Consider the following 144179-nt stretch of genomic DNA (forward strand, 5'->3'; position numbering starts at 1 on the left):
AATGAGGAAGAGAACCTGTTTCAGTTGGAACCCAACTGGTAAACTCTTTAAAAAAAAGCCTCATAGTGGTAGAGATGTGACAGAGAAATCTAAAATAGAGAATAAAATGTTACTAATAAGTTCAGAAAGTGAATGCAACTCATTTGAGACTTTGGAGAGGAAGAGGAGGAAGAGGAGAGGAAGAGGAAGAGGAGTGGAGAAGGAGGAAAAGAGTTCACCTGCACCAAAAATTAGACCAAACAGACATCTATAGAATATTCTAACAGCTATGGAATTCACATTCTTTTCAACAGCCTATACATGCAGTTTTCTCTAAAATAGATAGTATTTTAGGCTAGAAAATAAATCTTTAACAAGTTCAAAGAGTCAACATAATTTCTTGTAGCTTATAAAATCAAAGTGTAATGAAATTAGAAATGAATGGCAAGAGCTGCTACAGAAGCTATAACATACGTGGGAACTAAACAATATACTCGTGTGTAATTGGATTTTTGAAGAAATCTTGGAGTGAACTTAAAAATACCTTTAATCAAAAGAAATTGAAAGTACAACTGTTCAGAGCCACGGGGATACAGCAAACACCGTGTGAAGCAGAACTGTTTCAGCTATGAGTGAATACATTAAAATTTTAGATCTCGAATAAGTAACTTAATGAAACAGCCAAGGTCTTAGCTAAAGAACAAGGCAGACTCAAAAGGAGTAGAGGGAAAGAACTAATAACATATGAATAGTTTTACTTTGAAATTTGTTTTGGGGGGAGTTGAAAAGGCAGAAGGTGAAAGAGAGAGGATGGGGAGATGAATGGAATTGGATGTAGAATTGGATGTATGATTGAAACCTACAAAGATTCAAATAAACCCACAAAATTTCCAAAGCAAACAAAAACGAATAATACTAAAACAGAAATAGAAAAAAAACTGGAATAGGTCAAAAGAAACAATCAGGAGAAAAAGAGCAAAAGAAAAACACACAAAATATGTATAGATGTAGAAACACAGACTTTCACTCACACAGAAATTCCATAAAGACACAAAGCTGGAAACCATATTGCATGAAAAGGACCTGTAAAGAAAAGAATACCTGGACAAAGCCTTATGAGAACCTCCAAAAGTGCCATTGAGTTTGTTTTGTGTGATGTGTTTAAGAGAAGTTTACAGTCCCAGTTTGACTCCATCAGAGAAAACTAATTGGTAATTTGTGAATGGTTAGCAATTGAAGGTAGCTTCTGGGCTAGAGAAGGGGCCTTGGGTCCATATACCCTCTCAGTATCTCATATGCCCACATATGCCTCAGTCTCTGAGTTCATATGTGTGCTGGTTCTGCTGTGTTTAGAAGGCCTTGTTTCCTTGGTGTCCTCTGTCCCCTCTGGCTTACACTCTTTCTGTTTCTTCTTCTACAGAATTCTTTGAGCCTTGTCAAGAGTGGTTTGATGGAGACATCCCATTTGGGACTAACTGTCCCAAGGTCTCTCACTTTCTGTACATTGTTTGGCACTGGGTCTCTGTATTTGTTCCCATCTACTGCTGGGGAAGCTACTCTGATGATGGCTGACCAAGGCACTGATATATAATTATAGCAGAATGTCACTAGGGGTCACTTTATTGCTATATTACTTTAGCAGAGCAATAATATTTGTTTTCTCCTAGGTCTAGGACCTCTTTAGCCTCAGTTCTTTGCTACCCAGGCAGTGTCAAGCATGATTTCCATCTCACAAAGAGGGCCTGAAGTTCAATCAGATAGTGATTGGTTACTTCCACAACTTTAGTGCCACTATAGCACTAGCAAATCTCGTAGGCAGCTCACCATTGTAGACTGAAGGATTTGTAGCTGGGTTGGTTTTACCTTTCACCTTTGGTTGTGTGGAGTTGTACAAAGAACACTAGTCAGTAAATAGGTACCAGCTTGACTCCTTCATGTTCAATGAACTGTATAATATCATATTCAGCAACAGGGTCTTACTGGCAGTTTGTAGAAAGTGACTAAAAAGAGTCTTGGCAATAGCCTGGATTTTTTTGAGGTTCCTATGGGTATGCTTTGGCCAAAAACTTGATGAGATATAACCCTTTCCTGAAATAGAAAGCTTCATTTAGTGTAAAGATATGTCCAGCTGGGTTGCTGTCTCCCCCTATGATTTGTCAATTTCATTTAGGATTGACACTGATTTTTGTGTGTTTATTTTGTATTCTGTTACTATGCTGGGAGTGTTTATCAGCAGTAAGAGTTTTCTGGTGGATATTTTAGGATATTTACATACATACATACATATAATACATATGCATACAATCATATCATTTACAAATAAAGATATAAAGATATTTTGGTCTCTTTCTCTTTTTTTGTAGTTCCTTCAATTGTTTTTATTGATTTAGCTAAGACTTCAAGTACTATATGGAATAGGTATGGAGGGAGTGGAAAATCTTGTCTTATTTCCAATTTTAGTGGAACTCCTTTGAGTTTCTTCCCTTTTAGGTTGATGTTAGCTGTAATAAAGTAATAAAGTAAATTGCCTTTATCATGCTTAGGTATGTCCCTCCTGTTCCTAATCTCTTCAGAACTTTTATCAGGAAGGGGTTTTGGATTTTTATCAAAGGCACTTTCTGCATCTAAGACAACTATCACGTGGTTTTTGTCTTTTAGTCTATATATATGTGAATTAAATTTGTTGGCTTTTAAATATTGAACCAGTTCTGCTTCTGTGCCTACTTGATAGTAGTGAATTATCTTTTTGATGCATTCTTCTATTCATTTTGAAGGTATTATACTGTGAATTCTTACATCTGTGTTCACAAGGGAAACTAATCTGTAATTATGTTTTTGTTGGGTCTTTATGTGGTTTAGGTATCAGAGCAACTGTGGCTTCATTAAAAGAACTGAGAAACATTCCTTTTGTTTCCAGTTTGTGGAAAAACTTTGGTAGTATTGGTATTAACACTTCTTTGAAAATCTGTTAGAATCCTGCCCTAAAACCATCTGACTCTGGGATTTTTTTAAGTGGGAGGTACTTTTAATGACTGCTTCTATTTCACTAGGGGTTATAGGTCTGTTCAAATTGCTTATTTAGTCTTGATTTACTTTTAGTAGGCTGTATATATCAGAAAAACTATCACTTTTATTTAGATATCCAATTTGGTGAGATACTTATTTTTTTAAAATATTTTATTTATTTTTTTGGATACAGGATTACTTCTCACTATGTAGCTCTGGCTATCTTGAAACTTGTTAAGTAGACCAGGCTGGGCTCAAACTCAGAGAAGTCCACTGGCTTCTGCCTCTCAAGTACAGGGATTAAAGGCATGCGTCGCCATGCTTGACTCTGAGTATAGGTTTGAAAAGTATGTTCTTATGAGTTTCTGGGTATCTGTTGTTATGCCCCCCCTTTTCACTTCTAATTTTGTTATTTTGGATAGTCTTTTCCTTTATTTAAGTTATTTTGGATAAAGATTTGCTGTCAATCTAATTGATTTTTTTCAAAGTACCAACTCTTTGTTTTATTCATTCTTTGTAATTTTTTTGGTTGATGTTTATATTTTACTGACATCAGCCCTGAGTTTGATTATTTCTTGTTGTCTACCCCATTCAGGTGTAATTTCTTCTTTTTCTTCTAGATCTTTCAGGTGTATTGTTAAGTTGCTAGTGTGAGATCTCCCCAATATTTTTATGTAGGTACTTCATGCTATGAACTTGCCTCTTAGAACAACTTTCATTGTGTTCCATAAGTTTGGGTATGTTGTATATTCCTTTTCATCAAAACATAGTACGTTTTTAATTTCTTTTTTAATTCTGTATTGATCCACTTTTCATTCAGAAGAGTTGTTTCTGTGAGTGTGTAAGCTTTCTGTTGCTGATATTCAGCTTTAATATGTGGTGGTCTGGTATGATGTAGGGAGTTATTTCAATCTTCTTGTATCTGTTGGGACCTTGCTTTGTGTTCAAGTATATGGTCAATTTGGGGGGGGGGATTTCCATGAGAAGAATGTATATTCTTTTGTGTTTGGGTGAAATGTTCTCTAAATATCTGTTAAGTACATTTGGATTATGGTATTGTTTTGCTCCAGTGTTTCTCCATTTAATTTTTGTCTAGATGATGTTTCTATTGGTGAGAGTGGGTATTTAAATCACACACTATCACGGTGTGAGTACTAACATGTGATTTAAGCTCAATTTGAAATTGAGCATTCTTGGGTTTGGTGAACAGATGTTTAAGACTGCAATACCTTCTTGGTGGATTTCTTTTTCTTTCATGAGTATACAGTGTCCTTCGCTATCTCTTTTGATTAATTTTAGGTTCAAGTCAATGTTTTTTCAGATATTAACATGGTTGCATTGGTTTGCATCTTGGGTCCATTTGCTTGAAATATCATTTTCCATCTTTTTACCTTGAGATGATATCTATCCTTAGTGTTAAAGTGTATTTCTAGGATTGAGCAGAAAGGATGGGTCCTTCTTTCCTGTCCAATCTGTTAGTCTGTGTCTATTTATTGGGGAATTTAGCCCATTGATGTTGAGAGTTACTAATGAACAGTGTTTGTTGAGTCCCATTATTTTGTTGTGGTGGTGTGGTTTTTTTTCTCTACCCACTCTTAATTTGTTGGCTTGAGATTTTTAAAAATTAATTATCTTTTTTAAAAACTACCTTTTCTCATCTTACACACCCACTTCCTCTTCTCCCACTCCCTCCACCTTCCCGCCACTCGACCTCCCGACCTCCCAACCACTCCTCAGAGAGGGTAAGGTTTTCCATGGGAAGTAAAGTCTAGCACACTGCTTTGAGGCAGGATCAGGGCCCTTCTCAGTAAATCTAGTCTGAGCAAGATATTTCTCCAAAGAGAATGGGTTAAAGAAGAGAAAAAGTACAAGAAGTAGGGATAAATCCTGGTGTTACTACCAGTGGCCTCAGCATCTGCCGCAGCCACACAACTGTCACCCACATTCAGAGGGCCTATTTGATCCTATGCTGGTTCCTCCACTGTCAGGCCAGGGTCGGTGAGTTCCCATTAGCTCAGGTAAGCTGTTTCAGTGGGTGAACCCATCATGGTCTTGACCACTTTGCTAATATTATCGCTCTTCCTTCTTTTCAACCGGAATTTGGAACTGTGGATTTCTACATCTGCTTCCGTTAGTTGAGGGATGACATTTAAGATATTCATCAATCTGACTACAGGGCAAGGACAGTTCAGGCACCTTCTCCACTGTTGCTTAGGGTCATAGCTGGGGTCAGCCTTGTGGATTCCTGGGAATTTCTCTAGTACCAGATTTCCTGTTAGCCCCATAATGGCTCCTTCAACCAAAATATCTCTTTCCTTTCTCTCCCTCTCTGCCCTTCCCCCATCTCAGCCTTCTCATTTCCTCAAGTTCTCCTCCACCCTTACCCTTCTCTCCTCCTTCTCTCCTTTCACATTTCCTTCTCCTCCCATCTCTGTGCTCCCATTTTTCTCAGGAGATCTTGTCTATTCCCCTTCCCTCTTAGGGTTCTCCTTGTTACTTAGCTTCTCTGGGGTTGTGAACGATATAGGCTCATTGTCCTTTGTTTTGTGTCTAACATCCACTTATGAGTTAGCACATATAGTACTCATCTTTCTGCGTCTAAGTTACCTCACTGAGAAAGTTTTTTTCTAGTTCCTTATCTTTGCATGCAAATTTCAAGATGTCTTTTTTTTTTAAAACCATTGAGTAGTACTCCATTGTGTAAATGTACCACATTTTCTTTATCTGAGGGGCATCTGGGTTGTGACCTGGTTCTGGTTGTTATGAATAATGCTGCTATGAACTTATTGTACAAATGTACTTATAGTATGATTGAACATCCTTTGGGTATATGCCCAAGAGTGGTATTGCTAGTTCTTGAGGTAGGTTGATTCCCAGTTTTCTTAGAAACTACCATACTGGTTTCCAAAGTGGCTGTACACTCCCACCAGCAATGGAGGAGTGTTCCCCTTACTCTGCATCCTCTCCTGCATAAGCTATCATTAGTGATTTTGGTCTTAGTGATTCTGGCTATATGTCTAGCCTCTTTGTCTTTATTAGCTTTGTTAAGTTTTAGTTATTTTGATAAACAGAGGCATACACGAAGCTATAACAATCTGTAATAATGCACTATGAGGAGGCCAGGAAAGTATATTTGCTAATCTTCATATGGAATGTATTTATGATTTAAAGTTTTCCTTTTGATAGTGAAATCTTCTTCAATTCAAAATTATAATTTTTAAAGTCTAAGCTTAATAGGGACAAGCTGTAAAACCTTAATCTTATAAAAACTACTAACTTGTTATAAACTGTTAAAGATAATTAAGACACGTAGGCTAATTGTCAGTCACCTTATAAATGATTAAAGTCTTTAATATGTTCAGAACTATATTTGCAGTTATATGCCTATAGCTCAGAACAAATATAACATTTTTTAAAAGCAGGAATATGTCTTATTCAGCTTCCTGGATATGTTATCAAGGTTAAGCCTAAAGCAAATAATTAAAACCAAGAAAAGTGTATTTAAACTTATGTATACTTTGTAGATGGCTCTCAAAACTTTTTAGAGATTTGCTGAATTACAGAATTTAAAATGCTTAATGAGAAAAGCTTTATTTGATAAAAATGCCAGATCTTAGTTGTGAACCTAAGGTCTTTAAAGAAAACAGGACACAGACCTGGATTTTGGGGACAGTAACCACCAGACAAAACTGCCTTGTGTCTTGCGTTATGTCAGGGCCCGACACAAACGGTGGACATTATTGAGTTGATTGTCCTACTCTGCCTAAGTCAGGGTAGGCCACCAAGTTCCTCATCCACAGGAGCCTCAAACCTTGTGTGTTTGGCAGCCAAAGACCTGTACTGCCCTGTGCAGCCAATGGCGATACAATACTTTCCTGTGTGGCAGCCGAAGACCAGTCTCTGCCTCCAGTAAACTACCACGGGAACCTGGGATAAAGTGTGGGGTGGTGTTGATTGCTAACTAAAGCTTCATCAGTTTAACAACAGCTGCTTGGTTAACGCATTTTACACAAGGCCTTGACTTTTGAGAGCTGTTAGTTCTCCTCATGAGAAAGGAAAAGGCACAGCCTGGGTTGCTTTGCTAACAGGTTTCATATTAACAGATATACAGGTTTCAGATGTAGCTTTTACTGATGGAGGAGGGTTATCTGTCTATTGTGTTATTTTCATTGGTCAATAAAGAAACTGCCTTGGCCCCTTGATAGGACAGAAAATTAGGTAGGCAGAGAAAACAGAACAAAATGCTGGGAAGAGGGCAATGAGGCAGACGCCATGGAGCCAGCCACCAGGTCAGACATGCTGAATCTTTCCCAGTAAGATTATTAGAAATGGGTTAATCAAGATGTGAGAGCCAGTAACTAACTCTCTAGAGATAATGGGTCAGGCAATGTTTTAATGAATTCAATTTGTGTGTTGTTATTTTCGGGGCTAAGCTAGCAGGGCGGGAGCCATGTGGGATGAAAAGCAGGCGTGCCCGCAGCCCCTCACTACATTTTACTATTCCTTTATTTAAAAAAAATTGCTCATCAATGACTGCTTTCAATAATCAACCACTAATGTCTAATGGTAAATAATTGGATAAAAGTTGAGGTTTACAAAATTCTGAAAATAAAGTATATAAATGCAGATTATGAACATCTGAGGGTATGAAAGCTTTAAGTTATAAGTTCTAAAATTATTTAAAATAAAAAGGATATTTCAGAATCCTTTTCCTCTCTATGCTATTGTTATACTAAGATTTCAAAGGTTTCAAGTTTTAACATTAACCCATGGAGTTCGATGAAGCTGATGAAGCCATGACTGCTATTATCAGTCACAAGCTCAAGATTTTAAATTTCCTTGGACTGTCTTCTAAATATGGACTCAAAGGTGCTTCCCATCTGCTAGAAACATCTCCATCCAATCTATATCCAGCCATCTGGAAGAAACACCATGTTCATGGTTTTAAACTCAAAGTCACAGCGTTTGTTGTGACTTAGGGCCTGAGTCTGTTTTACAGACACCTGGTAGCTGCATTTTCTACAATGCGGATTTCAATACTGCTTACGAACAAAGGCAACGGTAAGATATCTAACACGTTTACCTTTTTCATAAACTTAAAGATTCACGTAAACTTTAGTAAATTGCTACCTGAGTCCACCTGTCGCAAGTCAAGTAGACTGCAGATAAGTTCCCCTGACCAGTCAACTAACAACCTAAGCTTCCTTGCCCACTGCCTGTTTCTGAAGGGGAAGTAATGTGGGAGTATCTTCCGCTGCCTCAGCCAATAGTCGCTGGAGCAGGAGGCGGGAGCAGGAGGCGGGAGCAGGAGCCGGAACCAAGAGGGCCTGATCCGGATCTGTATCTCTTTTTAAAAGAGAAATATACCACGCCCCAGTGGGCTGGTATTTCAGCGGCTATTGGCTGAGGGAGCGGAAGTCGCTCCCGGCTGCACTGTGGGCTCGTGCTTCAGCGACTATTGGCTGAGGCAGCAGAAGATACTCCCACAACAGGGAAGCTCCATGCGTAAGATTTTTCCATGGCTTTGACTTGACTTTATAAACTTCTTGTTTATAAGGGAGTGGGGAAGGAGAGTAAGGGGAGGTAATAGATGGGTAAATAATGGCAAATGATAATGAATTATGAAAACACAAACTTAGTACCTGGCAGCATTAACCTGTCCAGGAGGCTGGCACCTTCGGGGAGCAAAGCAGGGCATCTTGCATCTGAGGAAAACACATAAGACTTGCGTTAACTATTTTTCTTGAGACCTAAAATGTCACATTTAACAAACGCTTTCCCATGGCAATCAGCTTAAATGTGAACAGTCTGACTTGCTGTAACTGCTATTTAATTTTCCCTAGCAGGGCTCCTCAGGCGTGATCATTGACTGCTGCTGACCTTATGTCAAGATTTGACTGAGACAAACTGTTATCCTAGATCAGTGTTAGCGTCAATCTGCTTCTATCGCTGGAGTGTCCTAGTTCTGAAAAGAATTTCTATGATCGTGGGGTCAATAGCTAAACATGTCTGTCATTCTTGGTTCTTATTAAAACCAACAGAGCTTCCTGGGTCCTACTTTGAAACTAAGAATCAAGAAGTGCCATGCCCAGGAGGACAATTTTTTTTCTTTCTAATATGAACTTTCTTCCTCCTCATCATGATATTTTTATTAAAAATTTTGGAATTTCATATGATGCACACTAATCACACTCACTTCCCATTCCTCCCATATCTACCCTCCCACTCTTGCACCCCCCAAAAATAATAAAATAAAACCCAAGAAAATACCAACTCCAATTTGTATTGCCCATATACTTATTGGTGCATGGACCAACTCCCAGTGGCCAGCTCCCTAAAAAATCTGAGTCCTTCCTGCTTCCCCTACCAGAAATTATCAACTGTGAAGAGCTACACTTCACCATTCCTATCGCAAATTTTAAGGACTCTATTCAATAAGTTTCTCTCTGGACTTTCCTTTCCTCCCTTCTTCCCTTCTTCCCTTCCTCTTTTTCTCCTTCCCTCTCTTCTTTCCTTTTTTTTCCCCTGGGGGGAGGTTGACATAGAAACTTTCAATGTCTTTTATTTTCATTTCCTCTTTAAAGGTCTCCATCATCTTCAGGAAGTTACATTTAAAATTATTTTCTTATGCTTCTTCTGGGTTAGGATGATCAAGTCTTCCTGTTGTATGACCACGGGTTTCTCGTGTTACTATGTTGCTTTTTAGGTTGTTGAATGAATTCTTGCATAGGCACCAACCAGTTTCTTCCTTCAATTGATGCCGGCAGTGTCTGTGTCTTGGTCCAATCCTTGCAGTGGCTGTCTGCGTCTTTGGGAACTGGTTTTGGTCGACTCTGTACCATCGATGTCTGTGTCTCAGGGAGCGACTGAAGTCTCTCTTAGCCTGATCTCCTGGTTCACACTCTTGCTCCTCTCGATGTAGTTGCAGCTTGTGTTTCAGTGTTCCTTTGAGGTTGGGGGGGTGGTGGTGGAGGAATTGGAGGGTTTAGGGGCGGAGTGGGACTTGTGGTTTTCAGGGCTCTATGGATGGAATGGAGATGTTGAGTAGCCTGCAGGAATCTCATCTGCTCTCTGGCTATAGAAGCTGAGGCAGGTGGGGGAGGAGCCAGGGGTTTTGCCCCACTATGAAGGGCCTAGATAGTGGGGTGTCCCCCCAGGTGGCTGGTCACTCAACCTCTTGGTCCTCTCTGTATTGTAGCAGGCTGTGTTTCAGAGTTCCACCAAGGTTGCAGGAGGCTAGGCGAGTTTGGGGGCAGGGTGGGACTTGTATCTTGCAGGGTCTGGTGGATGGGAGTGGGTATTGGGGCAGCCTACCTCTTAGTCCTCTCTGTATTGTAGCAGAATGTGTTTCAGAGTTCCCATCTTTCATTTTCAATTATGAGCCTGCCTCCATCGATGCCACGGCAAAGGAAACCTTATTGCCCATAGCAGCTGGCGGCAGCATAGATCGTGGACTTCTTCATTTCTGGTAGCAACACTGACTGTGGGCATCAACAGGGTTTCCAGCAGCAGCTTCAATCATGAATATCAAGGTGGTCCCCAGGGGCATCAGGGATCACTGATATCAACATGATCTCTGGTGGCAGCACAGACTTTTGAAGAGCCCACTGTGTTAGTATCCGTTAAGAATATGTGATACTAAAGGATGAAACCAATGTCCCTCTGTGACAGAGTCCTCGGCTATGGCACCGCAAAGGTATCGGCTTGTGTTTGGAGGCTATGCCCCTACATGCTGCTTGCTCATCTTCCCTAACAGACTCCTCTTTTACTTTCCTGAACCCAGGGCTCTTATTTTTCTTCCTTTCTTTGGTTGGTTTGTCATGATGGAACTTTTTAAAAATTGCATTTTTGTTTACTGTTTTGCGTGCATGTGTATACACATGTGTGAGGTCACACTACAGTGAACAGGTGGCCGCTAGAGGACAGCTTAGCTCTCCTTCTACCATGTGAATGTAGGGCATCAGAATTGGCAGCACATGTGTTTACCTGCTGACCCATCTCATTAACCCACAACGGAGCTTTAATCACTTCAGCAATAAGTGCTCTATGCATATTGAAATGATTAAAAGGTAATTTCTAGATCATTGTATAAAACACTTATCAAAAGTAGAAATCATCCAAATGATCACACAGACTTCTCCTTTATGATGTCCCAAACAATTATGTGTCAAAAATCCTACACCTATCACCAGAAAGCTAAGTAATGTGTGCAGGAGAGAGAAAATTCTGCTTCTCTATTACACGTCTCAGTCAGGCATTTTCCCAGACTCCAATCAACCACAAATGGGCTCTTCTGACAAAGCCTTCAATCTCAAGGATGAGGGTAAAGCATGCGTGTATCCAAGTTGACATTCAATAAATCTGTGCCACGCTCAGCAACTATGAACATGTTGTTTGTGGTTTTGAAATGAGCAATAAATTCCATCCTCAAAGCATTTTATCTTTGGATTTCAATGGGAGTTTTGTTCTGGAGGGTTCAAAAGTAAAACTCACATGTGTGTGGTTCCATCAGGTCTTCTCAGTATGACTGTCATTCTAGATTGTTCTAATAATGAATGGCCACTGTGATCAGAGCTCTAAGAGGTGGAGCAGGGTCACCTGTGTCACTCCTAGACCAATATGGAAGCAACGTGGCTACAGGCATTTCCACATTCTCAGATGCTATGCCCTGGCTAGTCACAACTATATAGTCTTAAGCATTTGAAAACAATAACAGATAAGCAAGGTAATCAACAAACAGAAAACAACTCTTCTGAACCAACCAACCAACCAACCAACCAACCAACTGACCAATCAAACAGCAACAAGTGAAAACCATGTCTTCCAAACCCAAAGTTGCTTGTGACTTTGACCTTTCTCTAGACTACATACCTAAACGTCTATGTCATGTATGATATCACTTAAAATATGGTGTACTTTCCAAATATGCAGAAGAATGAGTTTCCTGAGTTTCAAATTAAAAATAGATCACCTACTTAAATTCTCATAACACAAATCTTAGCTTTCGCTTTTCCTAACCATTTAAAAATTACTCAAATAGGACAGCTGAAAATGTAATGTACTTATTTCTTAGGGAAATGAAATCAAATTCCTCAGAAGAAAAATAGGTCTGAAGGGCTACATGATTGGAGCATTCTTTATTGGTAACATGCCCATGTCTTCTAAACATCAGTGAACTTTGCTTATATGAATTGTAAGAACTAATTACCCCGTTAAACAATTCAAATCCCTAACAGGGAGGCCGGAAGCTTCACTCATTTTGGGGGTAATGGCTAATCAATCCCACACCGGTTAGGTTTTAAAGGGGTATTTATTTTGGGGGGTAAAACTTACATACACATAAACCGTCAGGAAAGGAGCCTAGTCGCTGGAGCAGGAGCCGGAACCAAGCACCCGAACCAAGAGGCCAAGCCGAGGCTTGCTGCTCTTTTTTTAAAGAGAAATATACCACGCCCCAGTGGGCTGGTATTTCAGCGGCTATTGGCTGACGGAGCAGAAGGTGCTCCCGCAGCATGGGGGGATGGTTGTAGAAGATGAATGCATCCTCTGGTTGTTAGGATGGATGCAAATTAGAAAATCATACTTCATGGACTCATGTAGAGTCTCATCACTTAATTGATGGGGTCATATTTCTGAAACCCGTATCCTGGTGCTACGTCTGTGTGTTTGGCTACTTTCCCATTATCCTTCAGGACTGTGCTGTCGAGGACTAATTTTCCATGTGTTGTCACCCAGGACAGAGTGACACCAGCTACATGGGGAACTGAAAGAAATATAGAAACCATTGAGGACCAAAAGGCAGGCCCACTCTCGGGTGTTTTTGTGTTGAGAAGCTTGTCACTGGGAATATGCATGGCTAGGGTAGACGGGTGCCCACAGGATTCCCAGTTTGCCATGGGGCTCTGATGAGAGAAAGCTCCACAGAATTGAGAGGATTGGCCGCCGCACCTGTCATATCAGAATGGAGCATCCAAGCAAGATGCTTTGCATCTGAGTTTGATCAACATTCCTTTGACAGTCATGACTACAGGACTTGGTCCCACAAGAGTTATCTCCTTATCAACATCATAGAAATAGATCTGGTTACTTCCAAGGCAGACAAACTGTTGTAACAAGACTTCCTGCTAAGAACATTTACTTAGAATGGGTCTTATCCCTCACACATTGAGCACAACTTACAGCCCTTCTATCAGCAGTGATCTCGGACAGCAAAGGCTTCTGAAAGCAAAATGGTGCGGGAGAATTATCTGTATTCTGTCAATCATGTATTTTAATAAAACGCTGATTGGCCAGACAGGAAGTATAGGCGGGTCAACCAGACAGGAAGTAGAGACGGAGTAATGAGAATAGGATAAGGCTAGGGAGGAAGAAACTCCCTCGGCGACTCCTGCGCAGATCACTTAAGAGGCAGCATGTAACTTGCCCAGCTGAGAAAGGTATGGAGCCATGTGCTAAAGTAGATAAGGATAATGGGGTAATATGTGTCATAAGAGCTAATAAGTAGCCTGACCTAATGAGCCAATCAGTTTATAATCTTATGGAGTCTTGTGTGTGATTTTCCTTGGGACTTGCTGGCTTGTTGGGGTACTGGGCGGGACGGAAACCCCAACAAGCCGGCCCTCATGCTACAGCAAAACATCACCCACCCCCCACAACCTTCTGGTCCATCATCTTAAAAATTGTTGCCATTGATGATTCCTGGGCTTCTTCTAGCTCTTGGCCAGTTTTCTCATCTTTGCTTTTGTGACATATTTCCTGCCTGGTGTTAAGAACCCTTAAGTCTCATAACGGAGTGCTTCCCAATTGGGCGGGATGGTGAAAGTCGCATCAAGGGCCCTGAAAGGCAGTGTCTGGAGATACAAGACTCACAAGCCAGCCTAGGATGCACTGGGCCTGCTAAGCAGTGGAGAAACGTTCGGTTCCCTACCAGCTTCATCATGTAGCCCCTATCTGTGGGTGAGATTTGAAAAGAGCTACTTCCCCTTTCACAGGCGTTTTTTCGTCTCCCAGGCCTTTGCTTATACCAGTGCCCAGAACCCTAATTCTGTCTGTCCCCCATGACACTCTCTCAGGTGAAAATCCTTTGCAGGTGATATTTGATGACATATTCTCAGCTACAATGAACCTTGGTGGCATCCCTTTCTTTGAGGAGGAAGAGACTTGAAGAGACAACAGTTCTGAGGACTGATGATCCCTTCCCTTTCCTCTCCACTTTCTGAGACTTCTGAGATAGTGTGGGTTTTGCCTTGCTCAATGTCAAAGACACATTGCACCAAACCGAGTTAAACGGGCAACGGAAACGTTTCCGACCATAGAAACTGAGGTTGAGAATGGCCATATATATATAGGACTCAATACGGTAAGAACTGTAGTGTATTTGTGGAGAATGGACAGATACTCTAGCCATTGTTTAGAAATTGTTAACAGAATATTGGCTACATACACATGGTAGGGAATGGGAACTAAGTTTGCTCTTTAACTTTGGTGGGCTTTTTACTGAAGTGGTCTAGACCACTTGGTAGAAACTGGTATCAACAGAATTCTTTACTAAGCTGTGATGGGCAGACCAGGCACGGTCTTGGGTAGGAAGAAGGTTCAGAAGAGTCAGACTACAGTGCGATACGGAAGCGCTCTGGGAGCCCAGTGAAAGGGTTGTTACAGGCACAGCTCAAAACCATTGGTGAGAGGGATGACGAGGTCTCTGATCACAAAGCCTCTGTGTTTGAAGCCCTCCCATTCTGTCTTTAAAAACAGAAGCCACAGCAACAGCTTGCCTGCAGTCCCAGGAGTGTCCTGGAGCCCTCCCGTGTGCCAACGCGCTCACCCTGACAGACTTTTATGAACTTAGTTCCATTATTGCAAACCAGAGCTCACAGGGTGAAGGGCGGGGTAGGAACTCAGCAAGTTCGCATCCTGAGAGGTAGGATTCAAAGCCAAGAGGACTTATTCTTCGCTCAGCTTCGTGGATCACCATAGTGTGACTCAGTACGTGGGGTGCGCTTCTGGTTAAGGTGGACTCCAGTCCTCTTGTCCCGTTCTCCCCACCCCCCTCCGTCTCTCTAGCGCAGGGCACTCTCAGACCCCACGCTCCTCTCACAGCTGCGGGATTTCAACCTCCACTCTTCTTTGTAGAATGACGATGTCCCAGCCACCTGGCCGCTTTACAGCCTCTCCATAGCGTTCGAGAACGACCGCCAGACAGGATGGTGCGAGTAACACAAAGGCCGAGAAGCACTGCATTGCACACGAGGTGGTAATCACTAATGTATGTGCCATTAATGGAAGGTTTATTCACCTCACATTTTACATAGTAAGGAAAGAAACAGGTCAGTGGTGAGAGAGTAATAATACCAAATAACTAATAACTTTATTATTGTTAGGAAAGCCTAGTGAATAATTCCAAATTTCAAAACTATATAAAGTAGTGTGAGCCACAAATCTGGTTTGAAAAAAAAATAGAGGTGTGTATGTGTGATTTTTAAATGGTTGCCAAATTAGAAAAATAATTCCATCTTTTACTTTAATCATAACCTACTTTCTTTCTAAAAATTTAATATAATAAGTAATTTGTTATTTGGAGTCCTCTTATATTGCCCACACTGACATAAAACTCTCCTGCCTTTGTTTCCATACTGCTAGGATTACAGGCACATGTCACCACACCTGGCATGGCTAACTTTAATTTCGCTTTGATTTAATATTTTTTTTAATTTCTTTTTCCATAGTTTTGGAACCTGTCCTGGAACTAGCTCTTGTAGACCATGCTAGCCTCGAACTCACAGAGATCTGCCTGCCTCTGCCTCCGGAGTGCTGGGATTAAAGGCGTGTGCCATCACCGCCCGGCGATTTAATATAAATTTCTTGATGTGATAAACAGACCAGATGAACCTAGAAACAGGATCGTGGTTTCACAGCATCAGCTTTATTTGCTACAGTCTTTCGAAGTCAGGTCAAGTCTCATTTTTTGCAAGCGCTTCTCGCTCCTTTCGTTCCTGAGGAGCAGTGAGGAAATGGCTAAACATGGCCTGCCTGAAAAGAGGGTTCCAGCCAGGGCTGAATCACTGTGCTGAAATCACCGTTTGCAGGTATGTATAGCTCCTTAGCCAGCTGCAACTGCGCTGCGGATGGAGGGCAGGTGTGACGCAGTTGGAAGGTGAGGGTTGCCATGGGCACGGCAGCAGCCTTCCGCTAGCTCAGATGCTCTGCACGTGGTGACCTGACTCTTCAGCACTCCCAGGAGAACATTCTCTAGGGAAACCAAGTGTGTTTGAGGGTGAGGGACGTTTACCGTGGGTGGACTAAGGCTCGATGTGACAAAACAGTTCAGGAACATTCCTTTATACCTTTGTGTTTTGGTGTCAAAACAACCGACACAGTGAAGAGGGCTCACTGTGTCTGGGGCTTTTTGATCCGTTTGTTGCTCTCACTGGTTGCTAGTTATTAGACTTGGATTGCGGCAGGGTTTCAACACAGGCAGTCGTATTGTTTGGCTTGTCGAATTCCAAGGAGGCACTTTTATTTCTGTGAGCTTTGTTTTCACCTCTGCAAAGTGGAGGTAGCTAATTGACGATAATCAAGCCTCCTCTGCAGAAGGGTTTTCTGAGGCTTAGATGGGGGAATTCATGGAAGGCATTTGGAAATGTGCCAGTTGGCACATGGCGATACCTGGGAAAGGCTAGTATTTTATGAAATGAGCAACAAATTGAGCTATTTTCATTAAATGGAGGAGTTCATTTGAAATAATGTGTAATTGCAAAGTGATAAAGGTTTTAGAGTATGTGAGCCCAGTGTGTATATGTGTGTATGTGTGATTGTGTGTGTCTGTGAATGTGTGTGTAAATGTGTGTGTGTGACTGTGTGTATGAATGTGTGTGTGACTGTGTGTGTGAATGTGTGTGTGACTATGTGTGTGAATGTTTGTTTGTGACTGTGTGTATGAATGTGTGTGTGTGACTGTGTGTATGAATGTGTGTGTGACTGTGTGTATGAATGTGTGTGTGTGACTGTGTATGTGAATGTGTGTGTGACTGTGTGTATGAATGTGTGTGTGTGACTGTGTGTGTGAATGTGTGTGTGTGAATGTATATGTGTGAATGTGTGTGTGAGAAGAATGCAGTGCAGGGGTGAACAATGTAAACCCAGGCATTGGTAGCTTCCTTTATGATACTCACCTTTGGTGACTTCTAATTCTAGACTTGGAGTCAAACCACTTTCCACTGCCATGAGGGGAGGGGAGGGTACCCTTTGGGAGACATTACTTGGGTTGCATTTACATCCTGATAGGTTAGTCAAAGGAAGGCTTAGTTTATCTGACCTGCGTACTCATAATGATGCAGATGTCAACAAAGGATGGGTGGGACGGATGTGGCTTAATTTGGTACTCACAAACCTCAAATATTTTGAATTACAGGTACTGTTATTCACTAGCATCATCTTTCCCTGTCCCAGGAGAGATCTGAGCTATCTTGCCTCCGGTGACTTGAATGTAAATGACTTCCACAGGCTTATCTGGTTGAATACTTGGCTCCCAGTTGGTAGAACTGTTTGGGAAGGATTAGGATGTGTGGTCTTGTTGGAGGAGGTATGTCACTGGGGCTTTGAAGTTTCAAATGCCCATGTCATCCCCAGGTTGTTCTGTCTGTCTTGTACTTGTAACTCAGGATGAGAGCTCTCAGCTCCGGCTCCAGTGCTATGTCTGTCCACCTGCTGCCATGTTCTTCCACATGATGGTCATGGACCTTAGCCCCTCGAAACTGTAAGTTCCCAATAAACTCTTTCTTTTATATGTTGCCTTCCTTCATGGTGTCCTATCATAGAAATAGGAAAGTAACTGATACACTTGCCCGAGACCAGCTTCTTCCTTTCCAAAGCTTCTTTGAGAGGAAGTGGGAGGGCACATAAGAGGTATCAGAGTGAGGAAAGGGGAAGGAAAAAGGGACACAATCACATTTTAATTTCAAAAAGTGAAAATATAAATAAAAATACATTTTCAACAGCAACCTTAAAGCTTAAAGCTAAAAATATGTGAAGCTTACATTCCAAAGAGAGGTTTTCTAAGTGCTTATGTTGAAATGAAGCTAAATGAGTCTACTAAAAGAGAACGTGTTTTAAATATTCCCTGTCTTACGTAGAGTAAACACACTAAGCTTTAAGAAAGTTAACAGGTTACAGGCATTGTTACGTATTCCACTTTGTGGAATTTGAAGTGAAGTGAGTTACCTGTGCTGACTTTCTCTGTCAAGCTAATGCCTTCCTAAAGAGCCCTGCATGTAACACTTACAGAATGTCTCTACAATGTGGAAAATTAGACATAAAGTTTATCCAAGTTTGTGTCTACAGTATATACACACACATATATGTATATACCGTAGAAATATGTATATATGTAGATATATATTGCGTAATCCATTTACCCTTGACATTTTACTGAATACGACAATAACCTAGCTGGTGTTCACCAAGAAGAACCCGCAAGTATCTGAAGGCAAAAGGCAAAGTTAATTTTCCATTCCCTAAGATCATTTTTAATTTGTATGAAATCTTTTTTAAAATGCTTGAAATATTATCTATAGTCATCTCCTTAGATCCTTTCCATTTCCAAAGCACCCAGAACATAAACCAATTATTATCACATTACAAGAATATGTTGAAGCTAGCCTCCATGACAGTATGGAGACTTTCCCTTCGACATGATAACAAAAATAAGCTTCAATTTTTAGACCAAACGAGGTAGATGTTTATATGAAAAACAACTTGAAATGTTCAAACCTTCGGGATATTTATGGGCTCCTCACAAAAGTCTTATGATGTTTTCTAACCTCTGTCTAGAGCAGGCTTGGTATTTCTCCCTTCTTAAGGGGGTCCAGCAACTCACATCTCATGAGCAGAGCATCTTGGAAGGTATACGCTTGTTTTCCTGATATTATCTTACAAAAAGACTACAGCTTTCTTCTATGTGAACAAAAAACAATCTCTCTCAGATAATTCAGTCCGGAGCGTTCCGCTAGCATGCTGTGAAGACACCTGAGAACCTGTGGAGAGATCCATGTGGTAAGAAACTGAGGCTTTCAGCAAATATTTGGCAAAGAGAGAAAGCCTGACAGCAGCCAAGTAAGTGAGCGTGGACCTGGAGCTCCCTTTCCTTCCATGTCAGCAAGGAGTAGAGTCCGACTGTGGATAAAACAGCAGGCCTCCCTTCTCTGCAAAGTGAATGCGCCAAACCCCTATGGATGCAGAAAACCTGGGGCAGTACTAAAGCCTCTGGTTCCGTGCTTCTGGTGAAAGAGATTTTCATCAGTCAGATTGTCAGTTTATGTCTTCTGCTTACAAATTCAATGACTTTCTGCCTTTGCTAAGCAATGTTTGTAGGCGGTAGGAAACAGACCGAGGCAGGAAAGCATACAAGACCATTCAGTAAGTCAGAGACTCTATTTGGTTTAGGCTGTGCACATGAACCTCTTTTAATAAAGCGCTTGGCAGCCTGAAAACCTTGCACATACATCCCTCTCTAACCAATGAACCTAGAACCTGCTAGTACCCTAGGACCTCTACCATCACGGGGCTCTGTGTACAGCCCCCTCCAAACAACGAAATCAGCTTTCCTTCCTTAATGACCTTAACAACCCTCAAACTAGGACAGTTTCTATTCAAAATACTCGAAATACATCCTATTCTGAGGATTGGAGGGTTGCTCCAGTCTTAACTGGTTCTGAATTCATGAAAAAATATGGCAAAACTGTGTCCCCATATGAACTTTCAAGGGACAACCCATGAGATGACTATGTATACTTGGGTCTATATATGACTATAATCTGATACATTATGGGAAGGAACATTCACAGTGAGCAAAGATATACGTAACCTACAACTGTTAATCAAAATAGAGAATCACTAAATTAGGACCCTAGTAACAAGTTTCTCCTCCTAAGCTCCATAAAAGAACCCCCAGACAACAATCAGAGCCTGGAGTATTTCCACCCGGTCCCTCTGTCATCTGGACACCGCATTCCTTTCTAATAAATATTATTGCTTCACTTTAGTTAAAGCATCCTCTCTACTCTGCAATCCATATGGACTTTTATTTCATTGTTGAACAACAACAACAAAAAACCAACAGAATTTGTCAGATTGAATACAACTCCGGGTTTCTGAAACCACACTAATAAAAATCCTGGATATGGGTAAACTAGTCTGATTGACTGAAAACTCAGGAAGGACTCAGGTAGAACCATCCAACTAAGGTGCTTTGAAATACATAACTCACAGAAATTATGAAGTGATAAATCATTGTTATTTTAAACTGCCAAGATCTGTAGCAATTTTTCATAAAAACAAAAGATAGCTAACACAATTTCCAAACAATATCTTCAGTTAAATATTGTGATAGATGATATTGTCGATCTGACGGAATCTAGGATCACTGGGATTTAAATGAGCCTCTGGGCAACCTGGGAAAGTTTAGAGAGAGATTAGGCTAAACTAAGGTGGGGAAACCCCACCTACTGCAGGCAGCAGCGTTCCACAGGGTGAGGTCCTGAACTCAATGAGGAGAAAATGGGCTGAGCACTCATTACTCTCTACTTCCTGAGTGTGGATGTTTATAAGATCAGCTTATGGGAAAATATACGAAATTGCCTTGACTCACCACTGCATAATCATTCATATATATATATATATATATATATATACATATATATATATATAAACAATAAATCTGAAAAAAGCTAGAAATAATTATAGAGTTTAACAAGGTTAAAAAACCAATATGTAAAAATTAATGCTTCTAGAAAAATTAATACATTTTATTTTAATGAAATTTCTATGAATCTGCAGTAAGTAACCACAAATTAAAAAAATTAATGCTATGTTATATACAATAGCATCAGAACTTTTGAAATAATTGTGGATAAGTTTGATAAAGTGTCTTTAAGATCCGTCCACTGAAACATTGCTAAAAGAAATCTTGAATGTATAAAGTGAAGAGACATATCATCTTTATAGGTCAAATCAATTATCAGAAATATATTGCTCTTTCTAAATTGATGTGTAAGCTCATACCAATCTCAATTATTATTCCTTCAGGTTCTTGATAGAAATTGACCATCTGACTATAAAATTTATATGTAAATTCATAAGACCTAGAAAAGCCAAAACCATTCTTTATGAAAGAACAAAATTGAAGGACTTATACTATTTGATGTTGTAATATATCATAAAACTAGATCAATCAAGAAAGTGTGATATTGGCATAAGGATAGGCATATAATTTAGTGCAACTAAATAAAGCCTAGAAATAATTCTGTATGTATGTAGTCAATAGATTTCAACCAAAGTGCCAAGGCAATCAATGGAAAAGTGATCATCTTTTCAACATATGGGACTATGACAGTGAATAACTTTATTTTTAAAAGAAGAAAACTGATCTTGTGCCTCACTTGGTATGCAAAATACTTAAGGCCAGACCTCATGCCGAACAGTGGACAGCTAAGATAAAAGAAAGTCAATAGTATTTTCAGAATTTTTTGCTTTTTATTGCTTTATTTGGGCATCATTTACCTTGCTGATCTTTTGCTTATATATTATGGTTTCAGATTTTGTATTTCTATGGGTTTTGGTTGTGTGTGTGTGTGTGTGTGTGATTCTCATGCTTTTTCTTCATTTTATAAATTCTGATTTATTTGTGGTTTTGGCCCGTTTGTTTTCTAAAGAGAAAGAAGGTGTGGAGTTGGGTAGGTGGAGAAGTGGGGAGGATCTGGAAGGAGAACAGAGTGGGGGAAATACAATCAAACTAAATCATATGAAAAATTGTTTTGAATAAAGAGTAAAACACACATAAAAGAAGAAAACTGAAAGTGAACCAAGCCAAATTATAGAGGCTGACATTATTAAAAGTTTAGAAGAAATCATAGGATAAAAATCTTAGTAACTTTTTATATTTAGAAATTGTATTTTAGCCAGGCATTGGTGGCACATCCCTTTAATCCCAGCAATTGGGAGGCAGAGGTAGGTGGATCTCCGTGGGTTTGAGACCAGCCTGATCTACACAGCGAGTTCCAGGACAGCCAGCACTATACATGGAACCCTGTCTTGAAAAGCCAAAGAAAGAAAGAAAGAAAAAAAGGAAGGAAGGAAGGAAGAAGGAAGGAAGAAGGAAGGAAAGCAAAATGATATTTTAAATTTTACTTCCAGAAATGTTAAAGAAAATAACAAGGTAAAGTAATTAATTCCAGAAAATTTGCTATATGTATGACAGGATTAAGAAAATGAAAAGGTGTGCCCGAGGCTGGGAGACAAAGGCATGTCTGAGGCTAGCAGACAATAGCTGCTCTAAAATGTCTCTAAAAACAGAGTTGTGTGTAGACTACACGAGTTCTTCAAATGAGAATGTGGCAGCAGGTGTTTTTAAAGATGGTAACATCAGCAAGGAGGCCTAACAGAGCTGCCAGGCACTCGGGTCACCAAGACACTGACCAGAAGCAAAGTGAACGGTGCTTCCACTAAAGTGACTGAGGAAGCACACGAGAGGAGAACACATTACAAAGTGAGACCCCCTGTGGAGCAGGACAGGCCAGAGAACAAGCTGTAATCTTCCAGAAAAGTCCGAAGGGAAACTGAAGTTCTAGTAGAGAAGACAGGCTGGAAAACCCTAGCAGGTTTCCCATTATTGCTCTGGGTAAGCACACAAGGAGTCTCAACACCCTCACAGGCTCTGAGTTTCCTGAAGTCTCTGGGATCAAATGCAAATACGCCGCCTCAAGCAGCAGCCCATATACACACCCTGCCCACTCCATGACAGCTAAGCAGCTATGACGCATTGGCACATTGGAAACAGACCCTCTGGTACACTGTACCCCGAAAAAGAGACTGCCATCGCTCCCTCATGCCCAAGGGAGTTGACACCAAGTCCCTGCCTGTCAGAACCTTGGCTCAGCAGAAAGGCCCAGATCCTAGCTTCTTAACCCTCTGGCATCCCAGGAAAATTTCATGTTGAAACCAGCACATAGCCACCTACTAGGCACGATCTCTACTCCTCTATCAGGCCCCAAACCGGCCAACACTACAATACTACACCCCAGGAAGGCCACTTCACCTACGGCTGGCACACAGTGCCAATGCCTACGTGAAGCCTTGGTGGTAGACACAGAGAAGGTAATCATAGATCATGATGTGACACAGCTAGAGAGCTTACAGAGTCTATGCTGGTCATCTGAGAACAAAATAAATGTCTAAAATACACAAGGGACTCAAAAAATTCTACACACGCGCGCGCAAACAATCTGATTTTAAAATGGCTGAACTTTCTGAGCGGATATTTCTCAAATGAGACAGAAAAAAAATGGCCAACAAGGACATGAAAAAAATCAGTGTCTTTTATCACCAAAGAAATACAAAACAAAACCACATTGAGATATCCTGCCATGTCTGTTCTAATGGCAATGATAAAATCATTAAACCAGCTGCCTGGTAGAGGTGTGGAGAAAGTGAGACGCTTGCACACTGCTCCTAAGGATAGAACTTTAAAGACCCATCATGGAGAACAATCTAGAGGTTCTTCAAGTTGCAGAAACAGGACCCAATGAGACCACTTTGGAGAATGTGGAAAAGAAAGGGAGTCAGCTTATCAAAGAGATACCTGCACCCCATGTTTATTGTGGTACTATTCAGGTAGACAAGATGCGGGAAAGCCAAAGTGTCTATCTGCAGATGGAAAGGTAAATCAAATGTGGCATGCATGCACAGTGTGATATTACTCGGCCAGAAATAGAATGCGCAGCAAACATAGATGGAACTAGAGTAGAAAACAAAAAAAATATATGTTAAGTAGAAAAGAGAAAGATAAACATCGAATGGTCATACTTACATGTGGAACCTTGAAAAAGAACACTGGACTCATAAAATAGAGAAGACAACAGTGGTTACTAAAGGCTGGAGGTAGAAATAGCAGGGGGGGAAGGAAATCCTGGCTCGGGATTACCCAAATAGTTAGACTAGAGGAGTAAGACTCAGTGTTCTGTCCAGAGTAGGAAACCTAGCTAAACAATTTAGAATATATTCTATAAAGAACTAAGAGAGAAGTTTGTATGTTTCAGGGAGTGGAATTTCTATCTTCCCTGATATTTTATATACTATATACATAGATTCTACCATATCTGTAAGCCATTAATATGAGCAATTATCATGCATCAGCTTAAAATAAACTTAAGAAATGATTAAACAAACTAGTTTTGTCAATGGCTACTATGTGTATCTGACAGCAGGGTCATAATGACCCAGTGCCTGTGGGTCTTTGTCAATTTGTACCACCATTATGAAGAACATCTCAAAGCAAACTTCACCTGGGTGAAGCTTTTGGTTCACAATGGTTGGTAGAACATAAAATTGCCTTTTGGTGCTGGATATTTTCTTAATATTTGCATAGAATCTTAGACAAAGGTAAGCAATAAGATCTCCAAGTTTTGTCACACATACAAACTGAGACACTTACATACAGATACTTATGTAGAAACACACATAGGTACACATGTACACAGATACACAGACATACACAGACACACACAGATGCACAGGGTCAGACACACACATACAGACATACATACATAGTTATACATGAACACATAATCAGAAACAAAAAGATATATGCATGTGGATGCAGACAGGTATACACACACACACACACACACACACACACAGCCATATGCCTATCTATGCAGATACATAGATACTGTAGTGAGGAGCTGTGGGCAGGCCTGCTTTTCATCCCGCCCGGATCCTGCACAGCTAGCTTAGCCCCAGAAATAACAACACACAAATTGTATTCATTTAAACACTGCCTGGCCCATTATCTCTAGAGAGTTAGTTACTGGCTAACTCTCACATCTTGATTAACCCATTTCTAATAATCTGTGTAGCACCATGAGGTGGTGGCTTACCGGGAAAGATTCAGTATGTCTGACCTGGTGGCTGACTCCATGTCATCTGCCTCATTGCCCTCTTCCCAGCATTCTGTTCTGTTTACTCCGCCTACCTAATTTCCTGTCCTATCAAAGGGCCAAGGCAGTCTCTTTATTAGCCAATGAAAATAACACATAGACAGAAGGCCCACCTACATCAAGATACATGTATAAGATATACACATAGGTACACAGATTAAACACATGTAAATGCACACACAGATATATAAACAACTACACACATGGAAACATACACACAGATATACTCACATAGTACATACAGATGTATACATAGAGATACTTAGACACCTAGATACACATAGTGACACAGACCCAGAGAGATAGATACATAAAAACAAAAGTATTTTAGAAATAGCCAAAAGCAAAACAGTAGCACAAATATGATAAAGAGGGCAGATGATATCTGCCTAGAACAAGGAGAACAGTGAATGAGTGTGAAAACAATGAGTAACATAACACCAGAGTCTGGGGATCATTATGAAATATGGATGAAACCAAATAACCATATATGGGAGAATCCCACATCCCTGTCATTTCTAAGACTCTTGTCTTTATTTAGGCTTTGGAATCATGGTTTATAGGAAGGAATGCATGGAAGGTCTGGTGGTTTGAATAAGGATGGCCCCATCGGCTCATAGATTTGAATGCTTAGTCATCAGGGAGTGACACAGTTAGAAAAGGTTAGAATGATTAGTGCATGGTCTTGTTGGAAGGAGTGTGTCACTGAGGATAGGCTTTGAGGTTTCAAAACCACGTGCCAAGCCCAGAGGTTTCCCCCTTCCGCCGCCCCCCCCCCCGCCCTCTCTCTGACTATGGATCAGGATGTATTTCTTAATTGCTGCTCCAGTGTCTTCCCACATGCTGCCATGCTTCCTACCACTATGATAGTGTACTAAAGCCTCTAAAATTGTAAGCAAGCCCCCAGTTAAATCCTCTCTCTTATAATAGTCGCCATGGTCATAGCAATAGAATAGCTCTCTTCCCAGCAATAGACCAGTAACTAAGACAGAAGTCATGAAGAATTCAGTTTTAAGTATCTGAGTATTTTAAATCACTTTATATCATTTCCTGTAAATATTTACTTTTATTGATTATTGGGGAATCTCATATCATACACTCAATTGCGCTTATCTCTCAGTTTTCCCATGTTTAGCTCCCTTCCCCCATAACTGCCCCCTCCTCCGTAAAAAAAAAAAATCCATTTTGTGTGGTCCATATATTCACTGGAGCATGGTCAAATTCTTAGTGTCCAGAAATGAGTCTTTCTTTGCCTGCATCAATGCTTAAAGCCATCAGCTGAAGAGAGCGATACACTGGCTGGCAGAAGCTCTCCTGTATCCCTGCACTGTGTGCACTGTAGTGTTGTGGGCCAATGAGAGATGGCCGCACAGCTTTCCCCCACACAAAGACAGTAACATGGCTTCAGGCAGCAGCACAGACCACGAGCATTGCATGGGCTTCAGTGGTAACAAGAGCACAGACATCCCCACGGCCTTGGCCTTGTTAGAACCGCAAACTCATTTATGACCCTCAGCTGATCAATGAACCGCAAGCCTCAACATGGTCCCTGATGGTTTCATATGCCACTCACATCAGTTTGGCTTGCTTAGGTGACTTCTGGCCACCTAGTAGCTGCAGGGCCCTGGGCGGTGCTTGCTTTGGTGACCAGCTTCATGTAAAGTTGTCTAATTTAAAACTGTAAGGTCAAGCTTAGCAATAGTTGATGGCACCATGCACAGGTCAAGGTAAGACCACCTTATCCGTACAGTATTAGCCAATAGTGATCATGAGAACAAGGAGATGACTTACTGACAAGCAGCAAGCTAGAAAGCAAGAAAACATTGCTTAGCAAGAGCAACATTTGCTAATCTGAAAGGAAAGCAGTAAGCCTTTTATTCTAGGTTTACTCCTGATTGATTAGAAAATGTTAAGTAGGCCACTCTTTATTGTACTAACTGATGCCTGTGTTCCAGCCATTGTGAGCTAAAACACAATTTGTAAAGGAAAAAGCTGGTCTTTGGCAAGTGTATCAGTTACTTTCCTATTGCTATGACAGGACATGCTAGCATGGGGGCTGGAAAGCTCATGCAACCCCAATCGAAGACAAAGAAGTGCAGGGAACGAATGCATGCTGGGAACAGGATAAATAGTTTTACCGATGGAAGAGCTCCCAATCGGTTATCCAATACCAAGTTGTCAGACCTGAAATTGTGTTTTTCTTTTTGGTCAAAGGTATGTAGAAAGCTCCTTGCCACCCTAGTCCCATTATGTGTCTTGTATAGATGAAACTAGATTCCTCTGCAATTTTGATGGCAGCCTATGTATCTGGAGGGATGTGGATGCATCTAATAAGGGTGTGTACTTGTGTATGTGCTGTCCTTTCAACTATACCAGTGCTCCGTCCAAGTTCAACACCTCAGCATCACACCTAGGGCTCGTTAAAACCCAGATTACTAACCCCTCTCTCTCCAGAGAGATTCAGAATGTTAGGATTGAGAACAGAGAATCTGCTTCTCCAGCAAGTCCCTAGTGATGCTGAGGGTGCTGGCCAGGGGTTCACACTTTGGTGTGCATATGGTTGTATACTCTATTAAAATGAAAGCAAATTTGCGTACTAATGACATGAATTTGCCTTATTTGCTTTTACTAAAGGAACTAAATCTTTTCCAAATATTTGCTCCTATAGGACACATAGCATCTTCAGCATTTATCAGAATTGAGCAAAATATATTTTTATTTATTGAAAATATTATTCATGTTTGAAATATATTTTGGTTATATATATCCTCTGCTACCTCCCTCCAGATACCCCTGTCCCACACAATATCTCCCATCTCCCATCCAACTTCATGTTATTTTAAAAATAACCCACCAAGGCCAGTTAGCGCCACCTATATGTGAATGTCTAAAGGGTCATCCACTGGGGTATAGGCAATCTAGCAATGAGAAAAGTCACGCTCCCTCTCTGAGCAGCCATCAACTGTCCTCAGCTCCTCAGCCAGGAGGGGCAGCAGGAACTCCCTCCTTTTTCATGCTGCAATTTCTAACTCTTGATCTTGTAAAGGTGATGTTTGAGCACTTACAGAAGAGGGCTGGCTGGTGATATTTTGAGTTTATTGTTATTGATTGTGAGAACACCGAGTCACATAAATGCACAGCAAAAATGGCTGAAATACATTTCAGAAACCGTTGGAAATTCTGCTCTAATCCAAAGCTGAAATTTACTGAGTAATTTTTTTTCATAAATTGAAACTCAAGTCAGCAACTCAGAGAGCAATTTAAAAAAAATCAAAGGCTTAAACATAGTACAATACAGAGGCATACTGCTTTGATACTTATTGTCCGTAGTTAAACGATTGTTCTCTAAGAGCAGAATACTGTATGTACAGTAAAAATGCAGCAGTTCACTTCATGTGTTAGTCAAAAGTCTGAGCTATCTGGTGAAAAGCACCCATGCCGTGTGCTTAGAAAAGACTACAGTGAAATTCTGCAATGTAACCTGGGAAAGTGTTGCCAGACACTCCTGAGATAAGCATTTGATTTTTTAAAAAAGATGCTTTATTTCTTTCCCATACAATATATTTTGATCATGTTTTTCCCCAAAACCCATGGATAAAAAAGTAAAGCAAACTAAAATAATAATAATAATAATAATAATAATAATAATAATAAAGAAAACTAGTAAGACAAAAAAAAACCCAAAGCGATATAAAAAAAACTCAAAGAACGTTGAGTCCGTTTTCATTGACCAGCTCCTCCTGGGCATGTGGCCTGCCCTAGAGTATGATTAATATGCACAGATACTCCATTGGAGGAAACTGCTCCTTTTTTTCCCAGAAGACATCAATTGCATATGGGTTCTTGGTTTAGAATTGGGCCTTTGTGTCCACTTCTCAACCTCAATGGTGCAGTTTTGCCTGGTTTGATCTTGTGCAGGCCTCATGAGTGCTGTCCCACAGTCTGTGAGTTCACAGGGTCACCAGCCCTGCTCTGAGGGAGGACAGGTTTTTTAGAACCACCCTCATTTTGTCTTCTCTTCTGCATATATCCCCGAGTCCCGAGGGGATGGGTATGACAAAGTCATCCACTTAGGGCTGAGTGCTCCAAAGTCTCTCAGTCTCTGCACATTGTCCAACTGTGGATCTCTCTGTGAATTACCATCTTCTGCAAGAAGAAGCTTTCCCGGTACAGGTTGAGTGAATGTATTTGATGTTTTAATAAATATTTTTGTTTATTTTTTGTGGGGTGTGTGTGTGCATGCATACGTGCACGCAACCACAGCTTAGTCCAAGTTTCCAGGGCCAAGGATGCCTTCAGGGAGTTGATTTTTCTCTTTCCACCCTGTTGAGGCAGGGTCTCTTGTTTCTGGCTCTGCTTGTATAGTTCAGGTTAGTGGAATCATTTTTCACTAACTTCTCCTGATTGTGCATAGGAGTGCAGGGATTGCATCATAGGAGTGCAGGGATTGCATCATAGGAGTGCAGGGATCGCATCATAGGAGTGCAGGGATTGCATCATAGGAGTGCAGGGATCGCATCATAGGAGTGCAGGGATTGCATCATAGGAGTGCAGGGATCACATCATAGGAGTGCAGGGATCACATCATAGGAGTGCAGGGATTACATCATAGGAGTGCAGGGATTGCATCATAGGAGTGCAGGGATTACATCACAGGAGTCCAGGGATTACAATTGTGTGTCACTACATGCAACTTTTCTTGTGAGTACAGGATACTGAACCCCACAGGCTCACTTGAACCCCAGGCTCACTTGGTCCCCAAGCTCACTAGGTCCCCAGGCTCACTTGCTCCCCAGGCTCACTTGCTCCCCAGGCTCATGAGGTCCCCAGGCTCACTAGGTTCCCAGGCTCACTAGGTCCCCAGGCTCATGAGGTCCCCAGGCTCACTAGTCTCCCAGGCTCACTTAGTCCCCAGACTCACTTGGTAAAGGCTATTATCAGCTAACTAGCTCACCAATGCTTGTGTACTTGATTTCTTGTTACATTTTGGTCACACATTCAGAAAACATTTTCTTCCGTTGTTGTTACCAAATCTTCCACAAGCTCCGCAATGGGTCTCACGACCTCACAGGGGGTCACAACCCAGAGTTTAAGACCTTGTGGTACAGAGCATCATTTAGGTGTGTGTTCAGGAAAGGTCTGCTTGCAAGAGATCAACTCAATTTTTCCCATGAATAGTGCAACGCGCTTCCTGACCAGCAGGAATGAACGCCACTAAAAACGAGAATTCCTTCCCTGGTCACGTCTTTATTTGGAGCATTTGATTGAGGAAAATTGGGGGAAGGGAAGATAGAGCAGGGACGAGAGAAAGCTTAGAGAGAGGAAGTTGAGCCCAGAGGCAGCTGCTTTTAAACGGCGGAGAGGCTTGAATGCTGTCCTGATTGGTTAATGCCATTCTGCTGGTCTGAGCATGTGCAGGCAAGGGTGCTCAGCCCCACGTGGCTAAGCCAGGTATGGACTTGTATACCTCCAAACTGCAGGACCACCTGTGCCTCCAGGTGGCTTCCTACAGAATAGATTTTGATTTCTCCTTCATTACTGACAACATTTTTGCTGGGTGTATGACTCTTCCTTCAGATCTTGAAAAGGTTTGTGCTGCTTCCTCCTGACCCCTAGCCACTCATGAAAATTCAGAGGTTCCTTTGAATTAATTTTCTATATAATTGAATCCTACTTTGCCTTCACTTTGAGCTTTCTAAAGCTTAATTATTGGTAGGTACATCCTTGTGATTTTAGCACCTGGAGGTGGAGGCAGGACGATCACATACTTGGAGTGATCTTGGGACAGATAGTCAGGTAGAGGACAGGTGGTCTGTGCAGGGAGGTGCTGTCTTGAACAAAGAAGCAAACAAGCCAATAGTAATCAGGAAAGAAAGACATTGTGGTCTCTTGGTCTCTTTCGGCTTTTTTTTTTTTTTGTGGTGGGGGCTTAAACTATATGAGACTTCTTAGTTCAATAACTATGTGTTTTTTTCCCTCCAAGCTTGGATTATTTTTCTCTCTGTATTTTTTGAGCATACATACAGTTCTTCATGCGTTTCCTGTTCTCAAACTCTTATGGCATGTGTGTTTTGTCTCATGTTATATTCATGTGTATATGTGTATGCATGTGTATGTGTGTGTATGTGTGTGTGTGTGTGTGTGAGAGAGAGAGAGAGAGAGAGAGAGAGAGAGAGAGGGAGGGAGGGAGAGAGAGAGACAGAGATAGAGAGAGACAGAGAGAGAGAGGCTCAGTTTGCTTTTGGTTTATTTTCCCCTGTTGTTGAGTCATTATTATTACTTTTATTTACGATTCATTATATATGGGGGAAGGTATGTGTCCAGTGGGTGGATGGGTCTGTCCATGCTTATGTGCAATGCAGCGGAGGGCATTGGGAATTTTCTCTGTTATTTTATGCTTTATCCCTTTCACCTGCAGAGTTTTTGGATAGGCTGGCCAACTAGCCAGTTCCATTGCTGCCGTCACATACCTCTACCCAGTGTTGGGATTACGGCATCTGTGCATGCTTTTATGTGGGTGCTGGGGATCTGAACCCAGGTTTTTCATCTTGCGTGACAGACACTCTCACCTGCTGAGTTGTCTCCTGATCCTCTCCCTCCACTTATATTTTCCGCGTTTTCTTCCATTTTTCTGTTGACTCCATCTATTGACTATTTTATTTAGGCAATATTTTTCTAATTGTAAGAATTTCCATTTGCCCTTTTTCCCGTGCTAATTCTATACTTTTTTTTTTTCTGAAGTCTCTGTTTTTCAATTGGTGTCTTTTTTTTTAATGACGCTTTTTTTTCTTTCTTTGTTTTTTGAAGCATTTAATGATGGCTACTTTTAAACATTTGTCAGGTCACTTTAACAACTCTATCAACCTTATGTTGGCATTTATTGATTATGTTTTCATTCAGTTTCAAATCTCGACTTTTGGTATGACAGGTGAACTTTACCTGATACTTTAAAAATTTGTGCCTTGTGAGAGACTATCTTCTATTAAACCCTGCATTTTTTGTATTTACGGAATTCTACTCTATCAGTAAAAGCTTCCTATAACTGCCACATAGGAGGAGAAACAAAACTACCTCACCATCCTGTACTCTGCAGCCAGCCTCATTGCTTCTTGGGGTAGGTAGCTGGAGAACTCTGGGTTGCTTATGGTCCCCACGAGCATTGCGTGGAAGACTTTTCATTGCAGGAGTTGAAATGGTATGGGTCCCACTTCTCCACCTCTTAAGTCAATTGGCAATAGGAACTTGGGGTCCCAGGCTAGACGCTATTCAAGAATGCTATTCAAGGGTTTTGTGGTGTGATTTTTTCTGGGAAGACACGAACAAATCTCTAGTTATCCAAGACAACATTGACAGCAAACCAAAGGCACATCTCCATTCAGTTGGAATTTTGTTAGCCAATGAGATGTTTTTTTTTTTAAAGTTAATTTACAAGGATTTCTGTGAGTCAATCCGGATGCATCCTTGAAGGGCCCATGCCAGCATAGGCGATGAGTCACGAATAACTGCATCCCCGAGCTCCATTCATGATGTTAGCATCTCTAGTAGATAGAGCCTCCCCTGCTCATGGGACCCTGGGGAAGGTCCTTGTGAGTCTGGCAATGTTCTGAGCTTCGTGAGCCTTGTAATATCTGTCACCTTCTTAAGTTTTAGGACTCTTCCTGACAGAATTGTGAATTTGTAGGAAATAGCTAAGATGTAACTTCTCACCCATTTTGCTAGCACTGTGGAGGCGGGTCTGAAGGTCTATAATCCTGTAAGTGACACAGTACTTTCCAAAAGTTGTCAGCCTTGCTAGTCTGCCCTTCCCCTCGTCCTTTTTTTGGAGAGGCGTCTGTTGAGGTTTAATTTTGTGTGGCCTTTACAACTTGCCAGTTTCATCAACTCTCCATTTGGATTATTTGAGACAAGAGGAAAACCTAAGGGACTCACACTATATCCTTTCTTGGTGCCTATCACCCTTAGACTTTCACAACTTCCAGACTCTCGTACTGGGACATCCATGCATAAAAGCAAAGCTTTAGTTGCTGCTGGACAGAAGAAGGAAAACTATGTGTACTTTGTATGCAAGTAAAAAATCCTTATCTTTTAACATTTCTTTCACGAAAACTTTTGTGTTGACTTCTTTTAACTTAGTAAATTAGTATAATACTTTTTACTGAAGGGTTACTTGCAAACATAGAACATATCCCACTAGGAACAAACTATGTGAAAGAAATTGAGTAGAAGCCTGGCCTCAAGGGCAGATGCTAACTATCTGAATACCATCAGAAGATCAAGCGTGTATTTAAAAATAAAAGATGGTTAATAAAATTTTTGATTATTTTCAGGTTCCTCAGACATATTGAAAATGTGATTTAATAGTCATTTTTAGAGTAGAAATTTTATTAAAAATCCTTTTCTTACATTCTTCTGGGAACGATTTCACTCTTATCCCTAACATCAAATTCTGGGAGTATAACTGGACTTTAACAGTAATGAAGTCATTAGAAGGGAGCTGAAAAGTTTCTGCACCCCGATAAACCTCTCCGCTGAGGCAGCGATCCAAATCAGACCAAATCAAACCAAATTAGGAAAAGCCCAGGTTTAATGGATAAAACTCTCCCAGATGATCTTCTGTACCCCCAGAGAGGAGATGGGGAAGAGAGACTGAAAAACCGTATGTCTATTTTCTGGGGAGCAGTTTAAATATCCTGTGGGAGTGGCCATTAGCTTCTCTGGGAGAGGGGTCATCATTTGCCAGGCTTTCTGAGATGCTGTAGGCTTGAACGAGATGGGGGAGGAGGCTTGGGGGCGGAGCTTCAACCAGAGCAGTAGGGAACAGTATAGGGGTTAAAGTATAATAGGAGTCTGCATAACAAACTTGCTCAGAGAAAAAGATGTTAGGATTTGTCACGAGTTTAGTTGATTGCCTTCCAAGTGGTGCAAGTTCGTGAGTGCAATGGGACATTTCCGGCAGTGGTCCAGGTGACCTTTGTCCAAAGACTGAGGGTGTTGGGTATTCAAGGCTACTAAAGATTGATGGGAGGTAAGGGCTGCTGAGTTTGGTCTTTCACGCCAGTGAAGGCAAAGACACAGATACGTTTGAGAGCAAGCGAAACAGAAGCATGCAGTACTCAGAGCATTCTGGAAAAGTGAGAGACTGAGAAAAAAGGGGAGAGTGAGAGGAAAGAAAAACTTCTAAGAAGTTCACAAGAGAGAAAAAGCCATCGGACGTCTCTGTCTATATGTTTTCATTAGACTGTGGCAGAAGCTGACAAAGACCAAGGTAACTGTTGTTATGTTGCTTGGTTCCCTGGAATATCATTGGCTGAATAAATGCAAGAGATTCTGAAACTTGTCTCATCTATTTTTGTTCTTAGAAGATACTCAGAAGTACCAATGGTTGCTCTTTGTTAATCCCTTCTCTATGGGCTGGGGTGTCTGTACTGAGATAGGTGGAGGATTACAAATTTCATTAGAATCAAGGATGCAATAGACAGCAATGTCTTGCATATGCTACCCAGAGGTTGCAGAGAAGCCCGCAGCTTGGCCGTTTCTAGTCTAGAGCTCTGTCTTCCATCTTGTCAGTGTGGCTTGATAAGCTCATCTTCAGCTGCAAGCTTCTTTATTTCTCATCTTTAGTGTTCCCAAATTGGCTACTTTAACCACATCTTCCTTTTAAACCTGAACTGTATTGATAATGGAATATAGATCTGAGCACCTTGCAGGCTTCTCCATGGGCTCGATCCCCTTCCTACTGACAGAGAGCTAGCTCTTCCCTCCAAAGTTAAAGTGTTGACTGGTGAATACTCTTCAATTAAGAAAAAAAAAGCTGAACTAGAATTTATAGAAATCAGAACCCAGGTTAATGATTTTTATGCTTCATACAGTACATGTAAACTATTCAAAGTCTTAAATCACAGAACAAAATGTCATGTGGATATTTACATTTGAATCACAAAAAGTGTTTTAAAGCTGCTGACTTCATGGGGATAATCCTCAGTCCAGGGCTGGCATCACCCCCACCTAAGGCCTAGGTCTACTCAAAGACACCTATTATATTCAACTCTGTAGGCCAAAGGAGGAGGGGAATATGGTGAGTTTGAAAACAGCCTGCCTTACATAATGCAACACCTCCTCAACAGAGCACACCAAACCAACAAAACAAGCAAACAGAACTAGTTATCTACTGTTTCAAGAACTGCCTCTTGTATCCTGTTCTCAAATTAGGCTGACAATCAACCATGTTCTTTAGAGTATATTTTAAACAGGTTTTGTTAGCAGTTCAATCTTAAAATGTTATATTTGCAGTGAACTGTAAGTGACATCGTTGAAACTCCCAAACCACCTCTTATCAAGAGTAACAGTTGTCAGGTAAAAATTGATAAGAAAAACTGAATTCAAAAACATATCAAGAAGATCATACATCATTAACGAATTGTTTTCTCTTCAGGGGCACAAGGGTAGCTCAACATAGGCAAATCAGTAAGTGTGATATAGTGTGAAAACAGACGTAAGGACAAAAAGCATATCTTGTCAAGAGATGCAGAAGAGATCTTTAATAATGGTCAGCATCACTTTATGATAAAAGAATGACTGGAAGGAAGCATTTAGCACTAAACACTCTGTATACAGCAAATGTGTAGCCCACACTGTATCAAGCGAGGAAAGAAACTCCAAGTGTCTCTTTGTTAAATTCAGGTATCATATCAGGGTATCATTTTATGTCTTTCTCCCTGTTATTCAACACAATTCTTGAATACTTAGAGTAATAAAAAAAGAGAAGAAAGGAGACACAAAGAGGAATGAAAGATATCAAATTATTCCTGTGAAGACCGCTTCAAAGAAATTTCCAATGAAGTTATTCACAGAGATAGGAAGAGAGAAGCATGTAGGATAATTTCAAATCTTCTCATCTCCCTTCTGTCCTACCTGCTGCTCTCTACAATATAATCCAAACAAATGATGATGAGCATATTGAAGTTATTCATATTTCTTTCAAAGGTATAAGATAAGGCCAACACTAAAAACTTTTATATATATATATATAGAAAAGTATATAATGAGAATTAATTATCATGATTTTCACATGCTAGAGATAAATGATATGTTTAGGACTTGCAGACATGAACATAATTTTCCACCATATAGAGAAAAACATGCTTAGTCTATGTAAGCATGAATGTACTTTTCAGTATCCACTGTAATTGTAATCAGCAGAATATCATAAGTTTTAATGTTCAAAAATTTTATGAGACTGTTAACTTCTGATTCAGGAAAACAATGAATGAGGCTTTAGATAAATGTGGCATATAGAACACTTGTTATCTCTCAAGTGTTTTCCATCCACCTTGAGGAGATAACAGTGTCACTATACTCTGGGGTCTGTACTGCCAAGTCTTTTATTTTAATTTCATGTTACATTTCATCTGCAGTTCTCCCCCTCCACTCCTCCTCCCGCCCCACCACCTCCCCCAGTTAAAGGTGTCATTCAAATCTAATTATCTCTATCAACATCAATAGTATTCCCATTAAGGAAAGATTTAAAAGTATAGTAAAAATCAGGGGAGAGTGATCCAAAGTAATGTTTTAAAGTTTCTGTCCTTACCTGACATGGTCAGGGCAAGAGTATCAGCTATCCACAGTACAACGAAGCAAGATAATTGGTCATTCTTGTCTGATCAGCCGACCTGATTGAGAAGTATGCCCAGTACCAGACAGCATTCACTGGTCACCGGTCACAGGTGACCTGTGATGATACAGATTTGTTTACAGGCATCACCATGGAAACCAGAAGATTCTACCAGGTGATGGTAGGCTTGCAAGGCAAATGATGTCATAATTGAGGAAGCAGCCAATGGAAAGGCCTGATTCTGAGCTAAACTATGGAATTGGTTAGAAAAGATGCCGGTAGACCAACAGTAGCCATGGAGGCTGAGGTGTGGGCAACTGAAAAAAGGCAAGAAAAAAAGAAGACATTTTTATTTTTCAGAAAGTATAAAAGACTTTCAAGTGTTTAATCTCTTTCACTATGATTCTATTACTTCTATTTTTAGTTATATTATCTAATTACTTGTTTTCCACAACAAAAATAATCTTAATCTCTCAAATAAATATTTTGGTTAAAAAATAACCTTGAAGAAGAAGAATTGGCATGAACTCTCTGAGAAATAGCATCTTGCTGTAATAGTATTTTAACTTGACTTATTATTAGTTCCAATGCAGGGGACCATTTATATTACCCGAAAAGCTTTAAAAATGTAATGACTATTGGTACATAAATGCATCATTTGCAAAAGGCTGGAATACTACAACAACAACTAGCAGCTCAACTATTTGAGCTGAGGCCAGACCTGTTTGCCTTACATATCCCTTACCATCAACAACACACACTGCTCTTCCACTGGAAGAACCACCTGTAAAAATTAACACAACGACCTTTAGGGGATCTTCCATTACAATTTTAGGAAAATAAAGGAATGCAGCAATCGATCAGCTAGGAAAAGCTTATCAATTTCGCCTATAATTTGAGCAAACACAATTGCCCAAGGATCAGTATTTTGAAATAACGAATCAACCAGTTGCTTAGTATAAGGAACATTGATCACAATAGGTTCTCCTCCAAAGTATTACCTATATTCCATTCAGTTTTTCGGTACTAACCAAGCTACTGATTCACAATAAGGATTTAGTACCTTGAGGGCAAAATAGGAAGGTGTAGGCATAAAAGAGGACCACTTTGCCATAACACTGCTATGGGAGTAAATTTTGTCAGTAAAATACATCCTTACCAAGGTTGATCATAATTAATATAACGTACCTGCTGATTCTGTATTGCATATTCCACCTGCTCTAGTACCTGCTCTAGTAGCAGCATCTGGAAAAACTGGGATTACTACTCCTCTTAAGAATCTCACTGAGGGGCTTGAGGTCTCCCATAGGAAATTTTAAATAGGATTATAGCCACTGAATATCTCCTAACAACTTCTTAAAGTCATTCAGAGTTTGTTAGCTATCTTTCCTAATTTCCAATTTCTGAGGTTTAATTTATTTTTGGACACAGCATATGTCCTAAAGTCTGGAAAGGTGACTGCCTTTGCACTTTCTCTGGGGCTATTTCTAACCCTGCGTAGGCAAGGCTCTGATGAAGCTGTCCATATGTTGCAAGCCAAATGCCTTCATTTTTATGGGAAAGCAAGATATCATCCTTTTTAATGGATAATATAAACTTGTGGAGATTGATCTCCAACATTTTGTATAGCCCGAGCCACAACTTTCTGGCACAACATTGCACTGTTTGCCATACCCAGGGCAAGACATTCTAATGATATCTTCTCATTGACTCTTTGAAATTGACTTATGGAATATTAAATGCAAATATTTTATAATCTTGTGGTGCCAAAGGAATGACATCAAAACAATCCTTTAAATCTAAAATAACCTTAAAGATATCTTTTAGTATGGCTGTAGGAAAAGTCAACCCAAGGCTGTAAAGCTCCCATTAATTACATGGTCCCATTAACCTCTCTTAAATCTTGTATTAATCTCCATTTCCTGATTTCTTTTTAATCACAAAACAGGAGAATTCCAGGCAGAATTGGAGGGTGTAATGAATGTGCCTATTATTCAGCTGTTCCTGAACAAACCGCTGGGCAGCTTGTAATATTTCTTCAGTTAAAGGTTGCTGATTTACCCATATAGGCTCGTCAATTTTCCAAATAATTGAGTCTGCATGGGGTGCAGGCTTTTCAGTGACCTCTCGTAAAAATACCCTAATCCTGCCTTGGGAGGCCTTTTGCTAGGTATGATAGGATCAATCCTTCCCTCCCTCTCCTTGCTCAGCCCTTAATTGGGCAATAATTTTTGCTGGAACATTTGATTATCAATAACTATATTGGGGCTATATAAATATAATCCCCATTCGGATCATAATGTATTGTCCCCAAAATTTACAGTTAAGTGAGGAACAATGTATAGCTGAAAAGTTCCTTCCTGACCCTTACCACCTGACCAGGAATGCTCATTGCTACTTTGTTCAGGATTTTGAGTTCGACCAAAACTTCTCACTGTGTAATAGCCTTTGTTTTAGGCCACCTTGAAGGCCATTGTGATAAAATCTTTCCAGGTGTGGTTATATTCTTTAGTCTTCTGTCTTGCAGATATGAGTTTAGACAATGAAAATTGAGAGGGCAAAAACAAGGAAATTTTTTTTTCTTTTTCAGTCGATCCAGTCTTTAGCCAGATGAGGGGATTTTAAAAGCCTTTCCCAGCATTACATTTAATTTTTATAATCAGCATACCAGGCAAAAGTTCCTGAAAGTATAACTATCCTAGAAGGGGTGAAGATATTCTAAACAGATATACTTATATTGCTCTCCTTGCTACTAGACTTTGGAGACAATGGGCTGGAAAGAATTGGATACGTCAGGATCTCAGGTTAGGAGAAGACTGAAGGCCGATGACGGCTAAGGGAAGTAATTGCTTCCCAGGGAGGGATTTCCTGCAGTTCTCATAACTTTCACAGGGCTAAGGAGTGCTGAGATAATGAGGAGTTAATGATGGGGGAGGGAGAATCCACACCTTGATTAGAACTGCCTAGTTATTCACCTGTCTTGCTCTCTATTTGAAGTTAAACCTCTTCTCATCTTGTTCTCTATTTAAAGTTAAACCCCATGTCGGTGTCCTGACGATAAAATTTGGGGATCACCTGTACCACATTACTTGTTCCTCTTCCCACTGGAGCTACATTGTCCCTGTAAGGCAAGCTATGAGGTTTTTCTTTTGCTCAAGCTTCACTCAGTGTGACAGTCAGTCTACTTCCTGTTGCCTCTGATAAAACTGTAGGACTCTCAGCTCCAACACCATGTCTGCCTACATGGTGCCATGCTCCCCACCATGATGATAATGGACTGAGCCTCTGAAATTGTAAGTGAGCCATCCACTTAAATGTTTTCAGTATTAAGTGTTGCCGTGGTCATGGTGTCTCTTCACAGCAATAAAAGCTCTAAGACACACAGCTTCTTCTCGATCTTGATGTAGTAATCACAGTGAAGGTGCCTATGTGTTCCATCATTTGACTTCCTATTTTTAGACATGGTAGCAGAAACTATAGCAACCTCTCTCCACGCTCTCTTATTGAAGTTCCACACCAAGGGTGTTGCTTTTTACTTCCATTTCTCCCACTGAGATCGTGAAAAGTGATTTCTTTCTTTTATGTGTATATATGGAACCCTTCTTTTTATTCATGTTGGAGTTGGATTTAAAAGTATTTATTAGTATTAGTCAAGACAGAATTTCCATGTTTTTTTTTTCTCTTTTTTTACTTTCAAGTTGTTTCAGAAAGAAAATGCTTGGCTAAGCGGTTTTGACATACCAATTTGACGTGTAAACTTGATGCTTGAAATCACTAAAATAATTCTGTGTCAGGTTTATCTCTGATTAATATCGAATGCTGGAACCTGCAGAGAGGAAAAAACTGTAATCATATAGGTTATGAAAAAGTTTTAATAGCTTATATAACATAATCATAAGGGTAAAATAAAGAAGTGGGTTTTCAGATTTTTCCTGTTTATCAAGTATGCTTTGCAAAAATAAATAGAGTATAATACTGTGTCTTTGAAATTCACAAACACCTCCTCTTGCTTCCTGGGTGATACTCCATAAACTTCTTCCAGTCTCTGAAATGACAGATATCCTTCATATGCTAATGAGGTTGTGAGTGACTAGTACCTCATGAAGCCAGCAGCTAGGGGCTGATAGCCAGAAAGATCTAGGCATGGTTAGAAAATGGAGTTGTAGCTCCACTTTCCTGAGCTCTAGAGAGCTCATGAAGATTGACTGAAGACCGAGTTTCTCATTAATGTCAAATTTAATAATCAACCACTCTTTTGTCCTGGGCTTTTTGTAAAAGTTCTTAACCAGTGGCATTTGCAGAACTGGTAGGTGATGGGAGGGTGGTGCTCTCTGGAACAGCTTGGGGTTTCCTCACTCTTAGTCTTATTGCATTTTCCATTTAACTGCTATTCAGTTGTATCTAATGGGTGACCTTAAGTGATAACATGGAGCTTTGTGTTACCATGAGAGAGAGAGAAGTAGTCTAATGGTATGGAATGCTTAGCTCCTGGGACAGAAGCTAACAGTGTCAGAATCGAGAGTAGGGTGTTACATAAGGCATCATGAGTTTGGTGTCAGAGATGCTATGAGTAAATACATCTCTTTAGTACATTTACAGGAGAAAATATAATTGATTATTCTCCATTGTGAAAACAATAAGCAGAAAGCACTCATTATCATTGTGTGATATGTTTATGACTTGAGAAATTGTGACTGACTTTCTAGTTCTTAGACAAATACTAACTGACCAGCACTTATTAGAAATGGCAAAAAAACACAAAACAAAACAAAACCCTCTTGAGTTTTTGCGGTATGCGTTTCTAAATGTCTCATTTGTAAGTATTAAGAACTCTGAGTCCAAAAATGGAATCAGAAAGTTTATGAATCTGATCACACTGGAAACTTCTGATTTAAAATGCTACTCAGCTCCAGAGAAGGAAATTTGAGGTGCTAAAACAACAAGCAAATGTTGTTTAGCTTTTGGAGGTGGGTGGTTGTGTCCTAAACTAAAAAGCATACTCAGTCCCTAAGTTAAACTGTTTTAGAAAAGCACAGGTTCTTACAATAGAACCTTCCCAAGGGCATAGCTTAGGCAGGACAGTAGACGGTTGATCCTCCCCATTTCCCCTGGATTCAGACGTCTCTATCCTGGCTTAGCCATTCTTATTTCTTTAATGTTTGACTTTCTTATTTTGTTCTTATTTTTAATCTATCTCCTATGAGAGCTAGGCTAATTTAAATTATCTTCTTTACCAGTACTAGCTGTGAGAGCCTTGTTAGAGCTTGTAAGCTTTAGGATTTTATTGGCTATCTCACCGAAGCACAACTACAGGGGACTTGCCTTGATGAACATAGATCCAAAAATTCTCAATAAAATACATGCAAAATAAGGTTCAACAGTACATTAAAATGATCACTCTATGATTTTAGTTTCAGAATACAGGAGAATTCAATATATGGAAACCAATAAATGTAATAGGACACTTGAATAGATTCAGAAACAGAAATTACATGATGGTCTCAAAATGTTCGGGAAAAGCCTATGGCAAGGTTCAATAAAGCTTCTTGATAAAAACGCTAAAAATAAAAACTGGAAATAAAAGAAATATGTTAATATAGTAACGGTATATATAGTAAATCTAAAGTCAACATTATATTAAATGTAGAAAAACTAAAAGCATTTCCAATAAAATCAGCAATATGATTAGCGTGTCCACCATTTCTTCTCCTATTGGATATGAAGTCTGAAGTTTCAGCAAGACCAATAAGACAAGAGAAAGAAATAAAATGCACAAAAATATGAGAAGAAAGTAGGAAAACAATGCTTTATGAAGATGATACTGTTCTCTAACTAAAGGGCCCCAAGGACTCTTCCAGGAAGCTATTAGATCTGATAAACATGCATACACAAAAGCAGCAGGACACAAGCCCACATATAAATACCAACAGCTTTTCATGCACTAAGAATGATGAGAAAGGAATCAAGAAAGCAATCTTATTCCCAATAATATAAAACAAATATTAGGAGTACACATTCAAAGACTTCTATAATGAAAAATTAAAAATTAAAAAAAAAACAGCAAAATAAAGACTCTGGAAGATAGAAAGACTTCCCATTGCCATAGACTAGAACTAATAATGTGCAAACGGCTGTATTAGCAAAAGTGATCTACAGCGTCAATGTAGTCCCCATGTAAATTCCAACGATATTCTCAACAGACACATAAGAAATAGCAGTGAAGTCCATGTAGAAATGTAAAAGGTCCCAATAGCCGAATCAGCTGTGACCAGAAAGAGCAATGCTGAAAGTATCACCATACCTAACGGCAAGATATGGCACTGAAAAATAGTAGCAAAACAGCACCACATTCACACAGGAACAAATGTGTAGACCTAGAGCCAAGAATAGAAGATCCAGGAACAAACCCAGGCAACTCCTGCCATCTCATCCGTGGGAAAAGATCCACATTGGAGAAAAGATAGCCTCTTCAACAGTGGTGCTGGGAAAAGTGGATATATACGTGCAGAAGAAAGTAACTTAGCTTTTGTGATGCATGAAAACCATCTCCCTGTGTAGTGGAATACTGGAAACTCTGACAATATTAGAGTAAAAGTAGGGGAAATACTTTGAGACATGTGCATAGGCCAGGACTTCCTGAGACAGGCTGACATATTTCAAGAAATATTAGCAGGCACCCACAAATGGTGTTGCATGAAACCAAAAAAGATTCTGGACAGCAAAGAACTGACAGAGACAAGCTACAGAATGGAGGAAATCATTGCCCATCACGCTTAAAAGGGGCCTAACATCTAGAATATACAAAGAACTAGATAAAACTCTCAATTCAATTAATAAATGCATTGAATAAATGGTGCTAAATAGTTGCAGATGATGAATACCATTCCTTATCATAAGGCACAAATCAAAACTACATTGAAATTTCACTGCATTCCAGTGATCCCATAAGGATATCAAATAACAACAAAGGCTGTCAAGAATACGAGGAAAGAAAACGTCTATACATTGCTAGTGGAAACGTAAATTAGTGCAGCCGCTATGGAGATTAATATGCAGGCTCTTCAAAAACAAAACAAAATAACAACGCCCCCCACCCAAAAAAAAAACTCAGGAAACAAAACAAAATGAAGGAAAAACCCAGTGATCCCCATTCTGGGTATATAGGTGAAGAAAACTGAGGATATTTGCACATCCATGGTTATTGTGGCGTCTTTCACAGTAAGCTATCACAGGAGGACTCAACCTAGATGTTCACCAACAGATGAATGCATGCATGAAATGTGCTACACATCCACAGTGGGGTTTTGTTACCTATAAAGAAGAATGAGATCGAGTCTAAAGGTGGAGATCATTGCAATAAGCAAAATAAGCAAGACTGAGAAGGGCAAATATTACAAGTTTTCTATCCACTGCAGAAACCCAGACAGGAAAGGATGAGAAAGACTCCTTGGCACAGAGAAACGGACTGAAGAGTTGGGGGAGGGGACAACAGAGCGCAACGGGAGGGGGAAAGGCAGGTGTCCCATGCTTTCCTTTATACATAGAATCTAGATCTAAATCTATACATGCTTTTAATGTATCTTTTAAAGGTAGGTTCATTCAAAGTCCTGACTATGATGAAGAGTGAAGCAATGAACCTGGATGAATGGTTGTCTATGTGGTTGTTGATTTAGAGTCCTTTGGACACACACTCAAGGGTGTTAGAGGTGAGGTACATAGTAGATCAGTTTTTAATTCCTTTGAAGCATCTCCACACTGGTTTCCACAGTGCCTGCCTCCATTTACATCCATACCTGCAATGGAACAGTTTTTTTCGTATCCCCACCAGCATTTTTGTTTTTTTTTCTTGCTGTCAGTTCTTCTGATTGGATAAGATACAATCTCCAAACAGTTTACCTTGCATTTACATGCTAAATTTACATAAATATGCTCACACTTTCCAAAGAATTTATTGGATATTTGTATTTTGCTCCAGAAGCATTGTTCATTTCTATTCTTAGAATATTAGAATAGTGCTGTATTTTATTTACATACCTGACTGTGATATTTGTGCTTCTAGTATGTAATGATTACTCAATTGAGCCTTTCAGATAAACTGTGAATTATTGCTAGTGACTTTTCCTTTCATGGTATCTGCATGCTGTGTCCCTTTGTAATTGATGTATTCCTCATAATCAGGTCTTCTTCAGATTCTGGAACTAAGAATTTCTTCTTAAATATCAATAATTTCTTCTGAAATAAGTTGTGTATTTAAAAATGATTCTATAATCATTATCTATAATCATTTCTGAAAGTTATCAGAAGATAAGGTGAGGAATGATGGTGAAATTTTGATTAATCAGGTATCTATGTTTTGAGTGTTTATAGCTAAAACATGCTACTAAAAACTAGAATACATTTAGCAGTAAATAAAACAATCTTTTAGCAACTTTGATAAGGTTTCACTTGAAAGTTTGACTATTACCAGTCTTGATTAACTGTTACCAAACTTAATTAACTTGTATAGTGTCTCTGGAAATTTAACATCTGGCAGTTGACAATACTAGAGAAACATCAGACATATATTACTATCTACCCCTTCCCCCAACTCTAGCCAAATGACAAATTCCGGAAAAATCAAGAGTGAAAATGTGTTTTCCTTCTTTTCTATTACATCTTTTCCCTGGGTTTTCTATTAAGGCCTCGGGTCAACACGATGCTCTCTTTATCAAGTAAATGCCTGAAAGCCATCTAGTTACAAATTCAATGTTAAGTCTGCTACGCTGCGGGATATGATGATTGTGGACACGAGGTCAAATCTCTCTTGTTCAGGAAAAGAGTAATAATAGCTCTTGGCTGTTTAAGCTGGGAGGATATGTTTCCGTGACATTTAATCTAATAATGAAAGGCTGTGGTAGCTCTTGCGGGAGGCAGGTAAATGAAACACACTAGGAACTGCTCTGTCCTAGTCACTGTGGCTTTAGGTCGGGTGACACAGTAATGGAGAAGGGGCTGGTTTTTATTCATAGTCACCTGAAAGAATAATGGGCTGAAAACAGAATTTGTTATAACTAGCGGTTTTACGCTCGCATTTATAATACATGTTGAAAACAGGTTGGTATTTGTCCTACTTCCTGTTGCTGGAATGGAACACTATGACCAGAAACAGCTTGGGGAGGAAAGGGTTTATTTGGCTTACACTTTCATGTCTCAGTTCATCGCTAAAGGAAGTCAGGGCAGGAACTCAAACAAGGCAGGGACCTGGAGGCAAGAGCTGATGCAGAAACCATGGAGGAGGACGCTCGCTGTTGCTCAGCCTGCTTTCTTATAAAACCCAGAACCACCAGCCTAGGCATGCACCATCTGTAATGGCACGGGCCCTCCCACATCAATCACTAATTAAGAAAATGGCTTAGAGTCTTGCCTACAGCCTGATCTTATGGAAGGCATTTTCTCAATTGAGGTTCCTTCCTCTCAGATGACTTTAACTTTTATCAAGTTGACATTAAAACTAACCAGCACAATATTATATCATATTGTGTTTTGGAGAAACTAAGCTTGAGCAAGTTGGTTCCATTTTTCATCCCAACTACCATGCTGCTATATCCAATTTCAAGAAAGATTATTGACCCAGATTTGTTGGGGAAAATTATTTTCCACACTGTGAAAACTTTGCAGACTATCATTCAAATGAACTCCAACATGGCTAATTCTTTTCCAAATAATTGAACAGCAGAGTAAAGAACAGCTTATTTTTATGCTCTCTCTATGTGAAAATATATCCATGTAGTTATTGGTTTAAGGATAATTTTATCATCTTTGCTAATGGCCATATTTGAATTTAACTCAGTTTTTAAAATCAGATTTACACAAGAAATTAAAATAAAAAATTATACACACACACACACACACACACACACACACACACACATATATATATATATATATATATATATAAAATTGCTAGAATGGAAAACCAGCACAATTTTTTTTGCTGTCCTCTTTCACTTTTTGAATAATTCTGTTGGAGTCACTATCCATAACTGCAGACAAGCTGCCTTGGTAATTCTTGCTGTCACAAGAAAATCCTGAATATAACATGTATGTTAGACCTGGATCATCGTGAGTTTGAATAGGTTACAGTCATTTTCTAGTTGTGTGACCTAAAGGTTTTTTCCCTTTATATTTATTCAAGAAGCTAGTAATTCTGTCACCGTGATGACTTTATTTGGAGGACGAAATGTCTTGCATGAGGATCTAGGGCAGTACCCTAGGTTGGGGTTCGGTATCATATGTTCCTCCAGAATACACATGTATGCAAGTACATGCACAGAGACATACATGCACGTGGATGCACATGCATACATGCATGCACACAGGAATGCACAACACAACACATTATTTTTAGAATTGTACACTTCTTCCTTTTCATTTTGGCTGTATATTTGCATGCAAAGAAAAAACTAAACCAAACCAAAACAAAACCCCAGAATATCCAGGAGTCCATTCAGTATTGTGAAGAAGAAAACTCAAATTACTTATAGATCATAGAAAACTCACTGAAAGGCCATAGTTATAGAGACAAGGGCTTACCGGCAAGGACCAGACAAATCAGTGGAGCAGCATAAATTCACAGAAATCCAATCATCAGATCATCAACAAGACAGCCTCTACAGTAAACAGTGCTGAGAAAACTGCAACTCCACGTGTTTAAGATTGAAATGAGACTCTGATTTCTCAATTTGAAAAAAACAAATTACTGTAAATGGACCAAGGACCTTAATGGAAGATCTGAAGCCCTGACATTCTTAGAGGGGAAATCCAGGCAAACACTTCAAGACATAATTATAAGCTCCTGAATGAGACTCCAGTTGCTAAGGCAATGACTCCAACCTTTGACAAGTTAGACCACGGGAGCTGGTGCCTCCCAGCTCTGGCCCTATGCCCAGCAGCCTCTCCACAGCTCACCTGTTGCAAAGAGCTGATAGGATCCCCAGGTTTCCTCCTTCACTGTTCTCATGACTGACAAATTCCTCCCATTTCCTCTGTTACTTGGGAATCCGGTGCATCCTGACTGAAGTTAGCAGCTTAGGTCACATATTAACTAATCATCTTGCAGCATCAAAAACCCCACCCCCTCTGTCAGAAGCATTTGAGGATGGAATGGACACCTTGTCTTGTCCGGTGTGGCTGAAGCATCTCTTGCTTTGGAAGCCTACCTGTTAAATTGTGTTTACTGTTGCCTTTGTGGCACTAAAACCTCTTTTAATAAAGTTCTCATTTGAAGGATAATTAATCTGACCCCTCATCTCTTCCCCAAATACCTAACCTTGATGAGATTTAAAAGCTTACCTACACTGAAGAGACTGTTGATCAAGTGAAGAGCAAGCCTGCAGGATGGAAGAACATTTTTGTTACTGCATCTGAAAAAATATATTTAGAATATTCAAAGAACTAAAGGAATAAAAAAGAGCCCCAAAACAAACAACCAAAAAAGTCAAACAACCCAATCAGTAAACACTTTAATTTGAGATAAACAAACATATCTCAGAAGAGGAAATTCAAGTGGTCAATAAACATATGAAAATGTTCAGGTAAATTCGAATCAATTGATATTCCTTCTTGCTCCAATCAGAATATCGTGTGTTGATGACTGTTCTTGATTGTCGATTTGACTACATGTGGAATGAATAAAACCAAAATGGTTGGGCATACCATGAAGGATTTTTTTTCTTAACCAAATTGTTTGACGTGGGAAGACCCTCTTCTAATGCAGATCTTTAAAGTGGGAAGATAACACCTTTAATACAGATCTCTTGAGGTGAGGATACACTTTTTTTTTTGGAGAAGGGTTTCATTGTGTAGTCCTGCCTATCCCAGAACTCACTCTGTAGACCAGTCTGGCCTTGAACTCACAGAGATCTGCTTGCCTTTGCCTTCCAAGTGTTGGGATTAAAGGTACATGCCACCACAGCCTGACTGAGAAGATACAGTTTTAATCCAGACCTTTTGAGGTGGGAAGACCCCCTTTAATCCGAGCCACACCTTCTGCTAGCAGTTATAAGAAGGATGTGGGAGAAGGAAGTTTGCTCTTGGCCTGCTTGTTCTTGCTCTCACTGGCAAGTCCATTCCTTCTCGGGTATTAGAGCTTACTTTTTGGGATTCTGGAATATATGGAGACCAACTGAGACATCCAGTCTTGTAGACTGAAGAGCTACTGGACTCTTGAATCTTCTGTTGGTAGACAGTGTTGAATTAGACTGTTAGCCATTCTAATAAATTCCTTTTCTCTCTATATATGTAAATTCATTGTATCAGTTCTGTTCCTCTAGAGAAGCCTGATTAATATACCAGTTATTAAGAAAACAACAGCAAAAACAGGAAGACTGTAGACAAATGAGAGCCTGTGTGTATTCTTAGTGAGAACCTAATCGACTCTATCCACTATGAAAATAAGAATGGGGGATTTCTTGAAAAACTAAAAATAGACCTTCCAGATGACCCAGATATACCACTCCTGGGGTTACCCAAAGGATTCCAAGTTGACACACTACAGAAACAGTTGCATAACAGTGTTTACTGAAACACAATTGACAATAGCTAAATTATGAAATCAACCTAGATTTTTATCAGTGGAGGCATGGACACAGAATGAAGTTGTATATTTTTTCAGGGAAATGGATGCCACAAGCAATAATCCTAACAAGCCACTTGAGCCACATATTTTTGTCTTAAAAATCTCAACCCAAAACAATCAGATTAAAAAGAAATGGACAAAGGGTCCAAAGAGAAAACTCCCCACTGAAGACGTCCAGAGAACTGGTGGATAGGTTGCGAAATTCTCCACTTCATATGCCGCTCGGAACTGCAGCGAGAACAAGAGTAAGGCACTTCTGTGCACCTCTCTGGGAGTGACTTGAACAGAGCACTGACCACAGCTGTCGTGATGAGGACTTCTCATTGCTGGTGGAAATGCCAAATGGAGCAGCCACTTTGGAAGACGGTTTGACCATATTTCAAAGATCAATTTCGTCTTATCATTTTGCCCAGTGTTGTTTTCAGTACTGGCACGGAGAGTTGATGGTGTCCGTCTTCTCCGACACCTGCACACAAATGTGCATAGTAATTCTGTGCAGAATGTTGTGTAGCGGTTTTCTCGGAGACTGATTCATTCTATCTTGCAGTGAAGGGCTTTAACCCAGAAAGCAAGCAACTCCAAATGACTTCAGGACCTCCTTGAAAGCGACCAGATTCAGTAGGCCTCTTTCCCAGGGTAAGCATTAAAGGCTGCTGAGATTCAGACAAGTCAGGCTGCCAAGAAGACTCTGAGACTAGATCAGCAGCCTAGAAGATGCAGAAATCAGTCATGCTGCCTGGGAGAGGTTTAGACCAGTTGTATCACTAGGAGGGACCCTCTTCAACCTGTTGAATTGCCTGCAGGCTGTGCAGTGTGCTCCAGCTTCCTAGCTTTGTGAGCTGTCACCCATGACGGGGTGGGCTTTGGTGATGCACCTGTCCTTGACTTATTTCTGCTCCTGTAAGTTGTACCTCCCCCTTACTCCTGTAAGTAACCCTAATGAAACTCATGGTTCACCTGGTGAACTTTGGTGGAATCTATACTTTGATCTATCATGGGCTCTCTACCGAGAGTTAGTAGACATGTGTCACACAACACAAAACTGCAGCAACTCTACGAAACTAAACTCTTTCAGCAGATGAATGAGTGGACAAAGTGGTACATATATATATATATATATATATATATATATATATATATATATATATAAACCAATGTACAATGATGAAAAGAAATATACTATCAAGTCACAATAGGACTTGGAGGAATCTTAATAACTCTTAAATGAGGGAATATAGCCTGAAATGAAGACATTTAACATCATTCCAGATGTACACTAGTGTAGAAAAGACAAGAATATAAAGAAAACGTCAGTGGCATACAAAGTTCGGAGAGAAGGTATAGATGAATTACAGAGTATGTGGCAATTTCAGTGCAATGCAAGCACCCTATGCGACATTCTGATGCTGGAGACATGGCATTACCTATTGTAACAGAACTAGACAGCACAGCGAGCCCACTGTAATGGGAAGTTCGGTGGTAACGAGACATCTGCATTGTTTCATCAGCTGTAATAAACGTACCATTCGATGCAGGATGCCACAGGAAGGGATTGTGTGGGTAGAACAGGCAAGAAGGATGTATCTTCTGTTCATTTTTATCTTGTGAACATAATAGTGATCCATAACATGAACCCTATTCATTAAAAGTGCACCCGCAATTTTATAAATGAGCAATAAAACAGGAAGAACAACAAAGAAACGAATAGTTAAAAGCAATCTCTCTCTCCTCTCTCTCTTTTCTCTCCTCTCTCTCTCTCCTCTCTCTCTCTCTCTCTCTCTCTCTCACACACACACACACACACACACACACACACACACGCACACATACACACACACACACACCTAAATAAAATGTAAAGGGGTAGAAAACACCATTCAGAACATTTAATCGCTTGATGTTTTCCATGTTTCCTGAAGTTTATCACTTCAGTTTGAATGTTTTCATGTGTGCTGAGTTCTCTGCAACATACGCTTCCGTTATTTGCAGCTAACAGTCTCAAAATCTTAGTCTTGGTGAGCCCTGAAACCAGTGAGCTCACGTGTGCTGGGGACATCTACATTTTCCGCCCATGTTCTCACCTAGGATATCGGTGCTGTGTGTTTTCATTTCCTGGGTTCTCTGATAAGATTATATTGAATTTATTGGTTTCATCACTCATATATTTCCCTAACACCACGGATGGTGTACTTTTGTGTAAGATTTATGCCCCCAATTAGATTATAAACTCTTTTATGGCACAGCTTATATTCTATGACTCTTTGCATTTCCATTTCTTGCTCAGCTCCTTGCAATAAATATGGGTTTAAAAGGGTCTGTTGACACTGATTCTGAATCGGATTCTTGAATTTATTGGATGGATGCCGTTCTGGAGCTTGCATTATCTCAACTGTGTATTTGCTGAACGGGTAGTGGCAGGAAACTCTGTATGCTTTTTAAGCACATTCTAAGTAAATATTTACATTGCAGACAACTGGCTTGCTTTGGGAAGCCATAGCAGCTGCACAAAACCTGGAGTTTCATTAGACAATCTTCTATCAGCTTTATCCTAGCCACATAATTACTTGAGACTAAAAAGTAGGCCTTCCATTGGAAACTGTCTTTCAATTATGAAATAATTAAGTTGTGCCCGGCATGCATAGAAATGTCGCTACAAGCCCACTGTATACTTCGGTGGGTCATTACTGTGTCTTGGAGATGTTGCAACTCAAATTTAAAAATGAGATGCACTGACACAGTTATAATGAATGAAGCGACACAGATGAATTGTGACTTGTCATGTTTCAGTAAAATATGTATGCCCATTGGAAATCTCAATTACAATGCTACTTCCCCCTTGGAGTATTTCAAAAAAATGAGTATGAAAGGAAGAAAAGGAAAACTGAATATTCTGGCTAGAAGATTTTATGGTAAACAAGAAAACAAAGTACATAGGAAGGCACTGGGGAGCTAATTGTGGCAGGGTCTTTCTTTTCCCAGTGGGATAGTCTTGTACCGTTGTCAGGTATACTAGGCAGATGGTATTCTGTTTACAGAGTGTATCTGCAGTGAAGGAAGAAATTTAGAAAGGATGCCCCAGTTTCAGTGTGGTCAACAGAGAGTTTATTTTAAAAAAAAAAAACTGAGAAAGAAAAGGAGGGATGTCAAGCTGTCATGCATCGTTGGGACTTCACAATGGCATTGTTCTTTTGAGGGTTAGAGAAGTGGTCCAGATGCCAGGAGTGTGCTGAGACTTGTCTCAGTCCTCCTTCCTGCTGACTGGCAAAGCACTTGCTTACTTTCATGTTCTCTTTCTGTTCGGTCCCGGAAACCTATGAAATTGGAACGGTTAAGCCTTTCAGTTTAGTTAATGCTTCCATTTGACTCTGGGGAAGTAACCGGGAAGTGACTTCCGTACAGAGTTAAAGAGAGGGGCCAGGGTCCTTAGCAGATGGCAGTGTGACTTGTGGAAATGCCAGCTTCTTCCTTTCACTTCCCGCAGGCTTTGAGAGGAGCCAACAGAGCTCACCGAGTGGAGGAGACGCAACTGAGTGTGGAAAAAGTGGAGGAACGTCCGAGCCAAGTCAGATCAAAGAATTTCTGAGGATGATTTTGCATTTGGAACTCTTCAAAAAGTGTGACATGAGCCGTTCCTTTCACCCGCGGCCTCAAATGCACATCCAATAGTCTTGGATAAGCTTTCATATGCAAAGCAACAAAGAGAAGTGACTTTTCCATAAAACGCATTGTTATTCCTTGCTTTTCATGGAGCTGGGGCCTGAAAGCACAGAAGGGCGAGGCATAGAATGTCAAAGAGATTTGCCTTTCATTTTATGTTTTTTAAAAATCTTTTGGAGAACCGAAGGTCTTGTTAACCCCTGCCACTCAGACGTAGGCTGCGACTGTTGAGAACTACCGCTTCAAAGCTTGGATCCCTCTGCTGAGCCCATTTGCTGATTATTTGACTGTGGTTTGTAATTTTTTAAAAGAATGAGTGAGTACAGGTACTCATGGAAGGCACCCTTCGCGGGGTACTGGTAGTGTGAGCTTGCAATGGTTTGCTGAACAGGTACGTAGGCAGACGTCTCTGCTAGCTGTCCTTTGAAGTTCGCTGGTGTGCCTCCATCATCTGACCCCTGAGGTGTGACATGTAATTATTTCTCTTCTTCCTTTTCTTTTCTTTTTTTTTTAAAATTTATTTATTTATTTATTATATATACAATATTCTGTCTGTGTGTATGCCTGCAGGCCAGAAGAGGGCACCAGACCTCATTACAGATGGTTGTGAGCCACCATGTGGTTGCTGGGAATTGAACTCAGGACCTTTGGAAGAGCAGGCAATGCTCTTAACCTCTGAGCCATCTCTCCAGTCCCTCTTCTTCCTTTTCTTTAAAAAAAAAAATCCGGTTGGGATATATCATTCTGCTCTGTGTCTTGACCCTGTAGAGAATACATTAAACACGGAGACCTTGAGCCGAAGGTGGAACTCCAAATAAACCAAGTAAAACCTGGAAAATATTTTTTGTTTTGTGACTAAATTGATTTACACTAAGGTGGTGCTGAGGCTCAAATGGGCGGCCCATCCCCGTGTTCAAGTATTGAAAACTTAATTCTCGGGGGAGCGTCTCTGAAATAAGAAGCCTTTCAGAGGCAATCACGTTACAAAACTCTTCGCTCATAAATTGATCAGTACTGTTGTCTGTCATGAGTCTGCCATTATTGCAGGTCGGGCAAGAAGACCAAATTTGCCTCTTCCTGCTTTTTCTCTCAGAAGACCTTTCCTTCCCTTGTACCTTATGCACTGAGATGAACAGTAACAAAACCCTTGCTAGCTTGAGGCTCCTTAACTTTGGACTGTCCAGGCTTTAAAGTTATAAGAAATACTCACCTGGTCTTTATAAATTATCTACTCTTATGTATCCTGTGATAGATTCAGAAAATGGACTAAGACAAACAAGAGACCTCTGTCTACATGCATCAAAATACATCTGTCTTAAATTGCAGCTAACTGAATACGGTAGCAGCTATATTATTGTAGTCCATTTCCCTTTTCTGTGTATTAATTGAGGATAAGAGAAATTCAGACTCATTTGCATTAGGTTTAGAGATTTATGTTTTACTCTGAGCTGTCGACAAACTCATCCATAACACATTTCACTGAACAGCAGGCCACTCAACGTTTTTGATGACTTCACCCATACATTTGATGCTAAAGGGGAACAGGTGAAGCCAGTCATTAGCCCTCATGTATCTTGTTCTCCTTGAAGTGCCAGCGCTGGAGTCCCTGGCCTGTGCCGAGAAGTCCCCACTGAGATGCTCTACCGTGTTGATTAAGGCGAGGGCTTTTAAAACCGTGAACATGTAGTGTTAAATTTATTCCTATTTATCTTTACAGGTAAACTTAGTTTTTGAACTGCAGGCAACTCCTGGTTAAATGTCATACCTAGGAAAATCCAACTCGAAGATGTTTTCTTCAATCAGGAGCTTTTCTGGGTCCCAATGAGAAGGCTGATGCTGAAAATGATCCTCGTAGTTTTAGTGTTTTATAAAAATGATTGAAAGGGAAGAATCACTGAAATCTATGACGACTAAAGACGAACTGAAGAAGGGTAGCATTAGGCATGTGTGTGTGCTGGGGCTTCCCGTGCTGGAACTTTACCTTAGGGAGGAAAGACTAAGGGGCTTCCACCCTACACAAAGGACTATAGGCAACTAAGGGACGCTGAGAAATAGTCTTCCCCACAGAAGAGCAGACCAACTGGTTATCCAGTACTAAATGATCAGCCCTGATAGCACATCCACAGGTAACATTATACAGACTCAGTGTATAGGACTATATATGCATGTGCATATTTGTATGTAGCAACGATTAATGAAAAAAAAAGGCCATGACTTTGAAATAGCTCAAGAAGAGTTCTATCAGAGGGTTCACAGAGAGGAAAAAGAGTGGGGAAATGATGTAATTATTTTATAATCTCTGAAATAAAAGGAATAAAAGTAGAAAGAAAATAATCATTAAAGATCTTTGACAATTAAAAATCCAGATATTTATTAGTCTTTCTTAGCGAGTTTGTTTTAACTCATGATAAAAGTCTTTCTGAAATGTACCATTTGCTTACTTTTTAGGAAAAATATTGTGTTTTGTATTAAAAGAACACCAACACTTAAACTTGATCTCTGAGAGAAAAGGTGTTCTGAGTGGCCAAGTTAGGGACATGCTGACTTTTGTTTATACATGCCAAAGTAATTGGTCCTTCTTACTTTGTGTGAAAGGCAGTGTTGGTGGCTTTATCTTAGGGAAAAGGTTAGAAGCCTCACATACCTGGATTGAGGACGAGATTTACCTCTCTACATCTCTTCATTTTCATCTTTAGAAAGCGAGGATAGTACAAGCCCTAAGGAGAGTGTGGGAAGTTGGTAACATGCTGCCCCAGTTCGTTTTCTCACTGTTGTAAAGAAATGACCAGCATAGAAACTTACGTGAAAGAGGATTTGTTTAGGTTCACACTGTAGAGGAATAAGTCCATGGTAATGTGGACCCAGGCCCTTGGGCCGAAGAGTCTCCAACCTCTATAGTTCTATTCAAATTATGACCTCCATCAATGAGACAAGTGATCCATTAGATGGAGCCCACTTTCAAAACTCTCTTGCAAACATCCATTCTTTATCTTCCAGGAGTTTATTAGTCCAGTCCAGTCGACACCAAAGTTAAGCATCATGCACACAAAGCACCAAGAACCAGCATCCACCCCAGGCAAAAATTGCAGTGAATGTCTTGGATGAGGCTAGTTTGAACCTGTAGGGTCTACTCAACCACGTTGACTTCTAGGACAAGACTTATACGGTGAAGTGCAGGTAGCTTTGCTCAGGTACAGCCCAGGAATATTCCCATGTCAGCCTTGGGGCTAGCCCGAATTTCTGGAGAAGCCTGTATTAACTCCAAGTCAGTTCAGGCAGGACCAGCCCATGCCTTGTTTTACGGAAATTGTTCCGAACATGTTCGCATGGAAAAGTGGAATAGCACAGGCTTATTAAGGGAGGAGCAGCTCACTGCAACTGCTAGGTATACTGTCTGGAAAGGGGTGTGTATACAGCCCAAGCCAAGTGGAGTCCCGGGTTGCTTAGCCACTCCTATGCTCACCTGCCCCGGTTTCCCTACCTCTGTCATTTTGACCATGTCCTCTTGTTCTCTCTTGATTGTCTGAGATACCTGCTCCTAGTCATTTTGTATTCCTTAAATACGATGTTTTAAAACATTCTGTTTTTAGTAGTCATTATTCCTATTTATGCTTGTTAAAACAAGTTGTTTTTCTCCCCGTGATCTATGACGGTGACCCTAGTTAAGACTCCCAGCAATGGGAGATGTGGAGCCTGAACCAGCCATTTCCTCTAATCAGGCAAGACTTCCAGTGGAGGGATTGGGACCCCAGTCCAGACACATAATCTTTTATCCACAATTGGTCCTGCCTACAAGAGATGCTGGGACAAAGGTGGTGCAGAAATTATGAGGGTGACCAACCAATGAGTAATCCATCTTTAGACCCATTCTATGAGAGGGAGCCCACCCTTGACAATGCCTGGAGATCCAGGGCCCAGAAGCTGGACAACTCAGAAACCTAGCTTAGAACCAAACATGTTTGGCAAAAAGAAAAAAAAAGGCTTTGAAATGATTACTAGTGATATTCTTTTATACTCATAGATCCTTGCCAAGGCCAATTGTTATAAGATGCTTCACCCAGAAACTAATAGAAATAGATGCAGATACCCACGGCCAAATGTTAAGAGGGCCTCTGGAAATCCTGCTTAGAGGGAGAGGAGTGATTAGAGCAACCAGAGGGACAAAGACACTATGGGAAACCCACAGTCAACTGCCCTGGCCTCACGGGGGCTCACAGAGACTGAGCCACTGACCAGAGAACTTGTACGAGGCTGACTTGGTCCCTCTGCACATGTGTGGCCGTTGTGTGGATTCGTCTTCTTGTGGGACTCCTGGCAGAGGGAGCAGGGGCTGCCTCTGGCTCCTGCCTGCTCTTGGGAGCCCTTGCCCCACTTTGGTTACCTAGTCCAGTCTTAGTAAGAGAGGAGGTGCCTAGTCTTGCTGCAACTCGATATCCCATGGCTGTCTGATATACAAGGAAAGCCTGTACTTCTCTGAAGGTAAGGGAGAAAGTGGAGTCCCAGGAGGGTGGGGGAAGGGATTGAGAGGAGAGGAAGGAGGGAGGGGAAACTGATTTGGCTGGGAAAAATTAATCAATTTATTAACTAATAAAAATGTGGTTTTTAGTATTCTGATTTTTATATTTACAGTATTTAATTTCACTCCTCTACAGCTTGTTACTGGAGTTTTTTTTGGGAGGGGTTCATATACTACTATTGATCTAAAAAAGCAATACAACTCTTATCTTAAAGGGACCAAGAAATAGTTTATTCTGGAGGCATCTTGAGTGACCAATTCCTGATAACAGAGATTTAGCTTACCCCAAAGTTCAGGATCCAATGTGGAAGCAGGTTCACAGGGCTGAAACTCATAAATCAAGGCAACATTAAAATGCGTTGGTGGGTACACCAGAGAGGTGGGGTGCCATTTATGGGGGTGGCGGCTTATGTTTTAGGTCGTAGATGCTGTCTGATGATATTTTTAGCTCTTGGAATGGTGGGAGTTGATGTTTTATTAAGTTAGTTGTAAGTTAATAGCTTTTATGAGATTTTTCTTTGTTATGAAGTGTTAGTTCAGATAGAGAGTGAGGTAAGGAATGCCTGTTACAGAAGACAAAAACTAGCCCAGCGTAAAGTAATTAGCCTCTGAACCTACCAAATTGAAATCTTTCCATGGTGCTGAAATTCTAGTCTCTGCAGACACAGACTCCTTCTAGGATTCTCTCTCTCTCTCTCTCTCTCTCTCCCTCTCTCTCTCTCTCTCTCTCTCTCTCTCTCTCTCTCTCCCTCTCTCTCTCTCTCTCTCTCTCTCTCTGTGTGTGTGCGTGCGCACGCGTGCGCTTCAGACCCAGCTTCTTTTTGCGAATTTTTATTTCTACTCCTCCCCACTTCGATTTTTTGATATCAATTTTATGACCTTTTGTTGGTCCCTGCACAGTGTAGAAAACACAGGCACCAGTATCATCTCGCACAGGTGTGTGATTGCTATTGACAGACCTTCACTAGTTATTACATCCAGCTCATAGCAAACATGATATGCAGACCTTGGCTGTAGGACTCTGTCACCGCACTGGGTCACTGTCTGAGGTCAAAAGATGTCCCTGGCTGTACTCTGAGGTCTGATTAGACTTTGGCTGGGGGAATCACCACTGGGTTTTGTGATTGCTTCAGACAAGGCAAGGTTAGGCTGTATCTCCTGACTAAACAATAGTGTTGTTTGCTACACACAAGTGGGGAAGGCTTTGTGTTGGTCTCTGAGGCTAAGTGCTTTGTATATGTTCTACCATAACTTGAGGCAAGGAGGACCGGAGGTTATACTCTAGAGATGCATGTCCTTTGGGGTTCGCCTCTGACTGACAGCTCCTCAGACAGAACCAGTCCTGCGTTTGGTTAAGTTGCCAGCAGGCTTAGCAGCTCTCTTCATGTTTGCTGACCTGCCTTGGTCTCCTGCCCTCAACATGACTCAGGAGGGCATTGCTAGCTGATTCACAGCCCAGGCCTTGGGCAAGGCTAGAACATCCCTCTTCTTATCCCTGCTTATTTGTGCTTTCTTCTTCTGCCTTTGGAAGGAATAAGATTGGTAACTTAGGTGTGGAACGGCACAGGATAGGGTCCTGAGCTGGATAGGCCATTTATATCATACTTAACCTTCTCATATTAAAATACGATGTCTGCCAATCTTCACAGCAATCTTTAGGGAAACACTTCCTTATTTCCCATTTTTCAAAGTGTTTACTCCACTCAACTAAAGTTCAGGCTTGAAGAGGTGGATGATATTTGTACATCTCAGAAACTCGAACAGCACCCATAGCTTGTGTGTTTTATAATCTACAGTTACAACAAGTAAATGAATAAGTCATTAGGTTTAAAAGATAATGCGCAGATGGGCTGAAATGTTAGCCTAGATTGGTGCTAGAATCTGCGCATTCCAGTACTATAAAGCCAGTTTCCCATCCAAATCGAAACAAGCAGAAATACAGTTTCACTCAGTTACACTGGGCAGTTTAGGAAGCACATTCTTAGCATGGTTCATAGATAAAGCATAGAGAAACCCACTTCACAGTGAATAGACATGGATGACACACAGGTCCCACCCTGTCATGTGTGTGGGGCTGTGATTCCTGCTTTCATAGTTTCTCTTGATAACTATTTATTGGTCTGGCATTGTTGAGCTTCAACGAACTGTGAACAATCTGTTCTATTCAAGAATCAAGGTTCTATATATTTGGGTCAGGAAGCATTTGTAGATGTAGCCATCCGGAGTAAATTACCATGAGTTTGATATTAATTTGTCATTTGATATATTGTGGATTGTCAAGGCTGATTCAAAGGAAGAGGAGACTTGGTTAAGGTGGAAAGATTTCCCTGGAAGACACAAGATTTCCCCACTCTCCAAATAGTAGCCTACACTAATGATGCTGCTTGCATTAATTACTCTATTGGTTCTGTTTTATATGACTGAAGGAACAAAAACACATTCCCATCTCCAGACTTGGTGCTGAACTCTCAACTTCAGGAGTAACCTGTAGAAATCACAATCAAAACCCCAAATGTTTTGAGAATACCCATGTGAACCTCTACAAAATAAAAACAAACACTTCTATTATAAACTTTATAATATAGGGTTAAAGTTCATGTATACAAAGTAATTATTGACACTCAAACATAACTAATATAAAATAGTCTTAAAAAAATTGTGATCCATTTGAGCTTTGTGACCCATTTGAGTCTTTACAAAGAATGAATTACATTGGTTATTGTATGTAAAGAAAATTAACTGCTTTTAAAACTTGAATAATGTAGGAAATTTTATTACTACCAATTTACACTTTTATACTCACTTGTTAATTTGTCAAAGTTAACTTGGTACAATTTTTATGCTAATAATTTAAAGACTTGAGGTTTGAACATTATGTGTTGTAACATAGTGAAATTAAATATATCTGTATGTGCTAATAAAATCCATTTTTTGTAAAGACCATTACAACTTGTAGAAGTGATAAATTTGGTATTAGTATTTGTTAAAATATTTAACACTCACTCTAGCCTTGGAATGTTTTATATTACATGGCGTGGCTCATTTCTTCTCCCAGAAGTGAATATCTCTAAATAATAATGTTTAATATAAAGCAGAAAGTTTCAGCTTGACTTACTTGGAGTTTGATTTTCTTTTGGACACTGCTAGGTTAAACTCACAGTTTCCTTGTCAAAGTGTAACCCCTTGGCAGGCCAACAGGAGCGCTCTAGTGATACCACTGCCTGATACATAAACATTTTCAGTGCTTGGCAGGGAGACAAGTGTTTGCATTATCTCCCAGACAAAGTCCGATTCTTCCTCGATGACAAGAACGGGAGAATAGACTTCTTGGTGAGGTGTAGCATGAGTGCATTGTGCACAGGACCGAATTCCTCTTCCTTCTTTCCTGACACCACAGTTTTGCCATAATAGTTGATATTGAGCATCCTAAAGTGTACGGGCAGGAGTCAAGTTAAGCTTGAATTGAACATCTGGTACATGCAGATAGTATTTGTTGATGTCAGCTTTATTATTAATAGCATATCAAACGCTAGCCAGAGTGTCACTTAGGTCAGCACCAGCGCATCGATGCAAGACTTGTTTCGCTAATACAACCCATAACCCCTTATTTAAATACATGTTAAATTTATGTAAATTGAATTTGTGACAGTTCATCTAAATATAAGATACAGGGTTTTCTGATGTCGTATGGATATCCCTCAGCGTATGGTAAGCTTTATTTGGTGGTGGGACCTCTAGTTAGATCTAGGGATGTGTTCTAATGCCGAGATTCAGTATAAACAGGGAGACACGTTTACACTCTGCTTTGATAATGAGTTTCTCTTTAGTTATATTATAAACGAAGCAGTAAGAAGACATCCACTCCAGGTGGAGGGGTGCTCAGGGGAATAGACATTTGTGTTCCCTACATCCTTTACTGAGAGGCCCCACTGATCCAATTTGAAAATGGCTAAGGGACATTGGCTAACCACGAGAAGACTTATAACTTGAAGTCTAAATTATTAACATACTTTTATTCTTGAAAATTATTTGATGGAGAAACTTCTTAGGCTTTAGGGAAAAGGCTAATGGAGAGGGGAGATCTGTTATAAATTTGTTCCAAAAGTAGTATCGAGTTCCTTTGATTAATATTGTAATATTTTGAAAAATGATATTGTTGTTTTAATATAAATGGCTTTTGGACATAAGGCAAGGAAAACCAGCCTGAAATTCACAACCCAGAGAACCTAGACAACAATGAGGATCCTAAGGGAGATATACATGGATTTAATCTACAGAGGAAGTAGAAAAAGACAAAATCTCCTGAGTAAATTGGAAGCATAGGGACCATGGGAGAGGGTTGAAGGGGAGAGGAGAAGAAAGAAGGGGAGAGGAAAGGTGGGGAGCAGAGAAAAATGTATAACTCAATAAAATCGATTTACAAAAAAGAAAACAAACTGAGCAAGCCAGTAAGCAGCAACCCTTCATGGCCTCTGCACCAGCTCCTGCCTCCAGGTCCCTGTATGCTGAAGTTCCTGCCCTGCCCTATTTAAATTCCTGTCCTGTCTTCCTTTGATGGTGAACTGTGCAGTGGAAGTGTAAGTTGAAAAAATTCTTTCCTATCCCCAAATATATATATTTTGTTGTTTCCCTAACAAACAAAAATAATTGTACCTTTTAAAGTTTCTCTATATTTTGCTGTTACTTTTTTGAACAAAGTTCTATTAACTCTTCATTTTTTTTCTATTTATCAAAGCAGTATTTTCAAGATAGCATACCTGGGAAAATTGTGTTTCCCACATGGTTAGTTTGGCTCCAGAGAACAACACTTGATTTTACAAGTTGTTATATTTTGTAAACTTTTTTTTTGGCATGGTTGAAGTCACACCATAGATAGGTGTTTATAACATCGTGAGTTTTCCTTAGAAACTGCATTGAGACATTTCTAGCAGTATTTTTATAGCATCAAACACTATATACCTATTTACTTATACGTATATCTGTGTGTGTTCTAAGGTATAGACAGTCTTTTCTTTATAACACTCGTTTGCTTCATAAATTTTAGTATTCGTATTATTTTTCTTAAGGTAGTCATCAGAATGTTATTTTTTTGTGTGATTTCTTTTAAAAGTTTTTTTTCAATAAAGAAAAGTTTAACCCAGAACTTAGAAGTGGACTATCATCTTTCTTGAGGTTCCATTTTTGAAAATTTCTAATCTTAATCGAGGATATGTTATATACCTCACTGTACTCCATTTAACAGTCATATTAAGCACAGAGTGTTAAGTGATATTTGTAGGCAGAAGTTTTCACCTGGTCCCGCAGTCATTCAGTCCCAAAGAAGTACACAGACATTCTTCTTAATTATAAACTGTTTGGCTTATTAGCCCAGGCTTATTAGTAACTAGCTCTTACAATTTAAATTAACCAATAATTATTGTCTATGTTTGCCACATGGTTTGGTATCTTTTATCAGTGAAGCATTAACATCTTGTTTCCTCTACTTCTGGCTGGTGACTGACTATGCCTTTCCTCTTCCCAGAATTCTCTTAGTCTGGTTGCCCCACCTACACTTCCTGCATGTCTACTGACAAATTGGTGTTTTATGAAACTAACAGAAGTGACAAATCTTTACATTGTACAAGGGCAATATCCTACAGCAGAGATTCCCTGACAAAAGCCTTTCTTATGTGGAGCTGGACCCAAAGCCACTTGATCCGTTTTTCTCTCTGTTCTTGGGCAGTCATCTGCAGAATATGCCATAAGACACTCTGGCTGGCTATGATATATGTTTTTCAACTAGTGTGGAGAAATCTGGAAACTTGGTAATTCTGAAAATGTTTGAGTGTCTAAACGGATACATATGAAATACACGTGGCTAGTTATTGACCAACAATTTGGTAGGTATTTAAAAGAGTTACCATAAACTTTAAGCCAATGAGGCAGTCAAAAATTGTTGTCTCTCTTTAGTAAAAAAAAAAAAATGATCCCTGCTGCAGAGTCACTAACTTCTGATGTGTAATTCCTGACACTGTGACTTATGGAGTTGCTGTGGAACCTGGGCACTGCTCAGACCACAGGCAAGGCCCTGCCTACAGGTTGACATATTGACACACTGCTGCCGGACAAGAGCAGTGCAGACTGCTCACAGCAGCAGAAAGCACTGACCGTTTCTAGTTCAGCAGCATAGTCTAAATTGTCCGGCTTCATAGTGCTCGTGTCTGCCTGGGAACTGAAGATCTGACGGATGCATTTTCCCTAGTGACTAGGATCCCTTCTGTTGCTTTCCTGGATAGAATTTGAAGTGGGGAACACAAGCTAAGCAAGTTTGCTTTAGTTTCTTTGCCTGCAACTGTGATAAAATATGCTGGAAAAAAAAAGAACTTAAGGCAGAAAGGGTTTAGTTAACTTCCACTTCCAGGGTACAGTCTATTATTGCAGGGAAGTTTTAGGCAGGAACTTGAAGCCCAAACTTCAAGCCAGACAGAACGAGAGAGCAGTGGATGAATACACACACACGAGCACACAACTTGTTCTCCACAGTTCAGGATGCACTGACCGGGGAATGACCCTGCCCACAGTTAAGATGGGTTTTCCTATATCAACTCATATAATCAAGATGATTCCTCACGGACATCCTCAGTGGTGAACTCTAATCTAGACAAATCCTCTCAAGTGCATAAAGAGACTTGCCTTTTAGGTGTCAAGTTGACAGTTCATACTAACTGATGCCGGCGAGGCCTGGTTTGTTATTTTTCGCTATCGGTTAATGAACTAAAAGGCAGGGAAAAAAGCCCAGGTCAGAACATAACCAATGTTTATTTGCAAGCATTAACAAATACACAAAGAGTAATACTTGGGAGCAGGTGTCATTATCTCTAAAGGTGTTTGGTATTAGCTTGGTTATAGGGTGCTATACCTGGTTATTTCTCTCCCTTTCCTTCTGTTTACTAGTCTACATGCACACCTATAGTGAAGATTGAGTCTCTGCTTCTGTCCACGAGCAAAAAAAAAAAAAGAAAAAATGCAACCAATTCTCCTGCTTTGGTACTTGAGCTTGGGAGTAGCTATAATAAGGTCCCTTGCTTTAATGCCTGTTGTCTTCTGTTCTTTTAGTGTGACAGGTGCAGAGAGACATACTGCATATGAGACATACAGCCTATGCTTCAGAGACATGGAAACTTGTCACTGAAGACAAAAGTTCATCAACGATATCATAGCAAAAAGCCACTGAAAACTCAACCAAGGCTACCATATTCCCATTGTTCCACATCTAATCACCTAGTCTACATGTAGTACATAATACCCATGTGTCATCTGTAGTGTCCAAGGTCTAGAGCACACAGGATCCCTTAAATACAGAACAAATTCTGATTTCCAGAATTTCAAAAAGAAACAGGCATTAGAAAATGATCTTATTTTCTATTGACTATATAAAAGCTTTATACGTCAGATAGGTTTTTAAAAACATGCTTGAATTTAGTATAGATTGATAGATTGCCATGTTAATCATTATTAATGCTAGGAAGATAGATTTTGAGCATTGTATATGCATACCTATACACTCACATCATATATATATATACACTATACACACACACATACATGCTGCTCTATAGTGAGGTAGATATTGTTTGCTGTAAAAGTTGTATCTTTCATTCAGAGAAATATATATTACAAGGAGCTGTGCCATTCATAAAACACAGATTGTCCATAAATGACTCGTTCTCAGTTTGTTATATCATGGGTAGGGAAATAGAGTCTGTGAACAGACATATTTTATAGAAATTTGACATCAAAACAGTCTACTGTGTTGGTATACTCATCAGTCTGAACATGATATGGTTGGACCTTTGAATTTAACCATCTATGGTTGAATAGAAAATGAAAATGAAGTAGCAGCACCAACCTGATCTTTCACTGCAAGACGGCTTAGAAGTAGCGGCCATGAGCAGACTGGCATCCACGAGACAGAAAGGCACCCAGCCTTCTCTACTGCACAGTCTTTGTTTCTGATGCTTTGAGTAATTATTTCTGGAAATCTCAATGGATGATTTGGTAACTAAGCCATCTGTATTCTTCTCTGCATCTACCCTTTAATAATGATGTATAACTTCAAGAAGGAAGCATCTCATCATAGTGATTAAAATCCTTCTATGTGAAATCATGTGAAGGATTACTTTGTTAGTTCATTGGGTAGTTTGTACAAGACATGGATGCTGATAGAATTTTGTTATGAGAATGTGTAACATGAGGGGCCGGCTTGTTGGGGTTTCTGTCCCACCCAGTACCCCACAGCCAGCAAGTCCCAAACAAAATTAACCACACAGAGGACTTCGTAAGTTATAAAGCTGATTGGCCCATTAACTCTTGCTTCTTATTAACTAACTCTTATATCTTGATTAACCCATTATTCTGATCTATTTTAGCCATATGGTTCAGTACATTTTTTAGCTGGGGCAGACCACATCCTGCTGCTTTGGTGATCTGGGCAGGAGTTGGAGGAATCAACTTCCTCCTCTCCAGAATTCTCCTGCTCTCCTTGCATCATTTCCACTTCCTATCTGGTTTTCCCACCTACACCTCCTGCCTGGCCAATCAGCGTTTATTTAAAACATGATTGACAGAATACAGACAATTCTCCCACACCAAGAAGGCTTTCTTTCCTTCTTCCTTTTCATTTTTGTATGAATGTGTGTGAATGTTTATGTGGATCATGGTGGCTGTGGACTTAGAGGGCTCTATTTACAGAATGAACATTTGATATAATAAGCTAGCTGCCAAATTACAAAACCCACAAAGACATGACCAAGCACCATCTTTTCTTGATGAAACAGAGAAGAGGCATATTCATAATTTGCAGCTGGTGGGCAGTGGGATGTGGGTTTCTGGAGGGCAGCCTTGCTTCAGGGAGAGCTGTGCTTGTGTTTAATTGTGGTATACAGGAAAAGGGAGCTTCTGGAGAGCCATCTTCCTTAGAATTGGTTAATGATCAGATACCCCACACCTAGTAATGCTGAGTCTCCATTGTGGTTTCTAAGAAAAGTTTTGTCTTTCGTGCTTGAATGTTGGGTTTCAATAAGAGTGCAAAGGTAACAGCAGGGATGTCATGGAGTGCTCATATTATCTGTATCTAACAGCAACGAAGGCAGGGAAACATGACCACATCTGCCTTTCCAGATAGGCAAGGTTGGTGCATCCCGAGCAGTTTTCCTATTTGGTTCATGTTCTATTAAACACCATATGCTCATCATACTTGAACCCTGGGGAAAATTTATCAAGAGCTAAAAACTCCATACTTCATGACAGCTTAAATAGACACCATCTCTTAGAGAGTATCTAAATGTGCTAACTTCATGCAAACAGCCCATAAGGGACTTGAATTTCTGACCTATGATAAACTATTTATGCAAAGCACTATTGTTCAAAGGAAATGCAAACACTCGATTCCAGTTCTGTAGCCTTGTGGGAATACCATTTTCTGTGAACTGATAAATAATATAACACGCTAATCAGATTTACTTCTATTTATTTTTTTTCCTATATAATCATAATGTGCTTCAGAAGAGTCACAGGCTGGGTCCCCTAGGAACTAATCATCTTAGAGATGGAGATTAATTTTTAGGGAATGCATCAGGGACTGTTCTTGGCCTTTAAATGATGGGAGGATGAAGCAGGGCTGCGGAGAGGGTTTGATGTGTGATGAACTCATCATAGAAGCCTCAACCTACTAATGGGACAAAGGTTTGCCACACGCAGAGCCAGGGGTGGCCTTTGGAATATCTCATTGATCTGCTTATAGATATGAACTGCTCTGAGAAATGGGCATGACATGTGGGGAAGAATATCTTTCAGTCAGGACGGTTCTGTAAAGGTCTGACCACGACAGGTTGTGTCCTGCTAACACTTTCAGCATCAGGAGATTACTCCATTTACTCTTGCTGGAGCCACGTGTTTCAGTGGATAGGTTCAACAGCATTTCTCCCCAAATTAGATGTTGAAGTCTTAACCTCCAGTTCCTTGTAATTTAGTCATAAGCAGGAGTCAGGTCATTTCTTTTTAAATTTCACCTCTTTACTGATTCATTGGAGGTTTCACATCATATACCCCAAGTCTGCTCACTTCTTGTCCCCCCCCATATCATCCCCTTGCCTCTGCAGCATCCTCCCACAAAAGAAAAGAAAACAAAGCAAAGCAAGCAAGCAAGCAAGCAAGCATGCACGCAAGCAAGAAAACTTACAAAAACAAGAAAAACCCAAGCCTAAAGCAAACAAACTAAACTCTCTTTGCTTCTCCTTCTTTCCTGCCTCTCCAATACGTCTTCATTCGTCCTGGTGGCATCCTGGGTCTTGGTGTGTCATATAGCATACCCTTTCGTCCTCTCTGTTTAACTAGAAAATGTTCATTGCAATGAGTCTTGTTCAAGGCCTCTGGTTTCTGGTATATCAGCCTCACCGGATCCTCATGGGAACTCCTCTGGGGACATCCCATGGCTGCCCAGAGTCATGGAGGTCCTGCAGGTATTGTTCCACAGGACCAGTTCCTTCATGAGCTCCAGCAGGCCCCAAGTGGGGTAGATGTTAGAGTGGGCCATCCCAAAGCCTGACTACAGGCCTAGGTCATAGCTGAATGGTCAGTCCAGGCCACTGGAGCCATCTACCTCAGGAAAGGGGCCAGAGTCAACTCCCCTATGCCCATGCCCTCAGGGTCAGCTCACCTTTGCCTGTGGTGAAGGGTGGAGCCATCTCACCTGACAGGGTATTGGGCAGTTCTCCCTTGGCAGTGTCCAGCGAGCGGCAAGGTCAGTTTTCCCTGGGCCAGCGAAGGGTAGGACGGCTCAGCATGTCTCTCATTTCATCTCACTGAGGTGACACAGCTCACAGATATCAACACAGACCCCAGTCGGTTGGACCATGGACCCGGACATGGTTCTCAGCCGTTGCCAGGTCTGGATGACACCATTGCCCAGGTGGACAAGGCAAGCCACTCAGATCGGCATGGGTTTCAACAGCAATGTAGCCATTAGACATCAGTATGGCCACAGATTTTAGGCGTCTGCATGGCCTTCAATGGTTACAGGAGCCTCAGACACCAGCATAGACCATAGCTGCAGTAGGGCCATGGACCCAGATGTAGCCTTGAGCTGCAACTCTGACTCAAACATCACCATGGTGTTGGGCAGCAAAGCACTGGACACACAGATATGCATCATCATGGTTCTGGGACACGAACTTGGACTCACGTGGCTGACTTGACCCTTGGTGTCCTCATGGTTCTAGATGGCAACAGGAGCCACACACATCCATCCAGACCCTGGGGGATATAGAGCGACAGACCCAGACATGGTCCTAGGTAACAGCCTAGGACGAGATGACACAATGGCCCCGGAGGCAGCTCAGGTCACCCACATCTGTATGGCCCATGTTGTGTCATGGCCTGCAGATTCCAACAAGGAGGCAGACTGCTGCCCAGATTCCAGGCCTCCGTGTAGGCCCTAGTAGCCACCTGGGTCACAGAGTTCAACACAGATCCAGACATGGCCAGAGGCAGTAGCTTGCCTGGCTAACATCCTCGCTCCAGGTAGTAGCTCTGGCTACTCAAATCAGGATGGCTCTTTTCCTTCTGAAGGATTTGCCATGTACTATTATTATTAACTAATCTTTATATTTTTCTGTGAAAATTTAATGGTCAACGGAGGCAAGCAGTTCTGAGACCTTGCTCCTGTTAAGGCTGGGAGGTCAGGGCTAATATTCATCTTGGCTTCTGAACATTTTCAAAGGGCAGACTTGGTGGCCCTGCCAGCTCCAGCAGGCTTCTTGTCTATGGCTTCAATGACACTCATGAAATTATCTATCTTACTTCAAGTAGTGAACAGATCAGAGAGCAGCCAGAGAAGCTTTGCATATCCAGACTTGCTGGGAGTTGTAGCAATGATGCCAGCATCACTAGATTTCTAGAATTTAGATCCTCGTTCAGCTTCTCACTTGAAGGGTGATCAGTTGTTGCTTTCAGCTCATCCAACTTGCAACCTGAGTTAGAGGATGGAAGTCCAGCACAGCACACGGGCATTGCCAGACATGGCCTGGATGGTGTAAGACAAGTACCTGAGTGGTGAGCCAGGTGCTTCCCTTGTAGGTCATTTCTTTTCTCAGTTACAATAATGTTGCTTCAGCAGCCTTCTTTCATTATCTGAGTTTTCTGTCTTACCTGGTTCCCTCAATAGTTAAGTACCAAAGAAATCACCCAGAGGTCTGCATTAGTTATAAACTGATTGGCCTACAAAGGTCTACATTAGTTATAAACTGATTGGCCCATTAGCTCAGGCTTCTTATTAACTCTTAGAACTTATATTATCTCATTATTCTTATCTGTGTTAGCCACATGGCTCAGTACCATTTTCAGCAAGGCAGTCACATCTTGCTTCTTCTGTGACTGGGATAGGACTGCAGAAGGAACTTCCTTCTCCCCAGAGTTCTCCTGTTCTCTCCCAGACTTCTTCTGTTCTCATTGCCCCACCTCTACTTCCTGTCTGGTTGTCCCGCCTATACTTCCTACCTGGCTACTGGCCAATCAGCATTTATTTAAAACATAATTGACAGAATACAGAGCATTGTCCCACACCACTCTTTGACAGGCATTTCTTGACGCTGAAGCTCACAGGGATCTGAGGAAGAACATCACTCAGAGTCTCATGGTCCATTTCGACAGACTTTGCTACACCTGTGACACTGACTGGAGCAAAGGTGATCACCATGACAGGTTTGCAAATGCCAGTCTCCACTCACTGTACAGGAACATCACCAATGATTGCATTCTCATAGGAGGAGATGCAGAAACGAAAGCGTGTCAGTTGGATGAACCGATGGGGGAACTCAATCTAAAGCTTCTAGTAGTATGTTTCCACCAGCCTTGCTACCTTAACAAGTTGTTGTGGAATATTATTTTAAGACATGTTACCTTTGTTTATGCTGTGGAACATTTGTTTTAATGATTCAAAGATGTGTTGCATCCTTTTATACTGCATTTGTTTAACTCTGTAACGATGTACTTCTTTGTCTGTCTGAAACACCTGATCGGGCTAATAAAGAGCTGAACGGCCAATAGCAAGGCAGGAGAAAGGATAGGTGGGCTGGCAGGCAGAGAGAAGAAAAAAGAATGGAGAAGCAAGAGAACAAGGAAAGGAGGGCATTGGGGGTCACCCAACTTCATAGCCAGCAATGGAGTACAAAAGAAAGAAAGCAAGATATACAGAAATAGAAAAAGATAAAATCCCAGAGGCAATTAGATATATGTGATAATTTAAGTTAAGCTAAGTCAGACAGAAATAAGTCAAGCTAAGGCCAGGCATTTATAAGTAATAATAAGCCTCCATGTGCATTTATTTGAGAGCTGGGTATTGGGCCCCCCAAAAAATAAAGGATAAAAGAGAAAAAACAACAACAAAAAAAGATGAAAAACAAAAACCAACCAATAGTGACAAGTGCCTTTCCATCACATGAATAAGGTATCATAAGTCTTAGCCCCAGCAAGGCACAAATGGCTCCAGAAATCAGCATAAATGCTGTGATGTCAGAGTTTTGGCCAATCTTCTTCTTCTTTTTCTTCTTCTTCTTCTTCTTCTTCTTCTTCTTCTTCTTCTTCTTCTTCTTCTTCTTCTTCTTCTTCTTCTTCTTCTTCTTCTCTTTCTTCTTCTTCATATATTGAAAGAGGGTCTCCCACTGTATTCCAGACTGGCCTGGAACTCTGTATAATCTAGGCTGGCCTTGAATTATTAGCAGTCTTTTTTATGTCCCAAAGTCTGGAACTACAGGCATGAGCCAAAATGCCCAACTGCATTCCGTTTTGTTTTGTAGGCACTGCCTTCTTTAATAATTTCTCCTATCTCTCTGCTTGTAAGGTAACTCCCTGAAGTCCATACCACCAACAATTAGCTGCTTTATAGCCAGTGTGTAAACTAGCAAACATACTCCCAGGTCTGTTCACTCTTGGAGATACTAGCTTCAAGTTTGACGATGCCAGCCCCAGTGGTCAAGACATAGGCCATCCTGAGATGTACCTACGTTTGTTTGTTTGTTTTCTAATGTCTCTATGTGCTATGGAAAGGATCATGATCAAGTAACACAAGCTTATGCTTTCTTAGGGAGTGACATACCATATACACCTTCAGCTTTCAATTATCCAGGACTCAGATACATACATGAAGACATCCTTCTTATCTCAAGCAACCCTCTTGTCAAAATCTTGCTATAGCTCTTTTATGGATTCCGCAGTATCTACAGATTGGATAGCCAGTGGTGGTGTGCTTGCCTGAATCTGTGTGTCCACTGACTGGCTTCCAGAAGCATGTTCATTGAAGTGAGTTATCGTTGATTGAGCGAACAAATTTAATTCCAGTCTGGCTGTTACTTTTTTACCACTGCTATAAAACGATCAATCTTATTTCTAGGACTGTGGACATCATGACTGGCAAATAGTAAGTGTCAATAAATATTTGCTGAGCTAATTGAAAAATGAGAGCTGCCTACTGGGCTAGGACATATGAGCCCGGATTTCCAGAAAGAGTCTCCGGAGAACTGGTGTGCTAACCCTTCCTCTGGACAAGATAATCTTGGTATGTGAAAGGAAGTAAGAGCAGGCTGAGCTCTGATCCATCGGGGTTTACAGGAAGCTTCTTTGTGACAACGTGACTCACAGTCTCAAGTAATCTTAGAAAATTCAGAAATGTAATTGAGGTATAAGAAGGTTTATTCATGACTTTTTCTTTGTATGTTTGAGTTCTTTATGAATAGCCTCTATCCTAGATTGCTAAGCACAAAGAAATGAGGAAAGTGACACCCACATCAGATGAAATTGGATAAATAAGATCAGTTGAACCGTATCTTCCTTTCCCTAACCTGGTGGATCAGGCGAATGTTGGTTGGATGGCGGTCTCCCTTCCAGAGAGGAGAAGCTATGGAAAAGTGTGAACGTGTACTTCCCTTCCGTGGCTGGAGATCGAATTTTAGCTTTCCCTAATCAAGTCCAGGCAAGAAAGTCACCTCTTGTCTGCATAGGCCTCCTCCTTGTTGTTAACAATACTGTAGCGTAGTGAAGGTGTACGCTAGTATCTAATAAATAGAGTCATGTCAGCCATGAACTGGGTTCTTTGAGCCTCCAGAGTGAACTATGTAAGACATGGCATGAGGTCAGCCCAGCAGACTGAGAAAATGATAGAAAAAGTCCCCTTGATGAGACACATGAATGTCAACAGCTAGGCTGAACGTGAGCGAGAGGTATGCCTGCCATGGTACTAACATTCCAGAAAGCCCTGCCATCTGATATTGCACTAGAGACTCAGGAACAGGTGACGATTCCAGGTGCCATGACAGTAAAATTGTTAATAGTCACAGCCACCAGGAGAGTGATGATGAAGAAGACACATATGACCCCATCAGCAAGGAGCAGGATGTTACAGAGAGGACTCTGTGCTTCTGGTCCTGCGAGCAAAGGAACGAGCCAGCAGTTTCACCACAGTGTAGAGCTAGGTAAGCGGAGGAACCTCAAAGTGTAGAAGATGAAGTGCTTGTCAGCCCCTGGGATGAGAGCAAAGACAAGAGAAAATGATCTTGACAGATGCGACATGGCCTCAAGCGAAGAATGTAGTGGGGCAGGGCTGAGGATTATTAGGCACTGTTTCTGTTGGCATCAGAACAGCCTTGACGGAGTAAGAGTATCAACAGTAAGTACTTGTTGATGTTGATAACCAGTTAACTTATCCAAATGCAGCAAGGTTCATCTGAAAATTAGAAGCGATGTTCATTTTCTTTATTTTAAACATAAACTTTAAAGATTTATTTTCGGAATAGACCCGACAAGCAAAATGATTTACAAGGCCAAGCATTCTGTTAGAAGAAGAAAGGTTTATTAGTACCAAAGTCCTGAATTCGGGCCCTGGTGTTGCAGTGAACAGAGAAGGAGTCAAGGCGAAGGGCTGGGAGTCATCTCGGTGGCCTGAGAGATCCAGGAAGAGTTCCCTGGGGTCTGACACAGCATTTGAACTTAGGGAAGCGGGAAATCCCCCACTTAGGGACATCTTCATGAGCAATCCTAGAGAAATTGATGCATGTTTTAAGACACTAGTACCAGGGAGGCAAAAACATGGTTTTTCATTTCTAGTCTACACTGGGAAATAAAGAATAAGAGCCACGGTCCCTTGGCCATTGTTTGTTTCGAGAAGGAAGCCTGCTTGTCAGTTCCCATCTCCACTGTCAACAGATAGCTTGTCTTTGGAATCCCTAGTCATCTCGGTCTCAGAAAAACATTCTGTTTCCCTTTCTCCCCATACTCTTCTAAGTCCACAAGCTCATACTAATTTAAGTGAAGAAGGGAGTATGTTGGCTCCTGTGCTCCAGGAAGTGAATCGGTAGGGAGAGACGGGCCTTTGGCAGGTTGCAGTCTACAATCTCGGCACTGCCGTGTTTCAGTAGGAATCTTTTACTGATGTAAATTGTAGCCACTCTCTCATGCCAGCTATGTGATGATGAAATCAAAATCACCAGAAGAAATTTGGCTCGTGTTGTTCTAGCTTTACAGCCAAAGAGAACTGACTTTTCTCACTCGATTTCTGCTTAGTAAAATGACATGGGGGGTTGTCTTTGATTGTGTGGGTAGGGAGCACGCTGACTCCCTGGGTGAGGAAACTCTGACTCCATGGGTTTGGGTTGTTCCTCCACTGTATTGTAGTGGGGTTTTAGTAGCAATATTTAAGATCTAGCTTATTTTCCCAGAAAATAATTTGTGGGACAGTTGTTCCTTAGGATGTCAGTGATAGGAGGTGGGGCACAGTAGGAGGTCACTTCAGGTCCCTCCCAGCACCCTAGCTCCCAATCTTTTTGTGGTCTTTCCTTTTAGAACACATTCCTAGCATAGTAAAGGCATCTTCTAGGATGTGACAGAGCCAGAGGATGGGTAAATGGTTATGTTTGATCTTGGGTTTTTAGCTTTTAGAGCTATGTACTAAATAAATATGCATTATTCTGATCTGGTGTCTCATTAGAGTCAGAGGAAACAGACAAATATGTGCGTTGTCAGTCCTTACAGAAAGAGGAACAGTGCTTAAAGAATTATTTCTGCTGAGGAGATGGGGACTATCATGCAAATCAAGCTTAAAGTCATTAATTACGGGGAACAAACCCTGGTGACTAAAAGTCCATGCCTTATTTCATATAACATTCTTCTCACACTTGTGCATCAGGATATGTTTCATTATGAATATGAAGGGGGCCTATCAGACGAAGAATAGCATGAGATATTCAAACTTCTGCAACCTAGTGACGTGTCTTTATCAAGATTCAGAACTGAACCCAATATAATAACCTATAATTTATATTTAAGGAGTTAATAGATAGTATACAGCAAAATTTCAAACAATGTATACATCGCGTCATGACTAAAAGGAGTCACTTGATTTCATCACAGAGTAACCGCAAAATGTGCCTGCAGTGCAATTGCCTTTGCTCATTCTGCTGTGCTTCAAAAGGATATCTGAAAATTTATAAAGTACAATAAACAGAATTTTTTTTGACTCAGATTTCCCGAAGTCTGGGAAGGTCAAAATTGTTGAGTCTATGACACTGAGCAAAGACTGTCATATTGCATCAGCCTCTAACGAAAGGGCAAAGAACAATGAGAAGGATGAGAGGAGGGAAAAGGGGAGAAGAGGAGGAAGGAAAGGGAGCCAGCCAAGCATTCTTTTTTGAAGATCCCAGTCTCATAATGGTATTGTAATCTGCCCTTAAGGCGGCACCTTCACTATGTGACCCTTATTTAAAAGTTCACGGCGGTGATCCTTTATTAGAGCTTTAACAAATAAAGCTTGCCTGAAGATCAGAGTGCAGAGCTAGTCACACTAGTCAGACGTAGAGGCCAGGCAGTGGTGGTGCACACCTTTAATCCCAGCACCTAGGAGACAGAGGCAGAGGGGTTTCAGTGAGGTCAAGGCCACCCTGGGCTATGTGAGATTTAATCCATCTACAAGAGAAACAGAGTCAGGTGACTTTAATCCAAGCACTAAGAAGGTGGAGTTAGGAAGTGATATGACTGGGCCAAGAGGGAATGTAAGGTGGAGGAGACAGGAGGCCAGGATTCAGTCTGAGGTTTCGTGGAGACAATGTGCAGTTTGAGCATTCAGTCTGAGGATTCGGGGAGACAGGATGCCCCCTTCGGTCTGAGGATTTTGTGGAGGGAAGAACTAGTGGCTGACTGCTCTGCTTCTCTGATCTTTTCGTTTTCACCTCCTAATGTCTGACTCCGGGTTTTAATATTAAGACCAATTAGAATTTGCGCTACCAGTTCATCTTTTAGTATTGACTTGGGAATTATGTTTTCAATATGTGAGCCTTGTAGGGCTTAATTCAAAACATAGTAGAAGTCAATATAGTTAGTACCATTAGAATGTTACTGATACTATTAAACATTTAAATATTTACTCACTGTAGAAATTTTCCAGGAGAGTCTTTAGGGCCTTTTACGTATAAAATTATATCAGAGCAAATAAGGATTCATTGACTTCTTTCTTTCTGGTGTGTACCTCTTTAACATCCTTCACTTGCCTCATTTCTCCGGCTAAGACTTCCAGTACTTTATTGGATATAGGTACGGGGAAAGTGGGAATTCTTATCTTGTTCCTGATTTTCATGGAAATATTTTGAGTTTCTCTCTATTTAGGATGATGTTGGCTGTGGTCTTGCTGTAAATTGCCTTTTATTATGTTGAGGTATATCCCTTATAAATATAGTTTCTGCAGGACAATCATCATGAACGGATGTTTGATTTTGTTAAAGGTCTTTTCTGTACCTGAGGTAATTTCTGTCTTTCACTATGTAGTGATTATGTTTATTGGTTTATGTAAATGAACCATCCCTGCAACTCTGGGATGAAGCCAACTTGTTCATTGTGGATAATCTTTTTGATGTTTTTTCTTGAGAATTTTTGTATCTATGTTCATAAAAGGTATTGGTCTATAATTTTCTTTTTTTTCTTGGATCTTTGCATAGTTTTGGTATAGGGTAACACTGGCTTCGTAGAAGAATTTTGAAATCTTCATTCAGTTTCTGTTCTGCAGAATAATTTGAGGAATATTGGAATCAGTTATTCTTTGAATGTCTGGTAGAATTATATACTAAATCGGTATGGTCCTGAGCTTTTTCAGAGGGCAGATTTTTATTACTGCTTTTATTTGACTAGGAATTATAAGTCTGCTTAAATTACTTATTTTATGTTGATTTAACTTTGGTAGGTTGTATATATCAAGAAATTAATCCATTTCCTTTAGGTTTCAGTTTGGTAGAATCCAGATTTTAAAACTATGCTTTTTATGATTTTCTGAGTTTTCTGATGTTTGTTGTAATGTCTCCTTTTAATTTCTAATTTCGTTAATTTGGTTCACTTCTATCTTTTATTTTTTTAAAGTTTATGAATTGTGTTTTCTCAAAGAGCCAACTCTTCATTTAATCAAATTTTATTATATTCTATTTTATTAATTTTAGTCTGAATTGACTATTTTTTCCTGTCTACTCTTTTGAGGTATTGCTTCTCAATATTTCCACAGCTTTCAAGTCTGTTTTTAAATCATTAATATGAGATCTCTCTACTTTTTAAAACATGTCACTAATGCGTGCTCATTGGGTCCCTTATAATTTGGTATGCTGTGTTTTCATTTCACTCAATTTTAAAAGTTTTAATTTCCTTCTTGATGTCTGCCTTGATCCCATTTTCGTTCAGTACTCAGATGTTTAGTTTCTATGAGTTCATGTATGTTCCGCCATTTCTGTTATTGTTGGGATTCAGCTTTAGCATGGCGGTCAGATCATACTCATTCCCCCAAGTCTCAGGGATCTGTGTGGAAGCAGCGTCAATAAGATTGTAACAGCCAGAGAAGGTAGACAATTTTATATTTTATTTAAATAGTATTTCTATTTATTTTTCATACGGACCATGGTTCCCCTCCGCCCCCACCACCTACCCACTCCTTCCACTTTTCCTCCATCTCCATTCAGAAAGGGGCAGCCACCACATTGATGGGTTTGAACAAAGCATGGGGAAGGTAGACAATTTTAAGGGCACAGAATCTTACAGACACCCCGAGACAGATGTACCTATGAACCCATAGAGATGATGGCGGCATGCAGAAATCCTGCATAAGCTCAAGTCAGACAAAATTCCAGCATGGAAGAGGGAAAGCCGGCCCAAAGTCCGACTCCTGACCAAGAAGCCATTTGCAATTGGTAGGGGGAAACATTTCTCCAATGGACTGGCCCGAGGGATATTACCCGTGCCCCATGGCAGGCCTGTTGCTGAGGAGTAGCTGGCCAGCACCAATGGGACTCTATGCCTTTAAATTACCTTTCCTCTATTTTTTTTTTTAAAGGAAAGAAGAACATGAAATTGGTTGGATAAGGAAGAGAGAGAATCTGGGAGGATTTGGGACAGGGGAAAGAATATGATTAAAATATACTGTATAAAATTCTCCAAGAATGAATAAACAAAACAAAAAAATCAAGTATAGGTTTCTATTGAAGACATAGCATGGTTTTTTTTTTTGACAAATCTTCCTTTCAATCAATTGGAATGTCCATGCAGATGTCAATGATTTGCAGTGAGTTTGTTGAGATTTTCAAGCAGCAAAAATCCATTGAACTTAATGTAGAAGTTTGAGTTCTAAGACTGTGCTTTCCTTAAACTTTTCAGATGCTGTCAGATACTTCTACAGAAAAATGAGTCAGACGTTTAAATCATACATAAAATTAGTCCTGTGACTTTTAATGACCCTTGGTGTTCTTCTGTTTTTCTTGCCGCCATGTCTGTGAAGAATTGATAATGAGTCTTGTGATAAATGCTGTGCTTGGGTATGAACTCCTTTATAAGAATACAAATACCAGTGATCATAGAGAAAATGTTTTATTGGTTCAGGACAATTGCTCTGATGGCTGAATTTAATTTTACATTGTTCATTAAGTGGCCAATGACTCATTAGTAGAGTTCCAATTTGTAATGTGATTTTGAGAGAAAAAATGGCACTTGTTTTCCAAGTCTGCATCCTAAACCTGGAGATTATACATACTGTGTGTGTGTGTTGGATAAATAATAATCATTTCAAGATGACATAAGGAGGTTCTTTTTGACAGCTAAAGAAATTAATAGGAACATTATATTATATATTATTTTTTTACTACTAGTGCCATAATTTATGGCACCTAATCATTGTACAATATTCAGCAAAGAAAAGAATAGTCCTGTCATAAATATAAAAAAAGGAGCCAAGAATTCTTCCCACCAGTGGTTTTTGTCCCCTATAACTCATACATTTCATTCTCATGACAGCTGTGCTCTCAGATCAAGAAAAAATAACAAAGCTTAATGAGATTTGTAAATTATTATAATAAAAAGTCCTCCAAGCAGCCAAACTCATTTCTGCGGTCATTTAAAACTCTATTGCAAAAGGCACTTGATTTAGAATAAGTAACATTTTTCATGCCTTTAAACAGATTTTTTTCCTCTATGTAAGTTGTCAAAAAATCTTCTGCTGAGTATGATAGCCTTTTGTCGTCCTTAAGAATGTCTTCATCCTCACTTCTGGAATCTGTGGGGTGTGCTCAGAGGGCAAAGGGGGTGGGGTGTGGCAAGTGTGCTTGGGGGAAAGAACTTGAGGTGTGGATACTTTTCTGGATTTTCCCAGTGGTCCCATGTGGTGACAAATAGTTTTTAAGGTGGATGTAGGAACCTCAGAGCCAGTTATAAAACAGGTGACAGAGGACATAGGAGTTGGGATTAAGTGATGAAAAGGCCACAGTCAAGGGATTCAGGTGCGCTCAGAATCTGGAGCAAGTCAAGGACACTAAGTATCTACCTCGACTCTCAGAAGACACTGTGATTTTAGCTCTGTAAGACTTGGTGTGGCTTTCCATCCTCTGGAACTATACCAGGGTGATTGTTGTTGCTTCCAAGCCACTAAGTTTGTCATAACTTGCTACAGTAGCAGTCAGAACTTATACACTGAATCAACGCTGTGGTGTTCGAATGAAGATTTCTGGATCCTTTGTGGGTCCCCCCCGCCACCACCAGAATGTAAAACTGAGACCAGGATCAATGACCATTTAACTAATTGCTTGGTTGTGTTACTAATCATGTTAAGAGTAGGGGTTCCCAGTGCCCACAATGAGCAGCTCATAATTTGAGAACTGTACTTCCAGAAAATCTTAAGTCTTCTTGTGGCCTTTTTGACATTGTACTCAGTGTATGCACTCAACACACACACACACACACACACACACACACACACACACGCATGCACAAATGCATATATCATTTTTCTTAAAAAATGTAATACATTTTAAAAATAAAATAAAAAAATAAAAAAGAGTAAGGCTTTCTTTCTAAAAGTGGCATAAATGAAAGTTTGATTATTTATTCAACAAATTCATGTATTGAGGTAGGATGCTTTGAATGACTATTATGTACTTGGTTAAAGATAAAACTAGCTGGCCTCTACTTTCTTTTTAATACTATGGAACAACTATGCATATATCTTGGGGTAGGGTGTGATTGTTAAGTACATGTGGCCAGGACACAAAGCTACATAAAGAGTGTGGGGAATGAGGCAGGTAGGGTGACTAGAAATGCCACAAGTCTTTACACTATTAAAGCCTGTTTCTAGTGACATACTTCTCCCAACAGGGTTATACTCCCTAACCCACCAGAACCCAAAACAGTGCTACCAACTGGAGACAAAGTGCTTAAATACACGAACCCATTGGGGTACATACTTATTCTAACCACCTTACAAGCTAAATTTACCAATGAGTGTATTAGACTGACTTACTGAGGATGGGTGAAGGGTTATAGGCAGGAAAGTTAGTGACCCTATATCGGTTACCATGGCAGGCTGTGCCGATGAACCCTCCTCCCCCAGCCTGTCTCAGCCTATAGAAATGTCCTCTCCCTGAGATGCAAAGGGCACTTACTGCAGTTTAGATAAATTTAGATGTAAAGGCTGAAATACTAGAAAAAAGTCAAATAACTGTCCCTACCCTTTCAACAGCCAATGAGCCCAGTGATGATGATCTTTTGTAAGTAGACCCAGCTGAGTTCATGAAGATGGTAGTTGTTCTGCTCGGGGAATGGTGGTGTATGTAGTATGCACTAGCCACTGCCTCGCTGCTACAACAAAGCATTGGCTTAAGGAAGGGTGAGTATTTTGGCTCACTGTTTTAGAGGACACAGTCTGTCATGGTGGACAAGCTTTGGTGGAAGGAGTGGTTCACGGCTGGGGAACTGTAAGGATGGGGCCTCTGATGTCATTACATTAGCTGTTGGAAAGCTAAGGAAGTCTCCTGCTTAGAGCTGGGACTGGGCCACAATTCACAAGGCCTGCTCAGCTCTTCATCTCCCCCAGTGAGGTTTCACTTCCTGAGGATTCCACAGCCTCCACCAAACAGCAGCTCTCTCTGGGGACCAAGTACAAGTACTGGACCATGAACTTACAGGGGACTGTAACAACTTACTTTTTATTCATTTAGTATTTTAATATGGAGTTTAAAAGAAACTTCATTAAAAGGAAATTTAATATGTCCACAAGCATATCAATTAAAATCACATTTATTATTAAATTATCCCATAGAATTTTATTGGAAATATATAAAGTCCCTATGTTTTTATATCCATACTAACATGGGATATTAGAAAATATCAACAGAATTTCTATTTCATGCATGAAAAAGCACCTTCATTTTATATCTGTATCCTATAACTAGCTATAATAATTTAAACATTTATGGCTTAGATTTTATCTGTAATACTTTTAAATACTTTCTTTATTTAGATTTTTGTTATTTGGGTACAAGGTCCCATGTAGCCTAGGCCGGCCTCCTGTCTATACCTTCTGAGTGCTAGGGTTACAAGCATGTACCACTATGTCTGGCTTATTTATTATTCTTTAATTAACTTATAATACAACGGGTTTCATTATTATACTTTAATAATCTATATCACTGTACTTTCCTCATATTCACCCACTATATATTTTATCCATTTTTAAATGGTATGTTTCATTTTTTTGTTGTTTTTAAAATGGTCTTTAGTAAAGGTGCCAGTGTCTGTCTACCAGGTACTAACTATGTCCGTATCACAATTTATCATTTAATTATCAGAATTTGTATTTACTTTATCATTTTTTTAATGAGGAAGAATTTTAAAGAGGAATGAAGAGCTAGCAAGTATTCTGATTCTAGTGTCATGATTACATTGACTTTTCTCTTCCCACGCGTAGGAAAGGATTCAGTCGTGTTTGCCTTCATAGCATGCTATTCATTTTTTTGTCATTCCAATAATCTGCCACAAGCTTAAACGGGAGCCACATATTCTCTCACAGCATTGAAAGTAGGAAGTCTGGGTAGTGTGTGGCCCACCAGGGTCCTCTATGTGGGGTCTCAAGACTGAAGCCAGGGTGAGGCATGCACACGGAGCTTCCTGGGACTTTAGGGATAAACTTGTTTCCATTCTTGTGGATACTGCCGTCTTAATTTAGACTCTGGTGTCTATAGTTTGGTGGTGTTGTCTTTCAGACCAGCAATGGTACCTGTTTCTGTTTCTGAAGAGTGTGCAAATCATGTACGCTGGTATGGGCACAGGTTTGCTTTATAGGGTATACACCATCACGCAAGCAGGCATGTGCATGTGGTTCTGCAGGGTGTTCAGTGTTCAGCTACTACACAGGCAGGCAGGTGCACATGATTCTTCAGGGTGTTCACCAATGATACAGGCTGTGGCTGCCGGCTGGTGCCTGGTTCTGCCTCCACAGGGTGTTCACCATCTTCCAGGCGGGCATGTGTACCCAGTTTTGCTGCATGTATACAATCTTGCAGGCTGACCCATGTGCCTGGTTTTGCAGGGCACATAATCCTCCATTGCTTTGTATTTGGCATCCTGTAGCACAGCACACAGTTCCTCTTATTTTTACATTCATTCAAGTTGTCTTTCTGTATGATGTCTCTATCCAAAGAAAGTACTCAGCCTCTCGGGGTTTATATGATTAGATTGAGTGTACCTGGATTATCTAGGCTAATCTTTCACACTAAGGTCCTTAGTCTTAATTGCCTCTGCAAGGTCCCTTTTACTGTGCCAAGTAGCATATTCACAAGAGCCAGAGATTAGTGTATGAGCATCTCTAGGGGGCCATTCTGCCTTCAATAAACAATCTACTTGTAAGTATTTCCTTTGTTCCCAAACAGTATTGTTTGTGTCTGGCAATGAGACCTAATGTTTCCTCTTGTTTAATCATTTGCTCTGTTACTTCTATCTGAAATATGACTGTTACTGTGGGATTCAAAGGGTACATAAACCTGTTAGTCTTAAAAGTTTCTCTCCCTTAACATGCTTTCTAAGGCCCATGTGAACCAATGCCCAATGGCTTGGTGCCCAGGTGGGTGTAACTGGGAGGCAATGGGAACTTAAAAACACATAGCCTTGAGGGAGGCCATTGGGGTCTTCTCTGTGAGGGGTGTCAGTTTGTTCTGCCACACACTTGTTCATGAAGATGTGTTGCCTCCCAATAAAATAGTGAGGCCAACTGGCTATAGACTGCCACACCCTAAACAACCCTTTTTCCGCTTTATAAGTTATGCAAGTTATTGTTATTGTTATGGAATGGAAATAGAAGTTTTTCATTAAAGCAATGAAAAGCTATCACACTATTACTAATAATCCATCAGCATCTTCTCTTAAAATATATTAACCGTTATAGATCACATTAATTTGCTTTGAGTGCCTTCCAACTGTTATTCTGTTCCTTGTCCATAAAAATTGTTGTGAGAATATAAAAATATTATGCAAAAACTACCATATAATTCAGTCAATAAGCTGTATGAACAGGCAAGCCTTAAAAGAAAAATATAAGTGGCAAATAAACACATGAAAAAATGTTCGACATCTTTTGCCATCTGGGAAACACAAGTTGAAACTCTATTGAGCATCCACCTCACCCTATTCAGAAGACCCATCAACAAAAAGACAAACAATCATGAATGCTGGTAAGATTGTGGGGGAAAGCGAACTCTTACACGCTATTAGTAGGTAAGCAAATTTCCACAGCCACCATGGAAATCAATACAGTGATACCCCCTCCCAAAGGCCCTAAAAAATAACACGACCGTATGATGCAGCTACAGCAGCCTTTGGTATCCACCCAAGGAATACAAACCAGCATGCTGTCCAGATAATCTGCTCATTCGTGTGTATTATGACATAGTTCACTGCAGTGAGGAGCTGAGGGCAGGCCTGCTTTTCATCCCGCCCGGCTCCCGCAGGCTAGCTTAGCCTCGGAAATAACAACACACAAATTGTATTCATTTAAACACTGCCTGGCCCATTATCTCTAGAGAGTTAGTTACTGGCAAACTCTCACATCTTGATTAACCCATTTCTAATAATCTGTGTAGCACCACAAGGTGGTGGCTTACCGGGAAAGATTCAGCATGTCTGACCTGGTGGCTGACTCCATGGTGTCTGCCTCATTGCCCTCTTCCCAGCATTCTGTTCTGTTTACTCCGCCTACCTAATTTTCTGTCCTATCAAAGGGCTAAGGCAGTCTCTTTATTAACCAATGAAAATAACACATAGACAGAAGGCCCACCTACATCAGTTCACAGATTTGGAATGAACCGAGTGCCCAATGGCATAGAGATATACGTATAAGCAATGAACCTTTACGAAGCTGTAAGTGGAATGATGTCATTTAGAGGAAGGTGACTAGAGCTGAAAACTGCGATGTCACAGGAAGTAAGTCTGACTGGGAAAAGGAAATGCCTTCACTTAGATGCACAGTATTGATTAACAACAATGCCTGCATGTAGAAAGGGGACTAGATGGGGAGAGGAGCAGAGGGAGCCAGAAATGGTGATGGAGGAGATGGAATACGACGAATGACATCGTATTTGTGCATGACACTATCATAAGGAAACTTGTTATTTTCTTCAGCTAACACATGCTAAAATCAAAACACTGAGCAAATTAAACTGCTATGAAATATTCCAAACCTTTCCATGATTTCAACCATATATGTTGAAAGGTATTTAGGAAGGGCTGTGCTTTAGTCTTTTGAGTTCTGAGCTTACATAAAAATGGTATTATGTTTCATATTTGTATGCTTGGCCTTTGGACAGGACAATGACTACTGATTGAACTCACTGCCAGTTTATAATTTGGCAATGCTTCATTTTATTTACCATTCTTACTTATACTAAACTTTTTTGGATGGAAAATCATTATACATTTTTGTTGAGCCGATATGCCAGACTGCATGTATCACATAGAACTCAGACGTAAATTTCTATACTAAGACACATTCCATTTCATTAATGCTCCATACGCTAACATGGCTACTACAGGAGGTTTACTGCTAGGAGCTGGGTAGAGTACTAAGTTGGCGTTTGCAGACTAAAGTTTTTCTGGTGTCAAGCTAGGCATGGTAATTTATGTTGTTAATATCTCAATTATTAATAGTGTAATGTCTCTTCTCACATGTCCATTGGCTATTTGCATTTTATTTTTCACAAATCATCTATTCATGTCTTACTTAAAATGCTAATTATGGCTGGGTGGTGGTGATGCACACCTTTAATTCGCGCATTCAGGAGGTAGAGGAAGACAGATCTCTGAGTTCAAGGCTAGCCTGGCCTACTGAGTGAGTTCCAGGACAACGAGAGCTGTTATATGTGCAAAGAAACCCTGACTTAAAAAAATTAAAAAAAATACTAGTTATGTAATAATAGATAACATTTAATTCAGGGCAAGTCTTTCATGGATGACTGTCATGTCTTCTCTATCATTTTCTTTCAATTCTGTTTGTAAATGTTTGCATAGAATTTAAAAGTGTCAGTGCAGTGGGTGCCTGGATAAAATATGATTATTGCTTTTGATAACTCTGGATCATAAATTTGTTCTTTATTTTTCTTTCAAATAGTGTTCATTTATTAGTGTTTGATCTTAAATAAAATGGAATTCATTTTGAGAGTGGTATGAATTGGGATTAGTTCTTCCGTGATCTTTTATACTTGTGTTTGTCCCCTCCGTTTTCCCGGACAGGAATGATTCCAGGGAGGAAGGCTTATTTTGACTCCTGTTCCCGAGGTCACAGCCCCACATGTGGGGTGGTGGCGGGATGCATTGCAGTGGGGGGTGGTGAATAACTGTGTCTGTGACCTGAAGGTGAGCAGTCACTTCTCAGAAACCTTGGACTGGGACGGTGCAGATGTAACCTGCAAGGTTCCCTCTCAGAACCCATTTCTTCTCTGTAGATCACTGGTCAAAAGTTCTCCAGCCTCCCATTGGCTCCACGAGCCAGGCATGAAAGACAAGAAACATCTCAGGCCCAAAGCACCACACATCTCATTGTAAGTTATATATTTACTCAGGTTCCAACTCTGTCTTGAGGCAGTTTGGAGATTTCAGTTGTTCCCAAATTGAACGTTTATTCTCAAACTCAAATTTAGTATGAAATATGTAAAACTATTCATTTCCTTCTTAGTAATTTTGAATATTTATTATCACTGATTGACATGCTTAACGCTTGATAGCTATATGATGTGGCGTCTTAATTATTACATCCTATTAGTGTCAAGGTGTTGTTTGCAGCACATCACTGGCAGTTGGCAGGCAACATGGAGTCTAGACTAGCCGGATTATGCTCTCAGTATCACTTACAATGCAACTTCTTCCTCCACGCCCTGGTACTTGGTACCTGCCTGTCTTCAGATTCATTCCATTAAGTTTTTCTGTAACCTTGGGGGTGGATGTGAAGTCATGAGCGTGTGGGTAAGTGTGCCGCCAGTTCTAAAGACTCTATTCTTGATCAAATATGGGCATTTTCTTGTTTCTAGCCAACAAAACAGATGGGACAAAGTCTTCCCTAACTGTGAAATATAAATCCCCCCTTGCAGATTGGAACACTTGTGGACACATGGCCACTCCTGGACTTGAAATTTGCACTGGGAGCCAGGACCAGTCTTTGGTGTGCCTAGAGGAATCAGAATTCATCCTGAGTTGGGAATGGAGTCAAATGCGCAATAGGTTTGGACAATAGAAAAGAAAAAAAGATGCTGGCTAGGGTCTCACCTTGGTGTTTTTATTGAGTTTATTTCTTCTGTATAATTTTATAAAGATTTAAATTTTTTATTAGCTGATATAAATTGCTTTAATATTAAGAATATGTATTGAGCTGTCATATATACTTCTTTTCCTTATTGTATTTTATTTAAATTATTTTTATGATTTTTTCACTAGGATAGTTAAGAATTATATATAAATCAGGTTTATTAACTAAAGTTTCTATTTTACTAGTTTGTAAGAGTCATTTTTTCATTTAATATTCTCTCTCTCTCTCTCTCTCTCTCTCTCTCTCTCTCTCTCTCTCTTTCATTTTCTCAAGACAGGGTTTCTCTGTATAACCCTGGCTGTACTGGAACTGGTTTTGTAGATGAGGTTGGCCTTGAACTCACAGAGATTCACCTGCCTCTGCCTCCCGAGTGCTGGGATTAAAAGCTTGAACCACCAACACCCAGTACTTCATTTAAATATCTTTTATGAGTGGTTCCCATAAAATTGTTATGATTTCTGGTGTTTGATGAAACTCCCATCTATTTTATTTTACAAACTGATAGTTAACTAGTTTCATATATTAAGTAAAATTTCTTCTTACCTGCTAATTTTTAAAGTGGCAGTCGGGATATTTAAACCAATTTTTCTTCAATGAGAATGGCACAGTATTTTATGATCTCTGAATATTGGAGCGCAAAATTAACTTTTGAGGATTTTAAATAATCCTTAGGATAATATGCTAGTTACTTTCTTATGTAAATGTCAAATGTCTGACAGCAAGCAATTTAGGATTTTCTCGGGCCCACAGTTTGAGAGGCTATAGTTCACAGTGGCTGAGACTGGGTTTATGTGGTCAGAGTGTGAAACTGGTTGTGCACAGAGAGAGAGATGAAAATTGAACTGGAGGAGGGCTGGATATAATCCTTTAAAATTTACCTCCCAACGACTCATTTCCTTCTGCCTGAAAAACAGCGGCACCTAAGAGTGGTGGGGCATTTCACATTCACTTCAAAATAGGTTGCAAAAGGGGAAAAAATTAAAATAGATAGAGTACCTCTTGTGGACTATGTAGTTTATATGTATATTGAGATTTTCATGGAAGATGTATAGGCTAATAATCTACTATTGCCTCCTAGACGAGGAAACGGAGATGAAATAATGAGTCGAGGCTCTGGACTCTGTAGTTGAAGAAGTAAGACTTGCTCAACAGCCTGTTTCTTTTCTCCATATGCTTTGTAAGATGTAAGCGAAAGATACCAGGGCTGCCTGCTGCTCATGCTAATAGAAGCACTGAAACACCATTAGTAAGAGTCATAAAAGAGGGGACAAAATTGGGAGCATGGGGACTGGGAGGAGAAGGGAGGGCAGAAGGGGAGGAGGAAGGGAAAAGGGGAAGGGAGAGAGAACTCGAGGGAACAGGATGGTCAAGATGGAGGAAGGGCAGAGATGGAGAACTCCTAAGGAAAGAGATATTTTGATTGAGGGAGCCATTATGGGGCTAGCAAGAAACCTGACATTAGAGAAATTCTCAGGAATTCACAAGGATGACCCCAGTTAAGACCCTAAGCAATAGAGGAGAGGGTACCTGAGCTGGTCTTTCCCTGTAGTTAGATCGATGACTATTTTAAATGTCATCATAGAACCTTCATCCAGCAACTGATGGAAACAGAGGCGGAGCACTAGGCTGAGCTCCCAAAGTCCAGTCAAACAGTAGGAGAAGGGAGACTATGAGCAAAGAGGTCAAAACCACGATGGGACACGCATTGAAACAGTCTACCTGAGCTAGTGGGAGTTCACCAACTCTGGTTGGACAGGGAAGGAAACAGCGTAGGTCCAAGCAAGCCCCTCTGAATGTGAGTGACAGTAGTATAGCTGGGGCAGACTGCAGGGCCACCGGTGGTGGCACCAGGATTTATCCCTACTGCTTGCACTGGCTTTTTGCAACCCATTCTGTTCGGGTGGATATGTTGCTTAGCCTAGATACAGTAGGGAGGGCTTTGGTCCTTCCTCAAAGCAATGTGCCTTACTCTCCCTGAGGAATGGATGGGGGTGGGGAAGGGGAAGATGGAGGGACAGGGAGGAGGAGGAGGGAGTGAGGACTGGGATTGGTATATCACATGAAAAAAAAGTTTGTTTGCTTTTTTAAATAATAAAATAAAAAAGATTTGTGAGTATTTTAATTTACAGCTATCTCAGAAATTCTTGTGGAATTTACTTCTTGCCCGTTTGCATCTTATTTATGATGGCTGAAATGATCTCACTGGGCACGTCATTGTTTCAGAGCCGCCTCCCTGACCCTCCTCATTTTATAAAGCGAAGCCACCTGGGTGAGACACAGAGCTTGATTGTTTCGGACATATCGGCGCAAAGTGAGAGTTCAAACACCCATTATTGTCAGGATGGTTCTATCTTGTCTGAAGTGAGAGAGCTAAGAGGCCAAGCAGTGATTTAAATAATACAGTTTCTGTGTGATTATCACAGGAACATGAGCAGCCAGGAACCAATAAGCCACCTTCCTTACAACAACAATCGAGCAACCTACACTATGCAGAGGCAGTCCTTCCTGGAGAGACCCTGCTCTGGGTGGCGACAGTGTTGGGCAGTCCTTCTTTTAGACCATCTGTCTCGGCACTGAGTATGTCCTCGGCTTGGATTCCACCTTCACGCCTAACACCTGGCCACAGGCACTCCTCTGCCTCAAAATTCCCCAAACTTCAGTTTATCGAGTTGCCTCTCCTGCCAGACATAGGGCTCATCCCTAGCAGAGCAGAAGGACCATCAGTTGTGGGGGTTCAACTGGCGGCACAAATGACCCTAAAACACTAGAGGTTATGTTTTGATTTCCCCTATCCCCAATTTGATTTCATGGTCCTCAAATGTGATATTTGTAGGTGAGCTCATTGTGTCATAACATCAATGTTTGGAAATGCCTGAGAGATCACTGAGCATTTACCTTGTAAGTAACTTTAGCAATATGAGAATCATAGAATAGAAATTATTGGAATACATGTGGTCAGAAGGATTGGCACACAAACACAAACGCTTTGTCTTTTGATGGACTGATAATAACAAATGGACATTTTAATGAATCTTCCCTCAGATTTAGATCTGTCCTCTTGGCTTTGAGATTGCTTCTTTTCCACGAGCAAATAACGGCATTCGTCCATGGGTTGGGAAGCATCATAAAGACACTGTCTCTCTTAGGCTTTGAAAACATGCTATGAATTCTGACGCCTTTCTTTTTACAACCAGACTCGCAGTTGTTCTGTTTTTTCAGGAGGCAGCAGGAGCCTCAGTGCTCAGTGGCTGAAGTTGGTACAGTCTTTCATCTACTTCTGTAAGGCAAGAGATCTATATTTGGAAAGGAGTCAGCAAACTTCAAATTGTAATTGTTTTCTCTGCCAGAAAAAAAAGGCAGGGTTCTGCTGAAACTCCGACAGCTGTGCCTTGTCATGGAGGATAATCTTCCCCAAGAAAACAATGGGCACATTTACCTCTATCATGCAGTGCGCTCTGGCAGGCGCGTGATCCTTTCAATCAGCACCCAGAATTTTAAATAACTTGGCTCAGAAACAACAATAAGAAGGGTTTTTTTTTCCTCTTCTTTTTTAGCTTCTAAAAATCATGAAAATATTTTGCTCAGGGAAAGAGATGATTATGGCTGGAACAATTTCGAGTGTGTTTGGGGCGTAGTCACAAATTCATTTTGGTTTTTTTTTCAGTTTTTTTTGGGGGGAGCAGGTCTTATTTGATTCGATGACACAGCAGGAATTTTAGCATTTTCATCCTTTTGTTCATCAGTTACAATGAAGAGTCTATTTTATTACACTACTTCATGTTCAGACTGAAGCCTAGAGTGCTTTGTGCGGCTGTCCATGACCCTTAGCTTCAGAAGTTAAGTTTTACGTTTTGACAGGATGACTTCCTGAAGAGGTGAAGTACAGCTCACACTCACTCTCTCTTTCAGCACATAGGATGCGGGAGCATAAGGTGAGCACCCTGGAAAACTACAGCAGGGTTGCATTTTTCTCTAAAAGCAGACCTCTTCTGGTCATGTTGCGACTCACAAGTTGTTCAAGGTTAGATTCAGTCTTGTCTTGAACAACGAGAACTATAGTTATTTTGAAGTCTCCTTCCCTCCTGCTAACATGTTGCTATTTTGTTTCAGAAACATGCAAAGATATCTAGGTCACAATTTCAGGGCTCGATGCCACGGAGTGGGTGGGTCCTAGTTGGTTAGTCGCCCTCTTGGGAAGGCCGTCCGTCTGAGTCAAACATGGCAGACAATATCACGTGCTCATGGAGTAAAAGGGGCAAATGGGGAACATGGTGGCAGCAGTTCATGCCTTTACCAGCCTACACTTAAAGGACATTTCCCATGGCTGATCTGACCTTCTCTGTAGTGTCTGCAGGGTGCATGCATTCATGGAGAAGCTGCGACTGCCTTCCTCAATTCCTCCCATTTTTGTTTGTTTTTTAGAGACAGGGCTTCTCTGTTTAGCCTTGGTTGTCCTGGAACTTGCTCTGTAGACCAGACCGGCTTTGAACTTAGAAATATGACTGCTGCTGCCTCTAGAGTGCGGAGAGTAAAGGCCTGCACCACCACATCCCTGTTTTTAATACCATCTCTTTGATGCTATCTGGGGAGAAAAACATAGCCCTTTCCATTCTAATCTAAGATGTTTGGCAGAGTTCTTAGTGCCTTCTATTTTCGTGTGTGTGTGTGTGTGTGTGTGTGTGTGTGTGTGCATGTGGTGATTGTATTTGTTGGTAATGCCTGTCTTTGCCATAGTACCCTAACAGTAAAAATCTCAGTACTGAGAAGTTGTGGGTGTATCACTTCTGAGCACCCAGACATCTCAGTAGCCCTCATGGCAGCCTTTGGGAGAACCACACAGGGATTTATTTTCTGCTATGTGCTTGTGACCTGAGGACCCATGGTGCAAGTGATGCCGCAGCTTTGTCTTCTGGGAACTCTGTCCTTTTCCCAATTGTAGGAAGCATCTGTACTCTCCGCTGTTCCAGCCTATTCTTCCTGACTACCCAGAAGTCCATCGTGTGATCTGGTTGGGGTTATGTTCTGAAAGAGCAAATAAGTTGGTCAACTTTCTGCCCTGCCCTATGGCATTCCGCTTTTCTGCAAGGCGGTGTGTCAGGATCCATTAAGGATGGACTGCTTTCTTTGCGTTCCTAAGAGAAGAGTGAGGGGAAAACATTCAGTGACAGTAGAGGAAAGGAAACCCAAGACTGCATGCGCAGACCTCAGTCTGGCCTCTGTGAGGAGGTCCAGCTCACGCTGACTGTGCTTTGTTCTCCTGTTCTGCTCACGAAGAAGGCTAGTACCGAAAATACACTCAGACACACTGCGTGGTGAGGACTGAGAGTCTTGTTTTCTGATGCAGCAGAGCTTGTACGCAGGGAAGCATGGTCCTCTGGGCCACACTGTTAGAGATTTTACCTCTGAGTCAGAAATCAGAAAGGATAGATTTGAAGGACATCATTTATGGCAAGAACTTGTTGAAAGAGTTGATTTAGACCTCTGGGGTGGATACGATCAATTCTCTGCTTTGACACTTGAGGATATGACTTATTTGGATGAATGTAACTCTTAGAGTGTCAGATTTTTTTGTTTGTACAAGGGAAATGAAAAAGCAATACCCCCTTGAAAGTTGGGAGTGGAGTACAGTTTCGGGAGAGTGCCCTGTAGGTCAGAATGATTTAATAAGCAGTAGCCATTTTCAGAGTCTTGGCTGACTGGTGACTTTAGACTGTGTGGACCCTTCCTAACCACTCCCCCTTGGAATCTATCAATTCATTTCTGGGAAATTTTGTGAGAATTGTGAGTGTTTCTGATGTTTTAAAGCGGATTTCTCGTGAAAATCTATTGCTATAGAGGTACAAGATCCATGTTTGTATCTTTAAAAGTCTACGTGGAAAGAATATATGATGCATGTAGGTCGCTGACTTCTGAGAACTCTAATGACTGACAGGGGAGCAGAAGTGGAGAACTGCCATAGCCTCAGGGACACCACAGAAACCAAAGACCTAGGAACCTAAGTTTTCTAAAGGCCAGAAATGCTTGCAACATCAAGAGATTATGCAACATTACAATAACAACCAGTGCATTGAAATTACTTTGACCTTGACTACTGGGCTTCCTACTACCAAGTCCAGCAAACATATAACCCAGATAAATAAATTACTATTTAGTATGTATGCTATTTAAATATGTATGTATCTCTATCCTTAGCACTAGACTAATTAGTAGATTCTAAAAATCTCTTGATGAAACAACCTAATGTCTTTTTCTGTCTATATCAGTATATACCCACTAATAATCTCATAGCTCAGAAAACACATTTTTAATATTACGCATAAATGAACAAAGAAAATGAATCAATTTCTTTTAGCTGTCTTCTTAATTGAGATTGTATTGGGGTCACATAGATAAAAATAATTTAACTTATTCTCATTCTTTGTGTTCTCTTTTTATGTAATCATATTTCACTGTATATGTGAACAAAAATGTCAAGAATAGAAGAAAATTACACGCACATACACGCAAACACACACACACACATACACACACACACACACACACACACAGAGGCCACCACCAGCAGCAGCACTACTACCTGCAGATTCAGTAGTAACAGCAGCAAATCTAAGAAGGAGATAAGCTAGGGATATGGGTAGACTGACTTCTACAGATTATTTATTAAAGCTTAATGAAAGTTACTGGGTGATTTTAGAATTTGCACAGAATAGAAAGATGAAGGTTTTAAATCCAGTTCTTGCTCTTTTTTATGTTTGTTACCAATAACAATTCAAAATAAAAGTACCAAATACAAAGGATGATTTTACGGTGTCTAGATGTTACATGTATATCTTTATAAAGCAATCAAGCCCTCCTCAGAAGGGCCATGTTGCCAAATACCTGAGGAACACTGAAGATATAGAAAACTATAATGTCTGTAATGTCTTTGGCTACTGTAGTTTGTTTTTCATATCCCATATGTTTACATCAAGTGTTTTCAACCAAGCATCTGAATCATTGAAACCATTTGGCTTGTGTAGTAGGGAGATAAATTCAATTACCTTCTTAGTTACTGGAGTAGGCACTGAAGAGGAAGAAAGGACGGCAGGGGACCAATTAAAGGAATGGAAACACTCATTGTTTGCAGGTGTCGCATAAAGTTGTCTGAGCTTCATGAGTATGCTAGATCCAAATAAAGACATATCCATACATGTCAAAGATTAGCATGCAGTATAAACAGGGGTGTTGCACACCTAAGAGAACATGTGGGGATTCACCTAGCAGCAACTTATGTGATACTGTGTGTATGCATGTTTGTGTGTCAAGGAGTTGAACTCCAACATAACACACTGATAGATGAGAGTTACTGTTGAAGGTGCTAGCATGGTGGCGTTCTTAATCAGAAGAGGGTGAAACAAATTATTTTAATCTCTGTGGTGACATCACAGTCTTGATTCAGGAGACAGCTGAACAAATAGTTTCATTTTCTTGGTTCATTTGCATATACTATTTTAATGTGTTTCCCGAGCCATGTAAATATCAATCACTGTGTACTGATATAGACAGCAACAGACATTAGAATGGTTCATCAAGAGGCTTTTAGAGTCCACTAGCTAGTCTTGTACTTGTACACAAACACACCAATGCATTTTATATGACGCATGGTAGGTAAAGAAGAATTCATTTCTTTCACGCATTTTCTAATCTTGATAATATGAGGCATGGAAGCCAAGATTAAAGACATTTTAAATGTCCTAAACATTATTGTAGATTGTAAGAGTCTCCTGATATCCTAAAGATTTTTTAATTGTAATAAAAAATGAGTTTCTACATTTGACTCCCATGTACATTCAGTTCTTTGATTTCCCATGATGTCTTTACTTGCTGTAGCAAAAAAGAAATGTATCAGGTCAAGGTACTTGGTTTTCTATTTTAAAAGCAAATCCATCACTGTGAAATCCAACCTTTTGCATACTTTGCACAATGCTATATAATAGATATTCAGCTCATATTAGGGAACAACAAAGGTGTTTGAAACAATAAAACCAGGCAAGATTAAAGTATTGTAGCAATAATTGTTTTATAGCAGCTAGAAGGATTGAGTTGCTTTTTATCAATAATCATCTACTTCTGCTTCATGAGCCTCAGCCAGAGTTTCAAGATTGTTCACTTGAATACTTGATTAATGAACTCTTTGTAGCACAGTGGTGTACAGCATTCTGAAAACTCGGTGGTTATGAAATTAGCCTTTCTTATGCTCATGGGACCATATGCATGCTTGCTTCCGCATCCGGAGCTCCTCTCCTGACTGCCCAAGCTGACCCGGTTTTCTCTATTTTTGCTCTTTCCTGGATCACAGGTTAAGGGGTTATTCTCTCCTCGTGAGGAAGACAGAATTATCAGAAGGAAGCCTGGTCCAGAGACGTGTGTCACTGCCCACACAGATCCTTTGTCTCGATCTCTCAGTGATGTCAACAAGCCACATGGTCATAACCCATATCAAGGGCCAGGAATGGATTTTTAACCTACACCCAAGCAATGAAGCCAAGGCAAGAGAATTGTGGCACTAAATCAATGTTCTAACACACAGGTTTTCTTCTGTTTTGCTGCTTGGAAATCAGAAAAGGAAATCGTTTAGGAGGATATCGTCAATGGTAGGAACCGAATGAGCATTGCTGCTTTGACCCTTTGGAGGATACTTTCAGTTCTCTGCAAATTGACAATGAGGGTATCACTCTAAATATTTCAACGGAGAAGGTAATAATAAAAAGTGCTTCTGATCCTATAATATGTAATCATGCCATCATGGTGTGAGAAGCATTTTGGTGTTGTTTGAAATCATGAAATATGCAACTGGTGACCTTTTCCAATGGGTATCTTTCTTTCCAGTGGGCTGACCCCTTTTACTGACATATGTTTTCAGCTTTAACAAGGTGGTGACAAGCCATTTAGTTCCCTGATTCCCCAACCTGGGTGTATGCCTTTTTCTTTCAAAGGCCAGCTGACTAGCAGTGGAAAACCAGTTTCTAGTGTGGCTGCCTATTGTTATGGGCTGTGGTTTAGTCAAGTGCCATGTGTTAAGGAAGTGGCACTGGTGCAGAGGCCAAAATCTCTACACAGTGGGCTCCTATATGAGGTCCTTAGGGCATTGAAGATGCCCAATATGCAAGGGTTATATAGATGGGCAGGTATCTATATTGTAAGTGGATGAAGCTTTTTGGTATATACACAGCAATGTTCTAGCTGGAGTATATGGCAGTTCTATTTTTAAATGGATTACATTCTTGCCTCTAACACATACGGATTCTCTACCTCTTGTATCCTTGCAAATGTTTGCTGCTTACTCTCCTTGGTGATAACCATTCTGAAAGGGATAATGTGGACTTTCAGTGCAGTCTTGGTTAATATTTTTGTGGTATTCAAGGATGTTGGACACCTCATCATTTGTTGATTGTGTATTTCTAGTCTTCATTTGAAAAATGTTTCTTCACTTATGTGCTGTTCATGGATTGGATCATGTGTTCTTTGGGTGTATATTTTCTCCTTTTATTACAAATTCTGGCTATTAATATTCAACTGAATAACTGACAAAGAATTTTCCTTCTCCTGTTGGAGGAATTTTTACTGTGTTAATTGTTTCACTTTTAAATTTTAGGCAGTTCTGACTAATTCTGAATTTTGATTTAATTTTTCAGCATTGCTGTGTGCACATGCATGAACTGAGTGTGTAGGTGTCTATTGTAAAATCACTTCTCTCCTCCCACCTTTATCTGGGTTCGAAAAAAAATCTAACTCTGGTAGCCAGGCTTGCAGGGCAAACAGATTTACTTGCTGAGAAATCTCACCAGCCACATTGCCTTAAAAGCTTTTAAATTAAAATATGATCACATCATTTTCAATTCCCTCCTACTCACGCCTGTCTGAATCCCCCCTTCAAAAATTTATGGCCGCTTCTTTAACCACTTCTTTCTGAGGATATTAGAGGCCAATTCAGAACGTCACTGCCTATGTAGCCTTAACTAAGTTGAGAGACATGAGAAGACACACTGTGGGCAGCGCCATTTCTAAGCAAGAGAATCTTGTATATGTGTGGAGACACCAGGGTGAACACCAGCAAGAAAGCAAACACGGATATACTCATTTCTGCCTACTCTTGACTGAGAACGTAAAATAGCTAGGTGTTTGGGGTCCCCGCCTTCTTGACTTCCCTGTTCCCATGGTCTGTGACCAGGAAATGGGAGCTACAGTCAGAGCCTTTCTCCCCAACTGCTTTTTGTCAGGATATTTTATCACAGCAACAGAGGTGAAACTAGAGGACAGATGAAGAGTTATGTTGGTGTTCCCTCATGCTCCTACATTATCAGTTGCCATGTTTTATTTCTTTCCACTCATTTTTCAGAAATGTCATACGCTTTATACTGTTGAGTGTGATCATCACCATCATCATCATCACCATCACCACCATCACCATCACCATCACCATCATCATCACCATCATCATCATCATCACCATCATCGTCACCACCACCATCATCATCATCATCACCATCACCATCATCATCACCATCATCATCATCACCATCATCATTACCATCATCATCATCATCATCACCATCACCATCATCATCACCACCATCATCATCATCATTACCATCATCATCATCATCACCATCATCATCATCATCATCACCATCATCATCATCATCATTACCATCATCATCATCATCACCACCATCATCATCATCACCACCATCATCATCATCATCACTATCATCATTTTTGAGACAGGGTCCCACTTTGTGTCCCAGACGGACTGGAAAAATCTCTACATGTCTCCTCGTGCTTCCTATAATTGTGGAATTATAACTGTGTGTTATCACACCTAGCTTATCTTTTTTTGCCTCTGATATATATATATATTTTGCTTTCCTTAATTTCTTCTACTAAGTTTGTGATTGTTTTGTTTTCTCTTTTCTAGGACCTTGAAGTGCATCCTTAAGTTGTTCATTTGAAATATTTCTGCCTCTGTAGCTGTCCTTTGCTCTATACCATCTTCCTATCATTTATTCTGTTGTACTCCACATGTTTTAGTATGCTGTGCTTAGGTTTATTTTGAAGACATTTCTAGATTTTCCTTTTGATTTCTTAAATGGCTCCTTGCTTATCCATTTAGTTTTCATGTGCCTTTATAATGTCTGGATTCTGTATATTGATTTCTACTTCTATTTTATTGTGTTAAAAATTCCTTATATATTTTTGATCTTTTTCTATTTATCAAGATTTGCTTTGTAGCCTAATATTGGTCTAATGTTTGGTGACTGCATCCTTTCTTGGAGAAACGATTGTGGGTTCTACAATGGTGAAATAAAATGTTCAAAATGTTCTCTGAATGTCTGTCTGTTAGGTCCATTTCATCTAGGACATACTTTAATTCTGATGATTTTGCTGACACTTTTATCTGCATTGTCCCTTTGGTGGTTAAAGTAGGGTGTTGACACCCTCAAATTTTTTCATACTGGAGTTCATTGCTCCCTTTATATTTGATGATGCCTTATGAAATTGATTGATACAGCATTATCTATATGTTTATAATTATTATGTCTTCTTATTGGATTTCTCAAAGATTATTACATAATGTCCTTTATCTCTTCTTAACGTTGTTATCCCAAATCCTATTTTCTGTTCTGTAGGTACAGCTAATTCTGCTCGCACATTTGCCTAACACTTTTCTGGATTATTTTTTATCACTTTTATTTGTCTGTATGTGTCAATGAGGAATAAAGGAGTGTGTTTGTCTTTCTGTATGTATGTCTGCATATGTCTCTTTCTCTCTTTACTGCGTTTGTGCATGGTATCACGTGTGTGTGTGTGTGTGTGTGTGTGTGTGTGTGTGTGTGTGTGTATTTGGAACATATCACTTTGCTTTTTCAATCCATGTTAACAATCTGTGTTCTTTGGCATCAGGGTGTAATTACTTGGATAAGAACTGCATCACATATTCTCATGTATTTTAGTGCTTGACCACCTGTTGATGGTACTGTTTTGGGAGGCTTAGGAGGTTAGGCATTGCTAGATAAGAGGAAGTATGTCTCTGGAGGCAGACTTCAAGAGTTAAAAGACTCTCACTATTGCGAGTTTACATCCTCTGTTCTGTACTTGCGATTTAAGATATGCGTCCTCAGTTTTACTTTTCCTTTCACGATACCTCCACTCTACCCTCATGAACTCTAACACTCTGGTACCAGAAGCTTAAATAAACCCTTTTATAAATTTCTGTGATTTGGTGTTTTATCACAACAATAAGTAATCATATGGGATTTTCTCTTAATATGCGAGAATTAAAAAAAATCTATGCAATTTTATTATCATTTGTTCTTTTTCTTTTGTTCTTTAGCATGGTAATTTAGCAGTTTCCTTTCAGATCCGTTTCTTTGTCTCTTTTTTATATCTTTTTCTCTAGTGTTTCTCATACTTTCAAGCAATTTTATGTTGTGATGTATCTTTCCTTCCCTTCTATATGAATGACCCCTCTAAGGATATTTCTTTAGTCTAGTTTTTAATTCCCTCATTTTTGTATGCCTTGGAATTCATCCTTTTCTCTATTTCTAAAGAAAGTTTTGTTTGATATCTTTTAATTGTTGTTGCTTTAGATTTTTGTACAAGTAATTCTACTCCCATATTTATGCTGTAAAATCTGATATTAGTCTAATATGGCTGTCATTAAATAGGATTTAAAACATTCTTTTCAAGTTCTAAAATTTTCTATTTATCTTGTACTTTAGAACCTTTGATGGCAGTATGCTATGCAAGGTTCTGTACTGGTTGTACCTGTTTGGAATCCTGGAGACTCTTTTACCTAAATTTCAATCTTTCCAAAGATTAATGATGATGCATCAAACACATTTTCCATTTCATTCACATTGTTTTACCTACAAATAGCCCCAAAACACACAGACACAGAAACACACACATGCACACACAGACACACAAACATACACACACACACACACACACTTTGTTAGTGTCACAAGAGTCTTAGAGGTTGTTTTTCTTCCTCTTTTCTTCATTTGTTTGACTAGGATATTTCAAAGACTTTTTTTGTTCATTTATGCAAATTTCCTAAGAAATTGTTTCTTGAGGTTTTTTTCTACTATCTTGTAAAGTTTCAACAGTATGTTTTTTTTTTTTTGGCTTACTGAGTGTGGTAGTTATTTTTCTTAACTCGAGAAAGGAAGAATTTATCTGCCATGTGATTGTCGAGTCAGCCCATAGTTATTACGTGGTTTCAGGTCCCTTGGATAGGACATTATGGCAGCAGGTGTGTGTGGTAGAGGAAAGTTTTTCATCTCATGGCCAACTAGTAAGCAGAAAGAAGAGGCCAGAAGTAACATGTCCCCAGACACACACTTTGTCCTGCTAATCCCTACTTCTCTGAATCTAGGAATCAAGTATTCAGTATATGAATGTATTTCTACAATGCTTCATACCCAGGATATTACACTGGGTCCTTCATCATGTCTGTTTCATTATTTCTATTTGCTGAATTTCTATGACCATCATAAATCGCTTTTCTAATTTGATTGAACTGCCTGTCCATATTCTCTTGACTCTCATTCACTTTCCTTGTAATTATGATTTAGAATATTTTAACTGGCATTTTATCAACATCCCTTTCTTTGATATCTGTTGCTACAGAGCTATCACGAGCACTTGGAACAGCATTATCCTCTTTTTAAAAATATCTCAGTGGGGTTTATGTATTTGTAGGCCTCTCATCTGTGCTACTTTTATAATGTACCATTTGTCATAAGTGGCTCCTCCTGAAGACGTAACTCAGACTCTCTGGTAATCTTCTGCAGCTATGTTTTCAGCTGAGGGACATAACATTGGCTTCCCATGTCAACCTTCGTTGTAAACAATGCCTTTCCTCATGGTTTCTGCAGCAGAAGGGTGGGACAACCCTTCTGTTTCTAGAGGCCATGTGAAGGAGACAGTCCTCTGGGATGCTGTGGTATCTGTTGGCCCAGAATGGTATGGTACTGAAAGCATTGGGGTTGGGCATTAATTGTGTGGCCACTATGGTGATTGAAGAGGTGAAACTAATAATGTAAAACATAGGGGATTCTTACAACATAAAGTATAGTGAATGGTTCTTCAACAGTACTGGCATGCTCTTCAGTCTGCCACTGGCTCAGGTCAAATATGGGCCAATCAATGTGGCAATGTCAGGGGCATGTAGTCACACTGGTAGGTCGGCATGGACTGACTATGTTGGGAGACCTGAGAGAACTACAGGTTGATAATTGCATTGGAAATTGGGGTTTATAACTGCAATTTACATCTTCAGACCCTGCAGCATCTCAGAGCAGCTGTTTACCTAGTTTGGATGAACTATGAGGAGGCAGCTTGGGCTCACTGGGGTATGGGTACAGTGGTGGCAATGGGAAGAATGTGACAAAGAAAACATGCTAGGTGTACAAAGGCTCAATAACAGTTCCTACTGATGGTGGTTGGCATAATGTCTGTGCACCCAGGATGCTGTGTGTGCCCCACCACCTATGTTCTAGGGACTATGGAGATAAAATGTAATTTTCTTTTCAGACACAAACTTCATGCTGAACGCATGGGAAACACTTCACCAGGATCTCAGCAGGTGCTGACTGTGCCTCTTTCCTTTTCCGAGGATCAGCAATGTCTAAAGAAATGAGATTGGGCCACCATGACTCCACTGTTCACTCTACCTCCCCCAGTAAAGGAGTCTGTTTCTCAGGAAACTAGGGCCATGGCTGTCAGTAAGTTCCTATTTCACTTTTCACTGTCAGAAGCTTTGGTGTCTTAGAGCAGTTTCGTCTCCCCTGTTGGGTTCCAGTGCCTCTTACTGTAGAATGCAGTAAACATTTGTTTCCTTCATACTTTGGGGAGGGAAGAAGAAGAAGAGGAGGAGGAGGAGAATGCGGATATAAGGACTAGGTCTGTCTATTCAACCATATTATATGAAATTTTCTTATCTCCCTGCTATTGTTTACCAATTCCACCCTAACATTATCAGATAAAAAATACCATGCATAGTTTCAACCTTGTTAAATTGTAAAACTCGTTTTAATTAGCTCGTTAACTGTCTTAGAGACTATTGGGTTTGACTAGCTGTTAAATGGAACATTTGAGTACATTAGGTCTATTTTGGTTCATGATGTACCCAAGTTTTTTGTTTTCTTATTAGTTTTTTGTCTAATCTATTCATTATTATAATGAGGTGTTGACGGTTCTTACTTTTATTATTTTCTGGTCCATGACTTCCTTCGGTTCTGTTAAGGTTTGTGTTCAGTATTTCAGAGCTCTGATGTTAGGTCCATTTGTATTTGTGAATCTTTACAAAGGTGATACTTATATCAGATGACAATTTCACCGATGACATTCTGTCTTAAAATGTGTGTTACTTCACGGAAGCACAGAGCCCTATGAGCTCACAGATATTCTAACAAACACAAAGGCCCAAGTGGTTTTCTCAATCCTGATATCCTTCATAAATAAGGTTTTGATAAATTATATGTTAACAAAAAATAAATAATTTGTTAAAAAGATAAAATTCTATAGTTAAGCACAGTCACAGAATAAACTGAATTACAAACAAGGGTGGGAGTTTCTCAGGGGGTTGAAAGCTGTCAATGAGCTTTTCATGAGAACATAGACAAAGCAACAAGGGTTCATCAGGATATTGTTTTCAGATGTTAAAAAGCATGAAAGCAAATATATTTTAAGGAAAAAAATCAGCAAAGCCTTCACTGAATGTGTATAATTTCCCTGACTGGTAAAACTACCCTCTACCACTACTTTAATTCTGTAAACATGCCTACAGAATATTCAGTAGAGACACTTGATATAATCTAGTAATCCCTATGATAGAGAAATTGCATTTTGGGCTCATCAGATTTGCCTATGTGGTCAAAGAAGGAGATACAGTAATCCTCGAAGATAATGAAGATTTCATCACTTCAATCAATAGAGATAAAGAGATAGAGCTTGTTCAGAAGATAAGTTTAAATGCTGAAATGAAGTCATTATTTAAGTGTAATGACAATTGCCAGGAAGAGCAATGTCCTTTTCCCCTTCTGCGTTTAGTATGGAGCTCTGCAGAACCATCAGGATGCCATGAAGTGCACAGAGGACGTTGTTTTAATGTTGATTACACACCGCGGGTAAGCATATGAGTGTGTGCACTTTCTCTGCGCACTGTTTTTGAGAAGACAGTTGCTACTATTCTAGTTCAGAATTTAGCCTAACATATGAGAAGCCAGAAGAGCACATTTCTACCCTCTTCTGCAGCTGGGTGTGTTCTTCTGTATCAGTCCTGATAGTGAGGCATGAATATGTCGAGAACTGGAGACTATTCCTTAGAGGGGGGTATCTTATCTTCAAGGGCTAAATTGAGGAGCCGAACAAAAAATCACAATGTCAAAGCTGACAGACAAGGTAAAAAAACCAATCAACCAACCAACAAACAAACAAGCACACAATCCCCCCAAAAGGCATTCTTTATTTGAGAAGGTCATGTAGTTATGATCGCTTTCATTCGTCAAACTCTTCAATAGGATTTTACAGTGCTGACAATAGGTATGAGGCTCTTTAGAACAGGACAGCACAGAACCCGTAAACCATATTCGGAATCTTGCCTGCTTATCTGGAAGCTACCAGAACTAGTGTTATACTGCAGACACATCTTACAAATTTTATTTTTACCACTGAAGTCCATATCTGATCTCAACTTAAATGTGGTCTTCAAGAAAATGTACTCCAGTAGAATAGACACACATCTATAGTCTCATGGGATTTTCTAGTACCCAGAAAGCCTGCCGTGTGGAAGGCACAAGAAACTTTGCTGACTGACATGAAGGGGAATATGAAAAGAAAGAATGGCTTTTCTTAAGAGTTGTGTTTTTTTTTTTTTTGAGATTTTATTATCTGCAAAGAGACTTTCACTGGAATTGTATGAAAGATAAAGTTGAAATCATTCGCACCGTGTTTACGATTCTTTGTGATTAAAGACAGTTTATTCACTTGCGATCCTAGAGATCAACCCTGAGGACTCTCACATGCAAGAAAAGTAAGTAGTTTTCCACCAAGCTATATTGCTAGATCTTGGCTTTCTTGAAGTGGTCTTTCTAGGTAGTGTTTGTATGAAGAGCTTAGACACAGTATAGCACTCCTATTTGTACAATCAGACTGAGAACATTTCTGAAATTTTACTCTTCCAGGTCCATACCAACTTCTCAGATAGATTTCCCAAGCAGAGCATGTGTCTCAGTCCATCTGTCCTACAATCATAGAATACCACAAGCTAGGTAATTTATAAAGGAAGTAAACCGATTGACTTGTGGCTTTGCACACTGGTAGATGCAAATGCTGTCCATTCTCTTGTTCTGCCCTCTTAGTCTGCTCTATTCAGTGCTTCAGAGTTCCTCCCAGGTCCTGGGGTCAGGGGGGCGGGGATAGGGAGGTTCGGAGGCAGTGTGGGACTTGTAGCTTACAAGGTACAATAGATGGGGTTGGGTTATGGGAGTGGCCTACTTGCAGGAAGCTTGCTGGCTGGCTGCCTAGAGATGTGGCAGGTGGGGGAGGTGCCTGGAGTTTTGCCCCAGTACTGAAGGCCTAGATAGTGGAGTGTCCAGCTTGGTGAGTGATCACTTACCTCTGGGTCCTCTCTGTGCCGTAGCTGCCTGTGCTTCAGAGTTCCTATGAGGGAGCAGGTGGTAAGAGGGTTTGGGGACACAATGAAGCATCCGACTAACAGGGTCTGATGGATAGGGTTTGAGTGCTGGAGAAGCCTATCTACAGGAAGCTTGCCTACTGGCTGGCTAAAGATTCTGAGGCAGATGGGGGAGGGGCCTGGGGCTTTGTCAGGTACTGAGGGCCTAGAGAGTGGTGTGCTCCCCTGTGTGGGTGATCACTCACCTCTTGGTCCTCTCTGTGCTTCAGAGTTCTTCCTGTGTACTATCTCTGAGGCAAAATGTCTATTGCCTATTTTATGTTTAAATTTTTTATTGCTGATTTTTGAATACTATTTGTATAGTCTATAAACTTATTCTTGCTCAGATCTTTTCCCCAGTCTATACTTTGTAATTTCATCTCCTTATAGGCTATTTCATGAGGAAATGTTTTTTTATTTTAATATTTCTTAGATTGATATTTCATTTTTTGGATCCTTTTCTTAGACCTAGGACCTAATGATTTTAGTTTACCTTTTTACAAAGAAAGTTTTAATGCTTTGTGTGTTAGATACTTAACCTTACTTGCCTAGAGCTATGTGGTTCAATAGGAGACATCACCTCAGAATTAACTGTGAATGGTGTCACATTAAATGTGTTTTCCTACTGCATAATTGTCAGATTCGTGTGCTGACGTCTGATGTACTTTGTGCTGGGATGCTGAACACTGCTGTAGGTGAGAAGTCATTGGTTGGGACAGAAATAAGCGTAAGTGTTTGTGAAGTGATTTTTCCCAAATTAAATTTTATCACATTTCTCTGCATAGTCTTTGGTTTATTTGACCTGAATAATTTAAGGAGTGAGAAACATAGCAGAGAGACATTATAGCAATGATTTGGCATTTCCTTATTGTTTTTCTAAAAGTTTGAAATTAAAAAATAATACTTTAAATCGTGGGAAAGATTTTGAGGAGTGCTTAAAGAGAACTTAGGGAACATTCTCCCTTTTCAGATTTGCAGTGCAGATTTATCATGACTCTTGTTTGCCACAGTGGCATTTTCCAGGCGCATGTCCCCATCTGCCTTTTTTTCACAGGGTCACATACATCTCCAAATCTGTTCCACAGGAACATCTGATTCTGAATGTTCTTATTTTTGCCAATTTTTACTTGACTCAAAAAGTCAGACCTTGAGACATGACTTTTAGTACCCATGAATTTCTTTCCATGTACTAGAAGATAGTTGATTTCCAGACAGCCCCCTTCACATCTCCTTTTATAAATGCAGAAATGGGAAATAATATAGAAGATTCTCCATGTCTCCAGATCTGAACTTAGCAAACAGTTCCAAATATATCTTGCCCACAGTGTCTTCACTGTGGTGCATGTGGCATGCTGCTGTAATGGTTTTTATTTTTTCGTTTTATCTCTCAGCTTCGAATGGTCTGGGCTTCATAATTGCTAGTAGGTGCAGGTGCCTGGTCCCAGGGTGAGCATCATCTGATTTTCTAGTGCTCTGCATTGATTTAGAAGACTACTCTTCTGAATTAGTCTTGGACTTGTGCTAGTTTATGTGACAGGGTCCTACTGCTCATAAACTATGCCAGTTACTTGCAAAGACATACACTATCTCCATTTCAATAATTTTCACATGTATACAAATATTTAAAAGCCACTTGCTGGCATTTACACACTGAGTCTGCCTAAAAGTGTTACTTACATAAATAAACATTAGCATAATGGATGCAGCATCCATTCGTTTTATACCACTCTTCAACTGAATGATGTCATATAAGCAAAATATTAACTTTGTTCCTGTGTAAACTGCGTTTTATTTGACACAGAGTTAAATTTGCTGCTACCAACTGTTTATATGAAACAATCATTAATTTGAATATTAAAAAGAGGAATGGAAGCGCAAACGCAGTAGGAAGAGGAAGGGAAGGCAGAAGAGATGCAGTAAAAGTTAAAGTGAAAGCTCTTTCCACTCTTAGAACAGGATTTAATGTTTGCTTTTTCACCCACTTTAAAGTTTCGCTTCTTCTTTTTCTTTTCTTTTCTCTTCTTTTTCTGAGACACGGTTTCTCTGTAACTTTGGAGCCTGTCTTGGGACTCGCTCTGTAGACCAGGCTGGAGTCGAACTCACAGAGATCCTCCTGCTTCTGCTTCACCAATGCTGGGATTAAAGGTGTGCACCACCACCGTCCGGCAAAGGGTTGCTTCTTAATAACTTTGGAGAATATTAATTTTTACTGTGTTCTAGGGTTTTAAAGTGAAAATACAATTTACGCGTCTGACACTATGGTATTCTAATTAAAATGGGCATACATCAAACCTTCAAGTCTAGCTTGTAGCTAATGAACCCAGAAAAATTGATAGACATAAAAATTGATAACTTTTAGCTTTCTATAAGAAAACTTTGGAACTATCGCTTTCTTTAGATTTAGAATATTCAACTCTTGTTGTATGTAACACCACAGACAAAGCACCAGAGAATTCTGCTGAGTTAGACAATAAAGTATTACAAATTACATCTTTTATGTAAATGTGTGTATGTATGTGTACACATACTTATGTGTATGTATGAATGCATGCTTGAAGGTGTCAGTGTTGGACGTCTTTCTTAATTACTGTCTACCGTATATTTTGAGATAGGGTTTCTCATTGAATCTGGAGCTCACTGATCAACTATACTTGGTGACTGTAAGTTCTGGTGGTCCACCTGTCTCTGCTTCCCAGGACCTGGGTTTGCACACATGCGCCTTCATACCTGGGGGTGTATGTGGGTGTTGGAGAGCCAAATTTAGGATTATGCAGCAGGTGTTTTAGTGACTGAGCAACGTCTCAAGATGATCCCAAACATTTTACTTTCCGAATAACAAAATCAGAGACAAAAGATCGTTGCCATAGCAAGTTAGGGATGGCAATGGGGTGTGGATATGCAGATAATCTTCTCTTTAGAGGTGAAAATGGATCTGCTCTGTGTCATAATGTGGCAGTCATTAGATAAGCATACACATAAAATGCCTTGACCATACAGATGGAAGTACATTCACAGAGTCACAAACCCAAAGGTGCGTGCATAAATGCTGAGCTCTGGGTAGACTCTGCGGACTGCATCTGGCTCGCCTCTATGTGGTTCTTGTATCTTACTGTAATGATATGGTAAATTGAGAAGCTCCAGGGTAAGGGAGCATGGGACCTCCCAGACTCTTCCTGTTCCAGCACCCTGTTAATATATAATTCTTTCAAATAAAACTATAAAAGAACCTTATGCATTTAGTTCTGCCAGAGAGTATGTTCTACTGAATCCCCCATTGTTAAGTAATTACTGTTTTGAAGTTGTGATTGGAATAAACACTTGTTTGACATCAAGGAGACATAATGATTAGGTACAAGAGTGTTAAATGTTAAAATGGTCTGTTTATTTTTGTATTCATCTACTTTTCTACTTATTTGAGGCAAGGTCTCACCATGTTGCCTAGAATTCATGATTCTTCTAGCTTAATGAAGGCAGGGATGGCAGGTGTCTGTCACCAACCATTCTAGAAAATGTTGAGCCTACATAAGTTTTATAGGATTTTGAATGTGTCACAGAGGCCCTGGGACATTTTTTTTACCTGTGGATTCTTAGGACTTTCTTTGTCACACGTGAGGAATGGCCTACAGTTCTTTCCCCTTCATTTTAATCTAGAAGTTCAGGCTCCCAAGGTACCAGAAATATATAAATGAAAGATGAAGATGTGTATGTAACAACCTACATATAGACTTAGGATCTCAGTGGATTTTCTCTTGTATTTTTTTGAAAACATTAACTTGGTAGTTTAGAGTAAAAATAAACCTTCATTATTATAGCGTTGATATTACCTAGAAAATACCCAATTTTTAAAAATGGACTTAGATTACAGCATCACGGCAGCAGCAAGACTGTGACCTCAGATGTCGTCATTCTGAGAAGGGGTTATTCCTTAGTGCCTATCTTACGTGGGTGAGGATGTACTTCAGTGTCCAATCTATCACTTGGAAAGAATTTAAAACTTTTGACCAGTTTATAGACATCTGGTTTTATCAGCTCTCAGTTTAGTCTTTATTTAATTATTTTTTTAAAAAAATTGTTGCAAGATGTTAGATAATATTATGGCATTTTTGAATAAAGTATTTTTAGATTCATCATTTTTTCCACTTCCTGCTACCCCTCACTTCTTTTCTAACTTTTCTTTCAAACTCTTTTCTTATTCCTAGTTGAATAAGACTGTTTCACATGCTCCATCTTTTCTTACCACCTACTTTTACTCTCTTTTGATCTTCTTTCCAGTTTCTGTCTGTCTGTCTGTCTATCTATCAATCATCTATCTACTATCTATAGTCCTACCTACCTATTATCTACCTACCTACCTACCTACCTACCTATCATCTAGCTATCCATCATCTATCATCTATCTATCTATCTATCTATCTATCTATCTATCTATCTATCTATCTATCTATCTATCTATCTGTTTATATTTCTATGTATATTTAGAAAAAGAAAAAGTGTACATCCAAAATTTGACAGATAAGAAGCACTTCAAGATATATCAAATAAATGAAAGAATGAATTGCAGGAAAAATAATGGTCAAAGCTAGAGAAGTAATCTATTTTAATTTAATTGACATTGGGTTAAAAGAGTTGGAGCAAGAACTGAATTACCACATCTCCTAGATGAAATAAAATAATTCTAGAAAATGATGGCCAATACTTTTCTGGTTTTATTTTACTGAACTTGGCACGTCTGTGAACACCCATCATGACCTTCTGCTCATAAACCATGAGTAACTCTCATGGCTCCCATTGCTTAGACAATAAAATCTCATTTTGTACCTGGCACTAAGCATCAAATTCAGCTTCCCATGTTATTATTGTTTGCCCTTGGATATTTCCCGTATGTGCCTGCTGCTCTCCTTGGCTACTCTTTTTCTTTCTCTCTAGGGTCCAAGCTTTGTATCCATGATGAATGCACTTTAGTTCACATTCATGGAATTCAGACTTTTCTGCTCATCAGCTCTGTTACTGAGGCTTTTGTCTTCATGGAGCCTGACCATGTTTCCCCCCCCCAAAGGTTAATTTCTTCTTCCCAAGAATTCACCTTGTTTGCCTTGTAAAATCTTTGCCATTTTCCACCTAACATAAAAACATTTTGTTTCTAGATTTAGATCTCATTTACCTCTGTACTTTTTCAGATAACTACTTTGTAAATATAAAAATGTTTGTTTAGTCAATTCACTGAATGTATATGCTTTACACGCTCCGTGTTTGGAAGAAATGAATTTATGAATTGTTATGCACAATAAGAAACATGCAAATATTCATGATTTTCACATGCCCATCATCATTAGGATTCACCAACTTTGCCAAAAGTACCTCTGAAATTCTTTGGGAAATGGAAATTTCTTCAGCAAATGGTGCTGCAACTATGGGTACTATGAAAGAAAACACAAAGGTAAGGAACAAGGAAGAAGGGAATTTAAATTCTGACCTTATTGTTAACAAAAACCAGCACACAGTTGATCATATTTTTAAGTGTAAGCCCTAAAAGTATAGAACTTCCATAGAAGAAGACAGGATATGATCTTTGTGTTCTCTACTTATTGAAGGAGATCTCAGACTTCACATAAAAATTTGAAGTTGTGAGAGAAAAAAATGACTAATCAAACATGTTTAAATTAAAACTAAACTTTTGTTCCTCAGACAGTAATAAGAATATAGAAATGATCACTTGGAGAAAATTTTATGTATCAAAATCTGATATAGGATTTCAATCCAGTATCTATGAAATAGCAAATGGGCACAAGATTTAAAAAGAAAGCTCACATTTTAATCACAGGGAAATGCTAATTAAAAGTACTAATAAACAACATTCTCTGTAGAATGAACACTTTGTAGGTATGGCCATGCTTGTCTTTAATTCCAGTTCTGGGGAGGCAGAAGCTGTAGGAGGAGAGGCATAAGCTCATCTTTGTCCACATATCAAGTTTGAAGCCAGCTGGGACTGCGCGGGACCCTGTTTCCAACAAAAACAACAATAGAAACCCAAGCAAGCCAAAAACAAAGGAAGAGAAAAAAGAAATACATCAGGCGTTGTCAAGGATATGAAAATGTAATATAACACAGCCATCAGAAGAGGGTTTATCATGTCTTGACAGCTAAATGTACACTTGCCATGTGACCTAGCAATTTTACTTGTAGGTGTCTGTGCAATGTAAGTGAAAACCAGAGCCCATGTAGGGGCTTCCGTATGAATGCTGATGATAGCTTTGTTTATAATAGCTACAAGCTGCAAACAATCTAAATGCACAATTCAACTGATGAATTGGTAAGCAAAATGAAGCATACATTCACAATGAAATATTATTTCTCAATTGAAAGGAGCAGAGAACTGCTGCGTGGAACAGTGTTTATGAATCTCAAAAACACCTTCCGTGATAGAATACTTATGAAAGTGCTCAATTCACAGAATCTTGGTGTAGGATATGATGACAGAGAGAGATCACTTGCTGCTGGGAGTGGAGATTGTCTACAAATAACAAATGAGCATGCTGGAACTTTGGGAGTGGCAATAGCAATGTTTTAAAACAAAGTTTGAGTGTTGTTTTAAGAACTATATCCCTTCATTAAAACTCATTGTCTAGTACACTGATAATTGAATTGTACAATATAAGACTGACACTTCCAGGAACAAAGAAAAGAAAACACAAAGGCGGAGAGATTATTTGTTTCCATTTAGGTTTGGTTCACATGAAAAGTCTCTAAAGAAATAAAATTCAAGTCTAGACCTAGAGTATGCAAAGGCATTAAGGCTTACATAGGTCAGATCACAAAGAAAATATAACAAGAACTAAAAACTGAGTTTTGAATAAATAGATGATGGAAGAATTACAAACCTCCAAGAAATGAACTCACTGCCTATGAAAAATGTTATGATTCAAATTATTTCGTTGTTTAGAACTATTTGCTCTGTTGATTCTAAACCTGCTCTCTGATAAATTATATTCATTGTATTTTTTTTTGTTTATCTCCATTTAGTACAATGCTGTTATTTAGACCTTCTTATATAAACCTGAAGTACATTTGGTGATCCTATCCAAGACACCTTCCATAGTTAACTCATTCTTACCTGGCATGTTTTACAAACACTTTGCAAATCTAAATGGGGGTGACTTTTTGCTTGACTGAGACAAGAACTTGCGGTGTATTCTAGGCTGCCCTCAAACTCATGATTTTCTCGCTTTAGCTCCCCGATGGTGGTAAATTTGATTTAACTTTCTCTTTTTTGAATGCGAATTGGTAACAGGGGTCTTTGTGTAAACAGCTAGGCAGTGACTGTAGTGTTAAGTGCTGAGTCTATAGTTTCTGCAAACTGTTTTAGAGCCTAGTTCGTATCCAGGGCTTCTTCATAGATTCGAGTTGGAGCATTCTGAATAGAATGGGTGTATTGACTATAGAGTGGAGACAGTGTTCATACACCAGGGAAAGCACCTCGGTGGAAGTTAAACAGACTTCTAGAGGTGGGCAGAGTGGCTCACAGCTTGAATTTTCACAAAACCAACATGAAGAAGCATTAGGTGCCTTAGTGTCCGTACTTCCTTAGAAGCCCTGTCCCTAACTTGAAACTTGAGAGTTGAAGTTCGTTTTCTTTAAGAGAGACAACCCAAATAGTGCAAGCTTCCCTTCCACAAGACTGAGCTCTGCCTCTTGGCATCATTCCTTGTTCATTTCTTTTTGCTATCCTTTTAACTTTCTGGAAGTTTCTTAGCTTCTGCTTCCTTCCAAGTCTTTCCATTTGTTTCCCAAACAGACTCTTTCTCTTCTTGCTACTTTCTTCATTTGGACTGTCAAACAAAGTCTATGTACCTCACTTGAATGAATTTACTTCTCTTTCATTTTTGATGATCCAATTGGGATTTGCTTGAAGTAGGCTGCTATTCTGCCCCCCTCGCCCCCCGCCCCCAAGGATGGCTCACACGAGATTAGAATTCTCACACTAAATCCTCCAAGGAAAACTTTCTGCACACTGCCCCATGGTTATAGCACCATTCTTTTAAGCCAGTGACCCCAAATTCTCCAACTTATCTCCAAGAAGGTACAGCTTTGATTTCTACAGGGCCGTCTCCTGCAAGGGGTATAAATGTCTGCGACTTTTTTAAAGCGAAACTTTTAATGGTATCAATTTTCTTCTTCATAATTTTTATTTTACTTTGATGCTCGTAATATGGATGTTTAGAGATATACATTCAATTTTATTTCCCCTTAAATTCTCTTTGCATCTGGACTACTTTATATAGTGTTAGCCTCAACTCACATTCCTCTTATCTGTGAAAGAATAGACAAAGTAATGATGAAAACTTTATTCATGCTCCCTTTGGGTCATACAGACAGTTTCAGATGGTAATAAAAGCTATGGGTTATTTCCTTACATTTACAATTATATAAAATCACCTCTAAACTATTAAGGGATTTATATACCCTCTTGAACTTAGAGCCCCTGTCCCATGGGGATCAGATTAGCTTTGTCGCAGATGCTAGAGCACAGAATGCCCAGCAATATGTGATGAATCATAAATTTAAATACTTATTTTTATTTTCTGTGGCTTTAGTATTCCCAATACATTTTTGGGGGGATCTTTTCAAGGAGATGATATGCATACATGTAGATTTCTGGACCAGGCTATTCTTGAATTATTACCATTGCTGAGAGGACTCTAAATAACAGAGTTGGCTGAAATCTCCTATGGAGGCTTTTTGAAACAAAAAAAAAAGCAATGTGACTTTTCTCTTTTAAAACTCATTATGGATTGAAAAAGCCATCAGGATGTGAAATGGATATCTCAGGAACTGATGTAGTACAGCTGGAGCTGTTGTATTAATGAAAGCAAGATTATCATAGAAATGAATCATATAACCATAAACTTGTAGCACACAGTGGGATCCATTAGTGTGCTGGAGGAAATGATAGGATGCCATTGAAGAAAATTAATGGACAGAAAGTGTGTGTCAAACGTACAGCTGGATTTCCAAAGAATTCGGAGGATTTAAAACAAAACCAATGTCTGTATCTTAAAATTCCTCATCTGTTGTTGAAGATGATAATCTGTTTATTACTTTAGCTAACACAAGCTGAAATTAATTACCATAAGTAATTAATTTACATCTACATTTTGATACGTACGCAATTTTTGCTGATACGTAGGTATGTATTTTTGCCTGTATCTATTTGCCTTGGTAGCCTAAGAAGCATCAAATTCCTTCCTCTGAAAGTAAGGCAAGCACTTCAAAAATTAGTTTGGTGTAGAAATTGGGCATACGATTAAGGTGTTAAAAGTTAAGTGTAGCATCACTTGTGTCTAATCAAGTTGTTAGATAAAGGGGTCCCATGGGAACCCCCAAACAGCCCAGTACTGAGAGAAGTGGACACAAACCCCCATGCCTAGTGCAGATGTTATCTGCAATTGACAACCTCTTATAAAAGAAAATTCTCCAAGGGAGTCTCACTGGGGCCGCAAACCATTCTTAAGGGGAGGCCCCATGCCTAGCAGTAGCTGACTAACAGAAGATAAACTCAACAGCATCTTTTGAATTTCTTTTTTTTCATGTTTTTTTTCAGGGCATTTTGTTGTTGTTATCTTAAAAGTCCTTTGTGTATATATTATGGTTTCTGGTTTTCTGTTTTTATGGGATTCTTATGTGTGTTAACCTGTGTGTCTCTGCATCTGTATGTGTTTCTCTTCCTTTTTCTCTCATTTTCTTTCATTTGTTTGTTTTTGTCCTATTCTGTTTTTTTTGTTTTATCTTATTTATTAAAATTTTTCTTTTGATGCCTGTTTATTTTCTTTTTTATTTGTTTTTAAAACAATTTTTTAAATTTTACATACCAATCCCAGTTCCCTCTTTCTTTCCTCCTCCTGCTCCCACCAACTTTCCCCCAACCCACTCCCCATCCATTTCTCAGAGAAGATGAGGCCTCCTATTCAACAAAGTCTGTCACATCACTTGAGGCAGGACAAAGGTCCTCCTCCCTGTATCTAGGCTGATCAAGGTATTCATCCATAAGGAATGGGCTCCAAAAAGCCAACTTATGTGCTAGGATAAATACTGGTTCCACCACCAGTGGCCCCAGAAACTTCCTAAGCCACACAACTGTCAGCCATATTCAGAGGACCTAGTTTTATCCTAAGTAGGTTCCCCAGATGTCAGTTCAGAGTCAGTGAGCTCCCACTAGCTCTACCCATCATGGTCTTGACCCTTTGTCCATATTATCATGCCTCCCTCTCTACAACTAGACTCCAGGAGCTCAGTCCAGTACTTAGCTGTGAATCTCTACATCTGCTTCCATAAGTTACTAGATGTAGATTCTATGATGACAATTAAGGTGGCCATCAGTCTGATTATAGGGGAAGGGCAGTTAACACACCCTCTCTCTATTGCTTAGATTCTTAGCTGGGTCATCTTTGTGGTTTCCTTGCAATTTCCCTAGTGCCAGGTTTCTTGCTAATTCCATAATAGCTCCGACTATCAAGATATCTCCCTCTCGGTCCTCCCAACTTGACCTTCCCAATTCCTCATATTTTATCTCCCTTCTTTTTCTCCTCCCCACTTCTCTTCCAAATTCCCCTCTCCCCCCACAATCCTAGTTTACTCAGGAGATTTTATCTATTTCTCCTTCCCACGGGGATCCATGTATGTCTCTCTTAGGGTACTCCTTATTTCCTGAATTCTCTGGAGTTGTGGTCTATAGGCTGGTTATCCTTTGCTTTATGTCTAATACCCAACTTATGAGTGAATATATACCATGTTTGTCTTTTTGGGTCTGGGTTACTTCACTTAGGATGTTCTTTTTTTCTTGTTTCATCAATTTGCCCGCAAATTTCAAGATGTCTTTTTTTCTGCTGAGTAGTATTCCATTGTATAAATGTACCACATATTCTTTATCCCTTCTTCAGTTGAGGGGCATCTAGTTTGTTTCCAGCTTCTGGCTATTACAAATAATACTGCTATGAACATAGTTGAACAAATATCTTTGTGATATGAGTGTACATCTTTTGGGTATGTGCCCAAGAGAACTATTGTTGGGTCTTGGGTGGATTGATTCCCAATTTTCTGAGAAACCTTCATACTGATTTCTAAAGTTGCTATACAAGTTTGTACTCCTACCACAATAAAGGGGTGTTTCCCTTATTCTACATGCTGTCCAGCATAAGCTGTCATTAGTGTTTTTGATCTTAGCCATTCTGACTGGTATAAGATGGTATCTCAGAGTTGTTTTGATTTGCATTTCCCTGATGATTATAAGTATGTTGGGAAATTCCTTAAGTGCCTAACTAACATTTGAGATTCCTCTGTTGAGAATTCTCTGTTTACATTTGTACCTAATTTTTAAAATTGAATTATTTTGTATTAATGTCTAGTTTTTTGAGTTCTTTGTATATTTTGGAGATCAGTCCTGTCATATGTGGGATTGGCGAAGATCTTTTCCCACTCCGTAGGCTTTTGTTTTGTCTTGTTTACTATGTCCTGTGCCTTAAAAAGCTTCTCAATTTCAGGAAGTCACATTTATTGTCAATCTCTGTGTCTTTTCTACTGGTGTTAAATTCAAGAAGTTGTCTCCTGTGTCAATAAGTTCAAGGTTAATCCCCACTTTCTCTTCTGTGAGGTTCAGTGTGACTGGATTTATGTTGAGGACTTTGATCCATTTGGACTTGATATTTGTGCATGGAGATAGATATAGATCTATTTACATTCTCCTACATGTCGACATCCAGTTATGTCAGCACCATTTGTTGAAAATGCTATATTTTTTCTATTGTATAATTTTAGCTTCTTTGTCAAAAATCAGGCATGAACTGGTGTGTGAATTGATACCAGGTTGTTTGATTTGATTCAATTTGTTCACCTGTCTGTTTTTATGTCAATATTAAGGTGTTTTCATTGCTATAGCTCTATAGTAGCACTTGGAGTCAGGAATGATGATAACTCCGGAAGTTCCTTTGTTGTACAGGGTTATTTTGGATATCTTGGGATTTTTGTTTTTACCTATGTAATTGAGTATTGTTCTTTTAAGGTCTGTGAAGAATTGTGCTGGGATTTTGATGGTGATTGCACTGAGTCTGTAGATTGCCTTTGGTACGATTGCCGTTTTTACTATCTTGAGCCTACCTATCCATGAGCGTGGGAGATCTTTCCATTTTCTGATATCTTCTTCAGTTTATATCTTCAAATACACAGAGTTCTTGTCATGCAGGTTTTTCACTTGTTTGGTTAAAGTTACCCCAAGGTATTTTATCTTGTTTGTGGCTACTGTGAAGGGTGATGCTTCTCTGATTGCTTTATCAAACCATTTATCATCTGTATGTAGGAGGGCTACTGATATTTTTGAGTTAATCTTGTATCCTGTCACATTACTGAAGGTGTTTATCAGTTGTAGGAGCTCCCTGTAATTTTGGGGTCACTTTGTATACTGTCATATCATCTGAAAATATTGAAAGTTTAACTTCTTTTCTTATTTGTATCCCCTTGATCTCCTTTTTGTTGTCTTTTTACTCTAGCTAGAACTTTGAGTTCTATATTGAATAGATATGGAGAGAGTGGACATCCTTGTTTTGTTTCTAATTTTAGTGATATTGCGTTAAATATCTCTCCATTTAGTTTAATATTGACTGTTGGCTTCCTGAGTGTTGCCTTTATTATGTTTAGGTATGTTCCTTATATCCCTGATCTCTTCATGATCTTTATCATGAGCACGTGTTGGATTTTGTCAAAGTCTTTTTCAGCATCTAATGAGATGGTCATGTTTTTTTTTCTTTCAGTTGCTTATATGGTGGATTACTTTGACAAATTTTCATATGTTTAATCATCCCTCCATCTTTGTGATGAAACCTACTTGATCATGTTGGAATGCTTTTTTTGATGTGTTCTTAGATTTGGTTTGCATCAATTTTCATGAGGAAAATTGGCCTGTAATTCTCTTCTTAGCTACATCTTTGTGTGGCTTGGGTATCAGGGTAACAGTAGCCACATAAAAGGATGTTAGTAATGTGTCTTCTGTTTCTATTGTGTGAAACAATTTGAGGAGTATCGGTATTAGCTCTTTTTTGAAAGTCTGGTAGAATCTGGTAGAATTCTGTGCTGAAACAGTATGGCCCTGGGCTTGCTTTTTTTTTGGTTGTGAGGCTTCTGATGACTGCTTCTATTTCCGTAGAGGTTATGGGTCTATTTAAATTGTTTACCTGGTCTTGATTTAATTTTGGTATGTTGTGCCTATCCAGAAAATTGTCCATTTCCTTTAATTACAATTTGTGGAGTAAAGGCTTTTGAAATACGATCTGATGTTTATCTGGGTTTTCTAAGTGTCTGTTGTTATAACCCCCTTTTTAGTTCTGATTTTGTTAATTTGGATATTCCTTCTCTGCCTTTCGGTTAGTTTGGATAAAGGTTTGTTTCTCTTGTTGATTTTTTCAAAGAACCAACTCTGTCTCATTGACTCTTTGTATTGTTTTCTTTTTTTCTATTTCATTGATTTCAGCCCTCAATTTGTTTATATTCTGGTATCTACTCCTCCTGAGTGTGTTTGCTTCTTTTTGTTCTAGAGCTTTCAGCTGTTAAGTCACTAGTGTGTGATTTCTCCAGGTTCTTTATATAGACACTTAGTGCTACAAACTGTCCTCTTAGCCCTGCTTTCAAAGTGTCCCATGAGTTTGGCTATGTTGTGCATTCTTTTTCATTGAATTCTAGAAAGTATTTAGTTTCTTTCTTTATTTTTTTCAGAAGAGGACATAGGATCTATTAGAGCTGGACTTGGGGGAGAGTTTTTAGCTGTCTTGTGGGTGCTGGAAATCAAACTAGAGGCTTCTGTGAGAGCAGGAAGTGCTCTTAACTCCGAGTCACTTCTCCTGACCCACACTTTATTTTTGGTATGAAAAATTCTGAAAAGTCTCAGGTAGGAGCTACTTATTTCACTATATTTCCATTCTAATGTCATCAGGAAATTTACTTTGGTCTTAAATGAAGGAATTCTCATATCTCGGTTCAGAAGCAATATGTTATATGACTTCATAGTTTTTCCTTTTAGTCGAAAAATCCAGAAAATTTGCATAAAAGATCACCAACCACATACCTAAATCATTAAAATTAATAAATAAAAGTAATATCAGTTAATCAGTAAAAAAAATTGAAAATTTGTAAATGGAGGCTAATGTAGACCTGTGGGAAACTTTACTTTCAATAGATACAATTATGATTTATAGCAATACAAGCAGCACACTTAATAAATGATCAATAAAGTTTTATTAAATTTCCACATTATAAAATGATAAGAAAAGCTTTCTGTGGTTCCATAAAATAAACAATTAATGGAGATTTGAATATGGCATTGAAGTGCAGCTATAACGGCATCCAGCAGGTGGTACAGTGTCCTGTTTACTTAGAAAAGCCAGCACTGCAATGGTTTGCCCTGTGTATAACTCATGGATCCCTACTGAAGAGCCTTGCACAATGCAGATGCTCCCCCCAAAATACTGTTATGGAAATACATGGCCATATCGTGCTTACCGTCAGTGGTCCATCTTGAGGGATACATAAAGAATTCTAATTGCATGCTAAGAATAATAATGATGATAATGATGATGGCATACAAGATCATATACTGAACATTTTCTTTGTGGCAGAAATTACAGTATTTCATATTGATTATTTTAAAACATTTGAATGTAACATGATGGGGGGGTGGCTTGTTGGGGTATCTGTCCTGCCCGGTACCCCACGACTGGTATATCCCAAAGAAAATCAATCACACAGAGATCTCTATAGGTTATAAAGCTGATTGGCCCATTAGGTCAGGCTACTTATTAGTTCTTATAACATATATTACCCCATTATCCTTATCTACGTTAGCCATATGGCTTGGTACCTTTTTCAGCCTGACAGCTTACATGCTGCCTCTCCGGTGCTCTGCGCAGGAGTGGCAGAGGGAGCTTCTGCTTCCAGAATACTCCCAGTCTCTTTGCTCCACCCCTACTTCCTGTCTGGCTTTCCCGCCTATACTGCCTGCCTGGCCAATCAGTGTTTTATTAAAATATGATTGACAGAATACAGACAATTCTCCCACACCATTTCCCTCTTTTTTAAAAAAAAAAAAAACAAAGGAAAATACCCATAGTCCATTTGTTGGGAATGTGGGCGTAGTATTTCAGGCTACTTCCTGCTGGTTGGGGGCGCTGATGATCTTATGGGGACCTAAAGAAAATTTAGAGTTATAATCAAGTCCTGACTGGAGTATCCTGTGAGTCTTGATCATCTCAGGCAGCAGTCTTGAATCTGTTCTGGATATAGAACTCTGTCATCTGGGCCATCTGTTCCTACCGGGGATTTCTCGGGTGACCTTTCTTTATTGAACCTGATTTTTCTTAACTCAGGTTGAATCCACAGCCTCTCATTTTCTGTCGAAACAAAAGCAAAATCTCTTCTCCAAAGTAACAGGTGTTTGCTACCACACCTTGAACTCACAGAGATCTTTCTGTCTCTGGCTCCCAGTCATTGGGATTAAAGGTGTGTACCTCCACACCCTGAAGTCACAGAGGTCAATCTACCTCTTCCCCTTGAAGTCACAGAGGTCAATGTACCTCTTCCTCCCAAGTGTTGGGATTAAAGGTGTGTACCACCCCACCCAACTATTCTCTTTCTTTTTACTTTAAGAACTTTAACTTTTATCCTGCATATATTTTTAACACACTGTAAACCATTTAGAGGTTTTCTTTGTCTTTGAATCTCTCTTTACTGTATATCTCTCTTTTTCTGACCACATGAGCCTTTAATTTACAAAGCAATACAGAAAGCCGTGGCTTTGACGGCTAGATCCAGCCCATTTCTTAGCTTTCCAGCCTCATGGCAGAGGTACTGCTGGAGCCATTTTTATTGCCACAACTCTGTGGCGTTTCAAGGGCCCTGCCAGCAAACAAGCTGCAGCATTCTGCTCACAGACCACACTCAGTCGGACTGCCTGCCTGAAAGAGTCAGAGTTTGCCCTGGCAGGACAGCCCAGAAAGCCGACATTTTAAAAAAGCACAGCTTTTTTCCTGCTACGGCTGAAAACCCGAAAAGCATGTGTTCAGCTTTTCATCAACACCGTTTAAGTGTTTCGTGGCAGGACCTCTTAAAAGAGCTGCAAGGTTTTGCAGCTAAAGCTGAGTCAGGAAGCCTCTCTTAGATGAGAGCATTTGCTTGCCTCTAGCAAGCAGAGCAGACCCGAGAAATTGCTGCTACCAAGAAACCATGCATAATGCTGTTATTTTGTTCTAGAATTACTTCCCAAGCTTTCTCAGACTTTATGTGGATACAGTTGCCCCACGTTGGGCACCATATGTAACATGATGGGGGGGCGGCTTGTTGGGGTATCTGTCCTGCCCGATACCCCACAACCGGCATATCCCAAAGAAAATCAATCACACAGAGATCTCTATAGGTTATAAAGCTGATTGACCCATTAGGTCAGGCTACTTATTAGTTCTTATAACATATATTACCCCATTATCCTTATCTACGTTAGCCATATGGCTTGGTACCTTTTTCAGCGTGACAGCTGACATGCTGCCTCTTTGGTGGTCTGCGCAGGAGTGGCAGAGGGAGCTTCTGCTTCCAGAATACTCCCAGTCTCTTTGCTCCACCCCTACTTCCTGTCTGGCTTTCCCATCTATACTGCCTGCCTGGCCAATCAGCGTTTTATTAAAATATGATTGACAGAATACAGACAATTCTCCCACACCATTTGACCAGTTCTGATAGTTAATAAATTAACACTTGATATTTACTTAACACATACTCTTCATATTATAGTAATATTATATATGTAAACTCATTTCTCTTTAGTTGAAGAGTAGTGAACTAGAAAAAAGGGTTTATGAAATTTGTTCAGTCCTGTCCAGGACCAGAAACAGAGAGATAGAAAAGTAAGTGTGTTGTAGGACGATCAAAGTAAACAATGATACATTGTATTAGATGTCCAGAATTCTGTTTCTATGGACCTAGTATCCCTGCACTTCACCTGCTGTGGGTCATTTATTTCCATGAGATGAGAATGTTTTTCACCTTGTATTAGAGTCTACATTTCTTAAGTGTATGCCTTATCAGATGATCTTGGCTTGATTGCTGCTGGAGGGAGGAAGGTTCAGCTTCCATCTCCGCCATACAAGAGGACATAGGAGTGCGACATTAGCAACACTCACAAGGAGAAGAAATTTCTCTGCACCAGTGCTTACAATTCCGACAGGCTGTTGTTTTCCTTTCAGAAGCCTGTCTTCCTAACATAAGCGAATGAGGTCTGAGCAGCTGAAGCCACCGTCTCTGTTCGATTCTCAGTCGCCGCTTTTATGGTAGAAAAAGCGAAGGAAGAAAAGGCTGGGCGCGAGCTCAGCCGCCCTAAGAGTGTCGTGTTTGGTGTCTCTGCTTTTGAAATATGGTGGAAGTGAGGTAAGCAAATTACAGTCCCATCCTGTGAGGATATGACAAATTAGAACCGAGAGTGAGCGACCCCTCCAGGAGAGGTCTGCAGTAAAGCTGTCAACACTCTTTAAAAGACCCAGCTGGAGGCTGCACAGTCTCCGCGATCTCTGGCCTCAGATTGTCTTTTTTTTCCCTTTCTCCTTATTGAAGCATTAACATCAACCACAGGTGGTAAGTGGCAGCCAATTATGTTCTCACTTTCAAAATTAATGGCATTATGCGGCCTGACTGTCTCTCAGCCCCGGTCCCTGTCTGTGAGCTATTAGACTCCTCTTCCCACCATGGCCTTCCAGAGCGGACCTGCCTGAGAGTCCACACATCTCTGTTGTCTTGGGATGGGGTCCCTGGAGAGGAAGCTTCCGCTGTGCACAGATTCCTTTTGCTGGGGTCTCTTCACCAGCGTGACCTGCTTCCCAGGCCTGCTAGGGCTTCTGAGCATGGGCACAAACCCGTGCAACTAGTGATACACAACGGTGTTAACTTCATCTGTTTCTGCCTTGGGATTCCCGAGATAGAAAGTATGAATATATTTAGTTAGCTGCACTATCCCTGATGTCAAAGCTTTTTACTCTATAAAACTGAAATATTTGTCTACAGCTCCAAGTTTACATTATAGTCAGTCATCTCACCTTAGCTCTCCATGATGTGGGATTTTCCTCTATGTGCTGTGATTACCTTTAGTGAATAAAGAAACTACTTTGGACCTGTAGCAGGGCAGAGCTTAGCTAGGCAGGGGTGGGGGGGTGGAGGGGAACTAAGCTGAATGCTGGGAGGAAGAAGGGTGGAGTCAGGGAGAAACCATGGAGCAGCCAGCAGAGACAGATGCTGGTTGGATACTTTGCCGGTAAGCCACTGTCATGAAGATACACAGATTAATAGAAATGGGTTAAATTAATATGTAAGAGTTAGCTAATAAGAAACTAGAGCTAATGGGTCAAGCAATGATGTAATTAATACGGTTTCTGTGTGATTATTTTGGTTCTGGGTGGCCAGGACAAATAAGAAGCCCCTCCTCCAACATCACCCTGCGTGACCTGACTGCCATGCCCTTTCCACAGCTGTGGACTGTGGGCCCTGCACACCACCATTTCAAGGCAGGAATTTGTCAGTATGGTAAGGCTCCTTTGGCAAGTTTGTGACATACAGTGGCCCCCGGCACCCCCAGTCCTGGGTCTGTCCACACTGAAGGCAGAAGCGCTGTCACACTGTCTGCATTTTTGGAACTCTACATACTTTCTATTTTCCTATTACATAAACTCCCCATAATGCAGGAAGTCCGCAGCAGCATGGGGAAGATAAGAGTCATCCGTCGGCTTCAATGACTTGCCGTTATATTTTCTTTCTTTTCAATTTTAAGAATATAGCTCTATAACTGTCAGAATGAATCTTACTTTTTAGAAAAATCACACTGAAGTTGGAACCTTGAGCTTCATGCCTGCTGGGTAAGTACTCCATCACTGAGTTACATAGTCAGTTTTTAAATAAAAAATAGTGATTTTTTTGGGGCGATCATAATAAAATTGCATCATTTCTGCCTTCCTTTTCCTCCCTCGAAACCGTCCTGCATACCTATCCTTAGTCTCTATCAAAATTGTAACCACTTTTATTTCATTAATTGCTACAAAAATATATGTTTATATATATATTTAATACATATAAATATATAAATGCACCCTATATAGTCTGTCAAATGTTAATCGTGCATACGGTTTTAGGACTGACAGTTTGGTATTGGAGACCCAACTGGAGAGTTTTCCCTGAGGAAGGTTGTTTCTCCTTTCAGCAGTCCTTAGTTGCCTGTTGTTCTTTGCATAGGGCTGAGGCGCTGTGGCCTTTCTCTGTCTATGTTTCTTGTCCTTGTTTAGTTCCTGCTCAGGTAGTCATGCTGGGTGGATTTTTTGGGTGTAGCTTTTGACATTAATAGAAGACACAGTCTCACAGCAAACTCTCTGATCTTCTGGCTCTTAATAATCTTTCTGCCCCCTTTAGCAATGCTCCGAGAGCCTTAGGTGTGAGAGTTGTATGAGAGGTGGATACACTGGACTGGGATCTACAGTTCTGCGTTTCTACTGGTTGTGGTTTTCCAATAATGATCTCTGTCTGTTGCCAAGATACCTTTATTTTACTTTGGTGAAGGGTGAGAAATACATGCATTTATGAATATAAGGACAAGTATTTAGAAAATAGTTAAGAATTATACTGGTTTAGTAAAGTGGCAATTTCAAGTTCTCTTCCAAGATATATGCCTTACAGCTTTTAAATATTATCTTTTGGTGGGTAAATAAACAGTAATCTCTGAAAAAAAGCTCTCACTATCTGTGGAAAATCATTTAATATTCTTAGATAATTCAAAGAATATAATTTATCCTGTGAAAAGAGCCCTATCTTTTGTACTCCAGTTTGTAATATGTTTATTTTCTGTGGATGATCTCTCAAGTATCTTATCGTTAAGTAAGTTTGAGGTTGTAGAAAACGCATGGTATTTATTCCGTAGACTTCTGAGAACCCATGTGTTTCTACACAGTGCTCCATTGCTTTCTATTGCGTTAAGATTTGGACCTTTTTGCCTATTCTGCCTATTCTGATCTAAGCTAATCTCATTTCTTACCTCCTATGTGAAGACCGAGTGATCGTCTTAGCTCTTCATCCACAGCATTCTGCTTCTCTTTCTCCCCCACTTCCTCTCCCACCGCCTCCTCCTGCTCCTCTTCTTTCTTCTCCTTCTTCTGGACATAGACTGCTAGAGACTGTGTCAGGAGTGTATTGAGCACCTGATTTGGAACAAAGAGGAAACATTTATTTTCCATCTTTTTACATTCCATCTGTTTTGGTCAGGCTCTGATTCAAACTCTGGTATCCCCCAAAACGGAGACCCTGCCAGTCACAGAATGAATAGCCTTCCCCGTAACAGTTATGCTTTCCTGAGTGGTAAGGAATTGGACACATAGTTGCTTGTGTGGGGTTGTTAAGTTCCTGCAAAAATGCTGAAGTGGCAAAAAAATTATTGATATTTTTGTTTGATAGTTAGAATGTTGTCTTTAAAATACCATGATGATTTTGGACAGATAACTCATGTGGCTATTTAGTCAGAAGAGTGGTGTTTTCATTTATATTTACTGATGACTTTAATCTAACTTGTCTTTGCATGCCAAAATCTCTTATAACAAAAGCCACTTGAGATTAGAATAAGGGACAGATCTTCACTTAAAGGTAATCTCATTAACTGTTCCTGATGTTCCTAAATTACTACTTTCCTGAAACTTGGTTACATGTGGGATCTGAGGACAATTTAATCATTATCTATGAATTTTTTTTCTTAATATTTTTTTGTTATGTGTAAGTCATCCTTGTTGCAGGGGAGGCTACTTGTTTCATTCACGGCTGCTCAACCCTCAAATAATCACATAGAAACTTTATTATTTAAATCACTGTTTGGCCCGTTAGCTCTAGTTTCTTATTGGCTAACTCTTATATATTAATTTAACCCATTTCCATTAATCTGTGTATCATCACGAGGCTGTGGCTTACCAGGTAGAGTTCCAGCGTCTGTGTCCTGCAGGGCTACTGGTTTCTCTCTAACTCTGCCTACTTCCTCCCAGCATTCAGTTTAGCTTTCTCCACCAACCTCGATTCCCTGCGCAGGCCCAAGACAGTTTCTTTATTAACCAATGATATTCACAACATACAGAGGCGGGGGTTCCCACATCACCCTCTTAAGGTTAGAGCCTATTCCTACAAAAAATTGTGTGTGCCACTGTGCTGGGTACCCTAAAAATGATCTGACTAGCTGGCATCAAACCAATGCTGAGAAATGAGCAGTAGTTAGCGAGGAAATCTCCTGCTGGCTCAGCTCCTGTTCCACAATGCAATGACCTTGCAAGTGCAAGCAAACATTTACCTTTCAAAGACTTTCAAATTATAATTGTGTTCTTTCCTTTTTTAGTTTTTTTTTTATCCTACTGGTTCCTAACCTTTTATGATAACAGAGCCTCTGGTTGCTTTTACAAACCCCACGAGGCTCTTGTAATTCAGTTCTTATTATCCTTCATGGCGAAGCAGTTATAAATAATCTTTTTATAGACGGCATTTGCTTTTAGAAGTCACACACAATTTTACACAATTTTATAGCTTCCAAACCTATCTATAGGCATTTAAGACATTCTCTGTCTGCTGGGGTCTGATGGTGAGTGGTAAGCTGTCAGGTCTGCAATTTCTCATCACTGGACGTCACGCAACTTGTGGAAACACTGCAGGGCTTCACCAGGGGAATTAATTAATTAATTAGCCATGCGTTTTTCAGGGCCTAGAAGAAGAGTAGATTAAAAAAATTTCTCTTTGACTGTCAGTGCCTCATTGATCTCATTTCCCCGGCTCTCATTCATGCCGTACTTCTGAAGGGTATACCAGTCTCTCCCGACACCATCTACTAATACTATCTGTCACCGAAACACTCAGCTCCCAGCTCACTACTGTCTTTTCTCTATGACAGTCATTGCAATAAGCTTAACCTTCGTATGATAATACATCCAAGACGCCGACCTTCACCTATTTTGGTCATGTATATCTGGAAGACACCAACTTTTATTTCTGTTGCTTACACATTTCTCATCACTAGCTCCCCAGTTCTGAAAGCCCTTTGATCTAACTGAACGCAGCCCTCGGAGCTACTTCTACTCCATCTGCCTCCCCTTGTCTCCTCTCTCTAATGCCCGCCTCAGACCCCAGCACAGGGAGGATGCTTTGTAACGATTATGCTCGATTATTTGCCTCTTTTACCCTTTCTACTTACTTGTCTGTCATAATTCTAAATTTGAATTTTACTGAGTCATTTTCTGCTCCGTGCTTGCTCTGTCAGATTGAATATTTTAAAAGTAGCTCCACATAACTCTGTTGACTCCTTTTAAAGTTCATGATCACAGTAATAGCGTACAACTTCATCAATGAATTTATTACCTTTGGAAAGTTCGCGTTTTCCATTTTTGGTAGATTGTAACAATACCCTTGCTCTGCCAAGGATTAAACACTTGCTGTTCTTGTATTAACAGTCCGGTACCCTCTGCTCACCTGAATCCACAGCCTGTGCTTTTCTACATCACAAAAGCAGGTGTGCTCTCTTCTCCACAGCGGTAGTTCTCAATCTGCTCACTCAGACTCATGCACTTTCACTTTTCACATTTCTCTGTGATGATTTCGTGCCCTCTCTGTTCTTTATACTGTTTTTCAACCCATGAAGCATATATATATGTTCTTCTACCAACGATGACTTAAACCCTCTCCTCCCAAAAGACCCCTCACTGTCCACTCCTTGGGGATTGTCTGTGCTTTCTCTGTGGATCCTGGTTTTCCTTTTCTTTCTTTTTTTTTTTTTTTAGTAAATTTTATTAAATTATAAAAGTTTCCATTTCCGCCCCCCCTCCCAACACCCTCCCACTCCCCCCACTCCCCCCCCTCCTTCCCCTCCGTCCCCCAGGGCAGTCAGGGTTTCCTGCCCTGTGGGAAGCTCCAGCTCCCTCCCCCTCCCTCCAGGTCCAGGAAGGCTAGCGTCCAAACAGACTGGATCCCCAAAATCCAGCATATGCAGAGGAAACAGGTCCCAGTGTCATAGTCAATGGCTTTTCAGAAAGACCCCGGGCCAGCCACAGTCAGAGAATCCGGCCAAATTCCGAGAATCTGGCTAGATCACGTCCTAGAGAAGCTAAATAAGAAGATGAACCTGATGAAGATTATTTAGCTATCCACCAGGAGGTAGGAAATAGACAAGAGTCCCAGGTAACCTCGGGTGCATGAGGGGGTGGGAGGGTCAATGGAGGGGGAGAGGGCTAGAGAGAAGGGAGTAGGGGAGGAACGGGGAAAGCTTGGTGGCCGGGGATGGGGGGGGAAGGAGGTAGGATGAATATGGGATCAGGGAACAATATATTTCAACTGGTTTTCCTTTTCTATCTCCATTCTTTCCCTCTATTACAGCTGTGCTTTCTGGAACAAGCAGGAGCTTCCTCTCTTTCTCAATGTTAGATAATGCCAGTATTTCCTCACATATCACAAAGTTGGTCTTTGTATCTAGATATGTATTGCGTACCTCTCCCTTTGTCTAATCATGCTGGGGTTCTGGCTGCATGAGCAGTGGGACAGGACCTGTTGGAAGTCAAAGTTTCAGAAGCACTCCAGGAGAACTGCTGACCTTGGCAATGAGGGCAACTCACAGTTTCATTATTTGTGAACTACATTGTATCATTCTCTCAAGGAGAAAAGTGTTCCAACAACATTTGCATGCTTCTTCCTAGAGTTTAGCAAGTGTCATTGAACAGTTGCCAGCACACCACTGCTACTAGACTCCTTGTGTGCACCACAGCTAGGCAAGGAAGGCTTACTAAGCCCTTTCACAATTCTCCCCATCAGCATCCCCTCTCCTCCCTCTTCTCCATCCTTCTCGATGATACAGCCACTCAATCTTTTGGGAACGCTTCATTACTCTTTTTCTATTCTCCCACATCCAATCTAGTCCTGTCATCCTGACTTCAAGTATAAATCCCTCTCCATTTTCAGTGCCGTCATTTTTACCCAGGTCATCGTCCCTCACTGTCTTTGCTGTTGTAGGTTCTCAAAACCGGACTCCATGCCTCCAGCTTTGTCACCCCGCATTTTGTCTCACAGAGATTTTTCAAACTTATAAATTACATCATGTCACTCACTGGCTTGAAGCACATTGACGAGTGATGCTTTATTTAGCTGGGTGCCGCAGGACTGCATGATGCTTAGTTTTTGCAGAACAGTTTCAGGTGTGCAGAGAAATCCTGCTGCAGGCACTGTGCTCCCACGTGCTCCTTGTCCACACTCAAGCATAAACATCATGAACTACGCTGGCACAACATCATCTCAGAGTCCACACTTTACGCCAGAATTCCTAGTGGTGTGGAGATTGTATGGGTCTGGATGCTGGACAAGGATATTAACTCTGAGTTTGGCTTTGTTCCTTCAGGAGTACACAGCTCTCCCACCTCTTTTTATGGTACGATTGTCAACACCGAATAACGTTTCACCATCTGTGTGTACCAAATATTATATGTTCATTCACTTTACTGAAGAATATCTTGGTTGATAGCAAGTTTGGGCAAATATGAACCATAGACACGACAGCAAAATAGCCATCTCTAGTGCAGAGATTTCAAAGAGAAAGAGGATACAATCACTCTAGCCGCTGTGCTCTTTCTTAAAAGGCAATACAATTTACAGGGGAAGGATGCTTTCTCAATATCAATAAAGTGTCAAAATTTTATGATTGGGACAGAATATTGGCATTGAACAAAATGTGTGTAGATCTCTCTCTGTCCTACACACACACACACACACACACACACACACACACACACACACACAGTTTTATCTTCCCAAATAAACACTATATATGAATGCCCTAACTATATTTCCTTGCCACACTTCTGTAATTTTCTACTCTGCTGTACAATGAATATGGTTTGATCAGTTTCTGATGTTCTAGGGTTGGAGCTTGGTCCTCTGTAAGCTGATGCTAATAAGTGATGGGGCTTGGTCTGCAGTGATTTTCGGTATTCCTGGATGGTAGTGGGAAATGCACTATACACAACTTTTGTCATCTAAATGCATAAAGATTTGCTCTAATTATAGCAATGGCTATGGCATAATTTTTGTTGAGGGACCATGTGGCTACATCACAGCATGACAAGTAACATCTTGGCAGGAGACTGTTAAGGGCGGCACAGCAAGACAGGAATATCGAACCTGGGAAGGGTCAAGTCCTCTTTCTAGGGCAATCAGGGCCCCACAAGAAGTACATTAATATCTTTTGTGGGAAGTTACCCTGGTGATTTATTTATCTCATATTAACCTCACTTCTTAAATTCTAATACCTTTCAATATCTCCATGTTGCAGTAAAGTTTCCAACACAGGAAGCTTTGGGAACATATTTGGACCATATCTAGAATCTAGCAGGAATTAAGATAATACTTGTCTTATAATTCAGCTGTATATGACATGGGGTCAAGAGCTGGATCACATGCGAAGCATGTATTTAATTTTGTATAATACCATAAAAGCCACCTATTTTTCTTTTCTTTCACCAATGATTGGCAGTTTCTCTTGTCTCATATCTGCACTGGCTCTTGGTGTTATTGGGTTCTGAGATATAGCCATTCTAATAGGTGTGCATTTATATCCCCTTGTTTTTGTTTGTTTTGTTTTTGTCTTATTTTTCTCTATTTTATTGCACATTTTTTACTTCATTAATTTTTAAGACTTTAAAAAGTAAAGCATAGTTACTTCATTCCCCCCTTTTATTTTCTTTCCCCCAGATTATCTCCTTCTGTTCTCTCTCATATATTTTTAATTTTCTTGATGGATATAATGTGAGGCATATTTTCAGATGCCCTTTTAATATCCAATGTCTTGTTCAGTGACCCATTTTAAATTGGGTTTTATTATTTATTGAATGTTAAGAGTTATTATATTTTGAATAAGTCTCTTCTATCTTTTGCACATTTTTTCCAATCTAGGGTCACAGAATTTTTCATCTAGACCATAGTATAATGATATAAAAAACAATTCCTTTTTGAATCAGTAATACACAACATTTATATGTAAGTAAGTAATTCTATTGATTTTGAATTGAATAAGGGAACACATGAATTTATTGTTTTATTCAATTTTGACAGCAGACCATCTTTCAACTTAATTTTTATGTATTGGTTTTGTACAATCTTGTTCAAGGGCAAATTTGTCAGAGGTTAGATTAGAGCACAGTATATTTTGGATAAACTTGCCTTTTCTGACCTGGCAATGGTGGCACACGCCTTGGGAGACAGCACTTGGGAGACAGAGGCAGGTGGATCTCTGTGAGTTCGAGGCCAACCTGGTCTTCAAAGTGAGTTCCAGGACAGGCACCAAAGCTACACAGAGAAACTCTGTCTCGAAAACCCAAAACCAAGCCAAAAAACAAACAAACAAAACAAAAAACAATAACAAAAAAACCTTGTTTTTTCTGTAATTATAGGTACAGATGTCACTGTTGAGATAATTTAGGGACATTACATGTGAGAGAAGATCTCTCTTTTCGTGTGTGTGTGTGTGTGTGTGTTTGTATGTTTGTGTGTTTATGTGTGTATGTGTGTGTGAAACTGGGCAAAACACATGCAAGTTTCTTCTCTTCTTGCATTTATGGGTTGCTGCTCAAGAGAACGAGGTCTAAACTCTCTCCCATGATAGCCTGCATAGTCTTGTGAGGAACAGATTTGCTCAAACACGCAGGGCCTTCCAGCACTTTTCCTTCTGCTCACAGGGCCCTTCCTGTCGAAACACAACTCCAGCCAGTCCTGCCATGGTCTCTTCACTTGATAATACTCATAACTTTTGCTCCAAATAGAAAAGTGAAAGTTTTTTTTCTATATTTGTGTATCTGGCTCATTATTTCCCACCTATTAGCTTCAATATTATCTTCTTTGAAAGCCTACTCCAGCATGCATCCTCCATATTTTGTTCCCCCATATCTGCAGTATAATCAATCCATCATTTGGATTCCTTCAAGTTTATGACATTTTAACATCTGAAATGGTTTTACTTGCTTGTCTGTGCTTTGTCTCTTTCTCTCACTGTGTCCCATGCTGTGCCATGAGCTTTGTGAGCACAGTGACTCAGTTGTCTTCACATTAATAACCCCCTCATTGTTTGTAAGTGTGTGTATGGGCTAAAGGATCAACTAACAGTCTTGGTGAATGTCCAATGGATGGGCATAGTAAAAGACATCAGGGTGAGAGTCCTTAAGGAAAAGGTTCTATGAAGAAATAGTGTTTGAGAAGAGTCTTTTGAGGCAGCTCCACGCCTGGGATAGATGGATGTTTCTGATGACACAGAAGTTTTGGAGGTAATTAGACATGATAAATGCATACTTACCACTAATTACTGAGATTGCTTCTCAAGCACAGCTGACTTCCCATTTTTTTCTTTTCATCCTTGAACAGGCTGCTCATTTCTCCTCTTCTCACCCCACACATTATTTCCTCTTTCTTCCAAAGCTGTTCGCAGAGTGGAAAATAACATCTTCCTATTTCATTTTTCTCTCCACAAACATACTCGAAATTCTCATTGTGGAGAGTTTACTTATTAGTTACTCAAAGAATCTCACAGGGGATTATTTATACAGGTTAGAAACACAGTATGGAAGTTGGAAATGTTCCAAATTAAAAATCTACTTGTCACAAATGCCTTGCATATCTTTGTTTATCAAGGAAAGACTTTTGAATTCGGTACAGGGTGTCACGTAACTTTGGCCAGCAAAGAAAATGCAACATCGGACTCTTCTCAATTGCAGTTTAATCAGGAAACCTTGAATAATCTTCTCCCCCCCAGGGAAAGCTAGCCCACATCTAAAATAGCCCCTGTGTAGCCAACTCCAGCAAGCCATGTGGGGAATACGGATAGGACCAGGTACACAGAAACAAGCCAGAGTCTTAGTTTTAGCCATGTATGGAGTTATTTACAATTGAAAGCACATTCCACCCGGTGGGGGGGTGGTGGAGAGCAGTGGTCAGCGCCATCTTTAAGGTGCGGCACAAAGCAGCTCACTACATTTCCCCCTTTTTGTTTTAAATGCCACAGTTAAGAGTAGAGGCCTGCTCTCTGTGAAAAACAAGAGCCTTGTATTGATCCTCCCTAGGTGTCTTTCATTTAAAGAGTGCCAGACTGGCCCGATGCCATTTTTCAGAGGTGGGAACTTGGGCATCAACCCATATGCAGCTAGGCGTGTTCTTCTCAAGGTTAACAAAAGGCCGCCCTTGAGTGCAGTGCCTTGTCTTGCACCCTGGATGCGTCAAATTATCCTTTTATGGTAGCTAACCATGCTTGGGGGGATTGGCCAGCCTCTATAGCCATAAAGGCTTGTATAATCATGGCTGTATTGTGATGCTAAGAGTCCCTAATCTGACAGATATGCCATAGGCAGGCTAGAGAGACCAACACCAGAAGGCCAGCTAACGCTCCCAAGCCTGCCCACTCCTTCAGATGATTCATGGCTGCAAAAATCCAGGATGACAATTTTAGTGACTAGTCCTGCATCCATTCGAGTAGAAATCATGGCAACGATGGCCACTCTCAGCTGTTCCATCATAGCACCAAATTTTCCAGACCAATTACCTAAAAGATAACTAGACAACTGTTTAGACAAATTTGTAGCACGGGTAAAATTCTCATATTGTATGTTAGTCATGGCATGGGAAGCATCCATAGGCACAGGCATGATGCTCCTCGTGTTGAACTCTTTTAACCAAATGCTCTGGCACCCACACCGGATCTTGTTGGTCCTGTGGGAAAACGCAAACAGAGCCTCGTGCCCATGTTAGCACGAGATCGGGCCCATATCAGAGCCCTGTCAAAATATCCTTCCATTTGACCATTCCTTTAACAGGGCCATGGGGGTCCTGATGTCTATCAGCTGTAGAACAACCTTGAGAAAAAGTCAATGGTAAAGAGGGCAAGGGAAAATCTTTTTTTTTTTCCCTCGGGGTCCGGCCGTGGCCTATTCCCCCTTTTTGTTTTTTGTAGATATTTTGTATTTTTAAATTCAGATATATGTGTCATATCCATTTGTCAGATTTTTAGAGGGAGTAGACCCCGTGGGTTTATTTCAATATTGGGTGGATGTTGATGAGTCATATATTGAGAGCAATCTAAAATTATCTGTTGAGCATCTGCTCGAGAGAGATGAAGTTTTTGTTGTAATGCTTTAGCATTGATATGAAAAGTTTTATGAAAAGCTCTTGCTTTTTTTAAGGTAGAACTCATGAATATATATTTCATTTTAGTTCATTGATCAACTATATTATTTTTTTTATTCAAAAGTTGTGGCAGACTTGTATGTGCTCTAACATGTTGGATGTACAAGCAATTTTTTTTGTCAGATTAAATGTTGTAATTGCTGAAATAAAAGGCATATTGAACTGGAACTTTTAATAGGTCTAGCTATTTTTAAAATTTTAAGGGCATTAACAACATATGCAGAATCTGATATTAGATTAAATGCAAAAGGACAAACTTTAAAAATTTTAATTACAATCTGTAATTTTATAACCTGAGGAGGTTGAACCAGGTTGAAATTGATGTATCATAGGATCTTGTTTATCTATTATATATATTTTATAGCCTTTTTAAAATCCTTTGTAAATACATTTGGGGCCATGGAAATAGGCTGCGATGATGTTATTTTAGGAAATATTACAGGATATTCCTTAAAAGATCCTAACAGTGGATGTCTGGGATAATGATTATCTATGTTGCCATCAAAACCATATTGTAAAGTAGCCCAATCATCTATTGTAGCATATAAGATCTTAATTTGATGGCTGGAATAAGGCATTATAATGGAGGTGGGGGCAGTTTCAAAATATTGTAAACACTACTGAATCCCTTTCAGGGCTAAAGTTGCCACAGCAGTAGGATAATGCTCAAGAGCTTTGGCTGGAGATGTTTTGGGATAAATCCAAAGCAATGACCTGTTTTGCCATAACAATCCTGTAGGCTGGTGATATGAAGGCAGAACACACAAAACAATGTCTTGGCCCTCTTGAATCCTCTGTAGAAAGCCATCTTGTAATCTATTTTTTATTTTTTTTAATGTCTCATGTGTTTCATTAGTCAGTTGCCTTGGAGAATTTAAAGCAGAATCTCCATTTAAAATATCATATAAGGACTTTAACTCATAATTTGGCAACTTTAAATAACATCTAAGCTAATTTATATCGCCTAACAATTTTTGAAAGTTATTTAAGGTCTTTAAATTATCTTTTTTTATTTTTACTTTTTGTGGAATAATTTGTTTCTCATAAATTTGTGCTCCGAAATAATTTATGATTTTATCCTTTTGTACCTTATTAGGGGCAATAAATAATCCCTTCTTTTTAAGCAATTTAATTAACTCCATATAGGCCTGCTCCAAGTCCGAGCAGCATATCTCTGTCCCATGCTGAATTTTTAGCTGCCTGATTAGCTGCAGCCTGCTTGCTAGCAAACTCAATCAAAAAGATTTTCCAATCTAAGTACTGTCCAGGGCTCAGGCATGCATGAGCAAGCCCATTCCAGTGGCTAGGTGTCATGTAGTATCTATATAGGGCTTCTACCTGCTCCATAGTAAAAGAGACTGTAATCTCATAAATTCTCATAGATTTAGCCAAAGATTTAATCATCTTAAAAACCAGATGTTTTTTGTACTTATTTTCTTGTGGACCTTGAAACATTGGATATGCTAATTGCAGCTCAGTTCTCACCATTTTTCAAACGTCTGGATAAAATGTGTGTCCAGAGCCGCCCCGATCTCCTCCCACATAAGGCGGAGGGGTGGAGAGTGTCGTGGGGCAAAGCGTCAGAGCTTTTGAACCTCCTTTCTCCTTTTTTCTCATCCTCTTTTTTAGTCTTGTCTTTTGCCATTTTTTTGTGATTGTTTGTAGTTGCTTATCTGACTCTTCTAACTCAGAAAGGTCCGGGTATAACTCTCCCTGCTTCTGATGGTTTTTTTTACTGCTTGCCTTTTCTGACCTTTTTGATCTTTTCTCTTGTAACATTTTTAGCGCTATCTGTCCATTTTTTATCGCTTTATTATAATGCTGGTCCTCAAGACAGCCTCTAATTAACTTCCAAACTGGCTTGACCCCTCCCTTAAGGATCCCTTGCTCAAATGCAAAATCTAGGTCTCTCCCTATATTTTCCCACAATGATATCGAGAGACTCCCTGAAACGGTGAGCCAGGGTGCAATGGCGTCGCATTCGTTCAGAAACTTCTCCACATTAAAATTCTTTGAACGTAGCAGCTCGTTAAGAGCCCAAAAAATTGGGTGCGATTGATTAGCACCCATATTCAATTTATATTTCTTTTACTTTTGTTTTGTCAACTTGCGAAACTGCTCTTCACTCATTCCTTATTTATGGAACTGAGCAATAAATCTTCCGCTTTGATTGCGGTTCTCCCCCTTTATTTTCAGGGAAAAGCAATTAACCCCCGCTCTGCCACGGTTGCTTTCTCTTTAATTACGGAGAAAGCTCTTAATTAATCCTGCTTTAATAATAGTCACTTTCCCTTTATTTATAGGGAAAGCAATTAATTAATCCTGATTTAGTCGTAGGATTCCCATTTATCTGGGAACTATTTTCCCTACTTTAGTCGTAGGATTCCCATTCACCTGGGAACTATTTTCCCTGCTGTAGTCGCAGGATCCCCAGCTTACCTGAGGACTATTCCAGTGCACTGCCCTGACTGCAATGAGTTCTGGGTCCTTGATAAGCCGCTCCGGGGGTTCGGCACCACCTGTCGCGTAACTTTGGCCAGCAAAGAAAACGCAACATCGGACTCTTCTCAATTGCAGTTTAATCAGGAAACCTTGAATAATCCCCCCCTCCCCCCGGAAAGCCAGCCCACATCTAAAATAGCCCCTGTGTAGCCAACTCCAGCAAGCCATGTGGGGAATACGGATAGGACCAGGTACACAGAAACAAGCCAGAGTCTTAGTTTTAGCCATGTATGGAGTTATTTACAGTTGAAAGCATATTCCACCCGGGGGGTGGAAAACAACGGTCAGCGCCATCTTTAAGGTGCGGCACAAAGCAGCTCACTACAACAGGGGATAGAACCCACGGTCTTACACATACTAGACAAATGTTCTTCAACTGTACCACACCCCAAGCTTGAGACAAGAATTGCATTGTGTGAATGGGATCATTATTATCACTGAAGAACCACTCACTTGGGTATTTCTAGCAAAGAGGGTTTAATATAGTGAACAAGAGCTTTGTAAAAAACCTGAAAGGCCAGAACCGTTGAACATCACTGACAGTGCTTGAGATTTCAGATGTGGCCCGAAACAGTTCAGATCTCCAGCCTCACATTGTCACAGTTTCTTAGCTGCAGGGAGATAGTTATCACATTGAGTCAGTGGAGCCACTGTTGAACCTCTGGCACTGGCTAACACTGCTTGCCCATTCACCTTGGCTCTGCAGGATAAAGGAATAGGTTTTGCATATTTTCTTACAAAGTCTATATCCAGTTAGGTCACTGGAACTGTGAGTCATATCTAGGCCCTGGAAACAAGGAAATCTGGGAAAGATTTGTTCTAAGTGTCTTGTCCCTAAAGCTAAAGGGAACATATGGATGGGGGAAAATAAACTTGAATTTTCCTTTAGTTTCTTTGTATATTTTGGAGATCAGTCCTCTGTCTGAAGTGGTGTTAGTGAAGATCTTTTCCTATTCTGTAGGCTGTCATTTTGTATTGTTGACTATGTCATTTGCTTTATAGAAGCTTTTCGTTTCAGGAGGTTCCATTTATTAATTGTTTCTCTCAGTGTCTGTTCTGCTGTTGCTACATTGAGGAAGTGGTCTCCTGTGCCAATAGGTTCAAGCTTTCAAGTGTACTTCCCACTTTCTCTTCTATGAGGTTCAGTATGGTTGGCTTTATGTTGAGGTCTTTGGTCCATTTGCACTTGAGTTTTGTGCAAATCGATAGATATGGATCTATTTGCATTCTTGTACATGTTGATATCCAGTTATGTCAGAACCATTTGTTGAATATGTTTTCTTTTTTCCATTCTATATTTTTAGTTTCTTTGTCAAAAATCAGGTGTTTATATGTGTGTGGATTGATATCTTGAAATTTGCATGAAAATGGATGGATCTAGAAAACATTATATGGAGTGAGGTAACCCAGACCCAGAAAGAAAAATATAATATGTGTCCACTGGTAAGTGGCTTCTAGACATAAAGCAAAGCAAAAAAAAAAACAAAACAAAAAACCTACACTCCACAAAGAGGATTCTAAGAGAGACATATGTGGATCTACATAGTAAACAGAAAAAGACAAGATCTCCTGAGTAAATTGGGAGCACAGGGGTCTTGGGAGAGGGTAGAAAAGGGGGGGGGGGAATGAAGGAAGAAGAATGGAGAAAATGTGTATCTTAATAAAAACAATAAAAAAGATACAAAAGAAAAAATCTGGCTGTCAAAATAAGGAAAAAAATGAGCAAACAATGTCCCAGATAAACTAAGTAAATACAAGATTTTATACTCAAATGAATGATAGCGAAGACAAGACAAGCATATGCCTTGTGATTACTTCAATCTCTAGGGACTTTTGATTCTAAGATTATTATGTTACTGAAAATTTGACGCAGACAAAAATCCTCATAGTCACTCTGTCTCCCTGTCTCCTCTCTCCTCCTCCTACCTGTCTTTCTCTCATACACACAGCAAACATGATAAGAGCCACTCAAGAGGAAAGGTAGAATGTTCAAAGGTCAAGTGGACTTCCCATTGATTCCGAACATTTGAAGATTTATGAAAGACACAGAAATCCATGTCAATGCCTGAAAATCGAGCTGTTGTGTTACAGGGCACTGGAAACAAATATGCTGTATGATGATACATGTGTTTGCTTTTGTAACTTCTCCTATCAGGAAGAAAATAATCATGTGCATGCAATAAGGGAATGGATGATACTGTCTGAGCTTTGAAGAAGGATAGCATTTGTTGTTAGAAGAGAAAGAGAAGTGCATTTGAGGTGTAGGAACTGAGGGGGAAATGAGAATGAAAGTGTGAGACAAAACCACATCTATGGGGGAGGGTCAAGAGCTTCAGCAGAACTCCCTTGTCCCTACTAACTCACTCTCCACACTAACTGTCAACTCCTTTTTTTTTTTTTTTTTTTACTTTGACCTCATACTCAAAGATTTGCCAAGTATCACACAAAATTTCATGTTAGTAGTTGTTTTACCTTTTTCTTTTTCTGGTTAAAAAAAAGGGCATCAAAAGGAACTGAGTGCAGAGAGGTAATTCACTGGTATGCAGAAGAAAGCCTTGGGTACCATGACTAACACTAAACAATAGTTAAAAAGCAAATGGCAGAAAATGATGACGTACTATTGTACTGACGACTTCTGTTTGACTTAGAAAAGCAACAAAGGAAAGCTTTCTCAACAAATAATTGAATGGCTTATTGATTTGTTTTAATATTTTTGAAAAATTTGCTAGCTTTGTTACTATATCAGTAATGCATAAGTCTCAACATGTCCTCATGGAATTTTTGGGGACCAGGTCTCACTATGTGGTCTGTGTTGGCCTGTAGCTCACACTCCGTCTTTGCTTCCTGATGCTGAGCTTACAGCTGTTGTCACCGGATTAGTTGGGTTTTGATACTGGAACTGAGATGGCAGCAGATACAAAATGCAGATCTGGCTCTGTTACCTTCCTAGAAAAAAACCCTCAGTGTTTTCCCAGTCTATTCATGATATTTCTATTTTAATGTGTCATCTCCTGGCAACCTCACTGAGGTCCTCATTCTTCTTGAGATCAGAAGCATTTTGTTCTACTTGGAGACATGGAACAGGCATGCTCTTAAACATCACATGGCCTTTGCTAATGTTCTACGTAAGTGTTCTCCTCCAATGCATTTTAGCTTAGTTTTTACTCCTTAGAAATTTGCCTCAAATATCAATTAATAGCTGATGGGTATCTTGATGAAACTTATAGGGTGGGGTGACTGTCCCTCTGTTATGAAATAAACGTGGTTATATTCTAACATCAGATTATTTATGTTATATTTTATAAAGAATTAGTATAGAAAACACACCATGAGATCTTATAATTTTATAATTCAATAAGAAACTAGTCTTATTGAAAAAAAGACAATAAAAATTGATTACAGATGGTTCCAAATAAGACATTGCAGTAGTGGAGGTATATGAAAACATGGCCAATGTATTTCATTCATTAGGGAGATGTAAAGAAACCCAGTGGTGAAATATCAACTCACTCTTGGTAGCATTCTATGTTCATAAAATCAAAAGGGCAATGTTGGTAAAAAATGTAGCAATAAAGGAACTGGATGCTATTGCTAGGAATTTCAGCTGGTTCTACAATATAAAAATAGTATAGAGGTGCACCAGAAACTTTCACTAGAAACACTATCCGATCCAGAAATCTGTTCCTTGTACATGTGCAAAAGAAGGGAAAGCAAGACCTCGAACAAATATCTGCAATCCCAAGCTAATGAAGCATGATGCACAGCAACCAAGATATAGAAACAACTTGAATATTTCTTGGCAGATCGACAAAGAAATGGGATATATTTATACAATGGGCTATTATTCACTTAGACAAAGAAAGAAATCATACCATTTATAAAAACAGAGAGGAAGCTGGATAACATTGGGATAACTGAAATCAACCAGACAAAGACAAATTCTGCAAGATGAGCCAAAGGTAGTCAAACGAACCAAAGTAGAGGGGAGGATGCTGGTTTCCAGGGGCAGAAGGCAGTAGAGAGAGGGAGGTGTGACCAAAGGGTTTGCTACCATTACACAAGAGGAGTAAGTAATTATGCAGGGCGTCCACTGTTCAACATGAGGCTTAGAGATAAGAGCACGTGCTTAAAATTTGCTAAGACAAGAGATCCTGTGTTAAGCATTCTTTCTTATCGCACACACACAAATAATATAAAAAGAATGGAGGAAGCAACTTTTGGGGGTGATAGATAGGTTTGTGACATAGATAATCATGATGCTTTTTTTGGGAGATAATATCTTGAAACTGAAAATTCAGCTGATTGCTTTTCTTTTCTGAGATAGAGTTTTATACAACTCAGGTCGTCCTTAGCCTTGCTCAAGGTAGCTGAAGATAATCTTGAACTCTCGATCTTTCTGCCTTCACCTCCTCAAGTGCAGAATTCCAGGGGGATCCGGCTGCTTTTCATCACACTTCCACAAAGCACTTTAAAAGAGTGCTTCACTAATACCGAATTTGCTTATCTTGGGAGGCAGGTGCCACTGCTGTTTTATAACAAATAGCAAATAGGTAGTGAGTGCTCACAGATGATAAATACCTTTCTCTGTATCACAAAATGGGAAAAAAAAAGAGTGGAGCTTTAAACCAAAATCTGTCTGTAAAACTCTCTGCAGCTTGCTTCACAGTGTAAGGGAAGCAATGGCTACAAATGGACATTTGAAGGAATCACTCATTCACTGGCTTCTCACTGAAGGTTAAGGTACTTTTTTAAAAATAAAACTTATACACAACACAAATGGGTCCAGCGTTTTCAATTCTTGGCCTGTTCTTTGGCCTTCTGGATTCATGGGTCCATTGAGAGCCTATAGCTCACACAGTTTGTTGTATTAGTGGGTCTGCCATTCAGACTGCATCTGGCAAGTGCTTCTGCCACAGGGAATTTCAGCACATGGGGGCTGCTGCAGGCTGTTAAGCTACCTATTTGTAAGAGCTTTCTAAAGTCATTTTCTTTTCATCCACATTGCCAGAGGCGGGTAATCCTTTAGTTTCCGTATTGTTTTTCTAGTCTTAGAATGACACTTCCACACAATGACTGCCCAAAATACAGCAATCTCCTGTGATTTTTACTCTGATTGTTTCCTGGTGATGTTGTGAGAGAGGCTGGCACAAAGCAAGCTGACCTACTAACATATGAGCTAGCTTAGATGGGGTTTGTTTCAACTAAATTGTCCCATAAGCTTTTAAGAACCGTTGTATTTTCTCTATTTATTTTTCTTCCAGTTTACAGAGCAAAACTGAATTCATCATTCTTTTAAGAAAACGTTATTTTATTGTATTTAACTTAGCGTGTATGTATGTGCACACACGTGTGTCCAATGGTGAAGGTGTGAAGGTCAGAGGTAAGTTTGAAGAAGTTGGTTTTTCCTTCCACTATGTGTGTTACTGGGGTTGAATACAGGTCCCTTAATTCATCAGCAGGTGCCTTTACCCATTCAGCCATCTCTCTGGCCCTCATCCTTAAGTCGTTCCTATATACATTCACTTCGGATCTAATGCAGGGGTGCCTGATAATTAATTTTCTTTTACCTCTTTCCTCTATTCTATAATCCTATAACTGATAAAACCCCAGCTGTATTTATTAAAATAAGTTGTCTGTGAATGCCTGTGGCGTCTTATAGTTCAAGTTCATGCTAGGTATTCATCAGTCACTTCAAATGATGATCACTGAAGTAGGTTACACATCATATTTAAGATTATTGTGAAATTTTCCTCTCTGTTGCCAACGAAAGGAGCACCTGTATCCTCCATAGAGCTTCTTCTCAAGCTTTCTCGGATGTCTGGATCACCTGACGTTCTTGGGAAAGCACTGACTTTAGGAGAGCTGAGGCGGCGGCTGGAACTCAGCGTGCTAATGAGGCCCCTGGACTGTGTTCATTGCTGTTGCCTATGCTGAAGCAACTGGTCGCTGCAAACCTGCCACATGGCTGTTAATAGCTTAACTGGCCTTCCATCAGCAATTCGTTAGACATCCCTAGACAACACATTTTTGTGTCCACTCAGCGTGAGGCACACAGCGTGGATACTCGTATGAGAAACAGCTCAATTGTAAGTTATTGCCTTCAGTTTAGAGGGCCTGTCCTTGTGGCTTCTGATTTAGGGCTCATCACTGATATCCCCATTTATTTTCTTTGTGCCACCCTCTTAATACAAATGGTACATCTCTCCTGTCAGCAGGCACTCAAGTCTGGCTTTTTACATTACTGTCAGCTGCTTTGAAGGACTTTCCAAAATAAAACTTGTAAGTGTCTGACATAGCTCATACTTGAGGTCAGATGAGTCTTAAAATTTCTTTCTGGATGTCAAAAATGTCCCCAGAGATTTTAGAGTAATATCGGTGTGGTCAAACAGGACCCATAGAGGCACTGTCCCATATTTAGGGAGTTTCCTTCTCCTTGGGAAGAATGTGCTCAATCTGTAGTTAGTTTCATAGCTTACTGGGAGAAATTAGGAGAAAAATGCATGGGAAGGAGCTGGTTTAGCTATAAGGAAAGAGATCACGAAGGAAGTAATAGAATACTTGAATGGTAGAGAGTTTATATATTTTTTTACCTTAAAGTTCACTTAGTCCTATACCATTTGGACATTTACAGATTTCGATTAGGTAAAAGAATGCTTATAATTACCTACCAACTGGAAGTCTGAGTTCTATCACGAATCCAATACTCAATTCAAGATATTCACTAACTACCCATAGTTTTAATTTTTCTTTAAAACATTCTTATATGTTTGAGTGTTTTGTGTGCATGCGTGTCCATACACCATGTACATGCAATGCCTATGGAGGCCAATAGAAGGTGCTAGATCCCTTGGACTGGAGTTACAGCGGGTTGTGAACCACCCTGTGGGCACTGGGTCTCAAACCCATGTTCCCTGGAAAAGTCATCATTGCTCTCAACCACTGAATCATTTATAAATTCACTTTTAATAGAAAAGCAAAAGCTCCAATCATGAAATTTCACCGAGTCTTCCCTTAACTTTGAAAAGCATTTAAATATTTTCTAACATCTATCAATCCTCTGTATCTACCTATTATTATCTACTACTATTGATGTATCTACTACTATTTACCTATTAGAGGTATTTAGGCACCTCTAATCTTCTCTAGTTTACTTTAATCTTTTCTAGTCTACTTTATTTTCATAATCTTTACTTTCCTTGATTTACTTACCATTTATTTAATATTAGATCGTATCTTTTCTCTTTTGTAGCTTTTTTTTTTTTTAAAAAAACGTTTCATCGTTGAATAGCATTTAATCAGGGCATTCTTTTATGTTTGTCGTATAAAATTTATGAGATTGGATAATGTGTGTGTGTGTGTGTGTGTGTGTGTGTGTGTGTGTGTGTGTGTTGTGGCACAGGAGAGATGGGTCCCAGGCTTCATATATGCTAGGCCAGCACTGTGCCACTGAGCCACACCCAACACTTCCTCTTGTGCTGTAAGGGCTCAGAAGCACTGTTTTGCCATCTCAGGCACAAGTAAGATCCTGTACAGCAAGTGGAGGGGAAAAGGTGGTTTTCTTAGACTTATCGTTCAAGTGCTTTCTCCAGTGCCAGAACAAAATATGAAAAATATGGCCTGTCTCTGTACACATGCCCTCAATCTGAGAACCCATAATTAGACTTGTTTGATTTGGACGCTTTCCAACAGACAGTGCCTGCTGTGAATCTCCGTGGTCGCGAAGGGAACTGTGTTAGCATTTCTGAGGGGCTCTGTCTTATGCTGCCCCCTCAACACCTGCTCCTCTGCAGACCCCCGGTGAGCCTGTGCAGTCTTGGCTGCTCGTTCTCCAGTGTGCTTAGTGCTGACCAGAGACTTCACTCAGCAGAGTAGAGTTCTCCGAGTGTTTGGTGGTGTAAGTGCAGCTTAGAAAGCTCTTAAAATCACCGTAATTCCCCGTGTCTCACTCCCACTGCTTTGGAAATTTGCAAATCTATGTGATTTTGGAATTTCTTGTTCATATTCTAGGTGCTCTGTCAGACTTTTGTTTTAAGGGATGTTTCTGTGTTTATGTGTGTGTGTGTGTGTGTGTGTGTGTGTGTGCGTGTGCACACGTGTGCACATATGCCTGTGCAAGCCAGAAGACGGAGATAAA

Source organism: Myodes glareolus, chromosome 20 (assembly GCF_982192425.1).
Source record: "Myodes glareolus chromosome 20, mMyoGla1.1, whole genome shotgun sequence".
NCBI classification, from domain to species: Eukaryota; Metazoa; Chordata; class Mammalia; order Rodentia; family Cricetidae; genus Myodes; species Myodes glareolus.